The 142,600-nt window shown below is 40.9% G+C and overlaps 1 protein-coding gene across 3 annotated transcripts; it reads left to right on the forward strand.

Moving 5' to 3' along the window:
* Positions 1-13,873: 13,873 nt before the first annotated feature.
* GRAMD2B (GRAM domain containing 2B) lies at positions 13,874-107,838 on the forward strand. 3 transcript variants are annotated; one of them, XM_061625132.1, is made up of 14 exons: positions 13,874-14,103; positions 83,711-83,833; positions 85,489-85,576; positions 86,410-86,476; positions 86,947-87,050; positions 89,080-89,175; positions 90,467-90,538; positions 90,630-90,710; positions 92,069-92,180; positions 94,991-95,113; positions 96,427-96,514; positions 97,447-97,551; positions 103,709-103,802; positions 107,618-107,838. In XM_061625132.1, exons 1-14 carry the CDS (start codon positions 13,976-13,978, stop codon positions 107,657-107,659), a joined length of 1,323 nt encoding a protein of 440 aa, XP_061481116.1. In that variant the 5' UTR covers positions 13,874-13,975; the 3' UTR covers positions 107,660-107,838. The 3 variants fall into 3 exon arrangements, with proteins under 3 accessions (XP_061481116.1, XP_061481133.1, XP_061481126.1); XM_061625149.1 differs by lacking the exon at positions 13,874-14,103 and adding an exon at positions 44,161-44,396; XM_061625142.1 differs by lacking the exon at positions 13,874-14,103 and adding an exon at positions 44,445-44,843.
* Positions 107,839-142,600: the final 34,762 nt, after the last annotated feature.

Genomic DNA, 142,600 nt, shown 5'->3' on the forward strand with positions numbered 1-142,600 from the left:
AAACATTAAAATAAATTAAAATACATAAAATACAATTAAGACAGACAGACAGACAGACAGACAGACAGACAGACAGACAGACAGACAGATAGATAGATAGATAGATAGATAGATAGATAGATAGATAGATAGATAGATAGATAGATAGATAGATAGATAGATAGATAGATAGATAGATAGATAGATAGATAGATAGATAGATAGATTTGAAAGCAACAAACAGAACTTCACTCAAGCTTGCTCTGGATCCTTGTCACTCCAAACGCTGTATCACCTGTGTGTACCTCAGGGAGACAGCCACTTTTACAAGCACTAGGACAGGCAGGACATATTACATCAAACAGAACATCACCTGCAGGTCCTGCAATATAGTTTACATCATCGAGTGCAAAAGACCAGCATGTCATATCCAATACGTAGGAAAGACCACAACTGACCTACACAAGCACTTCAGGAACCACAAGTCAGCAATCTTGACAAAAAAAGTGGAGCAACCAGTTGCAAAGCATTTTAACATCAAGGGTCACAGCCTGTTGGACTTTTCCATTACAGCGATAGAGATGCCAGCAGATCCAGCAGCATTGACCAAAAGGGAGAACTTTTGGATTTACTCTCTGGACACATTGGCACCACATGGCCTGAACCTGGAGGACAGTACCACCACTACTTAGCTTCTGCAAATGAAGCCCCTCTGAGCATTCCATCCTCAAAGCTCTATAACTGCCACCTTGGTAACAGCATTTGTATGTTGGCAGCTGATGAAGGCAGAAGCTGAAATGTTTTGTTAATACAATAAAAACCTCTGTTTTGTTAATCACAATACACACACACACACATATTTAGGGGAGTGGTAGTGAAGGGACTATTTATTTATTTATTGGATTTCTTAGTCGCCCATCTGGCTGGCTAACCAGTCACTCTGGGCGACGTACAAAATAAGCAAAATAGCACAAAATGACACATCAATACAATAACATTAAAAGCTAAAAGCAATGATGTTAAAATCTAGCCCACCCCAAAGGCCTGCCTGAAGAGCCAGGTCTTCACGGCCCGGCGGAAACTCATTGTAGAGGGGGCCTGGCAGAGATCATTTGGGAGTTCCATAGGGTGGGGGCCACAATTGAAAAAGCCCTTTCTCTAGTCCTCACCAGTCTAGCTGTTTTGACTGGTGGGATAGAGAGAAGGTCTTTTTTTATCATTAATTTTTATTCAAATTTTCAAAAACATAACAAAACAAAACAAAAATAATTAAACAATAAAATAAAATGTTGACTTCCGATTTGTCGCAGATCAGTTATAGGTCTACAATATATAACAATCCTGTCCCTTAAATTATATTACAAAATCACTTTCCTCCAGTAGTTATCTTAATTAATCATCAAATCTCATAGACATTACTTTATTCTTTACACAAAAAGTCAAAGAGAGGTTTCACTTCCTTGAGAAATATATCTATCAATTTTTCTCCAAATAAACATATCAATTAATCGATCTCATCAAATCTGTTAGGTCCAATAATTTCAATAGCCATTCTTCCATTATCAATGTTAATTCCATCTTCCATCTTCAATAATCCTGTTAAGTCCAATAATTTCAGTAGCCATTCTTCCATTATCAGTATCCCATAATAATCTTGCTGTCATAGCCATAGTCATATAATAAGAGTCTAATGGGAATTTCCTTTCTGTGGAACCGAGAGGAGGTCCTGTGTGGCTGATCTCGTCAGGCGGCATAATCGGTGATGCTGGAGGCACTCCTTCAGATAAACTGGGCTGAAACCGTATAGGGCTTTAAAGGTCAAGACCAACACTTTGAATTGGACCCGGTAAACAATTGGCAACCAGTGTAGATCTACTAACACCGGAGTGATGTGATCACGACGACGGCTGTTCTTAATCAGCCGTGCCGCCGCATTTTGTACCAATTGTAATTTCTGGACCGTTTTCAAGGGTAGCCCCACGTAGAGCGCATTACAGTAGTCTAAGCGAGAGGAGACCAGGGCATGTACCACCCGTGGGAGCAGATGAACAGGAAGGTAGGGTTGCAGCCTTCGTATCAGATGTAATTGGTACCAAGCCGCCCGGCTCACTGCCGAAATCTGAGCCTCCATGGACAGATGGGAGTCTAAAATGACCCCAAGGCTGCGGACCTGGTCTTTCAGGAGTAATCTTACACCATCAAACACCAGGTCTATATCTCCTAATCTTCTCTTGTCTCCCACGAGCAACACCTCGTTCTTATCGGGGTTCAGCTTCAGCCTATTCCTTCCCATCCATCCACTTACGGATTCCAGGCACTTGGACATGGTATCCACACCCAACTCTGGTGAGGACTTAAACGAGAGATAGAGCTGAGTGTCATCCTCATATTGGTGGCACTGCAGCCCAAATCTCCTGATGATGGTCCCCAGCGGCTTTACATAGACGTTGAATAGCATGGGGGAGAGGATAGAACCCTGTGGCACTCCACAAGTGAGAGTCCAAAGGTCTGAAAACTCATCCCCCAATGCCACCCGCTGATGCCTGTCTGAGAGATAGGAACGGAGCCACTGTAAAACAGTGCCCCCTATACCTAATCCTTCCAGGCGATCTAAAAGGATACCGTGGTCGACGGTATCAAAAGCCGCTGAAAGGTCCAGGAGGACGAGGAGGGTATATTCTCCCCTATCCAACGCCCTCGTCATATCATCCACCAGGGCGACCAAGGCTGTTTCAGTTCCATGTCCAGTCCTGAAGCCCGATTGGAATGGATCTAAATACTCTGCTTCATCCAAGTGTGTCTGTAACTGTTTGGCCACCACTCGCTCAATCACCTTGCCCAAGAATGGTAAATTGGAGACTGGGCGGAAGTTGTTCAACTCTTGGGGGTCCAAGGAGGGCTTTTTCAAGATGGGTTTTATTACCGCCGCCTTGAGGGCTAGTGGCATTGCACCCTCCTCTAAGGATGCATTTACCACTGCCTTTATCCCTTCGCTCAGTCTTTCTTTGCAGCTCATAATGAGCCACGAGGGGCAAGGGTCTAACAAGCAGGTGGTTGGCTTCACAGTAGAGAGCACCTTGTCCACTTCCTCAGAGGGAAGAGGCTGAAACCGATCCCACTTGATCGGAATGCAACTGGTCGACTCTGACTCACTTCCTGTGTCCACGACGTACGGAATCATGCTCTTCAGACATTCGATTTTATCAGCAAAGTGTATAGCAAACATGTCACAGGAGGCTTTAGAGTGCTCCATGGGTTCCTGAGCAACTGGACCGACCAGGCTTCGGACCACTTGGAACAACCTCCTGGGACAACACTCTGCGGACGCAATAGAGGCAGCAAAGAATTCCCTCTTTGTTGTCTTTGTTGCCACTTGGTAGGCAGCTATTGCTGCTCTAACCAGTGTCCGATCGTTTTCAGAGCACGATTTCCGCCATCGGCGCTCTAGTCATCTCACCTCCTGCCTCAGACCCCGCAACCGTGGTGTATACCAGGGTGCTATCTGAGCTCTATTCAGGGGGAGAGGGCGTTTCAGAGCCACCCGGTCTACCGCCCTAGTGATCTCCCTATTCCACTCCATCACCAAGGTTTTGACCGGGCGTCCTTCAGCCGGCTCCAAATCTCCCAGCGCATTCAGGAATCCTCTAGGATCCATCAGGCGTCTGGGGCGGACCATCCTAATAGGCCCTTTTCCCCTGCGGAGGGTGTGTGGCATTGAGAGGCCTATATTCACCAGATAGTGATCTGACCATGACACGGGTTTAGAAGAGTTAACCCCCATTTTCAGAACACTTCCCTCCCCTCCCGAGACAAACACAAGGTCAAGAGCATGACCAGCTACATGGGTGGGCCCTGTATTACTAAGGTGCAGTTCCCAGGAAGTCATGGTTTCCATGAAATCCCGAGGAGCTCCAATGAGGACGGCCTCGGCGGGCACGTTGAAGTCCCCCAAAACCATCTGGTTGGGGGAAAGCAACCGGACACTCGAGACCACCTCGAGCACCTCGGCCAGGGAGTCTGCCGTGCACCGGGTTGGGCGGTACATGAGTAGAATCCCCAAACTGCCCTTTGGGCCCAACCTCCAGTACATGCAGTCAACAAACTTGGTCTCATGGAGAGGGGGTCTGGTGAAGACCAAGGATTCCCGATAGATGACTGCCACTCCCCCTCCCCGCCTACCAACCCTTGGCTGCTGTGCGTATTGGAAACCGGCTGGACACATGGCCCCAAGTATAGGAGCTGAGGCTTCATCCAGCCAGGTCTCCGTAATACACACCAGGTCTGCGTTCTCATCCAGGATCATATCATGGATGATCGTTGTTTTTTGTGCTACAGACCTGGCATTACATAACAGCAGTCGAAGGTCGGATGGAGTCCTGCCTCCCCCAGTTATCTTCCGGTTATGGGCAGGCCCGGAACAGGGGATGGATATTATACATCTATCCCTTGTTCCCCCAAACCGGCGTGGCCTGCCACCAGCACTTCTCCAGGATCTGCCGCCCAGCCGTTTAATATCATGGCTCCCCACCCTCCCCACGGCATCCCCCTCCGGTCTACACATGCCCCCCTCCTTGTCCGCCATGCAAGCAGGCCCCCACCCCTAAAAATTGCAACAGAGTGTATGAATCCCAAGTTATAGATGGAGCCAATGCACCGGCTATTCCAGTCCAAGTTCTTCCAACGCCCCTGTTCTTCCTGGCTGTTCAGCAGGGCATCGGTTTGGGTTTCAAATGCTGCTCGCTGAAGACGACGTCCTTCGCCCTATCTCTGCTGGGCTTGCGCCTTAACTGCCGGCTTGCTTCTGCGATGTCTGTTAGTTGCTTTCAATTGCTCCCTGCTACTGCAGTTACCTTTGAAGTAGACAAATGGTAAACAACACCCACTGCCCTATCAGTATGTTATTACTATGGTAGTGAGGCCGTGGGAACAGGATTGTAAGCAACTGGGGAGTATTCTTTGATGTGGCAGTGCCACCTATTCACCATTTACAGTACTAGAAATGGCCTACGACAATCATTTCTCTGCCTATAAACACATATGCACATGAGGGAACAGAGACAGCAGAGAGAGATAGCAGATATCAGCCACCACATCAATAGCACAGACTCTGTGGAAGCTTAGGGAGGGAAACTCAACTTACCCACAGGAGGATCCCTTCCCTGTAATATAGGGAAGGGAGCTGCCCCCATAGCTGAGACTAGTTAAGTATAATCTGCAGTGAAGGATCTTATTTGTTATGCTGAAGTGTAATCTGTTTGCTGAGTAAAACTACATTAAGATGCACAGCTGGTGTCAAACTTTATTGCTTATCTGACCTCATCACAAAAGAACATCTCCCCCCCCCCGGCAAACACAAAGGGGGTGACAGAACACGATGAGCTCTAGGAAGCAATTTCTTAAAAAGTGAAACTGGATGTCCTTAGGAGTCTGACACAGCTATTGTAATCTGTGTGGATGGATATGTCATTCCATAAATCAAATAAATGCAAGCCATATGCAGATGGCCAAGGTATAGGCAACATACACCACATGAGGACACATGATGCAGGCATCTTGAAGAAGCTAAGCAGGTTCCGGTCTGGTCAGTGCATCCATGGGAGACATCTGAGAACCCCATATAAGAAGTGCTAGGGAGGTTCACATACACACACACTTTCAGATGGCATGGGAAAGGGTTTTACATCATCATCATCATTTAGATTTCTTACCTACCTTTCAACATAAGGTGTCAGGGCAGATTATAACAATTTTTAAAATACAGTATTAGAAACAGTTAAAACAAACATCTATCAGGATCTTCCTTCATGTAAAGTCTTTTCCCGCACCAGCAGGGCAGTTTTTTCCACTGTGCACATCGGGAAACATGGCCACAGCATGTTTCGTGGGGGAGCTAGCCAATGCAGACCCCACACACACACACATTATTTCAATACATCCTTATTTTCTGATCAAGTTCCCAGTGTGATACCTCTCAAACTCATTGGAACAGAACCATGTCAGCCAGTGAGCAGCTCCTTGACATGTCTTACCTAACAGTAACTCATAGCTCAAGATCTCGAGGAATTTTACAAAGGTTAGTAAGCAGAGGGAGTTAAGTGACTACAGCAAATAAGTCAACTGCAGAGCAGAGAACAGAGCTTATCTAATTCCCAAAGTTGCTAATAGACATTGTAGGCCATGTTGCCTGCATAGCATTACTCTTCTTTTCCTGCCCACAAGTCAGCAGATGCCGAGAGTGCCATTCAGACAGTGTGTTCAGTTTCGGGATCAAAGAAGGAAATTTCCAATTCTTTCTTTCTTTCTATGCCAGTTCTGACTCTGGAATGGTATTCTTGATCTCCAGAGCCAATTACAGATGGAAAGACAGATTTTGAAGCCTGAGAGAGAAAGCAGAGAAATGGCTGTTAGTTCTTTTGACCTGAGTTTATACATAAAAGGCAATGCATGCATGCAACAAATGCAAAATTGCCACTGTGTGTATCACACATGTACACATTCCAGGGAGATGGGACAGGCCATGAATCCCCCTCATAGAGGTAAATACATGTCAGCTTCTCCATAATGTGGAGTGCATCTTCAGCACTGCTCTTTGTTATTACTGTGAATACTGTACATATTTAACTAGGAGCAAATACCTAGACTATTGCTGTAAAAAAATGTATGTGGATGATTGTGTCAATAAACCACCACTCTCTGCATTATAATCCAATTCAGAATGCAATTATTCCAAAACTTTACAACTTCTGGATGAAGAAGGTCCTTAGGAAACAGATCGTGAAACTCCGTTACAGTAAGGATTCTAAATGGATTTCTTCAAAACGTTGCACCTTAAGCTCCCTGAATTGTGCTTGCTCCCAAATCCTATGCATAGACTTCTAAGCATGGGATTTGATCAGTCATAACTCATGGATCTTTGGAGCAAGTGAAATCTGAAGTGAGCATGAGAATGGAAGCAACTATTTTAAGCAATCCCTTTAAGGCTCTGATATTGACAGGGTTTTATTATTTCTCTGCTGAAGAACTTCTTTACCAAGAATTCATATATAGTGGTCAGGAATTAAGCCCACACAAATTACCACCCCAGGGTAGCTTTGCCATCCGTATCATTCTGTCAAATAGTAAGAAGGGTTTTACGCATCAGAGGAAGACCTAGCAAAATCTGAGGGTAAACGGTCATACATGGAATCAGGGTTCCTTATTCATCAGTCCCTCTCCCTCTTGAATATCAGCAGGCATTTTAACTGAATTCTAATTTATAGTTTTAACTGATTTTAACTTTATTGTATTGAGTAACTTGTACACTTAGAGACTGTTGTAATTAAGTGGTATATAAATTATCAAAATGGATGAAATAATAAAAATAAATAATAATTCAAATTATTACAGCAATGTACCTATTGAAGTGGTTTATGGTACACAGATTTTGGCTATTTATCAATTTGACATTAATGACTGATGTTTTGTTGCTTCACTTTCACTCTAATATGAAACTTTTGTTATCATCATTTGGTGCCTTTTAATACATTATTGGTTTTCAATAAACTATTTGGAACCAGTTATATTTCACTGGGTTGGAATTCTCTGTATTCCTCAACTGTTTGATGCACACATCTAAACTGCTTCTTGCAGGTTTGGTTTGAGGTATAAAATTTGCCTCTAAAATGTAGTGTTCATTTATTTCAATACAAAATAAATGGCTTCATCAAACAATTGTACCAAACCAAATTAAATGTGATACTTAAAGTAGAACAGCAGATGGCATTATTACACTGTGATGTTGAGGGAAGCTGTGGCAATGTTCCTCGCTCTCAATCTGAACAGAAAGATGGGGTGTGATCAAGTCAAAGCTAACCCCTTTCAAGTCCCATTGATTCTAATGGGAGGAGAACAGAGCATGGGCGTAACACTCTCACTGAAATCAAAGCAGTTTGACTTTGACTAGATTGTTTGCAATATTAATTTTCCTTTCCATTAAACCCTACAATTCAAGGGGCATGGACACTCTGCAGATCATTGGAAGCCCCAAAGGCATTTTACCACATGAGGCTGAGCAGCAAATGGCACCCCCACACCCCCATCAAAGTGCAAAGTACCCAAAAGCCAGTCAAGTTATTTCAGTGCCTGAGGCAGAAAATACCTCAAGCACCTGTCTACACCCACTCCTCCTGGCACTAGCAACATGATGATGATGATGATGATGATGATGATGATGATTAATAAATTACTGCCATTTCATAGAATAGCATAGGAGAGTTGGAAGGGGCCTATAAGGCCATCGAGTCCAACCCCCTGCTCAATGCAGGAGTCCAAATCAAAGCATTCCCGACACATGGCTGTCCAGCTGCCTCTTGAATGCCTCCAGTGTCAGAGAGCCCACTACCACTCTAGGTAATTGGTTCCATTGTCGTATGGCTCTAACAGGAAGTTTTTCCTGATGTCCAGTAGAAATCTGGCTTCCTGCAACTTGAGCCCATTATACACCCATCATCAGCTGTCTGAGGCAGTAGCCTCCTTCTGCCTAATTGGGTTGTTGGCCTTGGACCATCAGCCAGCCCCTGGGGCATTCTTCTGCCCCTGATGGAAGAGTCTGGAACCTGGACTATGTCATCAGTTTCCCAAATAAGAAGATACTGCCTCCACATATCCTTAATATGTTGCACTTTTTGTAGATTCGTGGCTGAAATGTAGAGTATAAATATAATTAATACATATCTTTTTTTACAACTGTATAATTGTTTGTTTATTCTGAAATTGCAGAATATCAGATTGTATTTATATACATAATATATGCTACTGAAAATCTCATAAATAATATAATTTGTCTAATATTACTGTTTGAAAGTTAAAACAAAATCTTATTTCAGTGCTGAGTTATTATAAATCCATTATATCATCACAAAATTGATGCCACTTCCTTCTGTCCTTAATTATTTTGTAATATATATTTAAGCATTCTTTGTATTTGTTTGCTTATTGCTTTGCCACTATTATTGTTAATTTAATTATCCCAAGTTTCATTAATTAATCCTGTGCCAGCATCAGTGGAAGCCCTGGAACTCCAGGTGTGAAGCAGTCCTAGGCCATAATGCTAGACAGATAATTCACAAAGAAAGGAGATTAACATTTATTTGTTTATTTATTTATTTATTTATTGTACTTATATACCGCCCCATAGCCAAAGCTCTCTGGGCGGTTTACAGTAACTAACATGGACAGCCAAAGAGTTTTGGGAAGTTTCTACTGCACCTGCTACCCAGCAGAAGAGACAAGCCACTTTAAACCTGGCTTGCCTGTTGAGCCAAGTCATAAAGTGTGTAAAAACATTCAAAACATCTCTAGGTTTCTCCCCAACTTGGGCTATGGTGGTCTAGGCTTGCCCCTTACCTTTATAAATTATAATCTTTCTTTGAAAATGTGTATTGTGGACAATGTGCAACTTAGTGTACTGGATAACTGTATTAGACCATGCACCATTAATACAGACTGGTTTACTACTCTTCATTCTAACAAATTGAATTCCTTCCTAACTAGAAGCAAATCCATCATTAGCACATTAGCAGCACTGATGGGAAACTGTGATCAAGCATAAGCTTTCCATCAGCTAAGACTTAGAGATTAGTATCACAATTCATTATGAATAGCTCCATGCATGATCATCAGATCTGTTGCTGAATAACTCATACCATGCAACAATGTGGGGCTTTTATATGAGTCTCTGCTTATAGGAGTGGTGAGGATTCAAACACTCCCTCTAAAATAGCCAAGATTAATTTAAGGAGACATATAAGCCAGCTAACAAGTAGGACTCAACTTTTCTACCATGGAAAATGAAAAAAAACTCCTAAATCTTTCCACTATTCCCACAAATAAGCAGAAGAAAGATTAAATTATGTGCAATCCATTTGATTTTTTTTGTCAAGATCCTTTGAAAATTCCCTTTATCATTTTCCCTAAGACATATCCATCTCCAAACAGTGCTTGATAAACCACAGGATGTCATAACTCTCAGATTTGATGGATAAATATTCTGCCATATGTCAGCTTCTCTTCAACAGTGTTCAGGCTGTCTAGATAGATTGATACCGGCAAGCTTTTCAAATCACTCCTTCACAGTTTTGACGAGAGACCTTGCCCTCTTGTTTGGTGTTCTTTGATCCTGGTGTCCTTGCAACTGTGTTGATACATTTCTGTTTAAGTCTCTCCGTTGCAGTTCCAGTAAAGACATGAATTCTGCCATTTAGAAGAACATATGAATATCTTAGTAGGAAACAGAAGCCAACGTATATGTATTTAATTTAAATATTTGCTGCCCTGGGCTCCTGCTGGGAGGAAGGGCAGGATATAAATCAAATAATAAATAAATAAAAATAGTTAATTATTTAATTTAAATGAATAGAATATAGGTTTTCATGATATGTTCATGCACTAAAAGAATCTGGACCCTGTCTTTCTATATGAAATAGCCAAGGCAGCTAACAATATCAGAACTTCCAAAACAATTAATGGATAATAGTAATATATCGAAAATAACATTTATACAACCTTTGTTGTATAAATAACACAACCTTTGTTGTTTTGCTGCTACAGACAAACATGGCTAACCTCTCTGGAAATTAAAGCAGAACACAACATAATATGGGTATAGTCTGAAGGCATGTGAGGCTTCTACTACGCTGAAACTAAACAGATCTGGGTCTGATCAGTGCCTGGATGGGAGACTTCCTGAGAACTGAAGTTCATGTATGTTACCTTAGGTTCCATGATGAAAGACAGGTGGGCTATAATACAGAAAATAAATAAATAACTACTGCTGAGCTAAAGTAACTCCTGCGGAACCAAAGGTTTTTATAGGATGGATTTGTGGGGCAGAATGAAAATGGGACCTTGAATTTAGGGTGATGTTTTGTAGAGAGTGAAATTGTTCACAAAGTTCAAGAGTGGGGCTCATCAGTGGCTGCTAATTTGGAACTGTTGCCTGTATTACTTTGTTTTCCTCTTGATTTGTTAGATTCCTCTGGTTTCTTTGGAAAGTTGGGTAGGACAGACATTTTTAAAATAAATGAACTTTGATAGTTAAATCTATAGCCAAGAATCCAACTAAAGATTGAATCCAGAAAACCAAGAGCGGAAGGATGATGCTCTTCCAATGTTTCAGAGTTCACAGAGTGTTAAAAGAGATAGTAGCAGGTCTAATGCTTTTGTGAACACTAATAAACATATTTTAATGCTGTTAGGTTTAGCAAACTTCTTTGTGTATTGTGTTTCATTTTATTTGTTCTTCATTTGCATAATGATAGGAACAAAATCTGACAAGGCACTTTAAGTATTAGAACAAAATATCTGCCACCACCTCCTTCTCAGAGATGTTACCATTCTCACAGAAGAAATGCAATCAAACCTCTGGCTCTTTTGAACTATTTATATTGATTGCTGGAGGCGACTTAGCTTTCCAGTTCCTCAAGGTGTGTGTGTGTGTGTGTGTGTGTGTGTGTGAGAGAGAGAGAGAGAGAGAGAGAGAGAGAGAGAGAGAGAGAGAACACAGGCACAGGAACACAAAATTCATCTTAATAGACAGGCATTGTTTTATTGCTGCTGTCTTATGCTTGCACATAGCCCTCAAAAAACTGTTTCTCTGTTCTCTATAGCTTCTTTAACAGAAACTTTCTAGACTTCAATGGATATAGAATCAGGACTAAAATCTCAATGACTAAAATCTTCAGGGTTTCTCCAGTTGTTGCTGGACTATGGCCACCTTCACATCATACATTTATTCTTCTATTATTCCACTTTAAACACTCATGGCTCCCCCCAAAGCATCCTGGGAACTGTAGTTTGTTTAGGGTGCTGAGAGTTGTTAGGAGACTCCTGTTCCCCTCACAGAGGTTCAGTTCCAAGAATGGTACTGGGGAACTCTGAGAAGTGTAGCTCTGTGAGGAGAAGAGGGGTCTCTTAACAACTCTCAGCCCCCTGAACAAACTACACTTCCCAGGATTCTTTGATGGAAACCATGCCTGTTTAAAGCAGAATAATAGTGAAATAAATGTATGGTGTGAATGTGGCTTATGACTACCCTTCCCTGTTTTACTTGAAGATTACTTCAAGCTCATGCAGCCCAAAAGGCATTGCAGATTGTGCTTTGTTGTGAGATCCACTAGCCCTGTCATACAGTAGGGTCCTGCTTATACGGCGGGTTAGGGACCAGGCCCCCGCCGTAAAGCGGAACTCTCCGTAAAGAGGAACCCATTGACTATAATGGGTCAGGTCGCACGAAAATGCTGCCAAATGCCGTAAAAGCACAAAATTGGCTTTAAAATGGGGAATTTCACCTAATTGAAAGCCGCCACATCAGCGGAACGCAGGAAAACGGAATGCCGTAACATGGGGCCCTACTGTACCCCATTTTGTGTCACATGTAGTTTTGTGTAATTTGACAAAAAGCAATGTTTCATGGGGTATAGCTACCTTATTCTCTGACCTCTGAGCTGATCCAAAACATTTTTCTTCCTGAGGCAAAGGACAAAATGGTGCCCCCTCCCAATGCCACATACAGAAGCCAGCCAGACTGGCAATAGCAAACTGGTGGATATACTGTAAATCCTCCACTAGGCGTCAGTAGGGATCAGGGAGAAATTCAATTCAATTTATATTTAATAAACATTAAATGGTAGGCAAACCTACCTAATTTGCATTTTCTAAAACAAGATGTGAACTGTAACATCATTCAAAATTTGTTCACCTCTGAGTTTTGCAATGCATTTCCCCATCCAACTAATATGTACAAAAATACATATACTAAAGTATGCATATAAATGCATAAAAGTAACTTATATAATTCATATTCATAAGATTAATAAAATTCAAATTCAAATTGGGGAAACTTGCATTTCAAAAATGTGTAGATTAGGAGAGAATTTGCATTAAAATACTGGTAAATTTTTCATGAGGACTTTTTAAAGAAAAAAATCGCGAACTAATGTGGAAATGTGGACAACCAGACTTGAAAAATGAGAAACCCAAATTGACAGATATCACTACCCTTTTACTTAAGGCAGAGCAGGACAGGCCATGTAGCATACATATCGCTGCCCTTCCAACAGAGAATTACGGATGGGATGTCAGAAAGGAACAGCCATGGGGCTGCCACTGCTGCCTTCCAGTATTATTTTGCCTAATCATAAGACCTTCATCTGGATCAGCCCTTATTGTATTCTCCAAGGATCAAACTAGATAAGATGCAGCAGATCTGTGATATAATCTCTTGGTATTCCTATTCTTTTCTTAAAAGCAGCCCTGAGTAGGACTGAGTGTGGATTGAGGCCATAGCAGGGGGAGAGTTTTTCAAAACCTTCCCCTCCATGATATTTTCCATATCTGAATTGTCCCCAAAAGTTTATTACACAGATGTGGCAAGCTGAGTCTAGTGATGCTGCTCACTTTTATATAAAAGCAGGGTAATGAGCCATGTTACAAGAATATGATTTTCAAATACTGGTTCAATTATCAGGAAATATATGTTTAAATAGATCAATTTCTTTACAGCCTTAGCAGTATATTAGTATTGCTAATATCCAGGTCTAAGAGCCAGTGTGGTATAGTGGTTAAGGTGTTGGACTACGACCTGGGAGACCAGAGTTCGAATCCCCACATAGCCATGAAGCTCACTGGGTGACCTTGGGTCAGTCACTGCCTCTCAGCCTCATGAAAACCCTATTCATAGGGTTGCCATAAGTCGGAATCAACTTGAAGGCAGTACACACACACAATATCCAGGTCTTAGTACTAAGTCAATAAGACTGCCTTCAGACAGGTACACAAAGGGCATGTGACACTGTACAAATAAGTAACTTATAAACTTGTTTTTAAAAAAAACCTCGAGCTAGATTCAGGGTAAGAATCCACGTCAGACTTCAGCAAATGCTTGTACTATAAAATGATATGTTTAGCAACAGGTGAGCAGCACTGATACTTTTTCCAACAGCCATTTAATTTTGTTAAAATGGTTAAAAAAAGACATTCTTCTGAAGACTTGGATTTTAATTATAAGAGTCGATCCAGCTTCCATAAGTCAAGTGATGAGCCTCCTCCCCTCAGCCCTACTGATAGTACCGGAGCAGTGTTTCTAAGGTATGTTAAATAATTTTTTATTGTATCATGAGCATTTAGACCTAACAATTTATCATTATTACCAACATGGTGGATTGTTCTCTACTGCTGTGAAGTAGGTCACCAGACAACTGGCAGTGAATGTAGCTGATACATTTCTCCTAAGACATGAATGAAGTTTCAGTTTTGCATCAAGGATCAGGCTTGGAAAACCATAAACTCTAAAAAGGCAAACGATAAATATAATGTTAGGAGCAATCACTTTTGAGATAGTTGGAGGCAAAGTAAAAAAAAATCCTGTTACACCCCATTTAATCTAATTACAGGACGTACAGTTTTAGAGAGTTCAGAGACTCAAAGTGGATTCACTCCCATGAGAGATTTGAAGGGAATAGGGATGCATGAAGAATTTGATCTTTATTAATTCCTATATGAAATTACTTGATCCACACTTTTCAGACTAATCTTACTATCCACTGGATTTTGTAGTTCTTATGCAGTTCTTGGCAGTTTGAATGTATAAAGATGTGCTGTGAGGCTGATCAGGCATGAGTAAAACATCATAACCATGCCTAGTGTGTGGCAGTGGAAGCAGCAAAGAAGGCCCACTTCTCTGCCTCCATTGCATTCTCAAGTAGCCATCCAGGGGAGCTTTTTCATATTGTCAGGGATCTCTTGATATCAACTCCAGGAAATTGAGTTTTAGACCCTTCAGAGGCACACTGTGAATTGTTTGCAAGGCACTTTGAGGGTAAAGTTGCTTGCCTACATAGTAATCTTGATGCCTCATCCACATTTACTGTAGACCCCAGTAGGTTCCAGTACAACATCTGCTGCAACTTCTTGGGATCAGTTTGCAGCTTGATGATGTGGGCAAGGTGCATGTGCCAATGCTACCAGCAATGTGTCCTCTAGACCCTTGTCCTTCTTGGCTTATTAAAGTTTGCCGAGGGGGTATGACTGAGTGGATTCAGGGGGGTGTCAACACGTCTTTGTGGGAGGGAGTGGTCCCAGCTGCCCTAAACAAGGTGGTGATCCAACCACTCCTGAAAAAGCCCACCCTGGACCTATTGGTTGGTGACAACTACCGCCGGATCACAAATATCCCATTTTTAGGGAAGGTGATTGAGAGGGTTGTGGTGCAGCAGTTGCAAGTACTCTTAAATGAAACAGGTTATCTTGACCCATTCCAATCTAGGTTCAGGTCTGGTTATGGAACTGTATCAGCCTTGGTCATTCTGACGGATGACCTTTATCAGGAGAAGGACGGGGAATGTGACCCTGTTATTCTTACTTGATCTCTCAGGGGCTTTTGACCATGGTATCCTTCTGAACTGACTTAAGTGAGATGGTTATTGGATGCACTGCTTTACAGTGGTTCTGATCCTATCTCCAGGGTCATTTTCAAAGAATAGCATTAGATGATTGTCTTTCAGCCCCCTGACAGCTCTGCTGTGGGGTGCCGCAGGGTGCCATTTTGTCCCCAATGCTGTTTAACATTTATATGAAGCCCTTGGAAGCAGTCATCAGGAGATTAGGGATGAGGTTTCAGTAGAGGTTTCAGCTGTTGATACCCAACTCTATTTCTCTGTAACATTTGAATTGGGAGAGGCTGTGCAAGCCCTGGACCGCTGCCTGGACTCAGTGTGGCTGGATGAGGGCCAGTAAACTGAGTCTAAATCCTTGCAAGATGGAGCCGCTATAGGTTGGTAGTTCCCCAGTTCAGATAATTGGTCAGTTGCCTGCTTTGGATGGGATTGTACTCCCTCTGAAAGAGCAGGTTTGTAGTCTGGGGGTGCTTCTAGATCCATTTTTGTCACTAGAGGCCCAGGTGACCTCAGTGGTTAGGAGTGCCTTTTACCTGCGTCAGCTGGTAAGACAGCTGCAGCCATTTCTGGACCAGGATAGCTTGACCACTGTTGTCCATATACTGGTAACCTCCAGGCTGAATTACTGTAATGCACTCTATGTGGGGCTGCCCTTGAGGTTCGTCTGGAAGCTGCAGCTAGCACAAAATGCAGCAGCATGACTGCACACTGGGGCAGGGAACTGCCAACATGTCACCCCACTGCTGAAAGAATTGCACTGGCTGCCCATTAGTTGCTGGGCCAAATTCAAGTTTCTGGTTTTGGTGTAAAAAGCCCTATGCAGCTTGGGACCACGATACCTGAAAGATCGTCTTACTACTCATATACCCAGTTGATCACTACACTCTGCAGGTGAGGGCCTCCTGCAGATACCATCCCATCAGATCCATTCCACACAACAAAGGAAGTGAACCTTTAGTGTTGTGGCACCGACCCTTTGGAACTTCCTTCCCTTAAATATTAGGCACCATCTCTGTTATCTTTGCAGCACCTACTGAAGACCTTCCTCTTTCAACAAGCCTTTTAAACAGAAACCTTATCCCAGTCTGTTTTTAAAGATGTTTTAATATATTTTAAAGTCTGTTTTTAAGATGTTTAAGAGTGTTTTTAGTGCTTTTGTTTGCCGCCCTGGGCTCCTACTGGCAGGAAGGGTGGGATATAAATAAAATAATAAATAAATAAATTTAATAAACAAACAAACAAAATGCATTTAAATATTTATTCCTAATGTTTTTGAAAATATACAGAGTAATGCAAAAACTGAGAACTTATGTATGCATTTATTTATTAAATTTATATCCCACTCTTCCTCCCAAAGGAGCCCAGGGTAGCAAACATACAAATGATTAAACAATTAAAATATCAAAACTTCTATAAAAAAAATCCAATTCAGATGCAGACTGGGAAAGATGTCTACTTAAAAGACTTGTTGGAAGAGGAAAAAGAATTATGGGGAAAATACGTTAAAATGACAATGGTTTGGATTGGAAATAAACATATTTTGCCATCTCTATTGTTAATGTGGTCTAGCTCCCCAACTGACAGTATCACCATTCTCACTTTTAGTTAGCATCCAAAAGGGCAGAGGTCAGCTGACAGACTTTTCTTGACTTGCATGTCCCACCTCTTCCAGGTTATGGGGACACAGGGGTACCTTGCCCATGCCCCTCCTCCCTCCCCAAAAGAATGTGGTGATGTCATTGTCTAGTACACCTTAAATCAGCTTTGTGATGAGATTTAAATATACATTATAATAGTGTGAATCAATTTCCCTGCTGTACTGTAAAGTTTTCCATAAGCAAATGCAAGAACAGGGACATCTTACATAATGCTATCAAAGTGCTGATTATACACTTTGATATTGCTTACATAGCAAATGCAACAAATTGTAAAGTCTCAAATATTCTGTCTCCCCTCGCAAAGTAGATGTCTCATTTGAATTAGCTTTGAGGATCAAGAATTGTCAATAATGCTATGAAATACAATTGTTTCTGTTAGCTTTGTGTTGAATCAGCAGCAGACAATTAAATTGGGTTGGCACTCCAGTTCATAAAATGTGCACCAGATATCTTGATTTAGATTCTGATCTGCTAGTTGTTTCTATATTATTTAAAGCATCATATTGAGTATTCTGTGTTCCTACGGACAATAAATGTTCTTGAGATACATATGGAAGTAGATTTTGTGAAGTGTCCAACATAGATTCACACAAGTATTGGTGAGCCTTTTGCCAGTCTTTGCCAGTCTGTGGGAGAGTAAATCCCACTGAACTCAATAAGCATGCAAATGATCAATCCAGTCTCAGCAAACATGCACAGGATCTCATTTCTTACCTCCCGGATTAAAAAACAGAGAAATTCACTAATAGGCAAAAAAAACCTTGCAGTTTAAGAACGTACCTATAGCCAACAGATATTTCTATCAAACTTTAAAAAGCAGGGAAATTGGGCAGCTATAGTGAATGCACCAGGGGAGCAGGAGACATGACCTCCTCTCTGAGACATTGTACTGCCCTACAAATCTGTAAAAATGCAAACACAATTTGGGTTGCTCTTTCACAGTACAATCAACTTGCTGTGTAGCTTGAAAGAATTTGGTAACATATGCCTCTGAGCATATGGTGAGTGGTGGCAACACCTGCAATCAGCCCAAATAACAGAAACAAGACATGTGCTGTGCTGATCTTGTTTTAGCAGGGAAGAAGCAACAATATTAACAATATTAAGTCACTTTATGCTTGATTTACTTTGCAATTTTAGTGACGTTTCTAATAGTAAATCTTTTGCTTCTGTTTCTGTGAATATGTGAAGTACAGCAACACTTTGCAATACTAAAAAAACTCCAAAAACAATTGTGGAATAATGGCACTGACTATTCTGCAGAATAGTTTCCAATGGACATGAGGAGTGTCTCAGTTTGCACAAGATAAAACAGTGGGAGGTGAAATATATTCTAGCAAAATTCTAGGTTATGTTTTAATTGACTATGCCCACCTTTCCTTAAGTGGAGTTGTTTAAGCATGAACACATGCATATTGGGCAGGCCAAGTTTGTTTTTTCCAACAGCTAGAGTCATTGCTGAAGTAGCAACATATTGTAATCTGTCTGATTTTACATCAAACTGCAGTGTCAGATTCAGCTGTTAATGCGCCCAAAATAGAAATAGAACATAACCTCCAGTTTGAAACACAAAAGGCTGTCTTCATCATCATATGACATTGACCAATAAAAAGACTTTGAAATTTATTTATTTTATTTTATTTATATACCGTCCCATGGCCGAAGCTCTCTGGGCGGTTTACAGTAACTAAAAACATTAAAACAAATATACAAATTTAAAAACACATCTTTTAAAAACAATTTAAAGCACAATTTAAAACAATTTAAAACACATGCTAACATACCAGGGAGGAGAGGAAAGTCTTGACCTGGCGCCGAAAACATAACAGTGTTTATTAATAAAAATAAATTTTACACAGATTTCTAGAATGAATAATGAGAGGAATAAGTTTTTTTAGATTAGATTCTCTGTAGAAACAGTAGTAACACAGGAAAGAAGCAAAATAAAAAGAACACCAACAAGCATACAAAAATTTAATTCTCTACCTTTGGAGATGGCAAGTATTGCCACCACTCACCATATGCTCAGAGCACGTGTTATGAAATTCTTCCAAGCTACACAGGAAGTGGATTGGACTGTGAAAGACTAATCCAAATTATGTTTGCATTTTGACAAATTTGTAGGGCAGTAGAATATCTCAGAGAGGAGGTCAGGTCTCCTGCTCCACTAGTGCATTCACTATAGCTGCCCAATTTCCCTGCTTTTTAAAGTTTGATTGAAATATCTGTTGGCTATAGGTATGTTCTTAAACCGCAAGGGTTTTTGCCAATTAGTGAATATATTAGTTAACAGAGTATTTCATTCCTTACTTTCTTACTCTCTTTTTCTTCCTTCCTTGACTTCTAACTGCCCTAAGTGAATCTTCTGTCTCCCTTCAACCAAGCTCTCTCAGACTCCCACAGTTCAATCCCATCTTAGGAAAGAAAAAAACAATTAAACTGGAGGCCTATAATAGCTGATCAAAATAGTATGTTTGGCTCCCTTCTTTCCTATTAATCAACATATAACTTGTTTTAATTCTATTCTTCATCTAAACACTTTTCTCTGAATATGGGCACGCAAATGCACATGCACAAACAACTGTTCCTCATTTATTGATCTTTACTATAACCCAACAATCCTGTTTTCCACAGAGATCACAGCAAATGCCTGACTTTATCACCTCTCTGAAATCTACCTGGGATCCTATAACAGACACAGACAGAACTCTAGAAAAAAATTATTGGTACTTAACTTACAGTGTTAGAAAACTATCCATACAGTGCCATCAGACAGATACTTTTGGAAATCATATTGTATTTGACAGAAAGATAGAATGAAAAAAGAAGCTGCCAGGTTTTGTTCCCAAATTGTATTTTATCTTCAAAATCTAGTAGATTTTATGCTGCTGTTTTGACCTTACCAAAGGAAGTTTCTAGCAAGGGTATAATCATTTATACAAGTGCACACCATGACATGTCTCCATGATGATTAAGCATCTGTAACATGGGGATGTAGACTGAATCAATCCAAAATTACTGTGGTGGAAGAAGCACTATTTGTCTGGATCATGCCCACCTGACTTGTGTACTAAATAATGAGGATTATGAAGTTTAGTTAGTGAAGGGTGCTGAGAGTTGCTAGGAGACGCCCTGTTCCCTTCACAGACCTTCAATCAGAGTGGCTGACTGTTAAACCAGTGCGGCCACTGGAGCTGTGTCAGGGGAATCAGAGTCTCCTCTCAGCACCCTCCACAAACTACACTTCCCAGGATTCTTTCCGGGAAGCCATGACTGTCTCAAGTGAAATCAAAGTCTGGTGTGGGTGTGGCTCCCTGATCAGCCAAGCCCAGCAGCTGTGAGTCTGGCTTTTAGAACAACAGTTGGCTCTTACTGAGCATGCCTGACATTATCTTTGAGTTCCAGCCAAAATTTCTTTAATTAAAAATCAGCCAGGCATTTTTTAAACTTTTAAACTGCAGAAGAGTAAGGCCTATTGAGTTCAGTAGGACTTACTTCTGAGTAAACATGGCTAGGATTGCACTGTGAGCAGAGACATAGACAAACTCTCTACCTTCCCTTTCTCTGCCCCCGCAAACTGTTTCTTCTATGGGGCTGGAATCCTAATCCTTCTTACCTGGGAGCAAGTCTCATTGAACTGAATGGGGTTTACTTTAGAGTAGGCATGGTTAGGATTGCATTGTGAATGTAAACCAAACTTTTTTAAAAAAAAACCCTAACAATTTAGACAGTCCATGCCTAACTCTAGCTTCCCTGACTGGGATCGCTCCTTTTTTAGGCAATCCTAACTCCCCTTACCTGTGAGTAAGCCCCATCGAAGGAAGTGGGACTTACTTCTGAGTAGTCTTTTTTAGAATTATAGTGTGAGCCCTCAGAAGCTGTCCCCTTCCTTTTCTCCCTTAGGTTTCTGCCTCCTTTTGCCTTCTCTCAGGACAGCAATTTTCACTTGTCTGAGACCACAAGAAGCTTGAACTCCATTTAAATTTGTAAAACAAACTTTAGAATTAACAATTTACACAGTCCATTCCTAGCTCTAGCTTCCCTGACAGAGTGTCTCACATTTTTAGGCACTCCTAACTCCACTTACCTGGGAGTAAGCCCCACTGAACTCAGTGGAGCTTATTTCTGAGTAGACTTTTTTAAAAAATTGCAGTGTGTCCTCCAAAGCTTTCCCCTCCCCCCCCTGATTCCTGTAATGTGCTCTATGTGGGACTGCCCTTGAGGCTGGTCCGGAAGCTCCAGCTGGTGCAAAATGTGGCAGCGAGACTGCTCACTGGAGCAGGATATTTCCAACATGTCACCCTGCTGCTGCAAGAATTGCACGGGCTGCCAATTTCCTACCAGGCCAGCTTCAAGGTTCTACTTTTGGTGCCCTATACAGCTTGGGGCCAGGATACCTGAAAGACCGTCTTATTCATATACTTAGTTGATCACTGTGCTCTGCAGGTGAGGGACTCCTGCAGATACATCTTATCAGGAGGTCCGTTCTGCACAACATAGGAAATGGACCTTCAGTGTGGCGGCACCTACCCTGTGGAATTCCCTAATAGTGAGAAGTGATGTAGCAAAAGCAATCAGGAGCTACAATGCAAGGTCTGAGCGAGTGATATCAATGAAATTAAATGGGAAACCTATTAACATAACCATCATCCAAGTCTATGCTCCAACGGGAAATGCAGAAGGAGAGGAATTGGAGAGATTTTACACAGAAGTACAGGAAGAAATTGATCACACACCAAAACAAGATGTGCTGATAATCATGGGGGACTGGAATGCAAAAGTGGGGAACAGAGAAGAACTAGGAATTGTGGGGAAATGGGGCTTAGGATATAGAAATGAAGCAAAAGAAAGATGTATTGAATTCTGTGAAGCCAATTATTTGTTTCTTGCAAACACATTTTTGAGCAACCGAAAAGACGACTGTACATGTGGACATCACCAAATGGTCAGTATAGGAATCAAATTGATTATATAATTGGTAGCAGAAGATGGAGAAGTTCCATACTTTCTGCAAAAACAAGACCAAGAGCAGACTGCGGTACAGATCATGAACTGGTCGTATCAAAAATCGGAGTAAAGCTAAAGAAGAACAAAAAAATCATAATGCCAAAATACAATTTAAATAACATCCCAGAAGAATATAAAGATCAGATAAAGAACAGGTTTGAGGCTTTAAACTTAGTTGACAGAGAACCAGAAGAACTATGGAATGAAGTTAGAGACATTATCAAGGAAGAATGCAAAAAGACAATACCTCTAGTTAAAAAGAGAGAAAGACCTCAATGGATGACTGAAGAAACTCTTAAAATGGTTAAAGAGAGAAGGAAAGCAAAAGCAAAAGGAGATAGAAACACGGTCAGAACCCTAAATGCAACTATACAATGACTAGTACGTAGGGACAAATAGTTATTGTATAGAAATAGAGGAGGACAACAAAGAGGGAAGAACACGAGCCCTATTCCAAAAGTTTAGAGAAATTAAACGGAAATTTAAACTAAGAGTAGGGATGTTGAATAATCAACAGGGACACACACTGACTGACTGAGATGAAATAAAAGGAAGATGGAAGCAATACACTGAAGAACTCTATAAAAGAGATGCCAGGATGACAGATTCATTCATGAAAGAACCATATGATGAAGAACCAGAAATTTTAGAATGTGAGGTGAAAGCTGCTCTTAAAATACTTGGAAGAAACAAAGCACCAGGAACAGATGGCATACCAATAGAGCTGCTACAAGCTACTGAGACTGAACCTGTCCAAATTTTGACAAAAATGTGTCAAGAAATATGGAAAACTAAACAATGGCCCACAAACTGGAAGCATTCCATATACATCCCAATTCCAAAGAAAGGGGATCCCAGGGAATGCAGTAATTATCAAACTATTGCCTTAATATTCCTTGCAAGTAAAGTAATGCTCAAGATTCTACAACAAAGGCGCTTACCATATATGGAGCAAGAAATGCCAGATGTCCAAGCTGGATTTAGAAAAGGAAGAGGCACCAGAGATCATACCGCAAACATACTTTGGATAATGGAACAGAGCAAGGAATTTCAAAAGAGAATCACCCTGTGCTTTACAGATTACAGCAAAGCCTTTGACTTAAATCAGGACAAACTATGGAATGCTTTAAAAGAAATGGGGGTGCCACAGCATCTGATTGTCCTGATGCACAACCTATACTCTGGACAAGAGGGTACTGTAAGGACAGAATATGGAGAAACCAATTGGTTCCCAATTAGAAAGGGTGTGAGACAGAGGTGTATTTTCTCACCCTATTTGTTTAATCTATACACAGTACATGTCATACAGAAAGCAGATTGGACCAAGATGAAGGAGGTGTGAAAATTGGAGGGAGAAATATCAATAATTTAAGATATGCAGACGATACCATACTACTAGCAGAAACCAGTAATGATTTGAAACAAATGCTGATGAAAGTTGAAGAGGAAAGCACAAAAGCAGGACTGCACCTGAATGTCAAAAAGACTAAAGTAATGACAACAGAAGATTTATGTAACTTTAAAGGTGACAATGAGGACATTGAACTTGTCAAGGATTATCAATACCTCGGCACAGTCATTAACCAAAACGGAGACAATAGTCAAGAAATCAGAAGAAGGCTAGAACTGGGGAGGGCAGCTATGAAAGAACTAGAAAAGGTCCTCAAATGCAAAGATGTATCACTGAACACTAAAGTCAGGATTATTCAGACCATGGTATTCCCGATCTCTATGTATGGATGTGAAAGTTGGATAGTGAAAAAAGTGGATAAGAGAAAAATCAACTCATTTGAAATGTGGTGTTGGAGGAGAGCTTTGCACATACCACGGACTGCGAAAAAGACAAATGATTGGGTGTTAGAACAAATTAAACCAGAACTGTTACTAGAAGCTAAAATGATGAAACTGAGGTTATCATACTTTGGACACTTCATGAGAAGACATGATTCACTAGAAAAGACAGTAATGCTTGGAAAAACAGAAGGGAGTAGAAAAAGAGGAAGGCCAAACAAGAGATGGATTGATTCCATAAAGGAAGCCACAGACCTGAACTTACAAGATCTGAACAGGGTGGTTCATGCCAGATGCTTTCAGAGGTCACTGATTCATAGGGTCGCCATAAGTCGTAATTGACATGAAGGCACATAACAGCAACAACAATATTAGACAGGCGCCATCTCTATTATCTTTTCGGCGCCTGTTGAAGACCTTCCTCTTTCAACAAGCCTTTTAAGTTGAGACCTTATTCCAGTCTGTATCTGTGTTGAAATTGCTTTTTAATATGTTTATAATATGTTTTAATGTGTTTTTTTTAAAAAAAAATGTTTTTAACCTTTTTTTAAAGATGTTTTGAAAGCTTTTTTAAAGGAATGTTTTTAAAGAGGTTTTGTTTTAATTTTAAAGTATCTTAAAGTATTTTTATGATGTTTTAAAGTGTTTTTAGTGCTTTTGTTTGCCACCCTGGGCTCCTGCTGGCAGGAAGGGCGGGATATAAATAAAATAATAAATAAATAAATAATAAAGCTCCCCCCTCCATTTTTGCCTCCTTCCTTCCCTGAAGCTTATTCATTGACAGCACACAGAAGCTCTGTTTCAGGCTGGTGGTCTTTCCCTCTTTCTTGCCCTTTCCTCCATTTTAGTCTTATTCCTCTTTCCCACTCTGTAGCTCCAGCAATTGACATTTCCTTGAGCTCATTTCTGACTGGGAGCAGGAGCTGCTGCTAGAACTAAGCCTCAGGCTCTCCCCAGGGAGGAAAGCTAATTGCTCACAATCAACTCCACGTGGACAGCATGCAGGAAGGGTCAACATGTAAGCAAAAAACCTCTTTCTTCAGGGGATCAGTATACATGGTGATAGACTTACCAGGTTGGAAGCATCCCAAACCCTGAGATTTCAGGGGCAGGGCCTAGTGATGTCACAGGGACAGGTCGTACTGATGTCACAGGGTCATGCCATAGTGATGTCATTTTGCATGATACATTAAGCATCAGCCACAGTTGCTTGGAACATACAATTCAAACAAAAACATTTCTCTGATTGGAAATTAAGATAGAAATCTTAGCTAAAAGAGCCTAGGTAGGGAACATTTAATCAACCCTACTTGCATTACAGATCCTCCATGGCGCAGAGTGGTAAGCGGCGGTAATGCAGCCAAAGCTCTGCTCATGGCCGGAGTTCAATTCCAACGGAAGGAGGAAGTTGAATCTCCGGTAAAAGGGGTCAAGGTCCACTCAGCCTTCCATCCATCCGTGGTCCGTAAAATGAGTACCCAGCATATGCTGGGGAGTAAAGAAAGCCGGGGACGGAACTGGCAATCCCACCCCATATATACGGTCTGCCTAGTGAACGTCGCAAGACGTCACCTTAAGAGTCGGAAGCGACTCGCACTACAAGTGCAGGGACACCTTTACCTTTTGTTTGCATCTGGCAAGAAGGGTTTCAGTGCCCTCAGGCCAGCCCAATCCCCAGAAGGCCATTGCAGGAAGAAAGGAGCCTACTGTTGTGGAGATGTTCAGTAGGAGCACTCAGGACTAAAGATGGATGACCCTGAAGGCTGCAATTCTAAACTTACTAAGCCCCATAGAACTCAATAGGACTTACTTCTGAGTAGATATGGTTTCAGTTGTGCTGTTGGTAAAGTTTGACTAGGGATCCACTGCAAAGATCTATATCTAACCCCCTACCTAGAATGCCCTGCCTGTACCTTTTAACATGCCTGCTCCAAGTTTCCTTACAGATTTGACCCTTCACTTCAGAAAGAGGTTTGAGAAATTAGTAAGAGTAAGAAGATTCTCTATTCTTTTCTGTCTACCTTGTGGGCTGCTATAAACTCACTTTGACAGCTAACCCAATTCCAGGAAATAATTGACAGAGAGAAAACACATATGGTTTGATCTACCTTCACAGACAGCAGCTTGGGAACAACAATTGCAGCCACACTTCCCAGTATGTGAATTCTCTTTTACCACAATTGGGCAAGAAACAAAGCGTCATGCACCCAACAAGGTGCATCGTCAGTGGGTTTAAGGGGGTTGAGCTGAGTGCATGGAACCACTGTTGCTTCTATGGAAGTAAAGGAGTGAGGTTAAAGGTACATGAAATGCAAACAGAAAAAGAAAAACAAAAGACAGTGATGATTTCCTAAATGCAATACCATACCAACCGCAACATGATTTCTATGAGTAAGGCAGAAAACACAGCATCCCACAACCAGTCAGGATTCCTGTGGTGTAAATTTGTATAAATGTTAGCAGAGATTATCAACGGTCTGAGATTCAGGTGTGCAAGTGTGTATATTTACCTAAGTAGAAGGCTTTTACCCTGCATTTAGATCACTGAGACTTAAGACTTAGTAAACTAAGAAAAGCTATTTTATTTATAGAAATACATAGTAGATAGGAAAGGCGTACCTAGTTCTAACTAACTAACTAAGTTGGAGGTGTAATGCCCAGGTTTGGGAGTTGCCCTCATGGCTCAGGGGGGTGAGAGCAGAAACAAAGGTGTCTCCTCTCTCTCGGACAGTTGAAAAAGAGAAGAAGGAAAGGGCGGAAGAAGGAGGGGCAGATAAGCTTCCCTAAGCATTTCAGTCTAATGACAGAAGGAACTTAATCAGAACATCTCGGGTAAAGGTAGTCAAGCCTAGCCATCTGGAGGACTCTAACTCTATCTCCCTTCTGGAACATAAACAAAAGAACAAAACAGGAGTTGCTCTTGCCGCACTTCCAACAATTCCTAACCAAAAACCAAAACTTAAAAGATCCTGGCAGCCAGTCAGCCAAGGTCACAGAACTTCCCATATGGCACAACCTGACTTGGGGGTTGCAGTTAGTGCAGAATGCTGCGGCACGATTGCTGACAAGGTGAGACCCTATCAGTACATAATAGCTCTGCATTGGTTGCCGATTTGTTACCAGGTCAAGTTCAAGGTGTGCTTTCCATGTTACAGGTGCTCTTGTAAGAAATCAGTCCTTTAGTGTGGCAGCACCTACACTTTGGAACTCCCTGCCTATTTACATTATGTAGACACCTTCATTGTACTCTTTTCAGCACCTGCTAAAAACATTTTTGTTTAGGCAAGTCTACCTAGGCAGGTAGAAGCTATTGTGTTTTTTATCTGTTTTTAACTCATTGTTGGTTTTATTATTTTGGATGTTTTTAATTACCTGTCTTTAACTGTTTTGGCAATAATTGTATTGTTTTAATTCCTTCTGTAAACCACTTTGAGATTTTTTACAATAAAGCTGTATATAAATGTTGTAAATCAAATACATAAATACATTTTGGAGTCACTGTGGCTCTGGGGTCTCTTTCCACTTTTAGGAACAAAGGAATCTACCTTATACCGACTCAGGACATTTGATACCTTCTATCTCAGTGCTCATCACATGGACTAGCATTGGCTGTCCAGGATTCCAAGCAATAGTCTTTTCCAGAAATTGAATTTTGGATCTTTGCATGCAAAGCATATGCCCTGCCACTGAGCGACAGCCCTCTCCCTGTTAAAAAAAGTATCTTTCAAAATTGTTCCTTTCCATTCACTGATTCCATAAGGAAGCCACAGACCTGAACTCACAAGATCTGAACAGGGTGGTTTATAACAGGTGCTATTGGAGGCTGCTGATTCAACAATGAATGCACAGCATACCTAGGGCAGATCCACATCATTCACTTAAAGCACATGGAACACACATTTGAAGCACATGAATCCCACCACAGAATCATGGGAACTGTAGTTTGTTAAGGGTAGTGGGAACAATAACTGTGAGGGGAAAACTACACTTCCCAGGATTATTTAGGGGAAGTCATGCTCTTTAAATGCAAGTTGGATGTGCTTTAAATGTATTGTTTGGATCTACTTAAACTTTGCCTGCATGTAAATCATTTTAATTAATTTTTAATATGGAAATGAGGTATAAAATTTACTGGGTGACCATGAGCTACTCACCATCTCTCAGCCTAATCTGTCCCTTAGGATGAAAACAACAGAGGAGAACCATTACCACCAAAAGAAGAAGGACATACTTAAAATGTAGAGGAAGTAATAATGTACAACCATAGTGTGAAATCAAATACTTATCAGGACATAGTATGAAGAAATATTCATATAAGCATGACAGTCAAAGATGTTTATTATTTACACAACCTGTAAAGATATTTGTAGTGCAATCCTATGATTGTTTACTCAGAAGTAAGTCCCAATGTATTCAACAGCCCAGGAAAATTTAAACTTGTTTGGCTCCTGCACACAAGAGAAAAAAGATGTTTGGTACTGCTGAAAACCTTATACTTAATTTATGAGATTTTCAGATAAACAGGAAAAAACAACAGTTTTCTACCTTTACAGTGGGGTCTAGGTACTGCCTGGAGGCCCAGAAATCCCTTGTGAATCATAACCCTAACTTCACTTATTGTCTACAAACCTGAATGGGCAAGGTTAGAGCAGCCAGCTAAGGGAGCAATTCACAGAAGTTGTGAGGGGTGGCAGCTGATGTTTTGCTGTATATCTCGTGAACCAGACCACCTAGAAACATATTTTTTTTAAAAAATGAAAGGTGAGAGTCTGAAGATTAAGCTGACTCACCCAGAGAAGATCTCAAAATTCCAGAAAAAAACCAAAAATCTGGGTGAAAACCAGACACCTGGCAACTCTAAGTCTCTTTCTCAAGAGCAGCTAAACCCAGGTACAGAGGGCTTGTACCCAGGTACAGAATAATGTGTGAATACCTCTACTGAAACAGCCTCTAAGCAGCTTACAAAAATGGTTGTATCCAATGCTAGTCCTACCTAGAGTAGACCCATTCAAGTAAATAGACATAGCTAACTGAGGTTCATTCATTTCAATGGATGTACTCTGGATACAGTGTGTAACATGAAACTGAAAAACTACATTGCAATACAATACAATATAAAACCATAAAAACAATGAATAAATAAATAAATAAAGCAAAACCATAGCAGCACACTTCTAAAATATCTTAAAAGTCAGGCATGACAGGATAATGACATTGTTAACTCCTGCTGGAAAAGGCTTCCAGAGTAGTGTGCTGACTGAAAAATATGTTCTCCCACTGTATTTGTTTTTAACCTTCAAAAAAACCTTTTGAAAATATGGAGACCTCCCACTCAGTTCTTAATCCAACTTAATAATACTAAAAGAGCCAATTGTTGCAAATGAGTCTTTTGTGGTGTAGAAGATGGATAGTTGTTTTCTGAAGTGTTCCCAGTCAGTTTGTTTCCATGACAGAAGAAACTTTAGTTGGAATAATTTCTTCAGGGCCAACAGCTTATTAAAGGCACAGAAGCCCTGCCAGAAAAAATAGCTGGTGACCTCACCTAATTGAAGTGAAGGGACACAGGGGTAGCAACAATGTGAAGAAGACATCTGAAAATGGAAATGGACTGCCTTCAAGTCGACCCCGACTTATGGCGACCCTATGAAGGGGGTTTTCATGGTAAGCAGTATTCAGAGGTGGGTGACCATTGCCTCCCTCTGAGGCTAGTCCTCCCCAGCTGGCTAGGGCCTGCTCAGCTAGCCACAGCTGCACAAGCCAGCCCCTTCCTTGTCCACAACTGGCAGCTGGGGGGCAACTGGGCTCCTTGGGATTATGCAGCTTGCCCACGGCTGCACAGGTGGGAGGGCACGTAAGCCCTGAGCCACTCACTGTGGGGTGATCTTCAGCTGGTCCTTTACACCCAGGAGACATGAGTGAGAATTTGAACTCACAGACTCTGGACTCTCAGTCAGGCTCTCCTCCCCACTGTGCTATACCAGCTCGGCTTTCTAATAATTTACATGCCCCAAATAACATGGGTCCAGGATACTGCAAGGAATACCTGATTCCTTATATCCCTGCCTGATCACTGAGATCTTCAGTCTGTGAAATAAATAAAGCTGCTAACATGGCGTTCTGAGGGTCATATAATTCATTTGAGGAGACAGCACTGATCTTTCAAGGAAAAAATCCCATCTCAGTAAATGTTTCCTGGGAATAATGTATTCAGTGACTCTAATAACACCATGTCCTCAAGTACTGAAACAGGAAGGGGCCATTCTGTATAGCTCCACACCAGCCATCCCCTCCCCCCCGCCACTGGCCAAACATTCATGCATAGAGCTCCTCCATGGCACATGGGGGATCCTTATTGGCTCACATAGAGAAGCTCCCTCTCTCTGTGTATATCTGTATGCACGAAAGGATCCTTCACATAGCTGCTGAATAAATGTGTGGCATGGTTGGTGCACAAGTTGGTTGCAGGCAGTAGGGATACACAGTGTGGGCCCATGACCCCCTTATGCATTATTTCAACATGTGAGGGGGTTTGATTCTCAGACTCAGGTTCAAATCCCCACTCAGTGATGAAGATCACTCTCCATCTCAGCCTATCCTACCTCCCAGGCTTTGTGTAAGGATGAAATGGGAGAACAGTGATTTCACAATGTATGAATGTATGGAGTGAGTCAGTGAATTAATGAATGAATGTCATGAGCTGACGGTATACAACATGTGAACCTGATGCATCCATTTATTTCACTATACATGTACTAGTTACTCATGCTGCAGGAAACCAGAACCAATTATGGCTCTTCTCAGTATGTTTCTTACAGTACATACATGGGGAAAGAAACACATGTATCCATCTCTGGCATTAAGTGCATGAACAAGTACATCCTAAATTTGCAATGTGCATTTGTTTAAACCAGAACTAGTTTTAGTTCAGGTATGATACTCTTTCCTATAATTTTTTACATTATTAGTGGGCAGTCGCATCCATTCTCTGAAGTGTAGCTGATAAAAGTTCAGTGTTTCTTAATGCTACTCAGAGGCACTCCTAAAAATATATCATTCTTATTATTCAGATTGATATTCCTCACAATTGTATTCAGAAACTTTTGATCGTTAAGTAATCTAATGAAGAGATCTCAGGTTAGCCAAAATCCACATCATTGTCAGCTATGTGACAGGAAAATGATCCAAGGCAGTAATTAGATAAACAGCCAAAAACTAGCAATCAGGAGTTAAAGTGGGGAGAGAAGGAAGAGAAAGGTATTAATTTCTCAGATATATTTCATTAGTGCTGATGAAGAGATGAGTAGTGATGGTGATTGTTGAACAATGTTACAAATCTGCCAACTCTCCTTCTGTAGTATTCTTGGTATTCAAATATTGTGTACAGTAGGGCCCCGCTTACCGGCGTTCCGTTTTCCGGCATTCCGCTTTACAGCAGCAGTCTGCAATAGAACCTGCCGTATAAGCGGGGCCCGCCTGTATCTCTAACTACTGCCTATTCAGTCACATAATGTTTGGGAATTTTCTAGACCTAAAAAGCCTAGAGAGAGCCAGTATGGTGTAGTGCTTAAGGTGCTGGACTACAACCTGGGAGACCAGGGTTCAAATCCCGACATAGTCATGAAGCTCACTGGGTGACCTTGGGCCAGTCACTGCCTCTCAGCCTCAGAGGAAACCCCTCTGAATACCGCTTACCATGAAAACCCTATTCATAGGGTCACCGTAAGTCGGGACTGACTTGAAGGCAGTCTATTTCCAAAAAGCCTAGAAGCTGGCACCCCTACCTCTATTCTCATAGGGAAAATTGTTTTCCTTTTGTGAATGCCTTAAAACAGCCTTCTTCAACCTGGTACCCTCCTGATGTTTTGGACTACAACTGCCTCAGGCTGAAAAAGGTTCTCCATCCCAGGGCTAGATCATTCATGTCACTTGGATCAGGAGTTCCATCTTACATTGGAGGATTAAATGATAAGAAATCTCATACACATGGAAGACATAAGAAATGCTAATTGAAGGAGCTTTGTGAACCATGACTGGCATCGCACTATATGGGGCAAGCATAAATGGAGAGGTCTTTGCATGTAATCAGTAGGCATCCCCTAAGCAGCAGTTTGCTTTAGGGTTGGGGTTGGTCCTTGTGGTTTGCCCCTTAGCTTCTAAAATCAGTTTGTAAAGTTACAATTGCTAATACGTATCTAATAACAAAAGTGAAATTTTAAAGTCCGGATTTTATTTCTCTTTCTAAGTTGCCACTAACAGCTGTGTTATATTACATTTGGGCTCCGAGTACAGAAATAGAACAGAAAGTTGATATTTAAAATCATAAACCTAATTCCATGGCGAAAGTTAGTAAGGTCCTTTGTATATTTGAAAACCTGCACATTGACTAATATTATACTTGATGTCACAAAAGTGAGGAATGCATGAAATAATTTTTATTTAAAATCCATTTAAAAACTATGCCCAAGATCCAAAGACCCACAAAACTAGTTCTGTGTGTAAGGAGTGGGGTGATGGTTGGGCTTGTATCTCCCCATGCAGCACAGGAAATCACTTTTGCAGCTGAGACTTTCCAAAGCAGTTTGTGTGATACAGTGCAGGGATCTGCAGTTTAAAGGAGGGGGGGAAAGGACAAAGAATCTCATCAGAAGTATCAAGCCCTTGAGTGTGCCTAAAACAGGTCTTGGATCCTGGCCAAGAAATATGACCCTACTGAAACTTATTCAGGATGATGCCCTTTTTGTTCATTCATTGTGCACTGGTTTTTCAATTGCAGCATGGGGCTTAAATGCCATTCCTCAAGGTAGCATTTGCACTGCAGCAAAATCACATTGCTCCAGCACTCTATGCAGAAGCACGGAGGTTGTGTGCTGTGGTTTTTTACTTCAGAATGTTTGTTAGAGCATATCTACGTGAGGAGGAGCAAGAAACACACTACAAAATTAGCTACACATTTACACAAATGACTCATGGCATTTTAAATTTATAATTTGCCTCAAGTTATTCCTCATAGATGTGCTCAGGGGGGAAAGGGTCAGTTCCGCATGCCCACCCCAGATGAACTATAATACCCAGATTCCATTTAAAAAAAAAAAAGAGTAAGTTTGTACCATTTTAGAACTTGAGATATGAAACAAAATGTACAGGCGCTATGCTTCTCATTTTTTGTAAGAAATTAGCCTGCTCTCCCCTTCAGTGTTTTACTCGCCCCCCTTCAAATAATTTCTGCAGTGGCCCATGTTATTCCTAAACACACAGAAAAGTCAAACATCTAGCTACCTTGTCTTATTTGAATATAAAATGTCAATTTATTCATGTACATAACACCTTATAAACACTGGCTAGCCTCTATGTGTCTTTACCACCAGCTGCCTCCCTTCCCCCATGTCCTCTGGCATGCACAAAATACTTGGGGAAGAGGCAGATTTTGCTGCATTTTCAAGAAGATAAGAAACAGCAGAATGTTAATTTCCTGCTTAACATTCTCCAAAGTTCAGTGCAGATAAGAGAAATTCCTATCACTAACCCTCTGCATATGTCAGAAATTCAGCGAGAGGCAGGAATTTGTGCCAAAGCATTGAGAACCTAAGAAACAGCAGGAGTCTCTTACACCAAAGTTCCGAGCAAATGGGATAGGGCCTCATCTCTCAAGATGCTGAAATTATTTCAGTATGCCCAGTGTTCGAGACGCCGGGGCCTTGTCGCCATCCCGTCACTGTCGTCGCCACTGCCCCATCCTGTGGGTCGTGTCGTCGTCCGGATCATCTTCATCGCGACCTTGCGTCACCAACACAGCCATTGTTGCTGTTATTGCCCCCTGCTGGCCGTTGCTGTCTGTTTTGCTGGCTGGCTTTGGATGCATATACCATCTCGCACTGGCATTATTGGGGTTTTATCATCACGACAGCTATCTGCATGGCACTGATACCATCTGTTATTAGTAGAGCCATAAAATTAAATAGTGTGCTGGGTGATTGATGTATGATTGTGTAGTAATACATTAGGTTGATTGTATGAGTGAATAATTTTGATTCACATTTAAATACTGGAATGTATGGATGTGGAGAATTTTGGGATTTGAATTTTTAGTGCTGCATTCTTAATAGAGCAGCGAGCAGTCTCCGGGGGTTTGGGGTGGATTTTGTTTTCTGTTATTAGTAGGGTAGGCCTGTCCTCCAGGCAACAGGGATAGGGGCATGTGTAAACCACGGCGGGAGGTGTCAGAGAAGGATGGGGACCAAGACATACCAAGGTTGGGCGGCAGGCACTGGATTGATGCTAGGGGCAGACCACGTCAGGTTAGAGGAACAAGGGATAGATGCGTAATATCCATCCCCTGTTCCGGGTCTGCCCAAACCCAGAAGTCAACTGGGAGACGCAGGATTCCTACCGACCTTCGACTGCTGCTGTGTAATGCCAGGTCTGTAACGCAAAAAACATCTATCATCCATGATATGATTCTGGATGAGTGTGCAGACCTGGTGTGTATTACGGAAACCTGGTTGGATGAGGCCTCAGCACCCATTCTTGGGGCCATGTGTCCACCAGGTTTCCATTATGCGCAGCAACCGAGGGTCGGAAGGTGGGGAGGGGGTGTGGCAGTCATCTACCGGGAGTCTCTGGTCTTCACCAGGCCTCCGCTCCCAAGGACCAAGTTTGTTGACTGCATGTACTGGAGGTTGGGCCCGAAGGGCAGTTTAGGGATCCTGCTTGTGTACCGCCCGCCCCGCTGCACGGCAGACTCCCTGACCGAGGTGCTTGAGGTGGTCTCGGATGTACGAACGCTGTCCCCAGAATTGTTAGTATTGGGAGACTTCAACGTGCATGCCGAGACCACTCTCATTGGAGCCCCTCGGGATTTCCTAGAAACCATGGCTTCTTGGGAACTGTGCCTTAGTAATACTAAGCCCACACATGTAGCCGGTCATGCTCTCGACCTTGTATTTATCCTGGGAGTGGAGGGGAGTGGTCTGAAGTTGGGGGCTATTTCTTCGACCCCCATGTCATGGTCAGACCACTATCTGGTGAACTTTGTTCTCTCAATGCCACACACACTCCGCAGGGGCAAAGGACCTATTAAAATGGTCCGCCCCAGGCGCCTGATGGATCCTGATGGATTCCTGACTGCCCTTGGGGAATGGGAACCTGCTGAAGGTCGCCTGGTTGAAACACTGGTGACGGAATGGAATGAGGGAATCACCAGTGCATTAGACCAGGTGGCTCCGAAACATCCTCTCCCACTGAATAGAACTCAGACAGCACCCCGGTTGCGTAGTCTGCGACAGGAGGTGAGACGACTAGAACGCCGGTAGCAGAAATCCCGTTCTGAAGATGTCCCAACACAGGTTAGAGCAGCAATAGCTGCCTACCAGGTGGCAATAAAGGCAACAAAGAAGGATTTCTTTGCTGCCTCTATTGCATCCGCAGAGTGCTGTCCCAGGAAGCTGTTCCAGGTGGTCCGAAGCCTGGTCGGTCCAGTTGCTCAGGAACCCCTGGAACATTCTAAGGCTTCCTGTGACAAATTGGCAAAGCACTTTGCGGATAAAGTCGAACACCTAAAGAACTCGATTCCGTACGCCGTGGATGCGGTAGATGATCCTGAGTTGGCCAGCTGCAATCCAGTTTCATGGGATCTGTTTCGGCCTCTTCCTTCTGAGGATGTGGACAAGGTACTTTCAACTGTAAAGCCTACCACCTGTCTGACTGATCCTGGCCCATCATGGTTCCTTGTGAACTGTAAAGAAAGATTGGGCGAAGGGATTAGGGCGGTGGTAAATGCATCCTTGAAGGAGGGTGTAATGCCACCGGCCCTCAAGGAGGCAATTGTAAGACCTATCTTGAAAAAGTCCTCCTTGGATCCCCAAGTTTTGAACAACTTTCGCCCTATTTCGAATTTACCATTCTTGGGCAAGATCATTGAGCGAGTGGTGGCAAATCAGCTGTCAGCACACTTGGAGGAAACGGATTATTTGGATCCATACCAATCGGGTTTCAGGACTGGACATGGTACTGAAACAGCCTTGGTCGCTTTGGTTGATGATATGAGGAGGGCTATGGATAGGGGAGAATTCACCTTCCTTGTCCTCCTGGATCTCTCAGCGGCTTTTGATACCGTTGACCACGGTATCCTGTTAGATCGCCTGGGAGGGTTGGGAATAGGAGGCACTGTTTTACAGTGGTTCCGTTCCTTTCTCTCTGACAGGCATCAACAGGTAGCATTGGGGGATGAGATTTCAGACCCTTGGCCTCTCACTTGTGGAGTGCCACAGGGTTCTATTCTCTCTCCCATGCTATTTAACATCTATTTAAAACCGCTGGGTGATATCATCAGGAGATTTGGGCTGCGGTGTCACCAATATGCTGATGACACGCAGCTCTATCTCTCGTTTAAATCTTCACCGGAGTTGGCTGTAGAGACCTTGTCCAAGTGCCTGGAATCCGTGAGTGGATGGATGGGAAGAAACAGGCTGAAGCTCAATCCTGATAAAACCGAGGTACTGCTTGTGGGTGACAGGGGAAAGTTGGGTATTGTTGACCTGGAACTCAATGGGGTAAGATTGCCCCTGAAGGATCAGGTCCACAGCCTCGGGGTTATTCTTGACTCCAAGCTGTCCATGGAGGCTCAGATTTCGGCAGTGAGCCGGGCAGCTTGGTATCAGTTACACCTGATACGGAGGCTGCAACCTTACCTCCCTGCTCATCAGCTCCCACTGGTAGTGCATGCACTGGTCACCTCTCGACTGGACTACTGCAATGCGCTCTACGTGGGGCTACCCTTGAAAACGACCCGGAAACTACAGCTGGTACAAAATGCGGCGGCCCGTTTACTTACAAATAGCCGCCGCCGTGATCACATTACGCCGGTGTTAGTTCATCTACACTGGCTTCCAGTTGCTTTCCGGGCCCAATTCAAGGTGTTGGTATTAACCTTTAAAGCCCTATACGGTCTCGGCCCAGTTTACCTGAAGGAGCACCTCCAGTACCACCAACTTAGCCGCCTGACTAGATCAGCCACGCAGGGCCTTCTCTCAGTACCACCAACGAAAACAGCTAGGTTGGTGGGAACTAGGGAGAGGGCATTTTCAGTGGCGGCCCCCACTCTCTGGAACTCCCTCCCGTTCGATCTTCGACATGCCCCTTCCCTGGATGCATTCCGCCGAGCATTAAAAACCTGGCTCTTTGGACAGGCCTTCGGGACCTCCGGGGTGGGCTAAGCTTTTATCACTATTACTGAATGCCCGTTGTTTACATACTGTTTTATGCTGTAATTTAATCCTTTATTGTCGACTGTATTGTATTGCTATGTATTTTAAATCGTATTTTAAATTGTATTTTACTGGAATTTAATTGTGTACGTCGCCTAGAGTGGCCTTGGCCAGATAGGCGACACAAAAATTAAATTATTATTATTATTATTTATTATTATTATAAGAATGGATCCTAGTTCAACAAGAAAAAATGTAATAATGATAGAATTGAACAAGTAGGTCTTGCTCATTCTGATATATAGCACTGCTATATGCTAGATCTTGGCTAGAATGTCACACTACGGGAGGAAATGCAATTTTGTTAATCATCTAGATGGGACTTTTGGGATGTAGATTGCTAGACTGAATAATGGTTTCCAATTGTGTTGCATTTGCTTTTCACAGAAATATTTTCCTGCATCCATAATACATAGGTTATTAAGACTACATAATAATACAGCTACTATTGAGCTTCATGCTTGCGTAACAAGATCTTGCCACAGAATAAAAGTGTATAGTTTGAGAAGATTTTCCATCCACATTGGCAATTGCTCAGTTTCCTATTTATCTTTTACAAGACTGTGAGTTTGAAACATAAGGCCCTATTAAAACATTAATGTTTTAATGACCGTTCAATGGCAAGTAGTTCATTCACTTCACCCTACAAAAATCTGGGATATTGTAAGAATCCTTTCTCTCCAAATATGAACAGATTCCAGTCCATTCTTCTGGTGACAGCACTGTGTATAATGTTGCCAAGTCCAGCCTCCAAGAGGTCTTCTGTATCTTTAAGAGTTGTGCAGGGGGAAGGGAGAATTCACCTTGTGGTTTTTCCCATTACAATGTTGCAAGAAAATCTGCACTTGGCTGAATTTTCTCTTCTCTGAAAGATACAGAATCATTCTCAAGGTCTGGGCCTGGTAGCTCTAACATAATCGTACACGTTTTGCAGTTACCACAGAGGACTAATGCGAATATAAATGCTTCCCATCCATAACTGTGGATGTGAAATTGAGAACTGGCTGTGGGATTGTACACTCCCTTTCCTCTATCCATTGAAATCTTTTCAACTCCTCAATTAAGTGAGAACCCTAGTTAGTCTTCTTAACCCATGGTTGTTGTTGTTGTTGTTATTATTATTATTATTATTATTATTATTATTACAGTGCTGGTGCCAGGCATGCTGGGGCCCTAAGGGGCTGGTGCCTCCGCCGCCATCTTGGTTGTTGGTATATATGCATGCTATGCGTGGGCATCCCTGCCATTAGCAAACATGGTGGCAGGGGCATCAGCCCCTTAGGGAAACCTCAGCTACCATCTTGATTGATGGCAGGCTTGCACCTGCAGCACAACCAGCATTAATGTCAAGGAAGAGGTAGGTGGGGCATCACAGAAGGGAGTACTACCCACCCTAAGGAGGGGCCCTTTAGGGGCCCTCAGCCAGGTCCTCTGGCGCTGGCCCTGTTTATTTATTAAACCTAAATAGTGTTACCTAAAAGGTCTCCAAGCAACTTACATTTAAAAACATAAATGCATTAGACCATAGACAGAGATGTGAAGACCCAGAAAAAATATTTCAAATCATGTTCCCCCCAAAAAAATTTTTTTTCAGGGGGAAAATAGCTTTGGGGGAAAAAAAGATGGGGACAGGGTTTTGGGGGGTTTTCCATCCCCCCCTCGGGCATTCACACTCTAACCATAAGGGGGGGAAAAGACAGAAAATTCATATAAAAATTAACATTTCATACAACATACAAAAAGCAACACCTCCGCCCCCCAAAACAGCCATAGGAAACTTTGGCAGTGCACTAACAATAAACAGAAGCAACAGGCCTTTACCTGATGTTGAAAAGCTTTCAGCAAAGGTGCCAGGCAGACCTCACTGGGGAAAAAATTCCACAGACAAGGAGCCACAACTTAAAAGGCCCTCTCCTTTGTCATCACCCTTCAAGCTTTACTCAGAGAAGGAACCTGGAGAAGGGTCTCAAATTATTTATCTATTTATTTATGTATTTCATTTTTAAACCGCCCATAGCTAGTAGCTCTCTGGGCGGTGTACAAAAACAGAGTTAAAATACAATGTTACAGTAAAATCCATTTCAAATAACAGGAGAATTTAAAACATTCACATAAACATTAACCATTAACCATTAACATTAACATTAAAATGCCTGGGAGTATAGCCATGTCTTAACCTGGCGCCTAAAAGAAAATACCGAAGGCGCCAGGCGTATCTCCTCTGGTAAGCTGTTCCACAATTCGGGGGCCACCACAGAAAAGGCCCTAGATCTAGTAGTAATCCTCCGGGCATCTTGATGAGTTGGTACCCGGAGGAGGGCCTTAGATACTGAACGAAGTGGACGGGTAGGTTCATAGCAGGAGAGGCGTTCCACAAGGTACTGCGGTCCCACACCATGTAAGGCTTTATAGGTCAAAACCAACACCTTGAATCTGGCTCGGAAACAAACAGGTAGCCAGTGCAAACTTATGACTGAAGAGTCCAAGTAGGTTCATATCAGGAGAGGTGTTCCAGAAGATATTGGGGTCCTGAGCCATGAAGAGCTTTAAAGGTTAAAACCAGGACTTTGAATTGGACTCAGAAGCATATAGTTAACACCAGAAGGAGCAATGCATCATGAGCCCTATTCAGGCATTCAGCCAAATGTGTGAGGGCACAGACTATGTAGGGGACACAGGGTCATAGGTACTGGACCTGTCCCCAGCATTGCTACATGCACACCAGACCCCACCCTCTCCTCTCCCAACCTTTATGTATTCTGCATGATGTGTGAAGGGAGTTGTGAAGGGAGAGTCTTTGCATGTCCAGCTGAATGGGCTTAGAATCTCCCTTCACACCTTTTTGTGGTTAGGAGTGGAAGCAGTGGGGCCAGCACATGGGAATATCTGGGGCAGAAACAAGCCTTGTGCCCCTTACAATGCTATCACACCTTTGGGTGAACTCCTGAATTGGGCTAGAGTTAACAACAGAAAAGGGGAATTTGCACTCAGAGGGCAGAAAGTAGAAGGAGGAAACCATGATTGCACAGATTCATAGAATAGTAAAGTTGGAAGGAGTCTATTCGGCCATCGAATCCAACCCCCTGCTAAATACAAGAATCCAACTTATAGCATAGCCAAGCCTTCCTCAACTTAGTGCCCTCAGGGTGTTTTGGCCTACAATTCCATCAGCCCTAGCCAGCACAGTGGGTTGGGCAGATGAGAGTTGTAGCCCAAAACTTATGAAGGGCACCAGGTTGGGGAAGGCTGCCATAGTTCATTCATGAACTCTAACCTGTAGTTAATGAATAAGAAGTAGTACATCTGATTGGGCCCAGAATCTTCCATGCTATACAAAATATGAACACACAAAGAAAAAGTGGGAGGGGTTTTTCCAATCAGAAACCAATCAGAAACCAATAAGAAATATTGAAATCTGCATAGCCTTTGTTTTTGCCATTTATAGTGATTCAATGTTTGCATGTTTCTGACAACCAAACACCAACTTCATTATTGTTTTTCACAATTACATGTTTTCACCAACTTCCAGTTATTGTATAGCAGGAGCAGCCAACGTGGTGCCCTCCAGATGTTGGTGGACTACAACCCCCATGATCCCTGGCAGTTGGCCAGACTAACTGAAGATGATGGGACTTGTAATCCAACATCATCTGGACAGTACCACATTGCCTACCGCTGTTGTATAGTATCCCATACAATAGCTGTCTGCAGCCTCTATATGACAGAGACCATTGTAAGGATTGCTCACAATACTTAGTTTCCTAAGGAAAGAGAGGTATTCAGACATATTTATTATTTATTTATTTATTTATGTATTTATTTATTAAATTTATATACCGCCCGACTAGCAATAGCTCTCTGGGCGGTGAACATAAAATAGCATAAAAATACAATGAATAACAAAATAATACTAAAATACAATCATCAATCCAATACAATAAACATTTTAAAAAGTAAATCAGTGTAACTTAAAATGCTTCAGAGAATAGGAAGGTTTTGACCTGGCGCCGGAAGGAGAGCAGAGTCTGCGCCAGGCGTACTTCCTCGGGGAGACTGTTCCATAGTTCGGGGGCCACCACTGAGAAGGCCCTAGATCTTGTCATCACCCTCCGGGCCTCCCTGTGAGTTGGAACCCGGAGGAGGGCATTCATAGCAGAACGTAGTGCACGGGCCGGTTCATATCGGAAGAGGCGTTCCGCAAGGTATCGTGGTCCCGCACCATATAAGGCTTTATAGGTTAATACCAACACTTTGAATCTAGCCCGGAAACATATTGGCAACCAGTGCAAGCTGGCCAGAACAGGTGTTATATGCTCGGACCGCTTGGTCCTTGTCAGCAATCTGGCCGCCGCATTTTGCACTAGTTGTAGCTTCCGAACTGTCTTCAAAGGTAGCCCTACGTAAAGCGCATTACAGTAATCCAAACGTGAGGTTACCAGAGCATGTACCACTGATGTTTCACATACTTTTTGTGAACTCAGTAAATCTATGTGCATACATAACAAAAATAAAATAGGTTAACTAATCTGATTTATTGGACTAATAGTACAATTGCACACACTGTTAAGTTTCAAAGTTCTTTGTGGGAACAAAGTGGACAAAGCAAATATACTAAGAATTAAACAACTGTGATAGATCCAGGCCTTACCAAAGACTCTTTTATTCATTCTGCATTTGGTTTGTTGACTTTGGATCACAAGGCACCAAGTCTGAGCCCATATACAAAGCAAAGTTTGTTACTTTTCAAGCTGACAATTTTGTCAGTATAATGTGCTGTGGGTGGGGAGTTGTCTTGCCCATAGTCCCCAGCAGTCAGGTTCTAAAACTTTGCCTTCTTGCTACAACACTCTGTTCTGACTGCTGACCTTACAGGCTGAGCTTTGATTTCAAGCAGACATCTAAGTTGTAGTAGCTGCCATCCTGAACATCCAGTCACTGACCCAATGGGAATGGAAGAACTCAATGAAGCTGATTTCTATCAGCATTTGAGAAATGTGAGGTCTGGTGGACAACTATTTTCTGATCCATGCATTAGTTCAGGTAATGCAGATCAGGTGATCTGGAATTTGCAATGTCTGAATTCCTCAAGCATCCCTAATTCAGTCCCAATGTTATGGAAGCTATTCAAACTGGTGTTATGGAAGCAACTGAAGGTAGTATGATCCAGAAGGAAGTAGCTTGATCAGATATAATGTTAATCAAGGAGACCACAAAAGTGCACCCTTGTAGATTCCTTGTGAAGAGAAACAGGGGTTCCAATTTCTGGTAGAGCTCTTAATAGCCTTCTGGTGCACAAACAGTTAGCAAATGAAGCTTTTCCTGGAATAGAGATTTAAAATTTTAAAAATTCTCCACCTGCTTAAAAAGAATTGTTTGATTTTCAGACAGCTGTAAAGAGGCAGGAGCAAGGGGGGGTTGATTTATAATGAAATCTGGCTAAATGTTTTAGTACTATCCTGACAACAATGCCTGAGAGCAACATCAATATATTTGTTTCATTAACATCATGTAATTCCAGCCCAGCTGGAAATAAGCACTGGCTGCCAATTAGTATACAAAACCCTGTACAGCTTGGGACCAGAATACCTAAATATCCCTTCTTATATACCTGAGCACAGCAGTCTGCAGGAAAGGGTCTCTTGTAGATACCATCTTATTAGGAGGTCTGCTCACTACAATGCAGGAATTGGGCCTTTAGTGCAGTGCACCTACCCCTTTGGAACATCCTTCCATTCCAGTTGCTGTCACTGTTGTCTTTTTAGCACAAATTGAAGTCATTCCTTCTTCAACAAGCCTTCTAAGTGGAGATTTTTATCTCAGTCTGGATTGGATCTGAAATTGTTTTTACATATGATATTGGTTACCAGTTTGTTTCCGGGGCCAATTTAAGGTGCTCACATTAGTGTTGCAAGCCGTATATGACTTAGGTTGCCATCCAATTCATGTATACTCAGAAGTAAGCTCCATTGGGTTCAATGAGATTTACTCCCAGGTAAGTATGTAATGGATTGCAGCCTTAGGCCCCAAATATCTTTATTATTGTTGTAAAGTGCAGGTATGAAATCTAATAAATAAATAAAATATCTGAATGACTGCCTCCTTCCCTCCAGTCCCTCTTGGGTGTTAAGATCAGCAAAGAGGATCCTCTTGGTAGTTCCACTATTCCCTGAAGTTTTGGAGGTGGCATCCTGGGAGAGGACATTCACTGTGGCACCCCCAAGCTTTAGAATTCCTTTCCTACAGAGGTATGCCTGGCAACTTCATGATGCGCTTTCCATCATATGCTGAAGACTTACCTCTTCACCTTGGCATTTGACACATGATATATATGGATCTGAGAGGGAGTGTAGCACAGTGGTTAAAGTGTTGGCCTACGACCTGGGAGACTGGGGTTCGAATCCCCACACAGCCATGAAGTTCACTGGGCCAGTCACTGCCTCTCAGCCTCAGAGGAAGGCAATGGTAAAACCACCTCTAAATACCACTTACCATGAAAACCTTATTCATAGGGTCGCCATAAGTCGGGATTGACTTGAAGGCAGTCCATTTCCATCATATATGGACCTACCCTATTCTTGTGACTGTAATTTGTTTTAAACCGTTTAAATGTTGTATTTTAAAATGTTGTAATCCACACTGGGACCTTGTGGTGATGAGTGGACAATGCTGATGATAATAATGTTTTATGTTTTTATTGTTAAATCACTTCGGGGGTGTTCCATAAGAAACAATTCATAAATGGAATGAAATCACTAATAAATGTAATGCCTTTTCCTATCAACTTGGAAATGCATGTGTGCGTGCCTGTACGCTTGCTTGCCACCAAAGGGTTAGCATCGTTTGCCTTTCTTTCCCTTGTCACCTTTGTCATTCCCATATAAAACATTCAGCAGACCTGTTGGTTTAAGTAACCAAGAGACCATACCTGCGGAGGCAACATCCTGTGCATGCATAATTGAAGCAGTGCAATAGGCCAGCCCCTTGGTCTCATTTAAAGGAGCCAGGAGCAGGGTCATTTGCCGCGTTGTGTCAGTCACTCTGCTCTCCCCGCCCCCATCGCCTTCCATTCCTGGGCTGTCTGATTTATAATCAGCGCTTTCGAGCCAAATGTCGCCTAAATCCCACCGAACGCCTTCTGGAATTTTCTTTCCCGCCTCCCCAGCCAAATTCATAATGCTTTCTAAGTTTCAAAAACAGCTGTCGAGCTCCCTGACAGCGCCTTCACGCGCTTGAGTAATCGGTTCATCTCGGATGAGCTCGTTGAACAGGTTTCCTTTCTTTCTTTTCCTTCTCCTGATTAGTTTGTGGGTTGAGAAGAGGACGGCTGTGTCTTCCCCGGACTTTCCCCCTCCCCTTTTCGCTCGTAGACGGCCCAGGCAACAATGTACCAGTTTAAACTTGCTCAGGTTAGTTAGGGAGGCGGGCGCGCACGCACCCACAAGCAAGCCGTTCTTGGTTTGGGCTTTGAGGATGCAAAGCGGTGTAATATGACAGGAAGTGGGGGCTGGTAACGCTGGGAGTGAGTCTTGTTCAAACGGTGCTAAGAGTAGGAAGGGCGTGTATTTGTGTGTGGAAAAGAGAGGAGTCGACCACATCGGGCAACCACAAGACGGCTCTTTACTTCAAATGGTGCTAATGACAGACCTACAGCAGGATGGGGAAGACCTAAAGCCTGTCAGGGTGACTAGTAAAAAAGAAAAAGCTGCTTTAACCCAGTAAGTATCCTATATAGCCAGATATTGCCTGAAAGAACTCTGTGTTTGCCTGCCCTCTAGTCCAACAACATGGGGGAGCAGCTTTCTATGAAAGAGAGAGAGAAAAACAATGAAAAGTTTTCTGGTGACTATTGTGCTGCTTGTCTGCCTTGAGGATCGTGTTCCTTGTATCTCTTCTCAAAACAACCCCCTGGCATTCTAAGGCTACTTTTACCTGTGTTTGAGTGAATTAGTGAGTGGCAATGTATTTATTCATTTACCCTTTCTGACTATTTGTGTAGTTCAAAAGGTTATGGAGAAGGCTTAGAGAGAGCACAGAGTAGTGTTGATCTGTGAGAATGATAAAATGGGTTGCAGTGCCCTCCCCCTAGGAGGCTGCATTAAAATGAGTGGTTTTATCAGTATAATACTTTTCCAAGTCTGTAACAGGATGGCATCTAAAACTTCCATTATGCTAAATTTGGTTCAGTGTCTTTCTCACATGTAGGTGCACAGATCAGCAACTTTTCACTTGATAGTTCCTAGCTGAATGTGTGAATCTGCTCCGTCAAAAGCACTGTATTTGAGGTGATACCAGGTTATAAGAAAGCTGATTGTGACTTACATTTGCAAGTCTTCACTTAACATAGAGTGATAAACATGCAGGTATGCGTGCCCCCTTAATCTATTTCGCACCTTTTGTTTTACAGAACTGAGATTTAGATTGGGTTGAATAGCAGATTGTGATGCCCTCCCCTGGTTCTCCCTGTCAGGTTCCCACCTGCTTGTGGCTACTGCCTTTCACTAGGCACCACCAGGGATACCACCAGTCCGGACCGTCCTTTATATGGTTTCTCACTCCGCTCTAGCACAGATCTCACTAGATCCCCCTGCTAGGCAGCACCACCAGTCACGTCCTATAACCAATACTCGAAAAGACTTTGCCTGAGTCTCTCTCTAGCTGGTTACTTTTGTGACTGCGTGCTTATGCTGTTCCCAACCCCCTTGTATCTTTATAGATAACGCATACAACTCTGGGTTGCTCCGGATACTTGAATTGTTATTATTTCTCCCTTCACCGCTGCCACCATTAGATACTGTTTCTGTTCAGCCTTGGTAATTACCTTGCCCTCCCTTCTAGTATGTATATCCCCCAGCCAAGGATCAGGCCTTTGGTAAACCAAATAAGTATTTATTAAATATCAGAAATAACAAGATTAGTTTTAGAATGTTTCACAAGTGTATGGTTTCATCTATTCCTGTTTTGTACTTGACTTATTATTAATCAGAACTCCAACTCCCTCTTTCTCCACACTCCTGACCTCCACCCTCAAACACCTCTTTCTGCACACTCCCAACATCCACCCAGATTCAACTGTCATTCTTCCATTTATACTCCCAGCCATTCAAACGCTCAGCCAATCATCCAGCATTCTACTGCTCATGTACTCCCCCCTCCTCTTTCACTCCACTTACCATATGTCTTCTATATAAACAGCACTTACCATATTTACACTATAAGCAGGAACATCACACAGATCTCATTGTGGGGATTTCTTTTATATCTGACTTATATGTGACTGCAAGATAATAAAGCTACAACTGGACTGGGTTATGAGGCTATTCATATGTAGTGATGGATTTACCTTTCGGTGGGTAACATGATAGTTTGGACTGGTGCAACAGGATGTCTCAGTGATTTGGACACTGATTTAAAACCAAATGGCAACAAAAAGAAATTCCTGTGCAGACATGTCCTAGCTGAGTAAGGTTATGGCCAATTCCTAATTGAGATACCATCAAGATGCAAATTAAATCCTGCATCTATGGGATTTTTATTCAGTTATTAGTTGTAATTTTCTAGATCATAGGTAGAGCTTAATTGGAAAGTTGCTCTGACTGGGGCTCGTGATTGTCTAGAAGCTGTAACCTCTGCCTTAGTAGCCTACTCTGTTTGGCATGTTCAGTGGCAAAGAGGAAGGCTCTTTGCACATGGAGGCATTTGATAACTTCACTTTTTCCTGGCTAAGTTCCACCATTAAAAATAGTTTAACAGTTTCTACACTGATTTTTTTTTAATTCTATATCAATGCCTGGTTTTAGATAACCAAACTTATGCCTGGTGACAGAGGCTTGTACCTACTGCAGGGCATCCTGTGAGAGGCAAGTAAAATTAGGCCTGCACACTCCTTTTGCCAATAAACCCAAGAGACAGTATCTTTACAGAGCTTATGGTTGGTGCAGAGCTCTGCAAGGGTTAGGTCAAAAGCTGTTCTGGCAGCCTTTAGGATGGGTTTGAGGGAATTGACAGAACCCTGCCTCGAGAAAGCTCTTGAGTTTTGCTTGTGATGTTGAGAGGTAGCGGCTGTGCAAAGTGCTGAAGCTTAATTTGGGGGAGAGGCCAGCTCTTGATGGGAGAGCAATGGGACAAACTGCCCCTTTGTTTGGCATTGTAAACTTGGCATCCAGTGCTATTTGCAGCTGCATATTGGATTTGGTTTTCATTAAGAACTAGTATGTGTCCTTCATACTAGAATTTTTTATTGGGGGTAGTTCACATTAGTAGTGTAAATTTGTATCCTATCCAAAAAAATTTTAAAAGGTGAATAATCCATTTCATTGTGCAAAGGTCAAGTTTCCAAATTATTGTGCTTAATGCTGCCAATGTACTAAGAATCTAATAAGGATATATTGTATTGCAAGTGTTGTAAGTCACTTGGAGACCTTCAGTTAACAAGAGACTAATAAATTTAATTAATAATATTCAGAATGCATTTTTCTTTCTCATCTCTCTCTTATACCCAATTTCTATCTGATCTGAGTGGAGGGCTTTTTAATGGTTGGTGTGGCTAGGAATCTACAAATGGAAGTGCAGTATCTGTATGAAAATTAAGACAGAAAATAAACAGAGTTTAAAACTTATATTTTTCACAATTCAGTTACTTTTTCTCTTTCTGTGTGTAAATTCTGGAGGAAAGGGCAGGGGAAACTTAATGAAAACCCACAAGCCCCACCCCTAAGTTTCCCCTCCCAACAGGGCTGGCACCAGGCATGACTGGGCCCTGGGCACCGGCCTGCCTCCCTGCCTAACTGTCTCTATTAGAATTCTTTGAGAGTGTCAACAAGCATATAGATAGAGGTGATCCAGTGGACATAGTGTACTTAGACTTTCAAAAAGCGTTTGACAAGGTACCTCATCAAAGGCTTCTGAGGAAGCTTAGCAGTCATGGAATAAGAGGAGAGGTCCTCTTGTGGATAAGAAATTGGTTAAGAAGCAGAAAGCAGAGAGTAGGAATAAACGGACAGTTCTCCCAATGGAGGGCTGTAGAAAGTGGAGTCCCTCAAGGATCGGTATTGGGACCTGTACTTTTCAACTTGTTCATTAATGACCTAGAATTAGGAGTGAGCAGTGAAGTGGCCAAGTTTGCTGATGATACTAAATTGTTCAGGGTTGTTAAAACAAAAAGGGATTGCGAAGAGCTCCAAAAAGATCTCTCCAAACTGAGTGAATGGGCGGGAAAATGGCAAATGCAATTCAATATAAAGAAGTGTAAAATTACGCATATTGGAGCAAAAAATCTTAATTTCACATATACGCTCATGGGGTCTGAACTGGCGGTGACCGACCAGGAGAGAGACCTCGGGGTTGTAGTGGACAGCACGATGAAAATGTCGACCCAGTGTGCGGCAGCTGTGAAAAAGGCAAATTCCATGCTAGCGATAATTAGGAAAGGTATTGAAAATAAAACAGCTGATATCATAATGCCATTGTATAAATCTATGGTGCGGCCGCATTTGGAATACTGTGTACAGTTCTGGTCGCCTCATCTCAAAAAGGATATTATAGAGTTGGAAAAGGTTCAGAAGATGGCAACCAGAATGATCAAGGGGATGGAGCGACTCCCTTACGAGGAAAGGTTGCAGCATTTGGGGCTTTTTAGTTTAGAGAAAAGCGGGTCAGAGGAGACATGATAGAAGTGTATAAAATTATGCATGGCATTGAGAAAGTGGATAGAGAAAAGTTCTTCTCCCTCTCTCATAATACTAGAACTCGTGGACATTCAAAGAAGCTGAATGTTGGAAGATTCAGGACAGACAAAAGGAAGTACTTCTTTACTCAGCGCATAGTTAAACTATGGAATTTGCTCCCACAAGATGCAGTAATGGCCACCAGCTTGGATGGCTTTAAAAGAAGATTAGACAAATTCATGGAGGACAGGGCTATCAATGGCTACTAGCCATGATGGCTGTGCTGTGCCACCCTAGTCAGAGGCAGCATGCTTCTGAAAACCAGTTGCCGGAAGCCTCAGGAGGGGAGAGTGTTCTTACACTCGGGTCCTGCTTGCGGGCTTCCCCCAGGCACCTGGTTGGCCACTGTGAGAACAGGATGCTGGACTAGATGGGCCACTGGCCTGATCCAGCAGGCTCTTCTTATGTTCTTATGTTCTCTCCATTGGTCCTTACGAAGGATGCACTGTGGATGCATGGCTGCCATCAACCAAGATGGTGGCGGGGGCTTCCCTAAGGGGCTGATGTCCCTGCCGCTATCATGGTTGTTGGCATACTTGCATGCTGCGCTACACATGTGCACATGCCTGCCATCAATCAAGAGGGCAGTGGGGCATCAGCCCCTAAGAGAAACTTCCACCGCCATCTTGGTTGATGGCAGGCATGCACACACAGCACGCACAGCATTCAAAGCAAGGGAGAGGTAAGCTGGGCATGCAAACAGCGTTGTGGACCCATGCAGTCTGTATGGGGGAGCTGGGAGCTCCCTCTCTATGATCTGCGGCAGGGTTGGGATTGCTGCCATGGATTGCAGAAGTGGAGCACTACCCTCCCACCCTAAGGAGGGGTATCTTAGGGGCCTCTCTGGGCTACAGGGGCCCTCAGCAAGGGTCCAACCTGGCTGCCCTCTGGCGCCAGCCCTGCTTCCTAATTTTAAGCAAATCACGTTCCTTGTAACCTTCTAAGAACTCATCCACACTGGAGTTTAATGTGGATTTGAAGCTACTTCTGTATCTTTTTTTCCTTGTCTTTTTTTTTTTTTGCATCTACAACATCCTCCTCATACTCCCCTCCCCACAGTGAAATTCAGATTTTCCCAGTTCATGGATAATCTGATAGGGGAAGAAGATCTAATATAAAATTGCATGTTACCCAACTGAAGTGAATTGTGCAGATGGGCTTTTTTATATGTATGGTGACATTTCACTGGGTGTCACCTATTACCACACACCCACTTTCCATTTTGTTTCCATCAGTCCAAAGGAAATTGTTGCTGAAGGCACTTCATGTATTTTTGTTTTTAAATTGTCCCATCTTAGCCATATCCCCTCGCTTGCACACCATCATTTCAGAACTCCTCAGTCCTTCCCCCATGTGCCTTCTACAACAACAGATGTCCCTAGGAACCAATCAGCATGAAAGGAGAGTGTGTGAGCTACTTCTCACTCTGACTGGCTCCAATCAGCAGGAAAAAACAGGAAGCATGTTAGAAGATTCTTCTCAGTGGCCAACACACTCCCTTTTCATGCTGATTGGCTCATAGAACACTGGAGACATAGCGACCTTGCAGGGACTCCGCTTTCAAAAAGGTAAGGGATTTAAGCTCCCCTTCCAAGACCCTGGATGACTATTCCCGATTTCAAACATTAAAAGAAATAAGGCATGCATGCAGAACTAAACAAATATGTGTGTGCATGCCCACAATAGACCCAAGTTTTCCATAACATATAGTGGGTATGGAAATACTAACTGAGGGGTGGGAACAATACACAGCACAAATATATTTCATAAGACCCTGCCCATTAGCAACGATGGGAAACACAGAGATAGCTTTTGGAGATGTAAAATCTAAGGCACTTATACGTAGATGACGATGCACAAACACAGAGACAAAAACAATGGCCCACACATGCATGAATGTCCTAGTGTGGACACTATAAACAGCAGATAAAGGAGCCATCACAAAAGGTGATGAGGCCCAACCTTCTCTAGCTCTCCTGTAATTCAGTCACTGAACATTAGTGGATAGGTAGCCTGAATAAGCAAAGCAATGCAGAGCTTAGCCAGACACATAGTCACAGAGAGATATGGTAGAGCAATCCAGGCAGGGGGGGCAGGGGGGCCCTTGAATGGAGATGGATCCCTAAAATTTGCTAAAGGTAAAGTGAGCATCAGAGCGGTAGGGAACTTCACTTCCAAATTTCCTAAGAAGAGAACTTCAAAGTGTCACACTTCAGTTTCAGTCCCCAGTTTTCTCTGTTGGTTTACTGTACTGAAAAATACACTTGATTTGTTCTGATGATGGAGCCAGAATGTTCATAGCATAGTCCTCTGCCTTTTAGCACCTTTTTTTCTAGCTGTTCTCATTTTTCCTTATCTAGATAAAATCTATCATGAAGAAGGCTTCCACTTGTCTGCAAAAGGCTCTAAAGAGTATGAATGCCTAACATATTGGGCTCATGTAACTTACCATGTAATAATTTGTCACTTGAAGGTCAATTTTTCTCTGTGAATGTGAAGAGCTTCATAGCTTCTTGTATTTAGTAGCTTGCCTTGCTGTTGTTGTGACTTATGGTCAATCATGTTAGGTTTCCACCTCTGTGTCCGGTCCAGATGAGGTTACAGCCTCAGGTAGAGAGAGGCAGGCTTTTAAACTCTAAATATAGCAAACCATGTCTTTTGCTCTAAAGATCACCAGTTTAATTTCAGGTGTCATCTAAAGTGGCAGGTGCTTACTTGCTCTCTCTGTTCATCCTATGTTTTTCCGGCACAGAGTTGCACAGAGAACTAAATACACAACTAAGCTTTATGTCACCTTCAGCAAAAAATATATAAAAAATACATGTTGTTGTCAATTTATGTCGTTTGATCAGCAGGTGAAACTTTCTCTACTGATGTTCCACTTAGGCTGCAATCTTAGGCACACTTACCTGGGAGTAAGTCCTATTGTCCTCTATGGGGCTTAACCTTTGAGTAGATATGCACAGGTTTGCCCTGTTAGAGAACTTGTGCAGGGGTAACCAACATGGTGCCATCTAGATGCAGTTGGGCTCCAGCTCCTATCAGACCCAGACAACATGGCCAATGACAAGGAATGATGGGAGTTGTAGTCCAACAACATCTGGAGGGCACTGCATTGCCTACTGTGGCTCTAAGAAACTGCAAAGTACTTGACAATGAGAAAAGAAAAGAAAAGTCTACCAAATTGTACAGAGGAGAGGGGGAAATTAGCGGGTAAATGGTATCTAATGTGAAATATCCAGTGTATGTAATCTACGTTGTTTCTTAATGCCTCTTAGCTAGTACCTCATCATATTTGCAGCTAGGAATCATTGTACGCAATATTCCTTTGGGAGGAAGAGTAGGATGTAAATTTAATGGATTAAATTAATTAATTAATTATATCAAATCCCTGTCCACATAATGTGCCATAAATGTGAATTGAATTGGATGAATCCACATAATCAGAGGGTCATATTTAACTTTCAGGCTCAGTTTACTTATTTTTATCCTGCCAGTTTCTAGGGTAATGTAGACCAGAGCTGGGGAACTTGTAGGCCACCAGATTGCATTATCCCTAACAGTTGGTCATGCTGGCTGGGGCTTGTGGTAACTGGAGTCCAGCAATAACTGGAGAACACAGGTTCTCCAGCCCTGTTCTGTATATTTTATAGTCTTCTGGTCTTTCATCATTTAGTTTCTCAATACAAACTTGTTTTCTCACTGTATTCCTGTGCCTTTAACAAATTGCACGATAGGCAAATATTTAACAGGCAAAGTGGTTCCTAATATAGAGCTGACATAAGAGAAAAGATCATGCAGCTGTTAAAGAAGCCATTGGGGGAAAAGTTGTCAACCCTCAGATTATGTAAAGTAACGTTTGTTTCTTTATTTCCTGTAAAGACACTCTGATAGTTTTTTACTCTTTCACTCTAAGCTAAAACAGCTGGGTATGCAAAACACTTTTGCTGTATGGAAATGTGTACCCAGGTATCTAAATCTAGAGGCGCTACTTATAGGCCAAATGCAAAAGCCACAGACAGTCCTTGCTGAATGTTTGCCACTACAGAAGATGCTCTTACTGAAATAGGTTAATATGCTGGATATTTGAGCTAGTTCTGTTTCCAGTATAGAAACCAAACCACCCCATCCCTCAAGTAGATGAAGACTGAAGAGCCATTTATAGCATATAAATCAAATGAAACTCAGTGTTTATGTTATTACACATAAGGTGCCATTATATACACGGGGATTTAACCAGTAACAGGGAGGGGAGGCAGTTCCAGCCCCAAGAACTTTACAATCTAAATATTGATAATGAAAAAGACAACAAGTTGGAGGAGAATAAAAGAGGCAAGGAACAACAGAGAGGGGAAGAAATGGGAGTAGCTCAGGTACAGATTTGTATCTCAAATATTGCCATAAATCCAGTACTATGTATATTGGTTTATGCGCAAATGATTTTAAGGACACCCAGGAGTGTTGTTTCCTCTATGTATCCAGCAACAGAAACATTTGAAACATGAAGGTTTTGCTGATTAGTCAATGTTATGCACTCTGCTACTTCACTTACAGTGTTTTGAATCAGGCTCTGTTCTTGTCACATGAGCAAAAATAATAAACTTTGTCCAAACAAACAAACAAAAACACCAGAAATTCCATTTAGGAAGTCAAACAACAGCAAGTGGAAACTTAGCTTGTGGGATTAGTGTTTCCACATACAAGAGTCCTTATTAGAATTTCTTACTTATTTATATTACTCCAATTCTGTTTAATTACTTGACTATAGCACTGTACAACTGTTAACTGTAAATATTCCATAAATATCTATACTGATATGTTGATCCTTTTAAATAATTGCTATGTTAAAAAAAATTGGTTCATTGAAGCATTGTGTTTTAATTGGGGTGCCAAGGTCGGCCTGCATTGTTGAATCCTGATGCCTGTGCTTATTTTTGTGTGCCATTCTTGCTAGAATAGTAATCATTACAGTGCAACAGGAATGGGAACCTGTGGTCCTCCAAATGTTGCTGGACTTCAACTTCCTTCAGCCCCAGTCAACATGGCCAATGGCCAGGGATGATGGGGCTACAATGTCAACCACATCTGGAAGGCCACAGATTCCTCATTCCTACAGTAGAATTTCTTAGGACTTTGGGTCACAGAATCAGGTCTATTGTGAGAGCACTGCACGTCAGAGCTTTATTCTGCTGCATTTCCAACAGGTCACAGGCACACAAGTTGGTGTGCTGAGTTGATGGGATTCCAGTAACCTATTACTCATAGGCACACTTCTCAGCTTTAATTAATTACATGTTGTTTCCATGTATAATTGGCACTGTCTATTTGGCATGGTGGTTTTACACAGAATCCAGTATCATATGGAATTTAGCAAGGATTTCTAATGTTCCCATTTTAATTTTTTGTGATGTCTGTGAAGACTGTTGTTATGTGCCTTCAGGTCGATTCTGACTTGTGGCGATTACGACTTATGGCCACCCTATGAAACAGCAACCTCCAATAGCATCTGTTATAAACCACCCTGTTCAAATCTTGTAAGTTCAGGTCTGTGGCTTCCTTTATGGAATCAATCCATCTCTTGTTTGGTGTTCCTCTTTTTTTACTCCCTTCTGTTTTTCCTAGCATTATTGTCTCTTCTAATGAATCATGTCTTCTCATTATGTGTCCAAAGTATGATAACCTCAGTTTGCGTAGTTGTGTTCTGCATGGCAGCTGGTGGTCCTTTTCTATTAGCATCCAAATGCATTCACTTCCCATCTGGTCCTACTAGCAACTGCTTACCTAAACCTTTCTTCTCTTTACTATATCTGTCACTGCTTCAGAAAGTGCAAGTTCTTTATAAATCCAAATGCAAAATTCAGTAACAAGTATACATATTGGGATATCATGTAAAATAAGAAAATGCAGAAGTTTTATACTGTCACTGATGTTTGATTTCATTGCACACCATGAACTGTCTGGAAAGATGCAGCTCAGTGGCTGAGAGGAAAACACTGCATCTGATTGACTGCTTGGTAGTATTAGCTTTGAACAGATATGAATGATAAAGGCTTACAAGAATGCTGTGTCCACATGCCATGAAAACTCAAGTTCTCTGGCATGTAACTCCAGGCAGCTAGGTTGGTATTACTAAAAGGAGCTCCCATTCATTGCCCTGCTTATACAGTTACTACCTCCTTATTTTGGAGGAGGGATTGATCTCTCAACACTGCTTTTCATCAAAAAAAAGATCTAGGCACATATTTGTGTGTTGTGTTCTTTACTAAACTAGACATTGGAAGATGCTGTTGCTGCCAAACACAACTTAATAGCGGTGATTAGGGATGGGTGAGAATTTCAATTCAGTTAGCATTTCAAGCAGAATTTGTCAAGTTTGCAATTTCCAAAACAACATGAGAACTGAAACACAGCCATCTTTTGAAATTCGCATTTGTTAGAGTTTTGGGATGAAGTCAGCCAACTAAATATTTATAAAAATGCATATATTAGGGGAATAATAAAAATGAATACGTGAGTGAGAATAACATGCAAAAAGGCATGATTGATGAGAAATGGCTTGCAAAAATGCATACCTTTGCCAAAACTGCCTATAAAAATGTGTTTATTTGGAGAAATTTGCATTAAAATGGTGAATTCATGAAGATTTTTAAAAAAAGAATTCGCTGATCGCTGCAGAAATGTAGAAATGTAGAAAACTGAGTTTAACATTGGAAAAATGAGAAAGGGAGAGAACCGGAACTGACAGATCCTTCCATCCCTAGCGGTGATAGACATATAATTCAGAGAATAGCCAGTGGTAAAGGGGTGCTTAACCCTTCCATCTTTCTTCTGCACTTTCTTCCTGCAGCCACAGCAAACACTTATCTCAGAACCCTGATTTGGGATGAAAAGAAGCAGAAGATTTTAGCAATGGTACAGTGGTAGAAATTGGATGGTTGGTCAGACAGAGGAACAGAAGCTTTATAGGAGTTTGGGAAATATAAAAGGACAGTGTGGTTTCCAGTTATTGGGGGCAGTCTCTTTTGCAGCTTCTCTGTTCCTTTTTCTAATGTGTAGTTGAAAGTGCTATTTTCTTTCTCCTGATGCCAGGAGGCAGCGAAGCTGCTGCTATTGTATTTGACATATCACAAGAAGCTGTTCCCCTTCTGCCTTTAAGAGTGGACAGCGATAATTTCTGAACATTTTGCTTTGAGAACTGCTGCTACAACATGTTCTCATATTAGTGTGATATTTGTGGCTCCTCAGTTTGCTTTAACTGTGCAACTGACTCTGCTTTTTGTGAGTCTGTCTCATTGGGGAGGGGGTGTTTTTGTTTTTTTGCATATATCACTAAAGCAGATTGTCTACTCACTTGATCCATTCAGTCTTGAGAATCCCAGCAAGTGTGCACTATTAGGCTGCAATCCTTAGCACACTTAACTAAAGAGTAAACCCCATTAGACATAATTGGACTTACTTCTTTTTAAAAAAAATAATATTTGTTATTTAATTTTTATAAATTGTATTGCCTTCATCGACGTATTTTTATGCTTGTGCCTATTTTTTTGTAAGCCGCCTTGAGGGCCTTTGGCTAAAAGTCGGGGTAGAAATAAATTTAATAATAATAATAAACACTCATAGGATTGTGCTGTTAGTTTGATTTGTTCTTTTAAATTGAGTTCCTTATCTACATCTGCATTTGGATGCATGTATTCATGCATTTACTTATGTGTAGGATAGTCGCATGTCGCAGCAGGTGTCTACTCCACACCTGCATATGTTGAGTGCAGAGATCTGAAAAGGAAATCTTTTGCACATGCACCTGTTTGCCTTTAGGGGCTCCATGCAAGCAATTGTGAATTTCACTCACCCCAAATCCCTCCACACAAGTAGCTGCTTGTGCAAAGGTTTCCCTTTTCAGACCTCCATGCTCAACATGCAAAGGTTTGGAGTGGAACCAGAAGTGAACATGAATAAATTTGTGAATAGGGCTGTTCCCAGGCCAGGAATTACGAGATACTCCTGTTGCCTAATTACTATGTGTCTATAATGTAGTTAATATGCTGTGCATCTAATGAGCATCTGCCAACTTAATTCCTGAAACCACCTCCACAAAACCATTCCTTAAATTGCTATGTGTCTGCTTCAGGTTGTTTCATCCTTTCTTACAGAGAGAGGGCATACTAAATTGTTGTGCATATTTCAAAGGATCAGCTTATATAATCTCCCAAATGGATACTAAATTTGGCTGTGACATTGTCACACAAATAAAAAGACGGTTTCCTGCCTTCCATCTTGCAAACAGACCACTCCTTGTTCATGCACAGTGCCAGATGAGTTACAGAAGAAAAGCAATTTCAATAGTCATTTGAACATATACCAGTTGTTTACCGGGCCCAATTCAAGGTGCTGGTGTTGACCTTTAAAGCCCTATACGATTTTGGCCCAGTTTATCTGAAGGAGCGCCTCCAGCATCACCAATTATGCCGCCTGACAAGATCAGCCTCACAAGACCTTCTCTCGGTCCCACCAGTTAAAGCAGCTAGGCTGATGCGGACTAGAGAGAGGGCATTTTCTTTTTTCTTTTTTTTATAATTTTTATTCAAATTTTTCCAAAAACAAACAAAACAAAGTCAAAAAAACATAACAATACAACAACAAAAAATGAAAATAAAATAGTTGACTTCCGATTTGTCACAGATCAGCTATAAGTATATAATATACATCAAACCTGTCCCTTAATATATACATACAGAATCCCTTTTCTCCATAGGCTGTCTTAATTAATCGTCAAATCCCAGTATCATCATTTTATTTTGATCTTTCAACAAAAAGTCCAAGAGAGGCTTCCATTCCTTAAGAAATGTATCCGTCGATTTTTCTCTAAGTAAACATGTCAATTTATCCATTTCTACTAAGTCCATTAATATCAATAGCCATTCTTCCATTGTTGGTGTTGATTCCATTTTCCACTTTTGTGCATATAATAATCTTGCTGCCGTAATCATATATAATATTATTCTTCCATATTTCTTTTCTATTTGTTTATCCATAAAACCCAATAAAAAAAATTCTGGTTTTGACTGAATATTTATCTTTAGAATTTTTTGCATCTTCCTACCTATCTGTGCCCAAAATGATTTTGCCTTTTTACATAACCACCACATATGATAAAATGATCCTTCTTGTTGTTTACATTTCCAACAAACATTAGAAACATTACTATACATTTTTGACAACTTTTCTGGAGTCATGTACCAACGGTACATCATTTTATAAAAATTTTCTTTAAGATTATAGCATAGTGTAAATTTCAAACCTTTTTTCCACATATTTTCCCATTGATCCATTTGTATATTATAACCAAAATTTTTTGCCCACTTTACCATACACTCTTTTACTTGTTCTTCCTCCATATCCATTTTCAATAAGAGTTTATACATTTTCGCAATTATATTTTCATCATTTGTACACAGTCCTATTTCAAAATCAGATTTACTTATTTCAAACCCATACATTTTCTTGTCCATTTTATATCTTTCTAACAATTGTAAATAGGCAAACCATTGAAAACTATATCCTTCCTTTGTCAGTTTTTCTCTCTCTTTCATTGTATATTCTCCATGTACATTTTCTAATAGTTCTTGATAAGTTAACCATTTCTCTTTTCCAGCCATTTCTCTTCTATAAAACGCTTCTTGACTTGAGACACATAATGGTATTTTCGAATAAAACCTTGGTTTATATCTATTCCATATTTTCAACAGAGGACGTCTTATAAAATGATTGTTAAAGTCTACATTTACTTTTACTTTGTCATACCATAGATATCCATGCCATCCCCACTTCAAATTATGGCCCTCCAAATCCAATAGTCTTTTATTCCTCAATAAGATCCATTCCTTTATCCAGACTAGACAGCAGGCAGCAAAATAAAGTCTCAGATTTGGTAATCCCAGTCCTCCTCTTTCTTTGGCATCTTGTAGTAATTTAAATTTGACTCTTGGTTTTTTTCCTTGCCATACAAATTTAGAGATATCTTTTTGCCATTGTTTAAAAGGTAAATCAGAGGATATTACAGGTATTGTTTGAAACAAAAACATCATTCTCGGTAATACATTCATTTTTATCACAGATATTCTACCCATTAATGACAGTTGTAGTTTATCCCATCTTAGCAAGTCTTTCTTAATCTCTGTCCATAATTTTTCATAATTATTATGAAACAACTTTGAATTTTTATTTGTCATAATGATACCTAAATATTTCAACTTTTTCTCTATTGTAAAATCTGTCTTGTCCATTAACTCTTTCTGTTCCCTTAAAGTTAAATTTTTCACCAACATCTTTGTTTTTTGATTGTTGATCTTAAATCCTGCTAACGGTCCAAATTCTTTTAATTTGTCCATCAATACATTAATTCCTTCCAAAGGATTTTCTAGTACAATTATCAAATCATCAGCAAATGCTCTCAATTTATATTCTTCTTTTTTTATCTTTAATCCCGAAATTCTTTTATCTTGCCTTATATCTCTAAGCAGCACTTCTAAGACCAGAATAAATAAAAGAGGAGATAAAGGACATCCCTGTCTTGTACCCTTTTGTATTTCACATGAATCCGTTAAATCTCCGTTAACAATTATCTGAGCCTTCTGAGATGTATAAATCGATCTAATCCGTTTTATAAAATTGTCTCCAAAATCCATTTGCTCCAAAACCTGAAACATAAATTTCCAATTCAAATTATCAAATGCTTTTTCAGCATCTAAAAAAATCAAAGCTGCTTGTTTATCATTTCGTTGTTCTAAATATTCCAAGACATTCAAGACATTCCTGACGTTGTCACGTAATTGTCTTTTAGGTAAAAACCCTGATTGATCTTCCTGAATAAATTGTTGCAATATTATTTTCAATCTTTCTGCCAAGATCATTGTAAAAATTTTATAGTCATTATTCAATAGAGATATTGGTCGATAATTTTTTGTTTTAGTTAAATCTTGCTCCTCTTTAGGTATTAATGTTATATTAGCATTTTTCCAACTATCCGGTATCTTTCCCTCTTGCAGAATAAGATTCATTGTAGACTGTAAAGGTAGTAAGAGTTCTTCCTCCAAACATTTATAATACATTGCAGATAACCCATCTGGTCCTGGTGCCTTTCCTAATTTAATTTTGTTTATAGCTTCAGAGATCTCTCTTAACGTAATAGGGCCATTAATAGCTTGTCTCTGAAAGTCTGTAATTTTAGGCAAATTCTGTTTAGATATATACTCTTCTATTTTTTCAGATGGAATTTCCTGACATTTGTACAATGTTGAATAATATTGATGAAAAATCTTTTTAATTTTTACATTATCTGTCAACGTCTCATCTCCTTCTTGTATCTTTAAAATGATATTTTTTGATGTTCTTTTCTTAATTTATATGCTAACCATTTCCCAGGTTTATTTGCAAATTCAAAAGTCCTTTGTTTAGCAAAATTTAGTTTTCTTTCAATTTCTCTAACTGTCAGCATTGATACTTGCTTCTGTAACATTTTGATTTGATTTACAATAGAAACTTTAGTTGGATTCTTTTTCAATTCTTCCTCTTTTTGTTTTATTTCTTCCAAAATTAATTGCATTTTCTGTTTCTTTTTTTTTAATTCAGAGTTACATTTAATAAGATATCCCCTCATAAATGCCTTACTTGTATCCCAAACGATATTTTCACTTGTTCCTTTATGTAAATTATGTTCAAAAAACTCTTTTAATTTCTTCTTACATTCTTGTACTACTTTGTCATTCTGTAATAAAGATTCATTTAGTCTCCATCTAAATCCAAGATTTTTCTTTTTTAAAGTTAATATCACAGGGTTATGATCCGAAAAAGTTTTTGGTAATATATCCATTTTAAAAGTGTCCTTCGCTAAAATTTTAGACATCCAGATCATATCAATTCTCGAGAATGTTTTGTGTCTTTCTGAAAAATAAGTAAATTCCTTTGCATTATCATTTATATATCTCCAGGTATCCACCAATTCTAAATGTTCCATCAGTTCAAAGCAAATCTTCGGTAATTTACCCTGTGTCTCTTTGATATTTTTTTCAGAAAGCCTATCAATTTTTGGTGAGATTACCCCATTCCAATCACCCATAACGCACCAATGGTCATATGAAAACTCTGACAATTTTTCCATAAGTCCTGTGTAAAACCTTGTTTTATCTTCATTGGGGGCATAGATACCCACTATCAAAATGTTTGTACCCTGTAGAGTAATTTCAACCCCCACAAATCTACCACTATCATCCAGTAATACCAATTTAGGAAGCAATTGTGGGTTAATGTAGAGAACAACTCCATTTTTTTTTTTTGGTCCAGCCGAAATAAATTCTTCACCCAAATTTTTACAAATCAAATATTTGGAATCTTTCTTCTTAATATGAGTTTCTTGTAAACAAATTATATCCAATTTTAATTTTTTCAAATAGTGAAACACTTTCTTTCTCTTCTGCGCCGTATTAGCTCCATTTATATTCCAAGTTAGATATTTGTAATCCATCTTTAAGCGTGTATTTTAAAATGTGCCTGATGCTCCTTTTAATCCATCATCTTCCTTTCCTTCCTCTGCATATCTTTGTTGACTTTGTTCCCCAGGAATTATATCCATATCTTTGAGTTTATCTTCATCCATATCTTTTGAAGCTTTTCTCAAGAAGTCCCTTGCTTTTTGAACAGTATTCAATCTATATTTCTGTTGTCTGAATGTAAAGATCACTCCTTCTGGAACATCCCATCTAAATTGAATTTTGCGTTGCTTAAGTTTCTCTGTAAGGAAAGCATATTCTTTTCTCTTACGTAAAAGTCTAATAGGAATTTCTTTCATCACCAGTATTTCCTTACCATCAATTTTAAAAGTATTTTTAAGGTGTTGCTGTAATACCATATCTCTGGTTGTCTTCTTTATAAAATGAACAAGCACATCTCTTGGAATTTTATTCATTGTTGCATATCTGGAATTAATTCTATACACTTTATCTATTTCAAATTCCATCCGATCTTCATTCAAATCCAGAAATTTTACTAGAGCATTAACAATTTTATCTCTGATGTCTTCACCTGTTTCCTCAGGAATTGCACGGAATCTCAAACAATGTTCTTTATTTTTCATTTCAGTCACAGCCATATAGTCCAAGTTTTTTTCTAATTCCAGATTTAATATATCTGTTCTATTGTCCAAGATTTGTACCTTTTCTTTAGTGTTTTTTGCATCCTCCTTTATTTGCCCAATTGTCCCTTTAATCTCATCCACTTGTGTTTTAATATAGTCTTTTATATCTGTCAATTCAGTTTTCATTTCCTGTTTTATATCATTAATCCCTTCCATTATTTTTTGAAACATATCTGGGGGTATAACCCCTTCCTGTGGATCAGTAGAACTTCTTCTTCGCTCCTGGGTCTTAGTTGCTTTTTTAGTTGTCATTTTCAAGAAAAGCCTTTAATTTCTGATATTAATCACTGTTCCAAAACCTAGAGGCAGTCTATTTCTTTTTTTTTTCCTCCACCAACAAAAAAGTTAATATTCCAGGCCTGTGATTGAAGTCCAGCCAGCACAGCACAGTTCTTATCTACATCCAAGAATGCAAAACAATTCTGGTTACCAACACCAAACAATTAGTAACATATACGAGCAGCAGATTCGTCCAAAAAGAAATAGTCCAAAAGAAAAATAGTCCAAAATATAATAATTACCTCTCATCCGTTTTTAAACTTTAAAACTCCAAATTCAGGCCAGCTTTTTGTCGTAAAAAAAGTATATAAGTTGTTTACATTTTCTTTCTTCCTTAATTATATTTAAAAGAGAAAAAGTATGACTCACCCAGGTTTCTCAGTTGCTGATTCGTAAACAAATCCCTTTTATTGTAGTAATTTAAGCCAAATGATAAGATTTAGACAGAAGTAGGCTCGCTGGTTAAGAACGTTTTTTTTTTAAGAAGAAAAAAAAAAACGCTTCGCTTTTTTCCAGTACAGCTTGCGTGGAAATCCTGACTCCGTCTTCAGCCGATCGGCATGCCTTCTTATCTCAGGGATTTCCTGATCAATTCCAGTCGCCGACAGCTCAACGAAGTCTTGTGGAAAATCTGATCGGTTCTCCTATACCTTGGAGAACATTTAAGCCAGTCCAAGATTCCTCTTGGCTGGCTTTTAACCTGAAAAAAGCTTCCTCTGAGGCAGAGCTCCCTCAGAGACAACCACCAGCCAGCACTCCTTCCGGGAAGTCTAGAGAGAGGGCATTTTCGATTGTGGCCCCCACCCTCTGGAACTCCCTTCCTTTCGATCTTCGCCATGCCCCCTCCTTGATAGGTTTCCGCCGAGCCTTGAAGACCTGGCTGTTCAGGCAGGCCTATGGGTTCTCTGGGGTGGGTTAGTTTTTAATGCTGTTGATTACTGTAAGAGGGGTGATTAGTTGATTATTGAGTGTGGTTTGTACTGGTTTTATATTGTATTTTATTTTATTATGTCAATGTACGTCGCCTAGAGTGGCCGTTAATTCGGCCAGATAGGCGACTCAAAAATAAAATTTTATTTATTTATTAATTTATTATATATACTGCAGAGATTAATGAAGGAAGATCAGTCTGGAACATTAAACAAAAATACAACTATGACAGTGAGGGTTCTCATCCCTTTGTTGGAAGCTGCATATGTGGGGAAGACAGCTCCCTTCAAACTAATGCAGATCATGTATCAATTGGGAATGAATATAGCACATGCAGTAGCATCGAAGGGATGGGGCTTGCCACATAAATTCCCACCTTCCTCTTTGCACTTTCAGTCTGAATGCCTGAAGAGGGATATAGTCAGCCCCACTGTGGGCCGTGGAATGGAATATTTCAGAAATGTGGAAATATAATGTAAGAATTACAATAGAAACTTTGAAAGCACTTGTAATACTATATGATAAGTGTGGAGAACCTTTGGCCCTCCAGATATTGCTGAACTTCAATTCCCATCATCCCTGGCCATTGGCCATGTTTGCTGGAGCTGATGGGAGTTGTAGCTCAGCAACCTCTGGAGGATCAAAGGCTCCCAACACCTACTGGATTGGATTGGATTGTGACCCATGTTTGTACTAAGACCCTAAAATGATGTTTGAGCCCTGAATGTAGGGAATACCTTTGCTACACTTCAGCATCCCTTTCTCATGCTCCCTATAAATCTAGCTAGATGTGTACTATTCCACCCCCATCTCCAGGTCAATGCAGAATACTCTGACAGAGTGTGCTACTGCACTGTCTTTTACATTAGCACTTTCCTGAAAAACGAAAGCAACACATTTGAGAAGAGCCGGTGCAACATATTGATTGAACAGGCAATCTCCAGGGCCACCACACCCACAATGCCTTGCTCTGAGGATGGGCCCCTTCTTGAGACTGAGGAGTGGTGGGCCAGGAAAGCCCCACTGGAGTGCTGATGGCTGCTTCCCTCACAGTGGTGGCTGTTCATGATGGGTGAGAGTGGTTACAGCAGCCACAGTGGGCAGGCAGCCAACCAGTTGGTGAAGGCAATGGCAGGTAGGTCTCTGGTTATGGATGGGGGTGCAGTCTGCCATTCTTCTGCACCTGCTGTCTGAGTAGTATTCTTCCTCATTATAGATTGAGCAACATTTGGACCAGTTGATCTTTTTTAACCAATAAATGCTGAGGCATCAGCTAATGCTGAAATGAAATCTCTCCCATCTTGGGGGTGAGAGCATTCATCTTCTATGAAAGTGGGGGGATTTTCATCTCAAGGTGATTAAGAAGGTAGTAGCTGCTCAGCTACAAGTATCCCTGGATGAGTTGGGTTATCTAGACTCTTTCCAATCAGACTTCAGGGCCTGGTCATGGAACAAAGACTGTCTTGGTTGCCCTGTTTGATGAACGACGCTGGGCATCAGACTGGGGGAGTACATCCCTGTTGGAGCTGCTGGACCTCTCGGCTGCTTTCAGTACCATCAACCATGGTATCCTCCTAGGCCAGCCTTTCCAAACTAGTGGGCCACCAGATGTTGTTGGACCACAACTCCCATCAGCCTCAGCCAGCATTGCCAATGGTCAGGAAAGATGGGAATTGTGGTCCAACAACATCTGATGGCCCACTAGTTGGGAAAGGCTGTTCTAGGCCATCTAGCTGGGATGGGATTGGGAGGCACTGTTTTACAGTGGCTGTGGTCCTACCTGGCAGACAGGTCCCAGAAAGTGGTGCTAGGAAACTACTGGTTGACCCCCATTGGCCTATGGGGTACTTCAGTGTTCCATTCTGTCTTCCATGCTTTTTAACATCTATATAAAATCACTGGGAGAGGTCAACAGGAGATTTTGAGAACAATGTCAACAATACGCTGATGGCACACAACTCTTATCTTGCCATACCATCTGACTGCAGGGAGGGAGTGCTCATCCTAAACCAGTGCCCGGAAGCTGTGAATGGCTGGATGTGGGCTAACAAACTGAAACTATATCCAGAAAAGACAGAAGCATTGTTGGTCAAGGGGAAAGCTGCGCCAGGGATAGGGCTGCAACCTGTTCTGAATGTGGTTGCACTCCCCTTGAAGAAGCATGTCTGCAGTTTGGCAGTCCTTCTGGATCCTGCCCTGCTGCTTAAACATCAGGTGGCTATGGTAGCCAAGAGTGCTTTTGGCCAACTCAAACAGGTCTACCACCTGTGCCCATTCCTGGAAGTGGTTGACTTGGCCACAGCGACACATGCATTGGTGACATCGAGGCTTGGCTACTGTAACACATTCTGTGTGGAGCTGCCTTTGATTCGGAAATTGCAGTTGGTTCAAAATGCAGTAGCCAGAATGTTAACTGGATCATGACGTGGGACTCGTATCACTCCTGTGCTTTATCGACTCCACCAGCTCTCTGTTTGTTTCCGGGCCCAATTCAAAGTGCTGGCTTGGACCAAATGGCCTTGGACCAATGTACCTGAGTTGACCGCTTACACCCATATGTACCTGCCCATGATGTAAGATCAGCTGCCTCTGGTCTCCTCTGTGGGCCTAGAATGAAAGATGTTAGATTGGCAGGCGCATGAGAGACAGCTTTTTCAGCCATGGCCCCCAAGCTCTTGAATTACCCTACCTCAAGCCTGCTGTGCTCCCTCTCTGATGGTGTTTCAGAGACTTTTGAAAACCATCCTGTTCTGGAGAGCCTTTGGGAGGGACTAAAGGTATAGCCTAAAACTGATTTTATTTTCTCCTTTTTTTAGTTTTACCTCTTTAGTCTCTTTTTAATATCACACCCCTAGATTTCTTAACTGTATTTTATGTATTTTTATGTTTTTATTGTGTAATTGTGAGCTGCTCTAAGTGCCGTATTTTAGGGTAGAAGAGTGGGATACAAATATTTAAAATTTAAATAAACTTTTGGGGTGTGGCCAAATTTCACTGAACTTCTCTGAGAGGGGGAAGGGCTTAGCATACCTTACTTATATGAACTGGCTCAGTCTGGCTGAGATTTTTCTGCCCTGTTTCTTAACTTTGAAAAAAACTTTGTACTTTGCAGTTTGTTACTTCCTGTAGACATATAGTATATGGATATTGTCATTTTTTAACAGTCCTCCATTTATTCACACATCAGATTATTAGGATGCTTTCAATTTCCCTTAGGTCTCTAATATAAAAGAGATGTTATGGTTCTTGATGCTTTTCCAAATTATAGAGGGAGTGAGTTATAATTGTCATGTCTTTGGCTAAAAATCTAATAACTTCTACTTAACACAGCTGAACCTCAGTATGGGCATGTTTCCATCTACTAGTACACCCGCAAAGTACATATTGCATTAGGATATGAAATCCTAATGTTTCATTTTAGGTTGGCTGTCAACAATCATGTGCAAGTATTTTGAAATATTTGACAGTTATATCCTGAAGCAACCTTAAACACACATGAATCCATTTCCTCCTCTTACAAAATACTTCATTCTTCTGTAGGGGTTATATATTTCACTTCCTGTTCTGATAATTTTGTGGGATTTTTTTTAATTGCCCATGTAGATTGCCATTCCAAAAGGTTTGGCAATCCTATCCTTAATGTTACTGTAAAAATGAAGACATGTCTTCCCATTCTTGCATGAACTAATTACTTAGTCATCATTTTAAGTTATGATAGCAATGGATGTGTTAATAGAGTAATACCTCAGTTAACAAAGTGGATGCATTCCCAGACATTACTTCTTTAACAGAAACTTTGGTACCAGAGGTAGGAATAATGTGGAAAGAATAGGGATAGGTTCCTACACCCACTCATATATGGAGGGGGCAGCTTCAACAGGGGCTTTAAAGGGTGGCTACCCAGCACCCTCCTCCACCTCTGAATCATATTGGATCCTTCCTTCCCCGGTTCTGGAAGAAAGCAAGATATCTTTTCTAATGCAAAGCAAACACACAGGCTTGTCAGTTTCACCCTAGCATAGCAAAGGCTCAGAGGTATCAGTTTACTGAGAGCAAAGCAGAGACACAGGCTTGTCAGTTTCACCTTAAAGCAAAAACACAGGCTTGAAGGTTTATCCATAGCAAAGCAAAGACATAGGCTAGTCGCTTTCACCTTAAAGCAAAGGCATGGGATTGTCAATTTATTCATAGCAAGCAAAGACACAGGCTGGTCAGTTTCACCTTAAAGCAAAGGCACAGGCTTGAAAGTTTATCCATAGCAAAGCAAAGCTAATCAATTTCACCTTTTAAAAAATCTTCATTAAAAGGAGCTTTGTTCTTGGAGGATTCCTTAACTGAGGTATTACTGTATCTGAAATTTCACACATACAGCTGCCTAACAAATAGGTTCCTATCGCACAATATATTTCACAAAGGTTAATAGCAAGCTGTCTCATGCACAGAGCAGTAGATTAATTTATATAAGGGTTCTATTTAAAAACAAAACATGGATGGATAAAGCTGATTTTGAGAGTCCTGTGTCAGTTCTGGACTTAGTGTAAAGAGGAAAATATATAATGGTTGAAAACATATTCTAATGATTTTTTAAAATATCACCTTTATATATAATTCTTCTTAAATATTGTGGACATTCTTTGAGCTATCAGGGTTGAAGGAAGTCTAAAAGATGTTTCCATTTTCTGTTTGAAAAGCTGCAATGGACACAATTTCCAACTTGTTCATGTATTTTAAAGAGAACCCCTCTTTTCTTCACCAATTTAAATGCCATGTCAGACCTCCCAAAGGCAGAACAGAAATCCCAAAGAATCTTAAGTGTAAATATTCATAAACCGGCGTGGGGGTGGGGAGAAGTGTCATCTTCATCTTTTGCATGATTTTCTCAGTGATTAATCCAGCATGTTTTACAATCCATGTATTATAGTCTAGGTCCCACTGTGAAAAACAGCATGTCTCTTTGTGGAGAAGGTCAACCAGGTCTGAATCAAGCTGTTTTGACATAATGGAATCAAGAGCAGAATGCAGATGCAAATTTTGTTCTTTCTATTCAGCAAGAATTGCTGAGATTCACAGCACTGAATAACAAATCAATGGACACATCTCTGTGTCTTTTCCATTGGATCTAGCAATAATTAATTATTGCACAGGGCTGCAATTGCCTGTCTCAGCTGTATGTTATGATATGCTGATTCCAGTATTGTTAACTGGACTGTAAAAACATGTGCTTTAAAAATGATCTTGTTACAGCACACACAGATCAGTAATATTGACTGAATGGTCCCAGGCCATGGTCTGAAGGCACATAAGGCCAGCTATCCCTGCTGAAGCTAATCAGGGTCAGGTCTGGTCAGTGCCTGGATGGGAGACTGCCTGGGAACCATATGGAAGCCACCTTGGGTTTCATGAAAAAAGAAAGGTGGGGTATATATGTAATAAATAAATAAATAATAGGTCAGGGTGGGAAACCTTTTTGGCTCCAGGGGCCAGATCTTTATCTGTCACCACTCCACAGGCCAATTTTGACAGGTGGGAAGGGCAACTACCTGCCAAATCACTTGGTATCACTATGTCATGTCAGTGTTTTGCAGCGCTCTTTGAAGCAGTCCCCCCCCCGGTTGAAAGATTGTTGGAGCAATCTTTAAATGGGAGTGGAGACTGAAAGAGTGCATGCTTTAAGACAGTCTCTGTGCTCCTGACTTAAGGCAAACTCTCCTGTCTTAAAGCAAGTTCTCTTTGAAGTAGTCTCCCCCCTTTAAGAATCGCTTGAGTGATGCAAGACACTTTAAGACAGTCCCCTTACTACTGTCTGAGCATGAGTGTTTGGTGACTGTCTTAAAGAAACCAATCTTTGAAGAAGTCTCCCCCATCTTTAAAGATCAGTGATGTCAGCTGATGGACAGGTGGGTGTGGTTTGGGACAAATGGCCTCAAGGGGCCAAATTGTACTCCCTGCTGGGCAAGAAGGATAGAAAGGCATGTATGTGTAGAAAGTAGCCTACTGCAGAAATGTTAACATTTACATTCATTGTTCTGCCCACTTGTGTGCCTGACCAGACACATCACTGGTATGTGGCCCCCAAACATTGCCTGGAAGAGAATTCAGCCCTCAGACTGAAAAAGGTTCCCGCTCGTGAGCTAGTACATTCACTAGAGCACTCTTTAAAGCAACAAAATTCTGGTTTTGTGCTCTATCACCCAGTAAGCTCTGGTCAGCAAATCCAGAGCTTCTGCATCACCACCAGTAAGTGCGGAAAGTAAGGGATAGATCAAAGGTGGATGATAGCATGCAGCACTTCTCAAGCCAGTTCAAAGATAGGTGTGGGAGGCAAAGCATTTTCAATGTGATTTATCAGAAGCTAGAACTTTCTTTGTTCCTTTTATCATGTTTTCCCCACCTCCAAATGTGAAGAAGAGGATCAAGTAGCTTCTTTATATCTAGAAGTTGACACCCAAGTCTTGATAACTCCTTGACTGGGAGCTATTTAATAGTTACTAATTTCTGCAAGGGTTATATTTTTATAGTCTTTTGTTAGCTGATTAAGCTAAATCTGCAAAAATGAATCCTTAATACAAGCTTCTATCATATAGAAAAATAAAAACTTTCATAAATAAAATATATAAAATTGTAGTTATTAAAAGTGAACTACTACCTTTTGTAGTGCAGATCTTAAAACTACATTTAACTATGATTTTTCTTGTTCCCTTCTATAACATAACAAGAATAAAGCAAAATATCAAATTCACATTTCTGCTTTCTCATAAAACCAATGAAACTAATTGTCACAAAGCTCAGATACAGTCCCTATTACACATTGCAGCGCTTTAAAAGAAACAATTTTTTATTACTAACTTAAGTCACGTTGATTTTAATAAATCTAGGTGTGACTAAGTCTGGATTCAACCCATTCTGAAGATCCCCTAAAAAAAACAAATTGGATGTCATTGGGGCCATCATATTTTATATATTTTATTTTGTACATTTATGACTCATCTTTCTTCTGTTGTGGGACTTGAGGTCACATACATGGCATTCCCAGATTTCTCCCATACAGATACAGATCTGCTTCACCCTAGCATGATTGCCTCATCATGTGCCTCCAGACCATGCCCTCAGTTACTGTATTATTTATTTAGATATTTATATCCCATCTTTCTATGATAAAATCAAATTCAAGGAGGTTTACAATAAAAATATAAATTGGAAGAAAATTTAAAACAAACATCTTACGGATATGATTGACTCAGTGCAATCATCTGCACAGTTACTTGAGATTTAGCCCCATTCAATTTGGTGGCGGCGGAGTAGGAGGTTGTGGAGTTAGAGCTCCTCCACCGTTTATCAATTAACATCAATTAAAACGATTTAAAACATCCTAAACATCCCTGGACTAATGTAGGAGGTGAGCTAGTAATTGTCTCCCTCCCTTTGATATCATACCGGTTGCTACGGCTGATGTTCCTTGTCGCGGCCGGTGCTTTCTCGTTGCCGTTGCGGTCCTGCAGTTCTGCTTCCATCTCGGCATGGGCTGGCTCCTTCGGCGTTGCGGTTGCTGTGGCCCGGTGTTTTGCTGCGGCCTACGGCTGCGTTCTCTGCTGTGGCTCGCCGCCCCTCTGTCGCTGCTGCGGTGGTCGGGACGCCGTTGTCGTCGCGTGTGACTTGCGTCATCCTGTGTTGCCGCGGCCCCTGCTTGCTTGCTGCTGTTGGGGGTTGTGCTGCCCCCGGGGCCTGTTATTTCTCTTTCGCCGCGGCTGCACCCTGCTGTACCCTGCCTGTCTGCTTGTTTGAACTTGTTTAGACTTCCTGCTTGCGCGCTGTGGCTGCCGTTGCGGGCTGGCCACTGCTGGGGCATCGGGACGTTACGGCCCTATGTTGCTGTCGTCGTGCTGCTTGCCTGTTGCTTGGCGTCATCGTTGCTGCTGTGGGTCGTCTTGATCGCGGGGTGCGTTGCTGGTTGGGACGCTGTCTACATCGCCATCGTGCTGTCATCGCTGCCGTTATTTGCCCGCCCATGTTGGCTAGGACCTTATTGCCGTGACCCGGACCAAGTATTCTACAGACCTGTTACTGTGGCCGGCTGCGACTACCATTCTGGCCGGCTATCACAACCCGGTTTCTGTTTTAAATTGGTGTATGTATGGATGTATGGATGTATAGCTGTATGATTGTGTGAATGTGTATGAATGTGAATTGGATTGATTTGTATTGACTTAGTTAATTTAATTTAATTTAATGTAATTTAATTAGTTTAATTAATTAATTATTGGTTTAATTAATTCAATTTAAATTAGTAATACTGCTGCTACAGGGTACGGAGGCGGGTCTCCGGACTAATTTTATTAGGGTGGGTGGCCTGCTGAAAAGCAGATAGGGATAGAGGCATGTGCAAGCCGGAGAGGGAGGTGGGGGGCCAAGTCATAGGAAGTGTGGGCGGCAGGCGCTGGAAGGGTGCTGCTAGCAGACCACGCCGGAATAGGGGAACACGGGACAGATGCATTATATCTATCCCATGTTCCGGGTCTGCTCAGAACCAGACGGAAACTGGGGGATGCAAGGTTCCTACCGACCTTCGACTGCTGTTATGTAATGCCAGGTCTGTGGCTCAGAAAACCTCGCTCATCCATGATATGATCTTGGATGGGCACGCAGACCTGGCATGTATTACGGAGACTTGGCTGGACGAAGCCTCTGCCCCAATTCTTGAGGCCATGTGTCCGCCAGGTTTCCGTTATGCACAGCAGCCGAGGGTGGGAAGGCGGGGAGGGGGTGTGGCAGTCATCTATCGAGAGTCCTTGGTTTTTGCCAGACCTCCCCTCCATAGGACTCAAATTGTTGATTGCATGTATTGGAGGTTGGGCCCGAAGGGCAGTTTAGGGATCTTGCTGGTGTACCGCCCACCCTGCTGCACGGCAGATTCCCTGGCCGAGGTGCTAGAGGTGGTCTCGGCTGTACGGGCATTGTCCCCAGAGCTGGTAGTGCTGGGTGACTTTAACGTGCATGCCGAGGCCGCTCTCATAGGAGCCCCTCGGGATTTCCTGGAAACCATGGCTTCCTGGGAACTGTACCTAAGTAATACTGGGCCCACCCACGTAGCCGGTCATGCTCTCGACCTAGTATTTGTCCTGGGAGAGGAGAGAAGTGGTCTGAAGTTGGGAGTGATTCTTGCCACTCCTGTGTCATGGTCAGACCACTACCTGGTAAATATAGACTTCTCGTTGCCATGCCCCCTCCGCAGCGGTCAAGGACCTATTAAAATGGTCCGCCCCAGGCGCCTGATGGATCCAGATGGATTCCTGACTGCCCTTGGGGAATTGGAACCTGCTGAAGGTTGCCCGGTCGAAACCCTGGTGAAGGAGTGGAACGTGGGGATCACCAGGGCATTAGACCGGGTGGCTCCGAAACGTCCTCTCCCCCTGAATAGAACTCAGCTAGCACCATGGTATACACCGCGGTTGCGTAGTCTGAGACAGGAGGTGAGACGACTAGAGCGCCGGTGGCGGAAATCCCGCTCCGAAGATGTCCGGACACAGGTTAGAGCAGCAGTAGCTGCCTACCAAGTGGCAATAAAGGCAGCAAAGAAGGCTTTCTTTGCTGCCTCTATTGCGTCTGCGGAGTGTTGTCCCAGGAGGCTGTTCCAGGTGGTCCAAAGCCTGGTCGGTCCAGTTGTTCAGGAACCCTTGGAACAGTCAAAGGCCTCCTGTGACCTATTAGCAAAACACTTCGCTGATAAAATCGAACACTTATGGAGCTCGATCCCACGCGCCGTGGACACAGTCGATGAACCAGAGTTGGCCAGTTGCAAGCCGGTAAATTGGGATCGGTTTCGGCTTCTCCCTTCTGAGGAAGTGGACAAGGTGCTTTCATCTGTGAAGCCAACCATTTGTCTTACTGATCCTTGCCCTTCGTGGCTCCTTGTGAGCTGCAGAGAGAAATTGGGCGAGGGGATCAAAGCGGTGGTAAACGCATCCTTGAAAGAGGGTGTGATGCCACCAGCCTTCAAGGAGGCAATTGTAAAGCCCATCTTAAAGAAGCCCTCCTTGGATCCCCAAGTGTTCGATAACTTCCGCCCAATTTTGAATCTACCATTTCTGGGCAAGGTCATTGAGCGAGTGGTGGCCAACCAGTTGTCAGCACACTTGGATGAAACGGATTATTTGGATCCATACCAATCGGGTTTCAGGACTGGTCACGGAACTGAAACAGCCTTGGTCGCTCTGGTTGATGATTTGAGGAGGGCATTAGGTAGGGGAGAATCCACCTTTCTTGTCCTGCTCGATCTCTCAGCGGCTTTTGATACTGTCGACCACAGTATCCTTCTGCTTCGCCTGGAGGGATTGGGAATTGGAGGCACTGTATTACAGTGGTTCCATTCCTTTCTCTCCGACAGGTACCAACAGGTAGCCTCTCAATTGTGGTGTGCCACAGGGCTCTATCCTCTCTCCCATGCTATTTAACATCTATATGAAGCCGCTGGGAGCAATCATCAGGAGATTTGGGCTGCAGTGTCACCAATATGCGGATGACACTCAGCTCTATCTCTCGTTTAAATCTTCACCAGAGTTGGCTGTGGAGACCTTGTCCAACTGCCTGGAATCCGTAAGTGGATGGATGGGAAGGAACAAGCTGAAGTTGAACCCTGATAAAACCGAGGTACTACTTGTGGGGGACAAGAGAAGGTTGGGTGACATTGACCTGAAGTTCAATGGGGTGAGTTTACCCCTAAAGGACCAGGTCCGCAGCCTTGGGGTTGTGCTTGATTCCAGGCTGTCCATGGAGGCTCAGATTTCGGCAGTGAGCCGGGCAGCCTGGTACCAACTACACCTCATACGAAGGCTGCAACCCTACCTTCCTGTTCATCAGCTCCCACTGGTGGTACACGCCCTGATCACCTCTCGTTTGGACTACTGTAATGCGCTCTACGTGGGGATACCCTTGAAAACGGTCCGGAAATTACAACTGATACAAAATGCGGCGGCTCGACTACTTACGAATAGTCGCCGCCGATATCACATCACACCAGTGTTGTTCGACCTACACTGGCTTCCAGTTGTTTTCCAAGCCCAATTCAAGGTGTTGGTATTGACCTTTAAATCCCTATACGGTTTCGGCCCAGTTTATCTCACGGAGCGCCTTCAACGCCACCAATTATGCCGCCCGACAAGATCGGCCACACAGGGCCTTCTCTCAATCCCGCCAACAAAAACAGCCAGATTGGCGGGTACAAGAGAGAGGGCATTCTCAATGGTGGCCCCCACTCTTTGGAACTCCCTCCCACAAGATCTCCAGCACGCCTCTTCCCTAAATGTGTTTCAGAAAACCTTAAAGACCTGGCTCTTTCAGCAGGCCTTCGGGGTATCCGGGGAGGGTTAATCGATATAACTGTAATGCCTCCTACCCAGTTTTAATATTGTTGTTGCAGATCTATTGTTTTTATTGTATTACTGTATTTTATTAATTGTATTTTAATAATTTTGTAAGTCGCCTAGAGTGGCCATTGGCCAGATAGGCGACGAAGAAATTAAATTTATTATTATTATTATTATTACTTCTGAGTAAGCATTCCTATGACTACACTGCTGAACTTCTTCTTAGAAAGCATACCCTCTAAGGCAATGACAATAATGTTGTCTAGTAAGAATGAAAATATTCAGCTTTGATATTGTGTTATTTTCTTACCATGCACAACTTGGTTTACTAATCCCACAGCTGAAAGGCTGTCTGTCATTGCAACTGCTAAAGCTTTTCTGTCTCAAGAGATCAGAAAAGGAAAAGAGAAAATTTAAAGAAGCTGCTTTTCAATGACAGTTCTCATTCTGAACTGTTGGTGTTTTGTTCCTAGAGAATGAGAAACACTGAATCAATTTTTGTTGGTGAAAAACACTGTGAACTGTCAAGTTTACAGTGGACAGCACTCTATCATTTTTCATTGTCATTGAATGCAAGCATGAAGAATTCTTGAACTTCAGCACTTTTGTTAAGGGGAACTTAACTCAGGCTACCTGGATGAAAATGTTAAGGAGGAAGAGAGGAATGGGTGGTTGTTTGAATTTTTTATCCCTATTGAGCAAACAGCCCATACTGTGAAAAAAACAGCCATTTGAAAATCTTCAGTCAGCAGAACTTACCAATGTTCTTTTAATTTAGGGGGTCACCAACATTTCTGGACTGGGAAGGCACATTTCAAATTTTGAGAGAGCACTGAGGGTGCCAGTAACAAAATAGCTACTATGGGGAGTGGCTTGACACAAAATTACAGTACAGTCATTACGTCTTCTCTCCCCAGCCCCAGCACAATCTCATGTTTACTATTATTATTTTATTATTAAATTTTATTTATACCCCGCCTTTCAGCCAAAGGCCCTCAAAGTGGCTTACAAAGAAAAATAAACACAGGTATAAAAATACAATATAAAAATACAATAAAAATACAATAAAAGCAATACAATTTACAAAAATTAAATAACAAATAACATAATAACAAATAAAATTAAATAACAAATAACATTATCATTATCGGCACGGCCAAGAAAGAGGAGGTGGTGTTACTGGGGGTGGCAGCTCCCGAGAGGCAGAAGGGCGACAGGCATTTGCAAAGCTGTTTCAGTGTTGTGTTCCTCTCCATGTCCTCGGGCTCGCTCAGCTGCTACTCCCTGGGCTTCTGCTGCTGCTGCTGCTGCTGCTGCTGGTTTATGTCAGGGGCGGCTACGGGAGCTAGGGCTCAGGGACCTGGGCCTTGCCTGGAGCAGGAGGAGGAGAAGGATGTGGCGGTGGCTGTTGAGCAGGAGGCCCCACGCCAGGAGGCACTGCACAAAAGGCCCCACGCCAGGCTGTTGTTGGCCAGGAGGCCCCCGCGCCAGGAGGCCCCCACACTGGGCTGTTGTTGAGCAGGAGGCCCCGTGCCACGAGGCCCCACACAGTAGGCCCCACACCGGGCTGTTGTTGAACAGGAGGCCCCGCGCCAAGAAGCAGCGGCGAGGACTTGGGCCTTGCCTGGAGGAGGAGGAGGACATGGCAACTGCGGCTGTTGTTGAGCAGGAGACCCTGCACCAGGAAACAGTGGCAAGGAGTGCTCTTTCTCTCCCCCACACGCCAGCGCGACAATGAGCTCATTCCTGTCTCGCAGGGTGGGGTGGAAGGACTGCCAGTTGGTGCTTTCCATGTTGTTGTTGTTGAGGTTTTGCAGCAGCAGCAGCAGCAGCGGGGGCTGCCCACTCTACTGGAGCTGAAGGGTGTTTTTCTTGGGAAGTTATCTATGCCATGCTGGTCCCTTGTGAAGATACAGAACCCTTTTTTTTCCAATGCCAATCAAAAACCAAAGCTTCTGATGTAGACATAGATCCCATTTGTACTGCAAATTAATTGAAGCTGAACCCTGACAAAAGTGAGGTACTGTTTGTGGGAGACAAGGGAGGGTTGGAGGATGTTGACCTGGTGCTCAATGGGGTACAATAGTTTAATTGTATTTTAATTGTATGTTTTTCTATGTTTTTAACTACATGTAGTTCTGTTTGTAAGCCGCCCTGAGTTCCAGTCTGGAAAAAGGGCGGGGTAAAAATAAAGATTCAATTCAATTCAATATAATTGCCCCTGAAAGACCAGGTCTGCAGCCTGTGCGTCATTCTGGGCTCAGGTCTCGGCTGTGAGCCGGGCAGCTCTGTATCAACTCCATCTGATACGGAGGCTGCGCCCCTCCCTTCCCAACCATCTGCTCCCATCTGTGGTACATGCCCTGGTCTCCTCTCGCCTAGACTACTGTAATGCGCTCTACGTGGGGTTACCCTTGAAAACGGTCCGGAAGCTGCAACTGGTACAGAATGCGGTGGCTTGCCTGATTAAAGGCAGCCGCCGGCGAGATCACATCACTCCAGTGCTGAAGGAGTTGCACTGGTTACCAGTTGTTTTCCGGGCCCAATTCAAAGTGTTGGTTCTGACCTTTAAAACCCTATATGGTTTCGGCCCAGTCTATCTGAAGGAGCGCCTCCAACATCATCAGGGATGCCGCTCAACAAGATCGGCCTCAAAAGGCCTTCTCTCTATCCCACCAGTTAAAACCGCTAGACTGGTGAGGACTAGGGAGAGGGCTTTTTCAATTGTGGCCCCCACTTTGTGGAATTCCCTCCCAAATGATCTCCGCCATGCCCCCTCTATGATGAGCTTCTGCTGGGCTTGAAGACCTGGCTCTTCAGGCAGGCTTTTGGGGTGGGTTAGGTTTTATTATATTGTTGAGATTTTTAATGTTTTAATGTATTTGTATGTTTTTATTTTGTACGTCGCCCAGAGTGGCTGGACAGCCAGCCAGATGAGCGACTGACTGACTGACTGACTGACTGACTGACTGACTGACTGACTGACTGACTGACTGACTGACTGACTGACTGACTGACTGACTGACTGACTGACTGACTGACTGACTGACTGACGGGAGGGAGGGAGGGAGGGAGGGAGGGAGGGAGGGAGGGAGGGAGGGAGGGAGGGAGGGAGGGATGGATGGATGGATGGATGGATGGATGGTCGGTCCTTAATGAGTGTCTGGACATCAGCTCCTGAACAGCTGGACATGTGCCTAAACTTCTTTGCAAAGTTTTCACATTTTCCATTTGGGGAAAAAAATCTTTACTATCCACCCACACTTACTGTGTAGTAGTATTTGCAGAAAATAACTTTTAGGGAGTACCTCATCTCAAACTAAACCACCATAGGAAACATGTGCCCTGGTTGCTAGGTAAAAAGGAAGGGCAAACTACAGAGATTTCAAGGTCTACTAGAAATTCAAATAGAAGCAGGAAAAGTGCACTAAAGGGGAGGAGAAAACAGAAGCTCTTTAGCATCCCAGTGATTCCTGTTGTCCAAACAACTCACTTTTCTATGACTTAGCAAAAATACTGACAGGTGGGAGCAGCCAGGCTCATTTCATAGAAATCACTTAGAAGGGTACCTGCACATTTTGATTTGTAACTTTCTTTTCTAGGAGGGCTAGAGGGTTACTTTAAAGAGAACTCAGTCTGGGGCACTTTCCTCAAGGCAACAATTAAGGCCTTCGCAGGTGCCTGTGGGCACTGGTTTGATAATCCCTGCTTTAGTCCTAACTGAGAAAAATTAAACAAGCTTCATTTTACAATGTGATTTACCAATCACTAAACCAATATTCTACCTTGGGCTACAAACTTTTGTTGGACTACAGTCCCATAATTCCCAGCAAGCTTAGTCAATGGTCAGGAATAATGGACATTGTAGTCCAACAACATCTGGAGATCTAAAGTTGAAGAAGGCTCACACTTTTGGGTGCAAGTTCCTTTGAAAGAAATGAGACATAAATGCATTAGCATTGAGCATTGTGCAAACCACATTTGAATGCTAATCAACCTGTTTGCTGCCTTAACTCCACTTAAAGCTGAATCTGCTTCTTTCCTCCATATTAGTAAAGTGATTTATATGAGCTGCAGATTTAGTGAGGTAGCTTTCTCTTCGCTCATCTTTTGCTGGGAATTGCAATGGACAGCTCATGTTGCCCAGGACAGATACAATATTTATTCACTGCACTAGCAAAACAAAGTTGTCTTATTTCAACACACCCAGAACACTTCTTTATTTGTCTTCCAGAAGGCATTTTACCTTCATCCTGCTTGTACTGGCAATATTCACAAAAAGAGCTCTGAAATGCCATCTTTACAGATGTACAACCAGAGGTCTTTGTGGTATGGTAGTGCTCTATGACTTCTAAGGCTGTTGTCCCAGCACTGGCCCTTCCACGCAGCCGATTGAAGCAACCTGCTTCAGGCAGCACCAATGGGGCGTGGGCAGTAAATGAAAGCAGGAGTTGGTGTCTGAGTGCTACAGCAAGAGGGGGTACTATTGGACTCTGCTTTGGGCAGCAAAATGTCTTAGGATTGCATTGTTTATTCCTGCTTGTTTGTGACATAAATTCAATGCAACACCAGATAAAAACTAATAAGCAGATAAAGGGTGGCAAATTCTGTCTTTTGTACTGTACAATAATGGCCCCATTCCATGTTTCCTTTGGAATAAGTTCCATTGAATTCAGTTGGATTATGCCCAATTAAAATATGATTAGGCTTGCTGAATTAGACACAATTGGAATTTTCTATTCTATTTTTTAAAAAATCAGATATAATTTCTTGATACTACTAAGATGTACATTGATATTAAATTCTGTGCAGTCCTGTTCAAAAGCAGACATCTGGCTGATTTTGCACATCACATAAGTTTTAATTTAATGCTGTATTAATAATTACAGACAATATTATGATTTCCTAATTTATACTCTGAGCCAGAGCTAAGCGGACTTTGTCCTCTTCAAATGCTGTTGCATGCAGGACTATCCTGTTCCTGCCTGTGTGCAAAGTGGCATCTGCAGCCTGCCTCCTCAGCAGTGTGGGCATGTAGCACATATAAGCTAACTGCAGGAGTAGTCTTCACTGTCAGGTGCACATATCATAGAGATAAGAAAAAAATTAAGTTCCATGTAGCTCCTCACTTTCAGGACTCCCATGTTTCATTCTGTCTCTCTCTGTCAGCCCAAGCCATTTCTTTGCCTGAGTCACATATTCTACATATCTTTCTTTTTTCCCTCTTCCCAAAAATGCACAACAGCCCATAACTTGTAGTTCGTGTGTTGCTGTAAGAAAACCAATATTTAAAAATCACTTTATCACTGGTCCATTAAATAACTCAGGTTATATACCAAATGTATCAATATACAAAATTGGGGATTTGGGGAGGATACAGGTTTCCTTTGAGGCAATCTCCTCTCTACACACAACAAATTCTCTTTTTCCCAACATCCTCACAATCTACAATACATGAAATTTTTAAAAAAGGAGAGAGGAAAAATAGAGAAGGGGGTGCTTCTCACTATATACTAGTGAGACTTTCCACACCCCACATCATTTCCTTCAATTTTCCTTTGTCCACCACCTCTATACAATAATCAGTTCTATGTCCACATTGACAGTGCAATCCTATGTATGTTTACTAAGAATAAGCTCCACCGAGTTCCATGGGATAAGTTCTCAGGTAAGTGTGTATAGGATTGCACTCTGAATAAAAAACATAGACATGTGTACTACTGGCTTTTTGCAGTCATAGTCAGGGTGGCTGAAGAATGTGGAACCCACACCCTGTCTCTTTCTTTCTCTCTCACACACACACATACACACTACAGTGTTCTATAAATGAAGTGGGGAAGGTGTATAGTAACATCAATTTAAAATATGGTAGCAGGTGATCATCAAATTACTCTGGATGAACATAGATTAGAACTAGCCATCTGCCACTGTTTGGGACTAAAAACAAACTGGGAGTGCTCCTCTGTTGTAAGAGCAAAATTACTGCAAAAAAAAAGATTATAAAAGAAATACATAACTAATACTGTATTTTTGAGGACATTGGCAGCTCTATTGGATTATTGCAATGTGCTCTTTGTGGTGCTGCCCTTGAAGACAACTCAAAATTCAACTGGTCCCAAATGCAGCAGCCTGATTACTGGCTGGGGTTCCCTTTAGATCTCATATAACCCCTGTTTTTAAAACAGCTGCATTGGTTGCCAGTTCATTTCCTGGCCCAATTCAAGGCATTTAAACTTGTGTTTAAAGCCCTTAGGTCTCAAATATATGAAAGACTGCTTCCTTTTCTACAGACCCTATTGGATGTTGAGATCAGCAGATGGGGCCCTTTTCGTAGTTCCTCCACCCTCAGAAGCTGGGGGGATGGCCCAGGACAGGGCATTCTCTGTGGTGGCCCCTAAGCTGTGGAACTGCCTCCCCACTGAGGTGCATCTGGCAACTTCACTGCATAGTTTTAGGCAAATGGTGAAGACACATCTCTTTACCCTGGCCTTTGACACCTGACATATAATTTTAGGACCCACCCTATTTTGTGATTTTAGGTTGTTTTTGTTTTTAATGCCATATTTTAAAATTGCTGTAACCTGCCCTGGGCTCTCTGGGTGAAGGGCAAGCAATAAATGATGATGATGATGATAGTGTTAATAGCAGCAGCAACAACAATCAGTACAGTGACACTTTCATTTCAGTCCCAAAAGGACTGAGTTCGGATGCCTCTTAGTCTGGTGTCTCAGCTTTGACCATTCCACCTTGGGTGCCCCTGCTAAACAATGGCTGGAAGCGTTCAATATACTTCCCAATTCCAAAGGAAGGGGATCCCAGGGAATCCAGTAATTATCGAACTATTGCCTTAATATCCTGTGCAAATAAAGTAATGCTCATGATTCTACAACAAAGGATCTTACCATATATGGAGCGAGAAATGCCAGATGTCCAAACAGAATTTAGAAAGGGAAGAGGCACCAGACATCATATCGCAAACATACATTGGATAGTGGAACGGACCAAGGAATTTCAGAAGAAAATCACCCTGTGCTTTATAGATTACAGCAAAGCCTTTGATTGTGTAGATCACGAAAAACTGTGGAATGCCTTAAAAGAAATGGGGGTGCCACAGCATCTGATTGTCCTGATGCACACCCTATACTCTGGACAAGAGGCTACTGTAAGGACAGAATATGGGGGAAACGAATGGGTCCCCATCGGAAAGGGTGTGAGATGGGTGTATTTTATCACCCTATTTGTTTAATCTATGTGCAGAACACATCATACGGAAAGCTGGATTGGACCAAGATGAAGGAGGTGTGAAAACTGCAGGGAGAATCACTAAGTTTGTTTTGATCTTTGATTTTGTTATACTTATTGTATTTATATATTGTGCTTGTTTTATCTCTTATGTACCCTGCCCAGAGAGCCTCTTTGGCTTAGGGCGGTATATAAATTAAATAAAATAAATAAATAAATAATTTAAGATATGCAGATGATACCATACTCCTAGCAGAAACCAGTAATGATTTGAAATGAATGCTGATGAAAGTTAAAGAGGAAAGCACAAAAGCAGGACTACAGCTGAACATCAAGAAGACTAAAGTAATAACAGAAGATTTATGTAACTTTGAAGTTGACAATGAGGACATTGAATTTTCCAAGGATTATCAATACCTTGGCACAGTCATTAACCAAAATGGAGACAATAGTCTAGAAATCAGAAGGCTAGGACTGGGTAGGGCAGCTATGAGAGAACTAGAAAAGGTCCTCAAATGCAAAGATGTATCGCTGAACACTAAAGTCAGGATCATACAGACCATGGTATTTCCGATCTCTATGTATGGATGTGAAAGTTGGACAATGAAAAAAAGCAGATAAGAGAAAAATCAGCTCCTTTGAAATATAGTGTTGGAGGAGAGCTTTGCGGATACCATGGACTGCAAAAAAGACAAATAATTGGGTGTTAGAGCAAATTAAACCAGAACTATCACTAGAAGCTAAAATGATGAAACTGAGGTTATCATACTTTGGACACATCATGAGAAGACATGATTCACTAGAAAAGACAATAATGCTGGGGAAAACAAAAGGGAGTAGAAAAAGAGGAAGGTCAAACAAGAGATGGATTGATTCCTTAAAGGAAGCTGAAGACCTGAACTTACAAGATTTGAACAGGGTGCTTTATTACAGATGCTATTGGAGGTCGCTGATTCATAGGGTTGCCATAAGTTGTAATCGCCATAAGTCATAATCGACTTGAAGGCACATAACAAATATACCAAGCATGTGCATAGGATTCACCTTGTATCTGTGCATTAAAAAAATAATAAACACCAGAGCAGGTTCTGAGTTCTGTTTTGTGGAGGAGAAATTTGATTCAGTTTGCGTTCTGTCCCTCAAACTCACACTTTATGCAGGACGGCCACGCTTAGGAAGATTCACTACTGTCCCAAATCTTCTCCATTTGGTCAATATGGCTCTGTCTGTGGTTTGGTGGAGCCCCAGTGCTTTAGAAATGGCTTTGTAACCCTTTCCAGACTGATATGCATCAACAACTGTTTTCTGGAGGTGTTCAGGAATTTATTTTGATCGTGTCAGGATGTGGCTTTGGAACCTGTGTGCTGGCAAATTCAATTTGATGGCAAGGGCCAAAGTTAGTCAGACTTATATGGGGCAAGGCTGACCCAAATCAGGCCTGGTTGTTTACCAAGATATTCAAACTTCTGGAGCTAATAATAATAATAATTGGGTTGAGTTAACAGGGGGCAATTACTTTTTCACAGAGGGGCAATGGGTGTTGCTTAATTTTCTTTAATAAATAAATAACATAAGTATCAAAATTTTGTGTTTGTTCACTCAGGTTCCCTTTTCTCTACTATTAGGTTTTGGTTCAAGATCTGACAACATTCAGTGCCAAAAATATGCAACAACACAGAAAATCAGATAGGGGGCAGATACTTTTTCACAACACAGTAACATCTGAAGCAACTCCAACATTAGTAACTGGTTTTGTTTTTTAAGATTTGCTTTTAAAATGCAAAAAGCTTGGAATTTAAGGATTTGTGTGGTAGCTTTATCTCTTGCTAGGGCTAATAGTTAATGTCATTTTCCTGCAGTTCGGAGAGTGAAAATGGAACCGAAGAAAAAAGAAAGATTGGGAAACCATCTCCTCGGGTGTCACAGATACCATCTAGTGATCTGGAATGTTTTGAAGACCAAAAGAAAGTGACAACTTCGCGGTAATAAAGAATCCAAACATTGTACTATAGAAATTTTTCGATAGTACAAAGAAAATTGTTAAAAGCACAGTTTTTAAAATTGCTCTAACCTGCCCTGAAACCCTGGGTGAATAAATGATGATGATGATGATGATGATGATGATAGTAGTAGCAATAGTAATAGTAAGTTGTTAATAGCAACAGCAGCAACAACCAAGGCAGAGGATGCTGATTTTGAAGTCCCATTTGAACCACTGCCAAGGAGAGGTGGGGCCCAGGATAGTTGGTGGGCTGGCCCAGAAGGCTACCAGATCTGGCCTGTGGGCTACTGATTCCCTGCCCCTGCTATGAACTGTAGCAGAGATCAGTGGAGGGTTCCTAATATACCACAGACACCGCCCCCCCCCATTCCTCTCAATTATTAAGCATCTGATTTGCTAGTCACACCCACACCATACATGCAGAGCACATTTAGCACACATTTGAAATGCATAGCTTCCCTAAAAGAATTCTCGGAACTGTACTTTGTTAAGGATGCTGGGAATTGTAGTTCTGTGAGGTGTAAACTGTTGCTTTAAATGTATGGTGTGGGTGATCACATAAACAAGTTTGAGATTGGTGTCATGTGAATACCTAATGAGCCATATATGTAATCATCTTCTTCAGCTTCTCACTGTTAATTCTGCAAAGTCAAAGTAAATGGAACCCAGAGTAATAATGCCATGCAAATCTAGAATTAGGTTTTGATGTTTTGCCAGTTCCTTGGATAATCATGTTGTGGGATTCTTAGCTTGAAATCTCAGTGGGGATGGTAGCTCTTCAGTTTGTCCTATGATAAGCTCACTCAAGATTCCATGCTGGACCTACAGTATGTGTCCACTCCATTCTTCCTGTGCATGCAGACACTTTGGGTATACATTTCACAACATAGATCATCACAGAGTTTGCACATACATGAATCTCAGCCCAATGCAGATTTCCTTTCTTCTTTACTACATGCAGACACACTCATCCTCACTCTTTTCACTGATGGGGAGCCTCCATGATGGGTAGAGCAACTAGTGTCCTCCTCCTCCAGTTCAGATAAACACCCAGGGTAAAATAAACCTATTGCCCGCATGGTAATAAGGGGGCATTGTCGGTTAATTGTGGTTCAGCAACAGGATTCACTTGAGATCATATGTTGCCCATTAGAAGCCCTGAGTCATGAGCTTAGCATGTTCAGTCTCTCCAGTATAGTGTGGGATGCACTGTGCTTCTGTGATGGCTTCCTTAAAATGCATAATTTACATACGTAGTTCTTGTGAGCAAGTGGGTCTTCTAGCAATAGTCAGGTGAAAACTTCAAATAAGCATACTGGTTCCAGACCTAACTACTATACATCTGGATTGATTTATTCTTAAAATGTGGTGATTTGACGAAAAGGCCATCAGGAATGAGTTCCTATCAAGAGTGAGTTGATTCTGCATAAAACTCTCCTCCTGAGATCTTTAAGGCAAGGGATGGCCAGCATGGCCAGTGCTGAGGAAGGATGGGAACTGAAGTTCAGCAACATCCAGAGGGCCACAGGTTCCTCTTCCCTGCAGCAAAAATGCTGTTTGTGAGCTTTTAAAAGGACAAAAATATCCTTTTGAGAACAAACGTAACGATTAATGTCATGCATGGGATATTTCTAGGTCTAAGACAATTGTGGATAATACCTTCTTGGCAACAGATGACAAGAATGACTCAAAGCTTGAAAGGAAGAAGAGTGCCTCAAATCAGGTACTGGGGAGTATCTACTTGTCTGGGTCTGAGCTATTGTAGACTGTTGTAGTAGGGGAACAAATGCAAAAGATCAGCCACAATTACTGGAACAATGGAGCAGTAGTGATGTGCTCCCCACACCCTCTCCATTCTACTGAGTGTAGGGGGCCAGTAGTAGGGGGATCCTTTACCTTTTAACCCACTTTCATAGCAGGCTTAGAGGACACACCAGTCAAGAAGACAGTAAATTTATTGTCCCTATCTAACAAAAACAGAACAGCAAGAGGACATTCCTTATCTCTATCCAGATATGTCAGTCCAGTAACACCTACTGACTAAACGATATATTTGTGCACACATCTACTCTCATTGCCCAAGAACAGTGAATCACCATCTTTTGGTGCATCCATTTGTCTTGCTATTTTTCAACAATGGAGAAGAAAGACAGTTGAGGCTTTTTATCCAGTTTAAGCAAAGTATATTGTATATTTATGTTGGCTGTATTATCACTGTGCTAAAGTACAAAGGAGACCTTGAAAGATAACTATGATCAGGACTAGCCTTGGACAAAGTATCAAAATAATTCTCCCTCAGACATACTGGATATGGACTTCTGACTCAATCACTTTCCACTGCCACTGGGATCTATTGCCTGGGACTCTCTTCCCTTCCAATAATATCAGGCCCTCAATCTGCCCCTTCTGTTCCTGAACAGTGTGATATAAACTCCAGTTTCCTCCGTCTTTTGATGCAGAGAAAGGGCTCATAGTTGCTTAATGGTAAGATAGGCATGGGCTGGGATATATGATAATGTTAATGCAGCAGTAACCATATTTCCTTGTTTTCTCTAGTTTAAGGCAAATGCTCACTTTCATAAGCTGTTTCTGGATGTCCCAATTGATGAACCCTTGAGACAAAGTAAGCTGAAGGCTGCCTTTTATTTGTTTTGTTATATTGGATTTTCTATCATGCTGTCCCTTTTTTTAACATATTGCATGCTACAAGGATTATGCAAGGACCTCTATTGCTAGTTACAATACTAGTGAGAAATTTATAGACGTTGGCTCATGAATTTTGATACTCAGTATTTGATAGCTTGTTCTGGTTCATAGCTAAGAAGCTTGCTTTTCCAGATAGAATTCAATGACTATCATGTACTGAATATATATTTTTTAAATATCAAAGTTCAGATTATGAGAGAACTAGGATATGATCCAAGACCATTTGACTTTTGAAAAGTTATTTTGTTCCTGTGAATAACAGCCTTTACATTCACTGTATTTTTATTTAAGAATTTATCCTATATGTGTAGAGGATATTTAATACATTGCTTGCAGCATTGCACAAGTGCAACAGTTAGATAACATGGTACGTGGTGACCCTTCTAGATTTTACCTGCGCATTACAAAAAGAAATCTTGTACCAGGGGAAGCTATTCATATCGGAGAACTGGATTTGCTTCCATTCTAAGGTCTTCGGCAAAGACACTAAAGTAAGTGAAATCACGTCTTGTGATATATTGGACTCAATAAGTCATGCTTGATTCTTTCTTTTAATATATATTGATGGTGATGGTGATGGTGATACAAATGCTAATGGAAACAATATGACACACATAGAATTAGGAAATAAGAAAAGAACTGGTGGTTTCAACCTCCACAGCTCTGGCTGCAATCATGTTGAATTTATTAATGGACATAATAGTCTGCTTCTGTGTTGGAATTGCTTTTTAGTATGCTTTTAAACCTTTTTTTAACAATATGTGTTTTAGCCTTTTTTTAAAAAATCTTCAAAGCTTTTTAAAAATTGTTTTTAAAGTCGTTATGTTTTAATGTATTTTAATGTCTCTTTTTATGATGTTTTCAAGTGTTTTTAGTGCTTTTGTTTGCCACCCTGGGCTCCTGCTGGAAGGAAGGGCAGGATATAAATCAAATAATAAATAAAATAAGTAACTTTTATCCGTTTTTAACAAGACATTTGATCTGCAAAATGAACCACAGATCAGCTGCTGCTGTGACAGAGTTGGTACTTCAGCTAGACTTTTCAGTTCAAGATGTGTCTCTCTGGAGAAGCTGAATTCTAAGGAATCAGCAGGCTGCTTCCCTGCTAAGCAAACGTTTCATTGGAGGTGGAGCAGGTTGTGACTTAAATAGCACAAACCATCTATGTTTAGTTGAAATAAGTCCCACCATTTTTGGTGGAAGATTAGAATGTTTAGGATTGCCTTATGTTTTTTTCTGAATGCCCAGTACCAAGAAGTAATTGCAAGCTGCTTATCCAGGAGAAAATAGTAACAGAAAATCCAAAGTACCCTGACAGGTCAATCCTATTCAGGTCTGCTCAGAAGTAAGCCTATTTGAGCTCAGTGGGACTTGCTTCCTGATAAGTGCATATAGTATTGGAGTCTTAACAGTGCAATCCAATACATGTCTACTTAGAAGTAAGCTCCATTGAGTTCTGTGGGACTTACTCCCAGGTAAGTGTGTATTGGATTGCAGCCTAAGTCACTTTCTTCATGACTAGGAATTTCTGGACTATTTATATAGGCACAACACTGTCAGGAGGATAATAGAGGTGTAGATACTTCCAGTAGCAGCCAGAGTAGTGGGGTGGAGCCACCCAGCCAACACCAGCCTCACTGCAGCTTATCTGGATGGAGCAGGACAGCAGTGAGGTTGGGGCTGTGTGGATATACGGGGGGAAGTGCCAGATTGGCTCATCTAGTGTGTCCATGGAGCCTCAACCTTTCCGCTGTCCTGCCCCACCCCAGCCCTCTCCAGATAACCTGCAGCATCATAGTGTTTAGAATGTGTCATCTGAACATTTCACAGTGTTCAGAATAGAGTATAACATCAAGACTTTTGCTAATAGTTCATTTTTAATGACATTTTTAATATGCATTCTCAATTTTCAAAGTTTTGGCTTTGTCATAACTGAATGCCACAATATTGAGCATCTTTGTAACTTTGTAAAGCAGCCCTTGCCAACCTGGTGCCTTCCAAATGTTTGGGGCAACAAGTCCCATCAGCCCCAGCTAAAATAGGCATGCTGGCTGGAATTGATGGTAGTCCAAAATATCTGAAAGGCACTATGTTGGTAATGGCTCATATAAAGCATGTGTTAAAAGTATTATTGCCTGTATAGTTTCAAATGATAGATGCTGAAATGGCCGACCCATGACAAAACCTGTTCATAATATTACTGTTTATAATACAGATGAAAATGAAGCCTTATGAAAACAGCCATCTATTTAACACGGAGTTTTATTATTATTATTTCCATCATAGCACAGGGTAGTCAATAAACTGGCCCTCACACCCTAACTTAAATAGAAATGGAGACATTCTTTGGCTTGTCTGAAAGCATACAAGGAAGAGATGTCCACAAAGCAGAAGCTGCATTGTGACTGGTCTGTGCAAGAATTGACTTTCTCACAATGGGCTATTTCTCAGTAACCAAGACAGCTACTGAAGCAAAGTTTTCATCTTCACGCTCTAATGACTGATATGATCTCTTTTCAGATTAGTATACCTGTGCGGTCAGTGACACTGGTAAAGAAAACTAAAACTGCTCTTCTAGTGCCAAACGCCCTGGTTATAACAACAAGCTCTGATAGGGTAAGTTCACACTTTAGTGTAAGCATGTTAGCATCTTTTTATTCCCTGTTTTGTTTTGTTTCTTTCTGTGTCTTTGTACCTTAATTGTTGCTTCTGTTAATTGTCTGTCCTGTTTTTATTGCAAATTGGATAGTTTTTTATTTGTTTTTATTATTGCTCTGGATTTCTCCATAAAAGAAAAGAGAATATAACTTGTATTAAAGTAATTTAAAAAAACATGAATAATTCTTCTCATATTTTAAACTCTTTTTAGACTACTGCTGTTTTAATTGTTTTTAAAAATGTTTTTAGTCTTATCCTTAACTGTTTTTATTGATAATTTTCATGTTTCTTGTGGACTGCTTAGAGGGGTTTTTTAACAATCAATCGGTATTTAAATTTTGTTAAATGAATACTCCTCCTATGTTTTCACTCATCTTTAACCCAATTACTGGAAACATCAAGTAGCAGTTGCCAAGAGACCATGTGGAACACTAACACAAAAGAAGTGTTCAGAAGACAATGAACCAATGCTGGAGGAAGAGTAATTCCTGGGGTATTATCTTGCACGGATTTGCAACTAGTGGTCCCTGGGCAAAATCCAGCCATCTGAGAGTTGTCTAACTAAGATGGTTTGCAGGGTATATGGTGGAGTGATTGTTGGGCCTTGAGCCTTGCAAGCATGTCAACTGGATCAGTGGCATTAGAGATAGAGGCCTATTACTTTCAGCTTCTCCCACCCTCACTGCCTCCTCAAAATACCGCTAGGAAAACTAGTTGTTGGCCTGGTTTATATGTGAGTGCATCCATGCCGGTAGTGGGTCAACTTATGGAGGGAGCTTAATACTGACAGCAGCAGGTGCTGCTTACACATCAGTGGTTAAGGAAATAAACAATGAAAAACAGAAGTGCAACTACCAGGAGCTGTGTTGTGGCTTATAGATGAAGGGAGAGCCATTCAGTCAGTGCTGGCACCAGAAAAAAAATGGGGATACCAAGTTATATCTGAGATGTTTTGAGAAGTAGTTTAGTAAAAAGCCATTTGGCATACTGTGAAGTGTCTAGGGCAAGTACTGATACAAGAGAACTCTTGATACAAGATTCCAATCCAGAGAGTCTTGCATAATCTTGGTCAAAAGTTATCAAAATAGATGATAAAAAGTAGCTTACTGTGTTGTATGACATCCAATCCCTTTTAAATGAATTGGGTCCTTAGAAGCAATTGTTGAACCATGATATAAATCAATAAAAATGCACACTCTGGCAGTCTCCCCCCATTTTAAATAATAATTGATGGTGGTTTTCTTTTCAGTACATATTCGTCTCCTTTCTGTCCAGAGACACCGCTTACAAACTGTTGAAATCAGTTTGTCAGCATCTAGAGGTGAGTTATAACTGTCTTCAAGTGTCTCTCTCTATGTGTCCTTAGTATTAGTAGCTAATCAAACTATATCATTTTAAAAATGTGTTTTCAGGATGTGAGTGTTGGCAACAGTCCCAATCCTTCCTCTCCAGGAAATAGCTTCAGGGCTGACCGCCCTACAACCTTACCTCTGGTATGTTTTTAAAAAAAATAAAATTAATAGTGAAGAACTAATTATGGATAATACGGAACTGGAATATGCTAAGATAATATTCAGTAAAAAGATTTCTGTTGACATAGTATTGAAGGGTGTGTAAGCAGTCCAGTTTTACATATACAATTTCATAAGTGTGTGTGTGTGTGTGTGTGTGTACATGAGTGCATATATATGTAAATGATGTCATTATTATGTTAAACTCCTTGCAAACACATGCTTAACTAAGTACTTACCTGTGAAGCTCACTAGGCAGGTTTTCCCAAACTACTAGAGCCCTATTCCAATGCTCTTCTTGAGTAACTTCTACAGATCTCTGAAAAAAGAAGCCTACATGTGAGCAGCTGCTTATGTATAGGTTTCCACATGACTGAGACCCCTCCGCAATCAATGGTCCTGATTGCAAGGACAAGTAGATGCTCACACACAGACGTTTGCTTTCAGATGTCAGAGTCAAAACACAGGCATCTTTTTTCATGAATTCATATGTGGCAGATCAGGTTTTTTTCCTCTGTTGCACACTTATGTAGATGGCCCCTTGCTGTATACTTCCCTTAAATGCTTATCAGTGGTTTATATATTTCAATAAGTTGAATCACATTTACTATACTTGAGCTAGTTCTGCCCCTTTCCCAGCCCAACAAGATTTTAAGCCTGTAGTTACATAAGTACCTGAAGACTTGTTACTTTAGATTTTCAACACTTTAGATTTGCAACATTTATTCAAAATTTTCATTCTCCATATAAAATGAACAGAAGGTTATGGTTTATCACTCACAGTGGCCTGGTTCACACAACATGGTAAGCCAAATTTTGGCTTACCAGGCCCACACCAATGTGGGGACTCTTGGAAAGATACTGACAGCCACTTTGCTTCTCCCTCATCCTTTTTACTCCTGCGCTGCACTGAGCTGAGCTGAGCCAAGGTTTGCCTTGGTGTATTCTGAACCCAGGCTTGTGCTTAGTGAGAAGAGAACTTAACCACAAGCCCAAGTTCGGATGACATGCTAAGCCAACCCTAAGATTTGTAACATCTACTCAAACCCCCAGAATTTTTTCCCACTGTATTCCAAGATCTCCAGATGAATTAAATTATCTGAAAATTAGATTAGACTGGGAGAGTTTGACTTGACGAATACCTGGTGACCTATATGGAACTGCAGCCTAACTCTTCCATTTTCTATCTACTGCATCACATTACTTCATATACGCTTAATGTCTATTACTAATGTGAAGGTATTGATCCACATGACTGAAAGGAGAGTGGTGAAGTGGGGGCAGAATATCTTATAGACCATTAATTCTTAACTAACATTTCTGGTGAATCTTTTCCTCAGGATTTCAATGAAGACTTTTCTGAATTAGATGGCATCATCCACCAGCACAGACAGGAGATTGAAGAATCCAGCAGCACTGGTTCTCAGACTCCAGAACTGGAACACTTCCAAGGTTTAGATAATAAACGATTTCTATACTATCCAGATACAGAAACTGCAACCTTTTGTCTAGGGCTACTTTCACACTGCACTTTTTTCCATTATTCTAATGATTTCTTACTTGGTAATTTGTGCATTATATTTGACTTTCACATGACAAAAAGGCTAGTTCCTGAAATCTAGAGGATGTTTAGTGCTAATTTTCATGATAAATAATACCAGAAATAATCTATATGCAAGCTTGGGAACCTGGAAAATAACTGGAGTTTTTTGCTAGCTGCAGCTGATGGAGAATTTTTATTTTCTCCTATGGGATCTTTGCTGGGGGTCATTTAAGTAATTTATGACACAGGCTTAAAGCAAAAAGGTAGGCCTTTATTCTTTACAAGCATATGCAGGGTTAGCCTCCCAGAAAGTCTGAGGAGGACTGCAATGAGGTACAGTTTGCACAAATCTTTTATACGGTATTGAATACACATGTGACATTAGTTTACCAATCACATAAGTTCCTTCCCTCATAACATAACAGTTCTTCCCTCTTGCAATATTTCCAACCAATCAGATAATTTTATTAAAATGAATACATGTATATTCATAATTTTGCAGATAGCTCGCATCCTATTGTTGTCTTCTTAGATTGATGTCAATCTGTCCCCTCGACTGATATTATCACTATTCTCCTGTCTTACGTTACTAATGATTTTGTGCCATACATTCGATTCCATCGTGGCTCCTGATCAGCCAAGCTGGCCAGGAACATCTTTAGGACATTACAACATGTTCCTTAAGTGATGCCATGATGCAAGGCTGAGTACCTGGAAGTTCATGAAACACCCCATTGCTATAAGGCTCCTTATTGTCTTGTATTTTCTATTATAAAATACATAGCTTAAAGAGAGGATTACATGCAAAACACACTGGCCTGCGTTTCAGTCTAGAGGAGGCCTAACAAGAATAAAAGTAACCTCTTGCAAAGCTGCATTCCACTTATCAAAAGTAAAAAAAATGACACACCGAGACATCTCAAGAATGCGTGCCAAAGCCCAAAGATGCCCATTGCTTAAAACAATACCCAAATTAATGACCTGTCAGTTACGCACTGGCCTGTTTTGGCACAGAAAGAGCTCAGGAATTCACAGCAAGGTGAACTTGACCATTTCCTGCTTTTCCTGCACACAGGCCTGTTTTTAATGCCTGTATGTGTGAATATAGAAAAAAAATCAATTTTTCCTCCATTTTCAAGAACCTAAGTTGCTTGGGGGCCAGGATGCTTGAAGGATCCTCCATCACAGCTGCTCATGTGACAGGCATCCTGACATGCAATGCATTCCCACCCTTTAGGCGTGCACTAATTTTTTTTGCCTGACAAAATTGTACTGGTATTCCGGCATAGGCACACATAACAGCATTCCCTTCCTCCTTTTCCCACACGCACTCATGTGTCTAGACACTAACTCAAGCAGTGAATTATGGGGGAACTACAGTGTGCATGTGTATAACGGATGAGTTATGAAAACAAGGCACTGTTTGTTGCAGCAGTGTGAAAGATAGTTGCATGAAATGCTGGTATATTGGCTTAAAAAGTCATGGCTCCTTAATTTTAGAAATTGGGACAGAAACACTACCATTTTAATCTGTTAAACTAATGCAATAAACCCCATGTCTGAATGCAGACTAGGTAAGGTATGAGGAATCTTTAACTTTCCAGATGTTGCTGAACTACAACTCCCATCATCCTTGGGTGTTGGCCATGCTTGCTAAGGCTAATGGGAGTTGTAGTTCAGCAATATCTGGAGGACCAAAGGTTCCCTAATTCTGGTCTAGGTATTTAGAACACAAAGAGTGGGAAATGCGATTATTGTTTATACAGCACTTTTTGATGTGCAAAAAGCTTTACATTTTTTATAGTGGTAATTTTGGCAACACATCTTTCAAGTCTCTCCATATAATGCCTGATTTTTATTGTATTGTGATGGGCGTTCTTTCAGTCTGACACAGATTGGTACTTGCCCAAGAGAATTCATAGCTGAAGTCCCAACATACTCTATGTAAAATCACATTGTGGGTTAAGTATTAGCTATTCAATAGCATCGAGGGAACATGCGTGTGTGATGCCTCATCTTAAGGCTGCACATTCATTCTGCAAGTGCTTAGGCCAAATCAAAGTATCCCTTCTTAATATAGTCATACTCTCTTAGGAACATTGGAAGCTGTCTTATACCAACTCAGTATTATCTATATAATGACTAGCAGTGAATCTCCAGATTTCCGATGGGTCTTTTCCAACCCTACCTGGAGATGCTAGGGATTGAACCTGGGACTTTCTGCATACAAATCATGTGCACTACCACTGTGTTACGGCCCATTCCCTGTCAATATTTTGCTCCAGCAGTGTGCAGCTACCACCCCTAACCATTTCCTCTCATCCTACCCCCCACAAATTTGCAGAATCTGGATGTACTATTTTTGCCTCTTGGAATCCTGTGTTGAAGTATTAAAATATTGTCAACATGGCTGTTAAACATTTGTTCCATGATTCTGAAAGCCACAAAAAGCATATAATGGACTCAAGACATCCTATTGAAATGAGACTACATTTATTGTAACTTTAATGTAGCTGAATTACACTTGGTGTTATGCAATGTCTTAAGTTGTTCATAACATTGTACATCAGGGGTAGCCAATGTGGTGCCCTCCAGATGTTGTTGAACTACAACTCCCATAATGCCTGTTGATTGGTCATGCTGGCTGCATCTGCTGGAAGTTGTAATCCCTGTTATACATGCATTTAGTTTTAGCTTTAAATTCTTGTTCTTCCAACAGATTACCATGTTGTTGAGACCCAGACTCATCAAAAACCCTCCAAGGTGGAGTCAAATCCAGCCCATACAGATGTTAAGTCTAAATGTCTGTGTGATGATATAATCAGGAATCTTCCAAGAAATGGTAAATACAACAAATCCATATTTGAAGATTGTGCTGGGGAGTAGGCTGATGTAGCCAGGAGGGGTTGATTTCAATAATTTTAAAAAAATGGGTTGAATCCAGAAATGCCCTTCCATATGTAGAAACAGAGGCTGCCTGTTTGTGAGTGAAAAGTGAAATTAATTCCAAAGATGTTCTTCTACTTGTGCAAGAACTGAAGCAATCTCTTGCTCAAGCAGAAGCGTGAGAACTGCTGTAGAATCTACCTATTATGCACTAACTCATAGAAACGTGTTTGCCAAACAAAACTAGCAGCTAGAGATGTGCATGGTTCTGTTTAATCTTAATTCATTTTTGAGACATTAGTTGTTGTTGTTTATTTATTTATTTATTTTATTTTATTTTATTTATATACCGCCCTAAGCCCGAAGGCTCTCTGGGCGGTGTACATGTTGCTGCTGCTGCTGTTATTGTTTAAATTCTAGAAATTTACCATTTATTATATATATATATATATCCCATCCTTCCTCCCAAATGGAGCCCAGGCAGCACTCAAAAAGAGATAAAACATGTTTTAAAACCATTTAAAAACAAACAACACAGATGTAGACTAGGATAAGGTATCTACTTCAAAGACTTGTTGAAAGAGGAAGGTCTCTGGCTGGGTCTGAGGTATGAAGCAGAAAGGTCAGAATGAACATTGGGAAAGGGAGTATAATTTTTGTGGGTAGGAATAGTAAGGAAGGAATTAATAAGTGTTTACAGACTAGTTGTAGTTTGATTGTTTCAATGACATCACCCATGCATTGGAAACTTTTCTCTCAACTATGCTTTCCTTAGTTTATAGCTGGGAGCCAGCATATGTCAGTAGATCTTGCACTATGCAGATTCTCCATCATGTATCACTATTAAAGTCTTGTGTATTTCTAGAATTCCTATCTTTGCCCCACTGTTCTGAATATTGCCCCATTCGTATCAGTTTACAGTCCCATATAACTGAGAACATGAGCTCACTAATCTATTAACTACATCTTTAAGCTGTAGATTTTAATCAAGGCTTCCTTGGCTGTAAAGGTGTCCAGTGCTGATGGCATTACTCTAAACAATGTGCTCAGTTGATTTAAAAATGTAATTAGATTGCATAATAGACCAACCCAATTGACCTTCATAAAATGGCCTTGGAATATAACCTGAGTTAATGTAATATTTTTAATTAGTGGGGAAACAATACCAACAGTCAACTTACACCCTTTGGTCATTTCACTGTTCTAATCTTCCAGAATGTGTCTGGTCATATCATTTTCAGATTTTTCAATACTTTATTCTTCTCATAGCTTCTCCTAGAGTCCTTGGAGTCTTCTACCGAGTGAATTACCAGAAGTTTTTGACTGTGAACCACATACTTATTCTTTATGCAATTCTGTAAGTATGTATAACCCATTCCCTGAACTACAAGGCTGTGAAAGCAAGACTCAGGGCAACATTGCAGACATAAATCTGGAATGTTTTTAGAAAGCTGGACATCATGTGGCTAAATAAATGGCTTACACATTCCTTTTCCTTATTAGCTGAACACCAATAAAGAATCTGAATACGTTTCACAGTAAAAATTTCCAACTGAGAAAATGGAGGGAGAAAAAATGTGACCTTTCTAAATTGCTCAGAGTTGTGTTATATGGATAATAGGCTTATGTAGTTTTCTGAGAGCATTTTGCCAAACTCCTGGAGGCTAACTAAAAGAAGATTGATAGATATTTTCAAAAATTGTGGGTTAATTGGAACAGCCAGCAATATCACAAACCAAGCAACAGGCATTTGGATTGGTGTAGCAGGCAACAGTGGAGCCTCAGTGTATAAATTTCAACTGTGCAGTGATATGTGTCAATAACCGAGCTACAGCAGGTGGTAGAGAGATCAGTGCATTATATTCTCTAAATCAGACACAGGCAGCATAGTGTTCTCCTGAAGCTGTTGGATTTCAACTCCCATCATTCTTGACTATTGGCAGTTCTGGCTGGGGTTGATGGGAGTTGTAGTCCAACAATATATTCTGAAGGACAATATGTTGGCTACCCCTGTTCCAAAGGTTAAAAATCTGAATGAGTTTATATGATCAAAGGTCCACATAAAAAAATCCTTATTTGAAGAATGCATATTATCATTTCTGTTAAAGCACACTTGAGCAAAAATATTTCCAACATCATTTTCTGAAAGTTCTTTTGCATATTTGAGCTTTGCTATCTTAAACTGAAATAGATCAGCTTAATTAGGAGGAGGTTTTAAATCCCTAACAATTTCATGTGGCTAAATGTGTATTATTATTATTCTTTGTCCTCACCCCACCTTTCCTACAGTGTTTGTATACTCATTTTTTCTACATTCTACATGAGATACAAAATCTACAGTCTGGAAGAGCAACTTGGTTCCATGGCTCCTTTTGTGGATTCACATACTCATGAGTAAGAATGCTTCTGTTGTTGGAATCTTCTGTAGATTTCCATTTTTAATTATTATATTCATCCCACTGGGCCTACTAGTTTCATCGTCTGTCAGATTTATAAAGTTTCACCCCTGGAGTTATGTGTTCCTCCTCTGCTTCAAATAATGATTTTAAATCTGCAATTCTGTACCCATGTACAGGAGAGTAAGCTCCATTGAATTTAATGGGGCTTACTTCTGAGAAGACATGTATAGGATTGCACTTGCAGATTAATAATGTATTTCACTATTCCATAGAATAATGTATTCCATCGAGAGACAAACCTCATACTGTAATTGGCTCCACGAGCTAGAGGGAGCCCCAGCTGACGAAGCATCAAGGCAAGTTCAGCAGCCAGCTGACAAAGCGTCAAGGCGAGTTAAGCAGCAGAGCGAGTTCGGCAGCAGGGCGAGGAGGCCAGGCCCCCCCACTCTGCCCTTCTGTTCCCTGACCTCAACTAAACCACAGTCTCCAACCTATTGACGTAAAAAACCTTAAACAAAACTATGCAGGTAAGAAGCCAGCAGGCGTGTGGGGGCTTTCCAGTGTTTTGCACCGCCTGCAGCATGTACGACTATCTGCCTGTTGGACAGAAGTCGTGGGTGTGCTCTCGGTGCAATGAGCTCCTGGCTCTCCGGGAACGACTTCATTTCCTTGAGGCCAAGGTGGCAGACCTGGAAAAGCTGAGAGAGGCAGAGAGGTGTGTGGAGGAGGCCTTCAGGGACGTTATAGCTGTGTCCCACTCCAGCGATGATAGCTCTCCTGCTATCATGGAGAACAATGGTCTCGGGGAAGGAGAGCATCCAGTTGAGGAAGAGGGAAACGATCCCTTAGAAGGGACCCATTCCTTGGGGGATGAGCAGCTATCCTCTCGTGCCGAGGATATATCTCCAGGGGGTGGAGGGATCCTTGTAGTGGGTGATTCGATCATTAGGAACGTAGACAGTGGGGTGTGTGAAGGGCGTGTAGACCGCAAGGTGTTTTGCCTGCCTGGTGCGAAGGTTGCGGATATTGCCCGTCATTTAGATAGTTTGGTAGACAGTGCTGGGGAGGAGTCAGTGGTCGTGGTGCACGTTGGCACCAACGACATGGGGAAATGCAGCCGTGAGGTCCTGGAAGCAAAATTTAGGTTGCTAGGTAGGATGCTGAAAGCCAGGACCTCCAAGGTGGCTTTCTCTGAAATGCTACTGGTTCCACGCGCAGGACCAGCCAGACAGGACCAGCTTTGCAGTCTCGATGTGTGGATGAGACGATGGTGTCGGGTGGAAGGGTTTAGATTTGTTAGGCACTGGGGAACATTTTGGGACAAGCCGGGCCTGTACAAAAGGGACGGGCTCCACTTGAACCAGAATGGAACCAGACTGCTGGCACTTAAAATTAAAAAGGTAGCAGAGCAGCTTTTAAACTGACTGAGGGGGGAAACCCGACAGGAGCTGAGAAAGGTCCGGTTCGGAATAAACCTCCCCCCTGGGATAAAAACCAAAGAAATGATGAAATTTTAAAAGGGGTAGGCCTAGAAGTAGGCATTGTGAGAGCAGGGGCACAGGATATAAATTCAGAAGAGCAAAATTACCACAGGCCAAACCACAAGTGCCAAAGACACTTGAAGAGAGACACTGCTTACAAGTGCCTGTACGCTAATGCTAGGAGCCTCCGAACCAAGATGGGAGAACTGGAGTGCTTGGTCTTAGAGGAGAGCATTGATATAGTGAGCATAACGGAGACCTGGTGGAATGGAGAAAACCAGTGGGATACGGTTATCCCTGGATATAAACTATATCGGAAGGACAGGGAAGGACGTATTGGTGGCAGAGTCGCTCTATACGTGAAAGAAGGCATTAAATCCAGCAAGCTCGAAACCCCAAAAGAGGCAGACTCCTCCACAGAATCGTTGTGGGTGGTGATACCATGCCCCAGGAGGGACTTAATACTGGGAACGATCTATCGTCCCCCTGATCAAAATGCTCAGGGAGACCTTGAGATGAGATATGAAATTGAGGAAGCATCCAAACTAGGAAATGTGGTAGTAATGGGTGACTTCAACTACCCGGACATAGACTGGCCGCATATGTGTTCCAGTCATGACAAAGAAGCAAAGTTTCTAGATATTCTAAATGACTATTCCCTAGACCAGTTGGTCATGGAACCGACCAGAGGGACGGCAACCCTGGACTTAATCCTCAGTGGGGACCGGGACCTGGTGAGAGATGTAAGTGTTGTTGAACCGATTGGGAGCAGTGACCACAGTGCTATTAAATTAAACATACATGTAAATGGCCAATTGCCAAGAAAATCCAACACGGTCACATTTGACTTCAAAAGAGGAAACTTCACAAAAATGAGGGGATTGGTAAAAAGAAAGCTGAAAAACAAAGTCCAGAGGGTCACATCACTCGAAAATGCTTGGAAGTTGTTTCAAAACACTATATTAGAAGCTCAACTGGAGTGCATACCGCAGATCAGAAAAGGTACCGCCAGGGCCAAGAAGATGCCAGCATGGTTAACGAGCAAAGTCAAGGAAGCTCTTAGAGGCAAAAAGTCTTCCTTCAGAAAATGGAAGTCTTGTCCGAATGAAGAAAATAAAAAAGAACACAAACTCTGGCAAAAGAAATGCAAGAAGACAATAAGGGATGCTAAAAAAGAATTTGAGGAGCACATTGCTAAGAACATAAAAACCAACAACAAAAAATTCTATAAATACATTCAAAGCAGGAGACCATCTAGGGAGGCGATTGGACCCTTGGATGATAAGGGAGTCAAAGGTGTACTAAAGAACGATAAGGAGATTGCAGAGAAGCTAAATGAATTCTTTGCATCTGTCTTCACAGTGGAAGATATAGGGCAGATCCCTGAACCTGAACTAACATTTGCAGGAAGGGATTCTGAGGAACTGAGACAAATAGTGGTAACGAGAGAGGAAGTTCTAGGCTTAATGGACAATATAAAAACTGACAAATCACCGGGCCCGGATGGCATCCACCCGAGAGTTCTCAAAGAACTCAAAGGTGAAATAGCTGATCTGCTAACTAAAATATGTAACTTGTCCCTCGGGTCCTCCTCCGTGCCTGAGGACTGGAAAGTGGCAAATGTAACGCCAATCTTTAAAAAGGGATCCAGAGGGGATCCTGGAAATTACAGGCCAGTTAGCTTAACTTCTGTCCCTGGAAAACTGGTAGAAAATATTATTAAAGCTAGATTAACTAAGCACATAGAAGAACAAGCCTTGCTGAAGCAGAGCCAGCATGGCTTCTGCAAGGGAAAGTCCTGTCTCAGTAACCTATTAGAATTCTTTGAGAGTGTCAACAAGCATATAGATAGAGGTGATCCAGTGGACATAGTGTACTTAGACTTTCAAAAAGCGTTTGACAAGGTACCTCACCAAAGGCTTCTGAGGAAGCTTAGCAGTCATGGAATAAGAGGAGAGGTCGTCTTGTGGATAAGGAATTGGTTAAGAAGCAGAAAGCAGAGAGTAGGAATAAACGGACAGTTCTCCCAATGGAGGGCTGTAGAAAGTGGAGTCCCTCAAGGATCGGTATTGGGACCTGTACTTTTCAACTTGTTCATTAATGACCTAGAATTAGGAGTGAGCAGTGAAGTGGCCAAGTTTGCTGATGACACTAAATTGTTCAGGGTTGTTAAAACAAAAAGGGATTGCGAAGAGCTCCAAAAAGATCTCTCCAAACTGAGTGAATGGGCGGGAAAATGGCAAATGCAATTCAATATAAAGAAGTGTAAAATTATGCATATTGGAGCAAAAAATCTTAATTTCACATATACGCTCATGGGGTCTGAACTGGCGGTGACCGACCAGGAGAGAGACCTCGGGGTTGTAGTGGACAGCACGATGAAAATGTCGACCCAGTGTGCGGCAGCTGTGAAAAAGGCAAATTCCATGCTAGCGATAATTAGGAAAGGTATTGAAAATAAAACAGCTGATATCATAATGCCATTGTATAAATCTATGGTGCGGCCGCATTTGGAATACTGTGTACAGTTCTGGTCGCCTCATCTCAAAAAGGATATTATAGAGTTGGAAAAGGTTCAGAAGATGGCAACCAGAATGATCAAGGGGATGGAGCGACTCCCTTACGAGGAAAGGTTGCAGCATTTGGGGCTTTTTAGTTTAGAGAAAAGGCGGGTCAGAGGAGACATGATAGAAGTGTATAAAATTATGCATGGCATTGAGAAAGTGGATAGAGAAAAGTTCTTCTCCCTCTTTCATAATACTAGAACTCGTGGACATTCAAAGAAGCTGAATGTTGGAAGATTCAGGACAGACAAAAGGAAGTACTTCTTTACTCAGCGCATAGTTAAACTATGGAATTTGCTCCCACAAGATGCAGTAATGGCCACCAGCTTGGACGGCTTTAAAAGAAGATTAGACAAATTCATGGAGGACAGGGCTATCAATGGCTACTAGCCGTGATGGCTGTGCTGTGCCACCCTAGTCAGAGGCGGCATGCTTCTGAAAACCAGTTGCCGGAAGCTTCAGGAGGGGAGAGTGTTCTTGCACTCGGGTCCTGCTTGCGGGCTTCCCCCAGGCACCTGGTTGGCCACTGTGAGAACAGGATGCTGGACTAGATAGGCCACTGGCCTGATCCAGCAGGCTCTTCTTATGTTCTTATGTTCTTATGTTCTTATGTACAGTTGTTGGCATTATGAAATTATCTGTAAAAAGCTTGTTTCTATGACTGCTCAATCTTAATCATACAGAGTCCTCTGATTTTCTTTTTTGTTTTTCTTTGTGAAATAGCTTTTCAGAGAGTTGAACTAGATTTCCAAGATCATTTTCAACTTTATAGTTCAATTATTCTGTGTCTTTTAAAGCACCCTGACATGTAAAAATTTAGCAGGGGAATCTTTTCCTGGGATGGAGATAGCTGATGGGAAAACATTAATCTGCATACTTGGCTGCAGGAGCAGATCCAGGGCTTTAAAATAAATGCTTAGAAATATCAGACGTTGTACAGGTTCCAGTTTTATTCAGTTACATTTATTCAATTTTAGTTCAAAGCTAATAAGTAAATCCTATGCAAAACACAGATTATAGCAATGTTAATGGAAAATAGGAGCAAGTTTATAGAAACTCAGGAACTATTATTTGTGAGAACCAGTACCTCTCCATGTCATGGCTGTTTGGTATTTTCAGGATACCACGATTAATCATGGCAATAGCCCCAAATGTTCCCATTTCTCACTAATTCTCAAAAATGGCACCTTCATGTAAGCATGTATTTCTTCTTGAAATGAAAGCAGTATATACACAATGATGACGATCATCATCATCAGGCTATGAGCCTGGCAATCCTGGCATTTCCCCAAAGAGCTTAGGTGGACACAGGACTGACCCAAGACATTTTGTTGCCTGAGGCAAAGGACAAGATGGTGCCCCCACTCCACATACAAAAGTTGACTAGGCTGGTAATTGAATCTCGTTTCAGCAGTGGAAGTAAGAAAGCATCCTCCACTGTGCCTAATTAGGGGTGCAGAGCAGACTGGCTTAGGAATTCAGGGGTGGGGGAAGGAAACTGTTGCCCCCCAGCATCTACCACTTGAGACAGCTATCTGCCTAGTGGAGTCAGCTCTGGTTGAATATGTGATTTTGTATGAACTGGATCACAGTTTCCTTCATCTTTTCCCTTAGGAAACCTGTTAAATTAATAAATGAGGAAAAGCCATATCTCAGGGGTAGAGCACATGAGTTGCAGGTAGAAAGTCACAGGTTCAATCCCCAGCATCTCCAGATAGGACTGGAAAAGATTCCTGCCTGAAGCCATAGAGAGCCACTACCAGTCAGCATAGACAGTAATGAGCTAGAGGTTTCAATGGTTTGACTCAGTATAAAGCAGTTTTCTGTGTTCCTAAACATTAAGGTTTCCTGAGTTACAAATCAGTCAATCCCATATTTGCCCCCAAGTATATTCCAAGATTAGAAAAAGGTTCAATAGATGTCTTTGCTTTTGAATTTGTTGTTCTTAAAGGAACCAATGTGAGGCAAAAAAGCAAAAATTTACTTGAACTCTGTATTCATGTACAATTCTAGGGGCTTGCCCCACTGTCTATCAATACTCCATCTACTTTATGAAGTTTTTAATTGTTCTCTGTTTCTTTTTTCCTGCCTGTAACCTCCATTTCAGATATCCAGTACAAGAAGGTTTAGGATCTCAGCTGCCTCTTGGTATTCATGTTCTCTGTAAGGAGCTAACAGCTAATCTTCTCAAACTGGAAAAGGTGACTATAGATAATTGTTAAACTAATATTTAGGTTTAAAAAATTACCCAAAGTAGCCAGGCCTTCTAAGCTCTAGAACAGGGATCTGGAACCATATGTTGTTGGCCAATGGTCAGGGATGATGAGAGTTTGTCATTTGACAACATCTGGTGACAGGTTCCCTGTTCCTATCCTAGAAAAACATTTGTTGGAATATATAATATGTAAGGAAGGTGGAGCTAAGTTTATAAGGGTGTCATAGTGCTTAACAACAAATCCCAAACCCTTATCAGTGCATTTGTGCATGCCCATGTAGCAGGGAATATTAAAACCTGAAGGGGCTGTAATTCAGGGTTGGGGAACTGCATCCAGCCATCTAGCCAGATCTTGATGTTGCTCAACCACCAATGGCCAGTTTGACAGCTGGTGGGGCTGCCCACCTGTCAGTCAGCTAATGGCACTGTGACAGTAGGTGAAGTATTTTCCTTTGCCCGTGCAATTTGATTTCACACCACATTGGCAAAGTGAGTTTTAAATTGACCTGCACGGGCAAAGGAATCAGAAGTTGCCAGTCCTGCTTTTGTCAAAAACTAGTGGAACTAATTCTAGTGAGCTTGCATTTGGTGTCCAATTTAAAAGCAACAAATAGGAGCTCCACTTGCAAAGGAACTATCAGGGGATCACTTTAAGGCTCCAGATTATTCCTTTGCAGCCACATCTTTACCTGCCACACACCTGACCTCATATATATGATGTCAGGTGTGTGGCAGATGGGCATGGCTTAAGGAAAATGGCCTTGCAGGCCAAATTACTGTTGGGCCACAGAGTAGCTAACCCTGGGCCAAGTTTGCATTTGATGCTGGCACGGCAATTAAAGACATCAGATTGATAAAGTCCAACAAAATATTTATTAAAAGACATGGTTAGAAAACGGCAGATATTTACAGCTCTTGTTTGCCATCCAGACATCTAGTAATGGCAATATGATCTCCTCTGGGTCACCTTGACTGTGCCCTTTAGGCCTTCTGATCCACGGTCTGATGTCTGTCTGGCCCTACGTGCTGAACAGAGTTTTATACTCAAAGGATGACCAGTTATTGAGTAATCCCGTGGCCAGTGCTTTTCAGTGGCCAAGAGATGGTACTGCCACATACAGCAAGCCCTTAGGTTGTTTACTTGCAGCTTTCTCAGGCCCCAGGTCTGTAGACACAACAACCCATAGCCACCTATCATTTATATATTATTGCCTGCAGTTCATAGCTTAGCCACCATCAAAGGACTGTAAGAAGCATTGATCCTTAAAGACGTATTTGCAATACTTATTCTAGGGCAACCCTCAAATATAATGGCTTGCCCAGGGGCATGGAGCAGGCCTCTATGTGCATATCCAGGAAGGCATGCTTATAATGAACCTTGCACTTGCCATCTAACCTATGCTGGAAACCTTCCATATGGCATTACAATTAGGCCCACAGGCCAGAGCTTCTCCACCAGCATTGCTTTTTTTGTGACATGACTCACCAGGTTACAGTACTGTCATTGGACTGTTTTGCTGCCCTTGTCAACCATTTTGTGTTTGCACCCAGGGCCAGCTCCAGGCATGCCAGGGCCCTTGGGCATCAGCTTGCCCTGGGCCCCGGTGTGTGTGCGCGTTTCCCCCCCCCACCTACCTGTCTCCTGTCTTTTACTATTGCCATTAACCAAGATGGCGGCTGCAGCTTCCCTAAGGGGATGAAGCCTCTGCCACCATCTTTGTTGATGGCATGCACGCGCATCTCTGCCATCAACTAAGATGGCGGCATGGGCTTCAATACTTTAGGGAAACCGCAGCCACCATCTTCATTAAGGGCAATACTAAAAGGCAGGAGACAGGTAAGTAGGGGGCGTGGGGGCCGCAGATCGTCATGGATCATGGAAGGGGAGCGGAGGGGCCACTGAGGGGCCCCTGTTACCCTGTAGCTCCAGGGGTCCTCGGGCCAGTGCCCCACCTGGCCGCCCTTTAGAACCGGCCTTGTTTGCACCCATGGCATTTTTATCAAGGTACCAGGACCAAAACAAAAGCACTGCCACCACTGATGTAGTTCTAACCTTGTTAGTGGCTTCAGGTTTTGTGTCTTAGTTCCAGAAGTTCCCAGATAAGTTACATTTACAAATAATTTTCATAAATTCTTATAAAAGGGCTGTATGTGGAAATGATTTTTGCATTAGATAAATGTAGCATATGAATCAACCCCTCCATGGATAGAAGCACAGCTTCTCATACTTACCATGGCATTTTTATTTATTTGTTTGTTTTACTATCACCTGAAGCTTTTGTGGAGGGCTTGTTTCACCTGTTGGATATTTCCATGAAAATTTGTTCTTGTGGACAATTCAAACAGAGCATGTTAAGCTGTTTCACAGTGTATGAATCAGTCCTTCTATGTTATAAATAAGAAAGCCTGCATCCTTACTTAAAAGAAAAACAACTCTGTTTCCCAGACCATTTTACAATTCCAGTGGACAGGGACTTGCTTTCTGCTGTTCGTTATTAGGAGCATTGCTTATTTAGTTGCCTGCTTCCTGCAGATGGTACCTGTTCTGGTTCATTTACTAACTGTGGAAACAAATGAAGTTCCTAACCTCTACCAGAAAGATTGAACAAGGCCTAAAACTAGGTAGAGAGCCCCCCATCCATTAAATTAATCTCCCCATTGTAATCAAATAATTCAAAGTAAAAAAAATCCCAAGTGCTTTTTTGTCAGATGTACTCCTACCATAAGAATAGCTTGCTTCTCTTCCAAATTCAAAGAATGTAAATTATGACTCAGTTCAGACATAACGGGAAACCATGATGCACAATGTCTTTTTCTGCTACTTTCCTGCAATGTGTTCTCTAGTATAGAAACAATAAGACCAGATATGTTGTTGGTTCCACTGCTATCAACCCAGATCAGCAGGGCCAATGATGAGTTGCAACATCTCAAAGGCCACTGGTTCCCCACCCCTGCAGTAGACAATAGCAACCGCCTACTGGGAGGAAGGGCAGGATATAAATCTAATAAATATTAATAATAAATAATACGTCTGGTTCCCCTCAACTTAAAAACTTCTCATTGCACATAGAACAGGGTCTTCAAAGACTGTGAAAAAGAGGAAGTCAAAGCAGGTTAAGGACGAGGGAGAAATTTGATTCCATTCACATTTAAAGTGAAATCTATCAAATTTGCACTTTCCAAAACAATATGAGAACCAAAACACAGCCATCCTTCTAAATTCTCACATATCTGAATTTTTCAATGCAGTTCTTCAACAAAAACAATGTTTACAAAAATGCATATGTTAGGGGAAAGTGTAGATAAAAATGAATATATCAGTGAAAATAACATACAAAATGCATTATATTAGGGGAAATTGCTTCCAAAAAGGTGTACATTAGTTAAAACTGCATACAAAAATGTGTTTGTTAGAAGAAATTCCCACTAAAATGCTGGAGAAATAGTGAGTGAAGACTGTACAAACCATTGCAACAGAATTCACAGGCACATAGAGGTTATGCTGAATAGCTTCATAGAACTTAATCTACAGCCTGTTTATGATAGATTTAACCAGAGCTTGGAAAAGTTACTTTTTTGAACTACAACTCCCATCAGCCCATGCTGGCTGGGGTTGATGGGAATTGTAGTTCAAAAAAGTAACTTTGCCAAGCTCTGGATTTGACTGGATTGAGTCCATTGACTCCAGGGGAAGTACTCTAGTTTAGCTAGATTATAGCACTGGACTTGTTCATATATTACACAAGTGGTTGCAAGTTTTATCCAAATCCTTTCTTTTGTATTTTTCATTCCTTATTAAAGATACAAAGCGATTTACAAAGGCTACTTGAAGATGGTGAATGACTTGCCAGTTCTCTTTGGATTGCTCCATTTTCTTCCTGATAAGTAACTCTAAATTTGACATCAGACTCCGCAGGTCAGGGTGTGTCCTTTAACTGAATCCAAAAACTGCAGCCTCCACATTTTTGCAGCTCTTATACTCGACAATGAAAGTTTGTGCAATAAAGCATCTCTATTCAGAGGATGATGCCTTTTTATTATCTGTAATGATGTGTGAATAACTGAGAAGACTGATCCTGATGCTATGTTATATTGCTTAAATTTACAGTAATTGTATTTTCTTTTGACTGTGTGACATTCAGACTTTAAATGGTGTGACTAAGAGCAACTTCTGGATGCATATAGTGCTGTGAAAAAGTATTTGCCCCATCTGATTTTCTGCATTGTTGCATATTTTTGGCACTGAATGTTGTCAGATCTTGAGCCAAAACCTAATACTAGAGAAAAGGGAACCTGAGTGAACAAACAACACAAAATTTTGACATTTTTTCCTTTATTTATTAAAGAAAATTAAGCAACACCCAATGCCCCCATGTGAAAAAGTAATTGCCCCCTTAGACTCAAAACCTGGTTACGCCACCTTTAGCAGTAGTGACTGCAACCGAAAGCTTCCTGTAGTTCCTGTTCAGTCTCTCACAGCACTGTGGTGGACTTTTGGCCCACTCCTCCATGCAGAACTCAGTGACATTTGTGGGTTTTTGAGCATGAACAGCTCCTTGCAGGTCCTGCCACAACATCTCAAGGGGGTTTAGGTCTGGACTTTGACTAGGCCATTCCAAAACTTTAAATTTCTTGTTCCTCAACCATTCTGATGTAGACTTGCTTGTGCGTTTTGGATTATTGTCTTGCTGCATGACCCAGCTGTGTTTGAGCTCCAGCTAATGGACAGATAGCCTGATATGCACCTGTAGAATTCTTTGAGACCAAGCAGAATTCATGGTTCTTTCAATGATGGCAAGTCATCCAGGTCCTGATGTAGCAACGCATCCCCAAACCATGACTCTGCCACCACCGTGTTTGACTGTTGGTATGAGGTTCTTCATGTGGAATGCAGTGTTTAGTTTTTGCCAGACATAACGGGGCCCATGTCATCCAAAAAGTTCCATCTTTCACTCTGTCCATAGAACATTGTTCCGGAGCTCTTGAAGATCATCCAGGTGCTTTTTGGCAAACTCTAGATTAGCATTCATGTTCTTCGTAGTGAGCAGTGTTTTCCCCCTTGCTACTCTGCCATGAATCCCATGTTTGCACAGTGTCTTTCTGATGGTGGAGTCATGTACACTTACGTTAGCTTAGGCAAGAGAGATCCCTGGATGTTGTTCTGAGGTCCTTTGTGACTTCCTGGATGATTTTACACCTTGCTGTTGGAGGGATTTTGGCAGGACAGCCACTCCTGCTGTCCCAAACCTTCTCCATTTGGTCAATATGGCTCTGACTGTGGTTCAGTGGAGCCCCAGAGCCTTAGAAATGGCTTTGTAACCCTTTCCAGACTGATATGCATCAACAACTGTTTTCCAAAGGTGTTCTGGGATTTCTTTTGATCATGGCATGATGTGGCTTTGGAACCTGTGTGCTGGCAACTTCAATCTGATGGCAAGGGCCAAAGTTAGTCAGATTTATATGGGGCAAGGCTGACCCAAATCAGGCCTGGTTGTTTAGCAAGGTATTCAAACACTTGGCCCTAAAAATCCCTTTCATTGAGATGAGTTAATAGGGGGGCAATTACTTTTTCACACGGGCATTGGGTGTTGCTTAACTTTCTTTAAAAAATAAATGAAATAAGTATCAACATTTTGTGTTTGTTCACTCAGCTTCCCTTTTCTCTACTATTAGGTCTTGGTTCAAGATCTGGTAACATTCAGTGCCAAAAATATGTAACAATGCAGAAAATCAGACAGGGGGCAAATACTTTTTCACAGCACTGTAATTTGCTATACAACCCTGTCTGAATAGTTTTGCCTTTCATATGCTTGTGTTTGAATGTCCAGTTTGCTTTACTTTATTTTTTACCAAGACAAAGAAGTTGGCCATATGTCCAACTTGCTATGGGCATCATTTTGTGAGGTGTTGAGCAAAGTTCTGTTTCCCCTTGTTCATGTTTTTCACTGGTAGGAGTTGGCATATTCCATGCAGAGTTGCCAAATGGCCCTATTCTGCATGCTAGCCTGCAGTTAAAGAAATTTAGCAATTGAAGCTTTATCTGGAGTAGTGGGTTTTTAAAAAAAAGCTTCATTGCTATTATTTTTCCATGTCAGGATGTTCTTAAAGGCAGATTAGCAGGGCTAATTGAAAAGTTGACAACCTTAGTTCCATAAGGTTGGATCCAGATGATGGATCGGACCCACATGCAATAAAAACGGTTTGGATCTAACCTATAACTTTTACTGGAGCCAAACTCTGCCAACAGAATTTAACCCATTTAACTTGCATGCAGATGAAGAAATTAAGTACATAAACGTAATTATTAATTTAGGTATCAGGCTGTCTGACACCTAACTACCATTTTTATTTTTGAAAATACACTCCAAGTATTCCAAAAACTGACATATTACAAATAATAGCTTATCATATATTTTTTAAAAAACAATCACCATCTGCACAATTTTGTTCACTAAGTTGATTTCTACAGGACAAGTGGGAGATGAGACTCTTTGCCCTGATGTAGACTCAGTGAAGTGAGGGTGTTTGTGGATTTGTTCCAAGGCAGACTAATTTACAAGCTTAAGCAAGGCTGCAGTCTTTAGCCTTCCCCCTTACCTTGGAGAAAGCCCCATTGAGTTCAATAGGACTTCTGAGTGGACATGGTTAAGATTGTGCTGTAAATTGGCCAACTTGGATTAAATCCAGTTTTGTCCCAAATGTAGTTTCTTTTTTTTTAATCCTCATCTTGATTCTAGTTACATGTGTTATTGGGCTTTGGGATTGCAATCTGTCATCATTTTAACTGTGTTGATTCGTTCAGTCTGTTGGGAGAATGTCTAGTTGGTGACTACAAATTCTCAGAAATGATGATGTAGTGGACACAAGTAGCTCAATGACATTTTAACTGTGATGAAAACGTTATTTTTAGTGCTGTGTTGAAAATTTATCCTGCCTTATTTTCAACCATTTCCCATCAATTAACGATAAAAGGAATTGCATTAGAGAATTATCAGAGGGATGACAGAATTTTAGATGAAATTCTCATGGGTGGGGTACAGGGTTTTGGATGTGCTTACCTTCTTTTGAGGTGTTTGTGTCTTTCATTCTGCAAATCATCTCACCAGTGGTTTGCATGCTGCAACCTTCCTGGGTGCCCACACTTCAATTAAAATCCAGGGAAAGCCATCATGAGGTAACTCTTGCAATGGGGCATTTTTTTAAAATGAAGTGCGGGCAACCAGGGAGGCTGTGCAGTGCTGGAGAAATGTTTACTGGGAAGAAAAAACACATGCACTGCCCTTGGCCACATTGCAACAAGGTAAACTCAAAGCCTTTGTTCAACTGACATTCTAAGGAATTTCTCCAGTACCCTGAGAATGGGGCAAAATTTTGCAGATTATTTTTTTTAGAAAGTGAAGGACAGATTTCAGCTCAGTGCTCCTTATTTTTGCCTCTAGAATATCCATAACCCACATTCAGCTGTATGCCACTGTCTTCAGAGTGCCTTACCAATGGAAAACCTTGTAATTGATTATTTTTGTTGACCAGATGAGTTGGTTCATATTAATATTATTTAAAATAACTTGGCTCTATAAAATACAGTGTTCTGTTTACGTGGTAGAGACAGACCTTATCATTTCTGTGAAATGTTATTTATTTGTTTTTAAAATAAACTATTCCTAAAACTGCAGTGTGTTTTTGAGCATGTGTTCAAGTGTATCTGAACTGGTGGCTATCTCTATATGGTGTTAGCATAATCCTAGTTGATCACAAGTTGAACATGAATCAGCACAGTAATATGGCTTCCATAAAAAAAAAAGTCAAGGCAACCTTTAGGCTACTTTAATAGAACCATAGTTCCACCTAATTCTGGTTGTGTCATCAGAGTATTTTGTCCAGTTCTGGCTGCCATACTTTTAAGAAGGCTAAAGACAAATCGGAATTGATTTAGAGGAGGGCTATGAGAATGGTCAACAGTATGGAAAACGTGCTCCATGGAGAAAGGTTGAAGGAACTGAGGAGATTCAGCCTGAAGAAGAAAAGACTGAGAAGATAGGGCATTAAAGAACTCTCCAAATACCTAAAGGGTTGTTACACAGAAGAAAGCAAAGACTTGCTCTCTGCTGCCCCAGAAGAAAGGAGTGGATAGATCTATGGGCTGAAGTTACAGAAGGGTAGATTTCAGTTGTACGTTAAGGGAAACTTCTGAATGATAAGAGCAATTCAACAATGGAATCAATTACCTAGAGGGGTGGTGAGATCTCCCTCACTGCAAAGTGAACAGACATCTATTGGGGGGATGCTTCCGCTCTGGATTTCTGTTATTGAACAGGAGGTTAGAAAATGCCCCCTCCCAACTCTTTGATTCTAGCATTGAGTTACATGGATATATGAAGTATAACAGAGGGCCTAGGTAATCTGAATATCATAGAAAGTCTATTATGTAAATAAAGTAAACTGGATGCCAGTCAATCTTTCCTTAACCAGAAAAAAAATTAAGATACCAACAATTCTGAAGACAAATGTTGCAACTATTCTACTCACAAGCAGCTGTGAGCATGCTGATATTCCATGTAACTTCAGCAAAGGTGTGGAATTTGGCATAGGAGCAAAACTGAGAATTCCAAGGATCCCTGCTCTCATTTTTAAAAAGTTTCTAATCTCTGTGTCCCTTCACCCTAGCCTTTGGCACTTGAGATATATATTTTCAGGACCCACCCTATTCTTGTGAATGTAATATGTTTTAATTGTTTTTAATATTGTATTTTAAATTTCTGTAACCTGCCCTGGAACCTACTGGTGAAGGGCAAGCAATAAATATAACAATAATCAAAGCAGGTGCTGGCATCACCTGGTAAAATCACAGCAGCTTAGAGTAAGAAGTTCAAGCAAGATTGCCAATAGCTGGCAATGCTGTGATCTCTCTAGCTCATTTACACCTTCTATGACCAGCAGAGGCAGAATGAATTGTGCAAAATACATGCAAATCTGCTTAATCTGCATGATTGTATACAAGCTGGGGAGTTTGGCTTTTCCTCTCTGGCATATAATTTTAGCCTTAATTTAAAAAATAGATTGAATCATGCAAAGAGGTTAGAGGCAGAGTAGAGTTCACTTGAAACTTTTTCATCTTCAGCCTTGAAACACAAGATGTCTTGCACCTGACTGGGTTTTACCATGCTGATGCAAGTCACATTGTAAATTTCCAGTGTGTCATTTTGCTGCTATTGAGCAAACTGAAAGGTCCAGGACTGGGTAGAGAAAGTGCCTTTTGTCCTATATGGCAACATTCCAATAAAAGTTAGTCTAGATGGAAGCAAACAGATATTAGGTAAGAATATTGTGCAATAGCAAGGTCTGGACACTGACATGATCGTTACATATGTAATCTTGTGGGTGTGTTATACTTTAAACAAATCACATGAACTCCAACAGATGCAGAAAAAGACATCATTGTAACAGTGTATGGACTTTATTTTTAAAAGTTACCACCCTATTTAAACACAATGATTTCTCAATTTCTTTGGATAAAAGACCTGAGCATGTGTTGTGTGTGGATTTTTGTGTGTGTGTGTGGGCAGCAGTTTATTATTTTTAAACTTATATCAGAATATTTAGCAGTGGCTTTACATTCAAATGTGATCCAAAACCTTTTAATGAAAGATACTGGAGCCAATTCACACGGAATCATTCCTGGACAAACATACATGTAGTTCAAATAATGCTGTTGCTGAGCATTCGTAACTTGAAATACCCATCAGCTCATGCAATTCCCTCCATAAGAAGTTATGTCTGTGTAGGATGTTCATACTGAGTGGTTCTGCCCTTGAATTATGAGAGTTTGCCTCCTTGAGTGCCATCATCACTGTTGCTTGCCTCGTTTGTGAATTCAACTAAAAAAGCAAAGCAACTAAGCCACATTATATATTATGTTGAACTTCTGCTGTTGGAACTCCCCATGTTTTTTTCTTCAAAATATTATTCCCACAGGTCTTCCCTGCTGCAGTTCAGGCACCTTGGAAGGTGATTTAACCTGAGGAATTAGTGCACAGAGAAAGAGCTAAACTCCATGCTATGGCCCTGATCCAAATCATCAGCAGCTGATTTTTGACAAAGGAAATTACATTGTGAATTCCATTCATGGTATCCAGCATAGCATGTAGTTTAGCCCTTAGACCAAACAGAACATGTATTCTAAGGCCCACTTCTCATAAGATACTTGATTGACCAGTAATGATTATATTTGGGGGATGGGGGAGAACTCACATTACTGTTTACTGTGAGCCACCCTTAACATGGAAGCTGATGCATCCAGCAGCTGACTTGCAACTTCTACACTAAATATATGTGACTTGCGGTAGTTGTATTGCGTTTGTTATTCTTCTTGAAACATTGCCAAATGAAAATATTGCTTCATTTGCACCACCATATTGCCTCTTGACTACCTACCACAAGAGTGAAAAACCTTTTCAACCCAAGGGCCACATTCCCTTCTTGACAACCTTCTGAGGACCATACCAGTGGTGAGCAGTGCCAGAGGAAAAAGTGGGTAGAGCAACAAATGTAAATTTACCTTTGTACAGTAGGCTAGTTTCTACCCACACTCACACAACCCTCTCTATCCTCCATCCAGACAAGCAAGAGGCCTTATCTGAATTCAGGGACACACTCTAGCCAGCCAAAAACACTTGGGGTAGGAAGCTGGGCCGGTGAGGGATATAGCCTGGGGAGAGTTCCAAGGGCCAGATAAAGAGGTCTGGAGGGCCATATTTGGCCCCTGGGCCTGAGGTTCCCCACCCCTGATGTTTTCCACCCACTGTACATGAGCAATAACATCTGCCTTTATTCCTCAGGCATTTAACATGAGAGTTTTCCTTTTTTTTATAATAATTTTTTATTATTCAAATTTTTATAAATACAAATACAAAAAAAAAAAAAAAACTTCCGATTTGTTACAGATCAGCTATAAGTATATAATATGTATCAAACCTGTCTCCTAGAACATACGAAATTCACTTTTTTCCAAAGTCTATCTTAATTAATCGTCAAATCCCATTATCATCATTTCATTTTTTTCTTTCAACAAAAAGTCCAAAAGAGGCTTCCATTCCTTAAGAAATGTATCTGTCGTTTTTTCTCTAATAAGACATGTCAATTTGTCCATCTCAACTAAGTCCATTAATTTCAATAGCCATTCTTCCATTGTTGGTATCGTTTCCATTTTCCACTTTTGTGCATATAGTAATCTTGCTGCCGTGATCATATATAATATTATTCTTCCATATTTCTTTTCCTTTTGTTTATCCATAAAACCCAATAAAAAATATTCTGGTTTTGACTGAATATTTATCTTTAAGATTTTTTGCATCATCCTACCTATCTGTGCCCAAAATAATTTTGCCTGTTTACACAACCACCACATATGATAAAAAGATCCTTCTTGTTGTTTACATTTCCAACATACATTAGAAACATTACTATACATTTTTGACAACTTTTCTGGAGTCATATACCAACGATACATCATTTTATAAAAAATTTCTTTAAGATTATAGCATAATGTAAATTTCAAACCTTTTTTCCACATATTTTCCCATTGATCCATTTGTATATTATAACCAAAATTTTTTGCCCACTTAACCATACACTCTTTTACTTGTTCTTCTTCCATGTCCATTTTTAATAAAAATTTATACATTTTTGCAATTATATTTTCATCATTTGTACACAAACCTATTTCAAAATCAGATTTATTTATTTCAAACCCATACATTTTCTTGTCCATTTTAAATCTTTCTAACAATTGTAAATAGGCAAACCATTGTGAACTATATCCTTCCTTTATTAGTTGTTCTCTCTCTTTCATTATATATTCACCATGCACATTTTCTAATAGTTCTTGGTAAGTTAACCATTTCTCTTTTCCAGCCATTTCTCTTCTGTAAAATGCTTCTTGACTTGAAACACATAGTGGTATTTTCAAAAAAAAACCTTGTTTTGTATTTATTCCATATATTCAACAAAGGACGTCTTATAAAATGATTATTAAAATCCACATTTACTTTACTTTATCATACCATAGATATCCATGCCATCCCCACTTCAGGTTGTGACCCTCCAAATCCAATAATCTTTTATTCCTCAATAGAATCCATTCCTTTATCCAGACTAAGCAACAAGCAGCAAAATAAAGTCTCAAATTTGGTAATCTCAGCCCTCCTCTTTCTTTGGCGTCTTGTAATAATTTAAATTTAACTCTTGGTTTTTTCCCCTGCCAAACAAATTTAGAAATATCTTTTTGCCATTGTTTGAAAGGTAGATCAGAGGATATGACAGATATTGTTTGAAATAGAAACATCATTCTCGGCAATACATTCATTTTTATTACAGATATTCTACCCATTAATGACAACTGTAATTTATCCCATTTTAACAAATCTTTCTTAATCTCTGTCCATAGTTTTTCATAATTATTATGAAACAACTTTGAATTTTTATTTGTCATAATGATACCTAAATATTTCACCTTTTCTTCTATTTTAAAATCTATCTTCTCCATTAACTCTTTTTGATCTCTTAAAGATAAATTTTTCACCAACATCTTCGTTTTTTGATTATTGATCTTAAATCCTGCTAATGGTCCAAATTCTTCTAATTTATCCATCAATACTTTGATTCCTTCCAAGGGATTTTCTAATACAATTATCAAGTCATCAGCAAATGCTCTCAATTTATATTCCTCTTTTTTTATCTTTATTCCCGAAATCCTTTTGTCTTGCCTTATGTCTCTAAGCAGCACTTCTAAAACCAGAATAAATAGAAGGGGGGACAATGGACATCCCTGTCTTGTACCCTTTTGTATTTCACATGAGTCCGTTAAATCCCCATTGACAATTATCTGTGCCTTCTGTGATGTATAAATCGATCTGATCCATTTTATAAAATTATCTCCAAAGTCCATTTGCTCTAGAACCTTAAACATAAATTTCCAATTCAAATTATCAAATGCTTTCTCAGCATCCAAGAAAATCAAAGCAACTTGTATGTCATTTCGTTGTTCTAGATATTCCAACACATTCAAAACATTCCTGACGTTATCACGTAATTGTCTTTTAGGTAAAAACCCCGCTTGATCTTCCTGAATAAATTGTTGCAATATTATTTTCATTCTTTCAGCCAAAATCATTGTAAAAATTTTATAGTCATTATTCAGTAAAGATATTGGCCGATAATTTTTTGTTTTAGTTAAATCCTGCTCCTCTTTAGGTATTAATGTTATATTGGCATTTTTCCAACTATCCGGTATCTTCCCCTCTTGTAAAATAGAATTCATTGTATACTAGAAAGGTAGTAAAAGTTCCTCCTCCAAGCATTTGTAATACATTGCTGATAGTCCATCCGGTCCTGGCGCCTTTCCTAATTTAATTTTACTTATAGCCTCAGATATTTCTCTTGATGTAATAGGACCATTAATAGCTTGTCTCTGAAGATCTGTAATTTTAGGCAAATTCTGTTTGGATATATACTCTTCTATTTTTTCTGAGGGAATTTCCTGACACTTGTACAAAGTTGAATAATATTGATGGAAAACCCTTTGGATTTTTAAATTGTCTGTCAACATCTCATCTCCTTCTTGTATCTTTAAAATAAGATTTTTTTTGTCGTTCTTTTCTTAATTTATATGCTAGCAATTTCCCCGGTTTATTTGCAAATTCAAAAGTCCTTTGTTTAGCAAAATTTAATTTCCTTTCAATTTCTCTAACTGTCAACATTGACACTTGTTTCTGTAACATTTTAATTTGATTTACAGTAGAAGCTTTAGTTGGATTCTTTTTCAATTCTTCCTCTTTTTGTTTTATTTCTTCCAAGATCAATTGCATTTTTTGTTGTTTCTTCTTTTTTAATTCAGAATTACATTTAATAAAATATCCCCTCATAAATGCTTTACTTGTATCCCAAACAATATTTTCATCTGTTCCTTTATGTAAATTGTGTTCAAAAAACTCTTTTAATTTCTTCTTACATTCCTGCACTATTTTATCATTCTGTAATAAAGATTCATTTAGTCTCCATCTAAATCCAAGATTTTTTTTTTAAAGTCAATATCACTGGATTATGATCCGAAAAGGTTTTTGGTAACACATCCATCTTGGAAATATCTTTCACTAAATTTTTAGACATCCAAATCATATCAATCCTCGAAAATGTTTTATGTCTTTCTGAAAAGTAAGTAAATTCCTTTGCATTGTCATTTATATATCTCCAAGCATCCACCAATTCTAAATTTTCCATCAATTCGAAACAGATCTTCGGCAATTTGCCCTGTGTCTCTTTAATATTTTTCTCAGAAAGTCTATCCATTTTTGGTGAAATTACCCCATTCCAATCACCCATGACACACCAATGATCATATGCAAACTCTGATAATTTTTCCATAAGTCCAGTATAAAACCTTGTTTTATCTTCATTAGGAGCATGAATGCCCACTATCAAAATTTTTGTACCCTGAATGGTGATTTCAACTCCCACAAATCTGCCACTATCATCCAATAATATCAATTTAGGAGACAATTGTGAATTAATATAAAGAACCACACCTTTTTTTTGAATCCTGCCGAAATAAATTCTTCACCCAAATTTTTACAAATTAAATATTTAGAATCTTTCTTCTTAATATGAGTTTCTTGTAAACAAATTATATCCAATTTTAATTTTTTCAAATAATGAAATTCTTTCTCTTCTGCGATGAATTGGCTCCATTTATATTCCAAGTTAGATATTTGTAATCCATTTTTAAGCATGTATTTTAGAAAAGTCTGCGCCTGTTGCTCCCTTTGATCCATCATCATCCTTTTCTTCCTCTAACTGTTTCTGTTGACTTTGTTTCCCAGGAATTATATCCATATCTTTGAGTTTATCTTCTTCCATGTCTTTTGAAGCTTTTCTCAAGAAATCCCTTGCTTTTTGAACAGTATTTAATCGATACTTCTGTTGTCTAAATGTAAAAATCACTCCCTCTGGAACATCCCATCTAAATTGAATTTTACATTGTTTAAGTTTTTCTGTGAAGAAAGCGTAATCTTTTCTCTTACGTAGAAGCCTAACAGGAATTTCCTTCATCACCTGTATTTCTTTACCGTCAATTTTGAAGACATTGTTAAAATGATGTTGCAAAACCATATCTCTGGTCCTCTTTTTTAAAAAATAAACAAGCACATCTCTTGGGATTTTTTTTATTGTTGCATATCTGGAATTAATTCTATAAACTTTGTCTATTTCAAATTCCATCCGATCTTTGTTCCTGTCGAAGGATTTTGCCAAAACATTAACAATTTTCTCTCTGATATCTTCACCTGTTTCCTCAGGAATTGCACGGAATCTCAAGCAATGTTCTTTATCTCTAAGTTCCATAACAGCAATATAGTCCAAATTTTTTTCCAATTCCATATTTGTAATATCTATTCTATTCTCTAAGGTTTGCACCTTATCTTTAACATTTTTTACATCCTGTGTTAATTGCCCAATGTTATTTTTAATCTCACCCACTTCTGTTTTAATATGATCTTGTAAATCTTTAAAATCCTTTTTCATATTGCAAAATTCATCTTTAAGTTGTTGTCTGTCCTGTTTCATCTCTTGTTTAAAATCACTAAATCCCTCCATAATTTTCTGGAACATGTCCATCCCTTCCTGTGTATCAACTGAAACTCTTCGCTCCAAAACTTTGGCTGTTTTCCTAGTTGTCATTCTTGGAAAAAAAAAAACCTTTTCTATTATTAGCCAATGTAGAGGCAAACAGTTTCTTTTCTCCCAGCAACAAAAAAGTTAATATTCCAGGCCTGTTTAACCAACACAGTTCTTATCTCCAGCACATTCAGAAATGTAAAACAAATCCAGTTCTCAGCATCCAGCAGTTAGTAAGATACACGAACAGCAGATTCGTTCAAAAAAAAATTTTAATCCAGAATAAAAAAAATATTCTCAGATATATTTCCTTCAAATAATCAAATCATCTTATCTAATAAGTTGCCTCTTATCCGTTTAATCTTTGTAATTCCAGCTTTAAGCCAGCTTTTTGTCATAAAAAATAAAGCAGGTTCTTTGAATTGCTCCCTTCTTCCTTAGCTTTGTATAATACGAAAAAAGTGTGAGCCACCCAAGTTTCTGAGTTGCCGATTCGTAAACAAGTCTCTTTTACGATAGTAATTTAAGTTAGTTGATAAGATTTAGACAGAAGGAGGCTAGCTCGTTAAAAACGTTTTTAAAAGAGAAAGAAAAAAATGTCTCGCTTACTTTCAGACTCTGTCTTCCACTGCTAGAAATGCCTTCTTATCTCAGGGGGATTCCTGATCAAATCTAGCAATCTACAGCTCGACGGAGTTCCGTGGATAATCTCTTCGGTTCCCCTTTTATCTTGGAGAACATTTACGCCAGTCAAAAATTCCTCTTGACTGGCTTTTAACTGAAATAAGCTTCCTCTGAGATAGAGCTCACTCAGAGACAATCACCAGCCAGCACTCCTTCCGGGAAGCAACATGAGAGTTTTCCTAATGAAACTCAGATTCCAGTGTTGGGCTTGGCTGCCAAGCTTAAAATTATGCTCTGCTACTGTAGCCACAGAAATAATTCATTTGTATCATTTTATTGCTTAAGTACTAACTTATTGCTTAAGGCAGCCTTTCCCAACCAGTGTGCCTCCAGATGTTGTTGGACCACAACTCCCATCTTTCCTGACCATTGGCAATGCTGGCTGAGGCTGATGAGAGTTGTGGTCCAACAACATCTGGAGGCACACTGGTTGGGAAAGGCTGGCTTAAGGACTAACATGACAGCTGGCGTCCATATCAGTTGCTTAGTTTGATAGAGACTAGTGATGGGCTCCGTTTCTGCAGTAATTGGAGTTGCCATCATATTAATTATTATTTCTGATATTCTCTATCTTTGGGGAGAGAATGGTAAAGTAGCAGCTCTCAGTGCCTGCTTTCTCCTTTTCCAATTTTCTTTATTTGCTTTGAAGTCATCAATACTGTGAACTTTTATCAATCTACTCCCTATGTGAGCTCTTCAAATATGTATTCCCTTTCACTGATGTCAATGAAGTATTGATTGTAACTGACAGACAGAAAGCAGCAGGCAGAAATGAGGTGTTGATTGAAAGCAGTGGGGGGAAGACACTGACTTGATTATCTGCCTTAATCTACCTGCATTGCACTTGAGAAGGAATGTAAACAGGCAATCATTACAGAGTTCAGAATGAAGATCGAACCAATGGAGACTTGTAAATAATTTTTATATATAAGGTCAGAAAAATGAAAAGATATCGGAGGATAAAGGAATCAGATCATTAACAACCAGCAGGGGGTCACACAAAAACAAAAGGGGAGTTTTCCATCACTAATAGAGACATGGACTAATAAGTAAGTCACATCCACACCATACATTTAAATCACATGGCTTCCCCCAAAGAATTCTGGGAACTGTAGTTTAAGGGTGCGTTGTGAGAGGTAAACTACAGTTCCCAGGCTCTTTTGGAGGAAGCCATGCACTTTAAATGTATGGTGGGGATGTGTCCAGAGAGCTAAGTGAATTAGGTCAGCCATGACTTGGAGCAACTTTATAGATTATGAAACTTTGCTTTCTACAGATGTGGATGTTGCAGAGTAGCAAAATTAGAGAGCATCTGAGTGAGCTTTGTGTGTTTGAATCTTTGCTAAAGATTACACCTTCCCTGGAATTAGTCAGACTGAGACTTTAAGCTTCAAAATACTTTATTCTGGAAGTACATACTTGATAGGAAGGAGTTCTACATCTAGCTAACTAGCTAAGTTGGAGACACAAACACTAACCCTAGCATTTGCCCTCATACTGTGAGGAGAGAGACAGACAAAGAGAAGATGTCTGCTCTCCCTCTCAAGAGAACGAAGAAGAAGCCGGAAGATGTGGTCAACATCCTGAGAATATCAGTCTAATAGGAAGGAAGAGTCAGCAGATCAAAGGACAGGTATAGCCTAGCAATCAGGAGGTCTCCTCTCTATCTACCCTTTTTAAGACATGCAGCCCCAACCCACTAGTTCAAGTTGAACCACATATTGCAACAGTGGAAGCATTACATAAAATGGTCTCCATGTAAACTCCAAGCTAAAAAATTACTTCAGGATGAGTTTCTCCTGACTTTGACTTGTATTGCTTATGGTTTTATTGCAAATTGCCTTGAAATATTTTTATGAAAATGTTGTATAAAAGTCTTTTAAATAAATATTGGAATTTTGTAGTGTTTGAAATTAGCCATATCTGAGGTTTGTTGCCATTCTATACCCACTTACTGGGAATATGCTCCACTGAATACCAATGGACAATTCTGATTAAACATATACAAGATTGCACTGTAAATTAGTTAACAGATATATGTAACCTGACCCTGTGCCCTTAGATACAGCAGAAAAGAAATGCAGCCTCCATGTGTTTCTGAAGGGTAGCCATGTTAGTTTGGCATCTGGGCCATCACAAAGAGTTCCGTGATACCTGAAGGCTACTGTACATATGGCACTAAATGTGTCATTAGGGTTAGAAACTACATCACAGGGTGGGTGGGTGTTTTTTTAAAAAATAAAAAACCACCACCACTACCAGAGGTAATTTTCATTGGGACCACAATGCACAGGGATGGGATGTTTAACCCTCATTTACCCAACCGCAATCCTGAGAAAATTTGTCTCCTGGGTTATCAGCCTAGGAGAGCAGAACCTCCCATAAGTGTCAATGGGAGCTTTTTGCCCCTAATATCAGTGCATGGATAACTTTTGTCAGGATTGTGGCTGGGGAGAGAAAGTTTAAATCTTTCCTTGTACTGTAGCGCCATTGAAAATTGCCACCTCACCAAGCTCGTTATTACATTTTAATACCCTGACATGGTTTCTAGCAACACATTTAGCATCCCATCTAGTTCACTGTTCTTCAGCCTTGGGTCCTCAGATGTTGGACTACAACTCCCATCAACCCCAGCCAGCTTAGCTGAATGCCAAGGATGATGGGATAATAGTCCAATAACATCTAGGGACCCAAGGTTGAAGAAAAGCAATCTAGTTTGACCCTGAAATGACAAATCTATTACAGCATAAACTTTCATTAGGGCTCACTTCATCAGGTGACTATTTTCTAAGAAGTGCATTTAAATGACATGTCAGTTTTAGCACTCATTCATTGCCTCAACTATGAATGCATTTCACTCCAGCTAAGCATGGCTAGGCAGAATTATCTCGCAGTGGTGGTTCGACATTCTATAGCAGAGTGACTGCTACATTTAAAGTCCATCAGCTAGCTGCTGCTACATGGGAACAGTTTTTTCCATTAAAAAAAAATCTGTTTCTCTGTTCTGTCCTACCCCCAGCCCTTGACCACAATGGAAAAGAATTAATCACACATTGAAATAGAATTAAGTGCCAGGGCTGCCTCTGGGGGTAGATATATGATCCTGACAGCTGACTCTTCTCTTTCCATTGGTGGAGCAGCACTTCTACTGCATCCTATGACCCTTAAGCCATCCTCCCAGGGAGTATAGAATTGCTCCCTCATCCTGTACAATGCATTTATGCCCTCCCAAGAGAGCTCCAGCCCACTCCATCTCTGCTCACCTTTTGATGGGCAGCAAAAATGTGCATTTTCCAATAGACATTTTAAGATGCTACTGATTAATACTGTGTAGAACTCCTATCATTATAAAATATTTGACTGCTGGCCGGTTCTGTCAAAAAAAAGTGTTATTGTCCAAAGCTACTTTTTATTGTTAGCTTGGTGCATTGTTTATTATTTATATTAGTTGGCTTGATTATTTTGCAATAAAAAAGTACGATAAATAAGAGGCAAAATACTGTTTTAAACAAGTTTATGTCAGCATTGAACTTAATCGTCTCTTCATAAACAAGTTTGTTGAGCCTTGACAATATAGACAGCACAGATGTAGGTCAAGAATGTGAATGCAATTGCTAGTTCCTGTTCTCTTAAATAATAGGATTTGATGAGGTAATTTTCTATTGAGAAGGCATTTTGCCAGTGCTTAGCAGGAGATTGGAAGGCAATAATTTGAATGTGCTGCCAAGTGAAAAATTAAAAATTAACTCTCTCCTTTGTGCTAGTCACACTCACAGATATCTAGAAATGAAAGAACTGAGGGCTCCAACCTCAGCTGAACTGTAACCTTAAATAAATGCGTGGAACATGACTTACCTGTTGCTGCACCAGCACATCTCAGACCCCCATGTTGCACTCACATTGCAGGCAGACTGGTATGCTACAAGAGGTGTGGGTTACTTCACATTTTTCCAATATTAATTTCTATGTCAGAAAAAAAAGAAACTGTGTATGTGACACAGATGTAATCGACAAACAGCAGGGGGGTAGAATATGCTCTAGTCTAACATTAATATCTATAACTTGTTGATATTAGAATGCATAACCGGTTAAGCCCTCAGTAACTTGCCCTTCCATGGTCAAAAGCCAGTGAAATATAAAGGGAGACAAAGAGAAGTACAACAGATGTGTGAGAGTAAGAGAAAGAGGAAGAAGGGGAAAAAAGAGTGGAAGAAGAGGTGAGCTACTCAATAATAAGTGGGAGGGGGGAGGGATAGATCAGGATTCCAACCGCTCTGGGAATTCAGACTAGATCAAACATTAAATATTGCAATATCTGACTTTATCATCACCAAATAGGTGAGAACAACATGCAGTTTAACATTAATTCCTAACTACTGTGTGCACAATACATAAAATTGCCACATAATGCTACATTGTGCAACCCTTGGTCCCAGGGGGTGCGGGAGATGAGCTTTGACCGAAGAACAAATTTTACACCACTCTTTATAATATTCCACTACAACATTGTATCTGGTTAAGAGGAATACCCAATCCTGAGAGGAACTGTGCTAGCAATCAATGAAGGAGCTAGGATAGGCGAGAAGTGCCTCATGTCCTGTCAGAGCTCTTCTTAGGTTGGTGCGAAACTCATCCAAACTCTGTTATCTAAAAACTTAGCAACATCTTATCAATGGTATAAAAATGGGTGCTCAGAAACATCTTTGATGCAGATTGTTGTTTTTAACTTTTTTCCACACTCCCCACAGGCTGGCCTGTACTGCTTCAAACCAGCTGGAATCAATCTACTCAGAAACTTTGAACATTGCCTCTGAACACTGCTAACTGTTTTAAGTTCATCTGCCATAAAATATATATGATATAGTCATTAAAGCAAAGGTGTTTTAAGATGTGCAGATATTTAAAAAAGCTTTGCGAAAGCAACCCAACATATAGATTGTTTGAGGGGCTTTATCTAGAAATTAGTTAGGGAACCTAACATAAACCCTTAGTCCTTAGATAACACTTTTACCTTTGCTCTTTCCAGCTACCTCTTTAGATGTCCCCCCCTTTATTAATTGACTGCAATGCAGTTGGCTTCTTTCAACAATCCACATTTGTTCCTGCTACAATAGCAGGGTGAAACAAGCTTCTTCAGGTGGTACCATGAGAGGGAATAGATGAAAGCAGGAAGTATCTGGGGCTAATCTACATGTTTGCTTACTGCATAGCATGTGGCTACATCTTTGATTTTTGTTAATTAAATTACAAGCATATGCAAGGTGCAATTCCAACCATAAATGTAGCATACAGTGCAGGAAAGCTTACCTCTTACCTCCCCAGCCTGAGTCAGAATAGAAACCATCCCTTCTGCACAGGTAGAAAAGTCATTCCCATTGGCAGCACCAATTGTATAGTAAGTGGGCTAGGTTTCACCAGTGGGACTGGTAGAGCATAAGCTAGGAGGCCAACAATAGGTAGAGTCAATGAGCTCCATACCTGTCTTCTGAGTTCCACAAAGGCAACACTGAGACTAAGGAGGAGGAGGCTGACAGCCAAAGCCACCCCTTCGTTGTTTGTAAGAAAGAAGGTAAGCAAATGGAGGCTGATTCACAGTAGACTGAGATGCTGGGACTATGCCACATTCACCCTAATGGACCAGCCTCTACTGGGTTTCACCTTGAAATGAGAGAACGTCTTTTAAAATATATATATGAGAAATCAAGTCACAGAAGGTGAAGAAACAGCATACATACAGGCTAAAATGTTTATTAAGATATTTTTTAAAAATATAGGATGCGGTGTAGTTAAGATGCAAGCTACAACCATATATTATACAGCCACAAGAGCCAGCATGAATTTTTCGCATTCTGCAATATTAAATTGAAAATACCCCTGATGTCATTCTGATGTTTTCCGTAAGCTCATTTCAAAACAAACCCTTACAAATCTTATAGTCCTGAACTCAGAAACGCTTGCTTAACAACCCGCTCAATTTTCATGGTGATACACAAAACAGAGAGAATAGACAATTCAAACTGTAAAAAGAGAGAGAGAAACTGCAGAGCCCTTTTGGACTTTTTTCTCTGAGTTCTCATAATCTGTTGAAATTCATTACAAATCAGCCATGTTCACAGAGTACCTGTAATCCTAATACTGACCTTGCCCCATACTCTGACCTTCATCTTCTGCAGTTTAAAAGTTAAAAAAATGTCTGGCTGATTTTTAATTAATTTAATAAATTTAACATCAAAGTGAATGATAAGCCCGGGCATGCTCCATAGGAACCAATTGTCAGTGTTCTAAAAGCCAGACTCACAGCTGCTTGGCTTGGCTAATCAGGGTGCCACACCCACACCAGATCTTTATTTCACTTTAGACAGTCATGGCTTCCCCCAAAGAATCCTGGAAGTGTAGTTTCTGAAGGGTGCTAAGAGGAGATTCCTATTCCACTGACAGAGCTCCAATTACCAGAGTAGTTTAAACAGTGAGCCACTCTGACTGAAGCTCTGTGAGGGGAACAGGACGTCTCCTAGAAACTCTCAGCACCCTTCACTAACCACACTTCCCAGGATTCTTTGGGAGAAGCCATGACTGTCTAAAGTGAAATAAAGGCCTGGTTTTGATGTGGCCAGTAACAGCTTTGGTTTAAATGTGGGTGGGAGACTACATGTGCCTGCTGTAGAATAAAAAGGTGGGGGAAATGCTGAAAAGAATGATACTATTCACAATTTGATTTTGGAGAGGAAAGGGTTTTTCCCTCTAGCCAGTGCCCACCCACCCAATCTCCTCCCTTCCTCCCTCCCCTCCTCCTCCCCCTTCCTCCCTCCCCTCCCTCCCTCTTCCTTCTACCCTCCTCCCTGCCCCTCTCCCAAGTCAATTTTACTTATCCGAAGCATGACTGCACAAGAGTAAATCCAATTGAACTCAAAAAGCATGCAAATGATCAAACCTGCCCGCCCCTTCTCCTCCCTCCTATCCTTTCCCTCTTGCCTAGGGTTGCCATATTCCAGTTCCACAAATCCAGACAGGCTAATTTGCATATTATGTAAATTATTTGCATATTATGTAAATTATTTGCATATTATTTGCATATTATGCATAGTATTTGCATATTGATATTTGGATTGTCCAGTTGTTTTGTTTTTGTGCCTAGGAATTACCACCAAAAACTGGGGAAAGATGTGAGAAATCTTTTTTTTAAAAGCAACATTTTCAGCCTTAAATGCCTAGACTCTAGTTTCCAACACTATGGAGTATTTATTGATTGATTAACAGGATTTATATCCTGCCCTTCTGCTGTTAAAAACAGAGCTCAGCACAGCTTACAAACATAATAAAAACAATAAAAATACACAATCAATATAAAAACATAATAAAAACACAAAATAGCAACAAACATAAAGTAAGTCAGGGCAGCAGTATGGTTAACCTTTGCTGGTCATTGACCGAAATAAACTTATTTACATTTTTTAGTATGGTTAACCATTACATATACAATATATTTCAGAGATGTGGTGGGTGGGGAAAAACAAGAAGCCAAAATGTTAGGAAAATGAGTCTTTCACACCACATGCTCAGTTCTAAATACTCTTGCAGCAAGTTTTACAAGTTCCTCCAGTATTCCACTGGTGCAGGCACTCAGACATTCAAAGTATCTGTATGTTTCTTAGGTTTTATAAAAGCAGAGCTTTGCTTAACTCAAAATTTCTTCTCCCTTTGATCAATCACATCTACACAGGTTCCACCTCCATACTCAAAATGAAACTGGGCCTGGAAGTGTGCAACAACCCCACACATACCTTGCTAATTAGATTACCAATGCCAGGATGTCTGTCTTATTGACTACTCTCCTGCTCCCCCTCCCCCACCAGGCATCATGGAAGACCCAGTCCTCGGTTCAGAAAGAAAATAAATATCCGGTCCTCATCAAAGTATTGATAAGCCTCTTGTTTTAATTGAAATAATAATTATAAATTCTTGCTCTTATCACTAATGGGAATTAATTATCTTGCATATGCTGCTGTTGCTTCTATGGCTGTAAAGGAGTGAGGTTAAAGATAAGTGAAATGCAAATAGGAAAAAAACAACACAAAAGGCAGTATCACTTTCCTAAATGTAATACCATACCAACCACAAGATTCCTATGAGTAAGGCAGAAAACTAAGCATCTCACAACCAGTCAGGATTCCTAACCAAAAACCAAAAATATGATAAATGAAGTAATATTTATATAAGCATGACTATCAAATATATTTATTATTTACACAAACTGTAAAGATATTTATAGTGCAATCCTAGCTTTATTTATTCAGAAGCAAGTCCCAGTGTATTCAGTGGGGCCTACTCAAACAGGGACAGAAATGCAACCTCAAGTGATAAGCAACATATGGGATTAGCATTGCTTTTACAAAAAGCAAGTATTGGGAAGGTTTTCAAAACACTGCCCAAGATCTGACTCCTGCACACAAGAGGAAAAGAAACTGAAATGTATATACTTACCCAATTTATGAGATTTTCAGATAAACGGGGGGGGAACCACCATTTTGTTTTCTAGACACTGCCTCAGGTCAATGAAACTGAAACAATCCTGGCTTCTCTGATTGGCTGCAATGCTGAACGGGCAGGGTTAAAACTACGAAGTGCTATAGTACTGTATACAGTACTGTTTAAAGAAAGATTTAACAGTTGGGGGGCGGCTGACGTTTTTCTGTATATCTCGAGAACTGGACCACCTAGAAACTTAATTTTTTAAAAAAATTAAAGGTGAGTATCCGGGCCACCTCAGGGGCTAGCCGGGCGCCGGGTGGCATGGAAAGAATCTGGGTAAAACCTGGCTAACCGGGCAATATGGCAACCCTACTCTTGCCCCTTCCCTCCCCTTTCCTTTGCTCCTCCCTCCTCCTCCCCTTCCAATCTCTTTTCCCCTTCTCCTCCTTCCCCCTCTCCCCTCCCTTCCTCCTTTCCTTTCCTCTCCCCCCTCCTCCTCTCCCACATGGTCAGTTTTAGCTATCCTAACCATGACTGCATGTGAGTAAATCCCGTTGAACTCAATAAGCATGCAAATGATCAGACCAGCCTTTCCCCCTCCTTCCCCTCTCCACTCCCTTCCTCCTCCCTTCTCCCTCCCCTCTTCCTCCCTCCCTCTCTCTTCTCCTCCTCCCCCCCATGGTCAGTTTTGCTAAGCATGATTGCATGGGAGTAAATCCCACTGAACAAAATAAGCATGTAAATGATCAGACCTGCTCTCCTCCTCCCCTCCCCTTCCTGCCTGCTCCCATCCCCTTCCTCCTCTCTGCCTTTCTTCCCCTCCCTCCTCCTCCTCCTCTCCACATCCCCTGTGGTCAGTTTCATCTACCCTAAGCATGATTGCAGGGGAGTAAATCCCATTGAACTCAATAAGCATGCAAATGATCAATCTATTCTCAGCAAATTTGCACAGGATCCCATTTCTTACCTCATGGATAAAAAAGCAGAGAAATTCAGTAATAGGCAAAAACCTTTGTGGTTTAAGAATGTACCTATAGCCAACAGATATTTCTATCCAACTTTAAAAAGCAGGGAAGTTGGGCAGCTATAGTGAATGCACCAGGGGAGCATAAGACCTGACCTCCTCTCTGAGATATTGTACTGCCCTACAAATTTGCCAAAACGCAAACACAATTTGGCTTGGTCTTTCACAGTCCAATCCACTTCCTGTTTAGCTTGGAAGTATTTGGTAACATGTGCCTCTGAGCATATGGGAGTGGGGGCAACACCTGCAATCAGCCCAAAGAACAGAAACAAGACATGTGTTGTGCTGATCTTGTTTTAACAAGGAGGAAGCAACAATAGTAAGACAGTGATATAGGTCAGATAGTCACTCCAAATATGTTGGATTTACTTTGCAATTTTAGTGAAGTTTCATATAGGAAATCATTTTCTTTTGCTTCTGTTTCAGTGAATATGTAAAATACAACAACACTTTATATAATTTACACCAAAAAAAAACTCCAAAAACAATTGCAAAGATAAAACAGTGGGAGGTGAAATATATTCTAGCAAAATTCTAGGTGTGCTCTATGTTTTTAATTGACTGTGCCCACCTTTCCTTAAGTGGAGTGGTTTAAGCATAGCAGGCTTTACACATGCATCTTGGGCAGGCCAACTTTGTTTCTTCCAACAGCTAGATGCATTCCTGAAGTAGCAACATATTGTGATCAGTCTGACTTTACATCAAACTGCAGTTTCAGATTCAACTATTTATGCACCCAAAATAGAAATAGAACATAACCTCCAGTTTGAAACACATAAGACTGTCTTCACCATCATATGATATTGACCAATAAAAAGGCTTTGAAATTAATAAAAATAATTTTGACATAGATTTCTAGGATGAATAATGAGAGAAATATAATTTCTAGGTTAGATTCTCTGTAGAAATAGTAGTAACACAGGAAAGAAGCAAAGTATGAAGAACACCGACAAACATACAAAAATATAATTCTCCATCTTTGGAGATGGCAGGTGTTGCCACCACTCACCATATGCTCAGAGGCACATGTTACCAAATTCTTCCAAGCTACACAGGAAGTGGATTGGACTGGGAAAGACCAACCCAAATTGTGTTTGCATTTTGACAAATTTGTAAGGCAGTACAATGTCTCAGAGAGGAGGGCAAGTCTCTTGCTCCCCTGGTCCATTCACTATAGCTGCCCAATTTCCCTGCTTTTTAAAGTTTGACAGAAATATCTGTTGGCTATAGGTACGTTCTTAATCCATAAGGGTTTTTTTGCCTATTAGTGAATCCAACTTAATTCAGTGGGACTGAAGTAGTAAGATACAGGATTGTGCTACCAATGGAGAAACTACTTAATATTTGTACTTTATACCATCTCTATCTATACTATAAACTTATACTGTCTGTTCCTATAAAAATGTGAGCTTTTAATCTAGAGTTACCTCATTTGGGTAGCATATAGACCTCCTCTGTATTTGCAAAGCAGTTTGAAAGCTTCAGTTTCCCTCAGCAAAACTAAGCAGGGCATTTGGCTCAATCATATACAGAATTATCATTAGCTGCCACTCCTGTACAAATACACTAAGTAAATCCTTGATTAATCCCTCTATTAGCTTTCTGCCCACCATTCCAGGAAGGTGAATGTGGAAGAATTTTCTAGGCAATCTGCACGAACAAAACAAAGGTGGCAAGAGGGGTAAGGGTTATGCGGTGTTCTCTATATTTTAGAACTGTAAATATCATAATCACTTTGTGGTTTGGAACTTGCTACAGCAATAAAGGAAGGACACTTCTCTTCCCCACCCCCAATAGCAGATTAAGAATGAATGGCAATTTTCAATTTATGATGTAATATTCAAATATTCATTTGCAACTGGATCAGGTAATACAAAGATACCATATATAGATGAACTAGGGTCACATTTCTGAACAATGTGGGATGGGGTGCACCTGACATGGAATTTGGGTTGCCAGGTCAGAAGCATCCCAAACCTTGAGATTTCAGAGGTGGGCCCTAGTGATGTCATGGGGCAGATCATACTGATGTCACAGGGCAGTCCTAGTGATATCACAGGGAGAGGTCTTAGTGATGTCACAGGGGCGGGTCTTAATGATGCCATTAAGCATGATATCTTAACTATCAACCAAAGTTACTTGGAGCATACAATTCAAACAAAAACATTTCTCTGATTGGAAATTAAGTTAGAAATCTTAGCTAAAAGATAGAGCCTGGGTAGGGAACATTTAATCTAGCCTACTTGCTTCTTGCCAGAAGGGTTTAAGTGCCCTCAGGCCAGGCCAGTCACCAGGCCATTGTAGGAAGAAAGGAGCCTACTGTTGTGGAGACGTTAGATAGGGCACTCAGGATTAAACATGGATGCCCCTGAAGGCTGCAATTCTAAACACAATTACTAAGCCCCATACAACTCAATAGGACTTACTTCTGAATAGATATGGTTTGGATTGTGCTGTTGGTAAAGCTTGACTAGGGATCCTTTGCAAAGATATCCGTATCTAAGCAGGGTTGAGAACCTCCTGGCAAGAATGCCCTGCCTCTACCTTTTAACATGGCTGCTCCAAACTTCTTTACAGATTTCACCCTTCACTTCAGAAAGAGGCCTTAAAAATAAGTAACAAAACAGATAAGAAAACAAACCATCATGCAACCTACAAGGTGCATCCTCAGTGGGTTTAAGGGGGTTGAACTGAGCACATGCAACCACTGTTGTTGATTTTATGGCTGTAAGGGAGTGAGGATAAAAGTAAATGAAATGCAAGCAGAAACAGAAAAACAAGATAGTGATGATTTCCTAAATGCAGTACCATACCAACCACAACACAATTCCTATGAGTGAGGCAGAAAACTCAACATTCCACATCCAGTCAGGATTCCTAACCAGAAACCAAAACTAAAAAAATCCTGGCAGCCAGTCAGCGAAGGTCACAGAAATCCCCATGCAGCACAACCTGACCCAGCGGCTGCAGTTAGTTCAGAATGCTGTGGCGCGATTGCTGACTAGAGTGAGACCCAGGGCCGGTTCTAAAGGGCGGCCAGGTGGGGCACTGGCCTGAGGGCCCCTGGAGCTATGGGGGGCCCCTGGAGCTATGGGGGGCCCCTGGAGCTATGGGGGGCCCCTGGAGCTATGGGGGGCCCCTGGAGCTATGGGGGGCCCCTGGAGCTATGGGGGGCCCCTGGAGCTATGGGGGGCCCCTGGAGCTATGGGGGGCCCCTGGAGCTATGGGGGGCCCCTGGAGCTATGGGGGGCCCCTGGAGCTATGGGGGGCCCCTGGAGCTATGGGGGGCCCCTCAGCTGCCCCTCCGCTCCCCTTCTGCAATCTGTGATCCCCCACGCCCCCCCACCTACCTGTCCTGTCTTTTACCATTACCCTTAATGAAGATGGCGGCCATGGTTTCCCTAAGGTACTGAAGCCCCTGCTGCCATCTTAGTTGATGGCAGAGATGCATGCACGTAGCACGTAAGCGTGTCATCAACAAAGATGGCGGTGGAGGCGTCATCCCCTTCCGGAAACTGCGGCTGCCATCTTCGTTAAGGGCAATGGTAAAAGACAGGAGACAGGTAGGTTGGTGGATGTGGGGGGGGGCTGCATGTGTGTGCACACATGCAAGCTGATACCCAAGGGCCCTGGCATGCCTGGAGCCATCCCTGACCTTGAGTCTCTTCCCACTTTTAGGAACAAAGGAATCTGCCTTATACCGGCTCAGGCCATTTGATACCATTTAGCTCGGTACTGATCACATGGACTAGCACTGGCTGTCCAGGATTCCAAGCAATAGTTTTTTCCAGAAATTGAATTTTGGATCTTTGCATGCAAAGCATATGCCCTGCCACTGAGCTACAGCCCTTTCCCTGTTTAAAAAAGTATCTTTTTAAATTGTTCTTTTCAATTCATTAATGAATGCACAGCAAACCTAGGGCAGATCCACATCATTCATTTGAAGCACATTAAACACACATTTGAAGTACATGAATTCCACCACAGAATCATGGGAACTGTAGTTTGTTAAGGGTGGTGGGAAAAGTAACTGTGAGGGGGAAACTACACTTCCTAGGATTCTTTAGGTGAAGTCATGCTCTTTAAACATGGATTGGATGTGATTTAAATATATTGTGTAGATCTACTTAAACTTTGCCTGCATGTATATCGTTTAAATTAATTTTTTAAAATGGAAATGAGCTATAAAGTTTACTGGGTGACCATGGACTACTCACCATCTCTCAGCCTAATCTGCCCCTCAGGATGAAAACAGAGGGGAACCATGATCAGCAAAGGACGAAGGGCACACTTAAAATGTAGGGGAAGTAATAATGTACAACCATAGTGTGAGATCAAATACTTATCGGGACATAGTATGAAGAAATATTTATATAAGCATGACAGTCAAAGATGTTTATTATATACATAACCTGTAAAGATATTTGTAGTGCAATCCTATGATTGTTTACTCAGAAGCAATTCCCAATATATTCAGTGGGACTTACGCAAACAAGGAAGCATGCACAGAATTGCAGCCTCAAGTGATAAGGAACACTCACCCAACCCAAAATTCAGAATCATGCCACTTTAAGATGGTTTCCAACTGTTTATACTTTTTATGGTTATTGGATTTTAAAGGGATTTATTTGTTATGAGCTGCCTTCGTTTCCAATTGGCAATCCTACCTCACAGGGTTGTTGGGAAGACTCACACACACACACACACACACACACACACACAGAGGAGATGTAAGAATACATAGACCCCTATATAGTAGTTTATTGTCAAAACCAGTTGGTCATTGCAGAACATTTTTTAAAAATCAGTATTAGTTTCCTACATAATAAAAGCAGTGATACCTATGTAAGCCCTGCCTAATTGCTTTAAAAATTAGGATTGGAGGGAGAAAGATTTACAACACTAACACAATCCTTTGCTATGTTCACTCAAAAGTCCCTTTAATTTACAGCACAATCCTAACCATGTCTACTCAAAAACAAGTCCTATTGAATTCAGTGGGGTTTACTTCAGGTATGTGGGATTATCATTGCTGCTTTACTCCCAGAAAAGCATGAATTGGATTAAAGCTTCATATTGGGAAGATTTTCTAAACATTGCCCTCTTTAACAGCCGAGGAAACTTTAAACTTGTTTTACTCCTATGCACAACAGAAAAAAAGACTTTTGGTACTGCTGAAAGGTATATGTGGACTGCCTTCAAGTTGTGAACTTCACAGACAGAATGACTTGCACTTGTGATAAGCCATTTAACCTTGCTGTTGCTCATTAAGGAAACAGGGAAAGGGAAGGTACTTTTTTCCTTAAAAAAAAAAGCATGCTATTCTGGCGTATCAAGGATTAAGACACTGCTCTGGCATAGTCTTCGTCCTATTGAAAGATTTATTTGCCTAAAGAGTCATTTCTGACACTATATTCACTTAACACATGTACAGACATATCAGAAAGACTTATACCAATGTCTATATACCATGAGGCAAATTAGTATATCAGGGCTGATTCAGAATTACTTTTCAGCGGATGTAGCACGTACTCACTCTGGCCTTTGCATAGAGGGAAAGCATAGCATTGGAAGCAATTTTGCAGAAATCTGATACATGATATTTCAAACCAATATCCAGGCTTCAACCCGCAGGTGAGATCAGTCTATTACTGCTACCATGATCTTATTTCTATTTATACAGAGGCAAGAAATAGTCCTGATTTGGAAAGATATATAATGTTTGAAGTCACTCTGACTGTGCAATGAACTTTACATCATCTGAGCAGGCAAAAATCACCATGGCATACCTGATTTTGGACTCTTCCCCATCCCACATTGTTCAGAAAGCCCCCCCCAATCTGACCCCCAAGAAAAGGGGATGCAAGTGGCTGCAGGAAGGAGGTGGGAAAGGGAAACTTTACTCATGTGAACTTCCTTCCATTTACTTATTTCAGGATCCAAGCTCTTATTTTCTCTTATTTCTCTTGCAAGGTTAATATTTCTCATGATGGCACCCAAGTGGTCCAGTGGGTGTTTTTTTCACATTTGAGCCATTGCATTAATTTGTGTTCTAAAAGTCTAACCAATTTTTTTTGGGGGGGGGGTTAGCTTCAGGAAAAAAAACTCAGAAGCAGAACAAAGAGAAGCCTGGTGACTTATGTGAATCAAACAGCAATAGCACTAACTGCCTACTGCGTGAAAGTGAGCAAACACACACTTCAAAGTAGGAAAGCGATGTATGGATTTGTTAAAATAATATGTTGTACAGTTCACAGCAGACTATGGTTACTAGACTGCAATTAAGCTGAAACATTATTTTCATCCTAGTTGTTGGAGCTGTATGTGCAGAATGATATCAGCCAAGACTTAAGCTGAGTGAACTAAAAAAAAGCAATGTCCCCAGCTGTGCTGGAATGTAGACAAGCTCATAAAAAGTGGAGGCTTGCATTTCACACATCTGCCTTAATGAATGCAAAGGCTGATCCATTGTGACCTCATGAGAAGAAAAAGAACTGGGAAACAACATTCCTCCTTATGATCAAGTATTTTTTTTTCTCACTGACCAACAGTGACACCTAAAGGCTACAAAATAATAATAAAGGAAACTCATATACCACACTGCAGTACTGGTGTTTCCTCTTCCTCTCAACCTTGAGTCTCTGTCCATCTATACATATTTGGTTCTTTTTCTACCCTCAAAAAACACGTTAGTGGAATGTCCTGAGAATTGCCCACTAACACCTTATACAAAGAAATCAGAATATGAAACACAGTATTGTTGCAGTTACTGTTTTATTCCAGAGCAGTAATTGTGCTAGCCTATCACAGGGGGAGACACAAATATTTTTATGGCACCTTAATAGCTGGTATAGCACAGTGGGGAGGAGAGCCTGGCTGGGAGCCGAGTCTGTGTGTTCAAATCCCCGCTCGTGTCTCCTGGGTGTCAAGGGCCAGCTAAAGATCACCCCCACAGTGAGTGGCTCAGGGTTCTGCCACCTGTGCAGCCATGGGCAAGCTGCATAGTCCCAAGGAGCCCAGTTGCCCCCCAGCTGGCAGTTGCGGACAAGGAAGGGGCTGGCTTGTGCAGCTGTGGCAAGCTGAGCAGGCCCTAGCCAGCTGGGGAGGACTAACCTCAGAGGGAGGCAATGGTAAATGCCCCTCTGAATACCACTTACCATGAAAACCCTATTCATAGGGTTGCCATAAATCGGGATCGACTTGAAGGCAGTCCATTTCCATTTCAAAGACTAACAAATTTATTGTAGCATAGGGTTTTGTGTGTGTGGAATAGAGCCAATTTATGTAGAGAGCATAATGAAGTTCTCTCTCTCGCTCTCTCTTGCTCGCACGCACGCATGCACACACGTACTGAGTGGGAAAATATAAAACAGTGATGCACACACACTCAGGGCCAAATTTAAGTTGCAACAGTAGATCTAAGGAGTCCAAATGCATACAGAATCAGTACACTGACCCATTCATAACCTCAATAACTGGTCTTGGCAATAGTATTAAATTAACATCCACAGTATGAAAGATACCCATGGCACCAATTAAACCCGAATTAAATTTGCTGATACATCCTAGATCAGTAATTTCATAACATCTGCAGCATTGGGGCAATCTAAATTGATTTCAAAAACATGGGTGCCATGTACTCATGATTTGCTTAGAGCTCAAACACATGACTGCCACCAGCAGAAAGGATTGTAAAAATTAGCCCTGAGGATCACTGTCAGAGGAAAACTAAGCAAACAGCTAGGTTCAGCAGGCACAAATAATATGAATGAAATATTACCAATGTGAAGCTTTAGTCTCTGAAATGTAAAAAAAAATAACATATGAAAAGCAAAAAAGATTCTGGAAGAACAGTAACCCTTTTCAGGAATTGCCCTCAACACAATCATAATCCTATGGCGGGAGAGCGCAGGACCACATCTGTTGATGCCAACTATGCTGATGCAGCCCCATCCTCCTGCTGATCACACTAAGGTTGGGGGAGAAATTCTGTTTGGTTTGCATTTGAATGTGAATCTATCTAATTCACACTTCCTGAAACAATGTGTGAACCAAAATGCAACTATCCTTTGAAATTTGCATTCTCTGAATTTTGCGACACACTTCTCCAATCAGAAATGTGTGGGGCAACGTGTGCAAATTAGTGAAAATAGTATAGAAAAATTCAGTAGGGAAAATTGCTTCCAAAATGTATACATTAGGAGAAATACATACTAGAACACTGATTATTTTTGTGAGGTTTTTTTTAATTCAGAAAGTGATGTGGAACTGTGGCAAACTGAATTTAAGATTGGAAAAATTAGAAACAGAAACCGAAATTGACAGTTTTGTTCAGCCCTAGACATACTAGAGAGATGTCTGTGAAGTGGAAATTTCATATGTACATAGACTTTCTCCACAATTTGGAACCCTGATCATGCTAGATTTGAAATCATGGGGAGAGCCTACATGTGTAGCAGGATTTCGGTTTGCAAACAATTTCTCAGTGTGTGGACAGCGGCAGGGTGAACACAAGGTTTTCATGTTCTCCCTCCATGCAGTTATGACGGTATGGAGAGCAATGCCTTCATATGGCTTTTGTAGAATACAAACAGACATAAAGCAAAATATGGGACAATACACTTTGGAACCAACCTGTTTTATTTTAAAAAGCACTCCATAACCTAGTACACTTCAACACACATCAATGGACTATACCATTCTTTTAAAAAAAGATGTTGGCCGGTCAAGCCAGCCCTGAAGATGGGGGGAGGGCAAATGGGTGCACCACCACCCCTAGGATTTGGGGGAAGATTATATATTTAATTTATGACATAACAGACCATGAGAAACTTTAAAGAATGACAACTTGTTTTAAGAACAATTTTAGAATAGGACCTTCTGAAAAACTCAGTGAATAAGGCAGGGTGAGTGCACAGCAAAAGCCTCAACTGGAAGAGCCCCCAAAATCTGTTCACTCATGACTTTTTGACTGAGGGTAGATTTTTCATGATCACAGACTATAATTGATCCTGAAGAAACAGTGGCATGACCCTTGAAGAGTTAAATATTGGAATTTTGTATTATTGGCTAGAGTTACACTACACCCCTTGGAATTTCCTTTGCTCTGCTTTTCCATTTGTTTCATTTGTGTTCTCTGCCCAGCCAGCAATAAAGAAGCATGTTTGTTTGCCTGCAGTAAGTAGTAAGAGTTTTATTATGCAGTTATGATGAGTAAAGCAGGATTGGGTGCTTATTACTAAAGGGTGAAAAAAGATAACTTAAAGCACTCACTATACTCACAATCATAGTGGCTATTTTTTCCTCTTTTTCTTGAGTACTTGATGGCAAAGAATGAAAACAGCCCTAGAGGAGTAGAAACACTGCTGTGTACACTACAGTTAGCTGGCTGGCTGGCCACCTAGGTTGTAACTCAGACCTAATTTCTGATTTTTCCCAATGTGTGCAGCTCAGTATGAGGCCTTTTCAGAGTTTCTGGGCAGAAAAATCAACCCAGCAACCACTAAAACAAATTGCAATTGCTTTCCACGATTAGTTTCCAATCACTTAGTCCTTCATATAGAAACCAGTTTTTTTTTTAAAAAAAATCCTTGTTCTAAAGGTCAGGAACAAGACAATGAGGAGTTAACACTTTTTGGTATTCCCTTGTTCATTGTATCTTAACTTCTTTTTTCTTATGAGAAAAAATATGCCTTGTATGCCAAATATGGCTACAGGGTTATGATCAGCCCATCTCTGTGGTAAAGGACATTCACACACACTGGTCACATGTGTTAATGTACATCCAGCTTTCCTACATGAGAGCCATAGCCACATGCATAACAGTTCACATTGCCATTTCTTCAGCTGGTCATGTATCCAAGGAGTTATCATGGGGGCAGCTACTTAAGTGCATGAACTAGTCCTTTTTTATCCATGGTTAATTATGTCTTTGGTAGAAAACTGGGTATGTGGGGGCAGAAGTGAATTATTACTGAAATATATAAATAGAATGACTTTAATCTTCCCAAAAATATGAATATACTTAAAATATATGAATCTCATTTGATAGCCATAAACCTGGAGAAGGCCCCAAAAATATACATGATGGGCACTAGAAGAATACTACCTTCTGTGTTAACTTATATATCTCCAGGCTTACCATATGCCCACAATAATTATATGGATAAAGTTGGAGAGCTTATGGTATCTATAAAGACCAGTCAAATGATTTACTGGTGACAACATTGCAATGTGTACATTTATTGACCACTAAGGAAGACCCCTTGTGGATTGAAATGCATCTGGTTTTCAGTATTAATTTTATTATTGTTGGCTACATGAGCTTGGTGTTTAGATATCACCTATGTTCATAATGCCTGCATTTTAGATATTTCATTTATATGTTTTGTTTGTGTTTGTGTTTTTGAACAATTACAGTTGAATTCTATTTTATAAATATTTCAGTAGCAATTCACTTTTTTTTACTTCTACTCTATTTTGTGCCTTATTTCTGTGTGTGTGTGTACTAGTTAGCTCTGCCCTTGTACATGCTAATACCATGATTTATAGATGTTACCCAGCAACTGAACAAGTACATGAAACAGCCACTTACAAGCATTTGCCTTGGTGCAAACCATACCTTACACATTGTTACACATTCTGGAATGTCTATTTCATTGACCAAACTCTAAAAGATGCCATTAGAAGAGAACATTAATTTTCAGTCCTTATTTTCCTTCAAGGTCATCCTGTAGTAAAGCAATGCAGTGCTAGCAAATGAATTATTGATCATCCTCGTAATTCTACACTCAGAATTCACTGATGTTACACATTCAATGGTAATTAAGTGTATGCAACAGCGGAAGATTCAAACACCAGCTGTATTAAAATGTAAGCAGCTCTTTGCAACACATAATACAGTAGGAGCTCTAGGACATTTTTTACAACTACTCAAACAGTGTTCCTCAGGGAACAATAATCAACTAGCAGCAACTGCAGTTTATAATCTACCCAATAGCCTTTGATAATTAAACCAGAAATTAAGGATCATCAACTTGTTTACATTATCTCTAAACTTGTCTTTACTACTGCCTCATAAATACCGCTATTCTAAAAATGCTCATCTGTAACACTGGAGTCCATGCCAAGAATATTTGCTGAAGACAACATGTGCAAGTCTTGAAATGGCTCTTCCCACTGGAATGGTTGTGAAGGCTACCTAGGAATCCTAAATCATATCCAGTTGTTTCCTTGAAAACACTGTTAAGTCAGTAGGTAGAGCCAGCCTTTCCCAACCTAGGGCCCTCCAGATATTTTGGAATACAATTCATTTCAGCACCAGCCAGGATGGCTAATGGTCCAGGATGATGGCAGATGTTGTCCTAGAACCATCCAAGGAGCTTGGGTACATATGCTGTATGACAATCAGATATGTAATACCTGACTAAATTCCTTACGAGTTCTAGTAACTGTAAAAGCATAACCCATCAGTCTGAAAAATCAGATATCCCTAAATGGAATTACAGCTAGTATGTTTAAAATTGTCTGCAGGCACTGTAGAAGTGAAGGCAGCAATCCTGTGGATTCACCAAGCATTTAAGCACAGATAAATCTGTTTTGGCAATAAGCAAAGAGCCGAAGGCAGCTATGGAGTTTTGGTTGCATGTGAAGGGAAGCCCAGTGCACTTCTCCAATGCCTTTTAGACACAAGATGAGTCAGTCTCCTGTTTTCCTGCACAAAATAATCTCCCTCCAAAAGGACCTAAGAAGCAAAGGCTTGTATATACAATACTACTACACAGCGATATGCAGAACTCTAACTGAAAGGGTGAACACTACATACCACTTGCTTAATGTGTGGTAGTTGTTCTAACCTGCCTCAGGACCATTTAGTGAAGCACAGGCTTATAAATAAAATGTGTAAGTATAGTACCCCTCTTAATGTGTTCAGGGCACTTGAACACGGAGAAGACCAGGGCTATGTTGATGACCCACCCCCAGTGTCACATCCCTGGGCTAGCCAGTTGATACCTGTGTGCTGAGCACAGATAACCAAAAAAGAACCCCAGCACATGTAAGGGTTCTGTTGCATGCAAACATTGGGGTCCTGCTCCAACGTGTGTATGCCCTACACACACGTCACACACAGAGGACACTAAGAGATGCCTTACCGGTATATTGAGTTCTATAACAATTTTACATAGCAAATGCATTTTTTAAAAAAAATATGAAATATTTCATTGCTTCCATAATGGCTGTAAGAACTAAAAGATCTTAATGATGGGGCAGCCACATTTGTTATTCATGCACAGAAGGCTGCTTTTTACAACTGAAAGTCTGGGTGAGTGAAGGGAACAGAAACTACCCTCCGCCCCAGGCAACACCATTGCTTATTGAAAGTAAGCCAGGCTCCAGGGAAGACACTCTTGAACCAAGGAGTGAAGGCAATGTCCAGGTGTCTCATTTGTGCACCCCTTTCATTGTAAAAAAACCATTTAACCCTTTCATTCTTTCTACACATGACATCTGTTAACAAACCTGGCTGCTCCTATCCTATGTAGTTTGGCCACAATACAATGCTGTGTGCATCTATTTTCCTTCCAGGGTTTTTTTTTTTAAAGTTTTGGATCAACTGTTGCTGTTGAGCAGCCTTCTTGGAATAGAAGGCTGGCTGTAAGCAAGAACTGGCCTGCCAGCCAGGGCCTGCGGAACAAAGTGTTGTTGCCCATAATGGATCACTGGGGCTATTTTAGCTACGAAAAGCAATGCTCTCTTGCTCTTTCTTCTGGAAATGATCCTACAGTAGGGAAACTCTCAGGTTCTAGTCTGGCCTTGTCAATCTGTTTCTTCACTTCAATGGATAGGTACTGGAGTTGAATGAGGGCTAGATGCCAAGATGTAGCAAGTGGTCTAAGAGTACCAGATGCAGCAGCTACGCTAAAGCTCAGCAGCCGTAGGTC

Source organism: Rhineura floridana, chromosome 1 (assembly GCF_030035675.1).
Source record: "Rhineura floridana isolate rRhiFlo1 chromosome 1, rRhiFlo1.hap2, whole genome shotgun sequence".
NCBI lineage: Eukaryota > Metazoa > Chordata > Lepidosauria > Squamata > Rhineuridae > Rhineura > Rhineura floridana.

Excerpts from the sequence above, each read along its gene's own strand:
- GRAMD2B (XM_061625132.1), top strand. The coding sequence starts at position 13,976 with ATGGTTAAAAAAAGACATTCTTCTGAAGACTTGGATTTTAATTATAAG. Across the intron at positions 14,104-83,710 it reads ACCGGAGCAGTGTTTCTAAG|TTCGGAGAGTGAAAATGGAA; the intron begins GTATGTTAAATA and ends ATTTTCCTGCAG. Across the intron at positions 83,834-85,488 it reads AAGAAAGTGACAACTTCGCG|GTCTAAGACAATTGTGGATA; the intron begins GTAATAAAGAAT and ends GGATATTTCTAG.